The 144,179-nt window shown below is 40.8% G+C and overlaps 4 protein-coding genes across 9 annotated transcripts in view; 2 read left to right on the top strand and 2 right to left on the bottom strand.

The window, feature by feature from the left end:
* The window catches only part of susd6 (sushi domain containing 6), a 31,632-nt gene extending 7,735 nt beyond the window's left edge, over positions 1-23,897 (bottom strand). The window contains exons 1-2 of the mRNA XM_032542653.1: positions 23,629-23,897; positions 15,267-15,461 (exon numbers count right to left, since the gene is read on the bottom strand). Of these exons, the coding sequence (XP_032398544.1) occupies positions 15,267-15,420 (154 nt within the window). The 5' untranslated portion in view covers positions 15,421-15,461; positions 23,629-23,897. The remainder of the gene's footprint in view (positions 1-15,266; positions 15,462-23,628) is intronic.
* Positions 23,898-27,347: 3,450 nt separating this feature from the next.
* Positions 27,348-34,971, top strand: acot20 (acyl-CoA thioesterase 20). 6 transcript variants are annotated; one of them, XM_032542647.1, is made up of 12 exons: positions 27,970-28,967; positions 29,424-29,589; positions 29,781-30,006; positions 30,071-30,337; positions 30,425-30,611; positions 30,715-30,791; positions 30,863-31,071; positions 31,204-31,453; positions 31,914-32,230; positions 32,591-33,148; positions 33,243-33,445; positions 34,108-34,971. In XM_032542647.1, exons 10-12 carry the CDS (start codon positions 32,692-32,694, stop codon positions 34,684-34,686), a joined length of 1,239 nt encoding a protein of 412 aa, XP_032398538.1. In that variant the 5' UTR covers positions 27,970-28,967; positions 29,424-29,589; positions 29,781-30,006; positions 30,071-30,337; positions 30,425-30,611; positions 30,715-30,791; positions 30,863-31,071; positions 31,204-31,453; positions 31,914-32,230; positions 32,591-32,691; the 3' UTR covers positions 34,687-34,971. The 6 variants fall into 6 exon arrangements, with proteins under 6 accessions (XP_032398541.1, XP_032398543.1, XP_032398538.1 ...); XM_032542648.1 differs by lacking the exons at positions 27,970-28,967; positions 29,424-29,589; positions 29,781-30,006; ... (3 more) ...; positions 30,863-31,071; positions 31,204-31,453 and adding an exon at positions 31,549-31,778; XM_032542649.1 differs by lacking the exons at positions 27,970-28,967; positions 29,424-29,589; positions 29,781-30,006; ... (3 more) ...; positions 30,863-31,071; positions 31,204-31,453 and adding an exon at positions 31,549-31,782.
* A 1,224-nt stretch (positions 34,972-36,195) lies between these two features.
* On the top strand, positions 36,196-47,839 carry gpr176 (G protein-coupled receptor 176). Its single transcript, XM_032542644.1, has 3 exons — positions 36,196-37,244; positions 41,531-41,783; positions 45,868-47,839. The coding sequence occupies exons 1-3, from the start codon at positions 37,016-37,018 to the stop codon at positions 47,111-47,113; spliced, it is 1,728 nt and encodes a 575-aa protein (XP_032398535.1). The 5' UTR covers positions 36,196-37,015; the 3' UTR covers positions 47,114-47,839.
* A 55,885-nt stretch (positions 47,840-103,724) lies between these two features.
* On the bottom strand, positions 103,725-116,676 carry thbs1b (thrombospondin 1b). The gene is made up of 23 exons (XM_032542643.1): positions 116,503-116,676; positions 116,224-116,312; positions 115,327-115,886; positions 115,013-115,088; positions 114,575-114,658; positions 114,309-114,418; positions 113,321-113,446; positions 112,305-112,401; positions 111,233-111,406; positions 110,926-111,102; positions 110,660-110,833; positions 110,258-110,385; positions 109,992-110,144; positions 109,548-109,766; positions 109,325-109,432; positions 108,781-108,940; positions 108,527-108,645; positions 107,119-107,353; positions 106,725-106,952; positions 106,266-106,537; positions 106,066-106,163; positions 105,818-105,957; positions 103,725-105,717 (listed from the first exon to the last, which is right to left on the bottom strand). The coding sequence occupies exons 2-23, from the start codon at positions 116,285-116,287 to the stop codon at positions 105,710-105,712; spliced, it is 3,510 nt and encodes a 1,169-aa protein (XP_032398534.1). The 5' UTR covers positions 116,288-116,312; positions 116,503-116,676; the 3' UTR covers positions 103,725-105,709.
* Between the last annotated feature and the right edge of the window lie 27,503 nt (positions 116,677-144,179).

Below are 144,179 nucleotides of genomic sequence, written 5' to 3'. Positions count from 1 at the left end.
ACCATGAAGACAGTAAAATGTCCATTTTTGAAACGTGTGCTCCCTTTAGAAACACAACAAAGCAGGCTCTCAATCTCATGCCAGTAAAACTTCGTACTACAATCCCTAAACTTGGAGCAGTGAAGAATTTTGATTTAAAAATCACTCTCCCATGGGATTATACGTGTCAAAAAGGTCAACGCCTACCGTAGAACATGAATGTGAGACAAATATATGAATATATTCAACAACAAAAAACTGACACTTCTTTTTTCATGTTACCAGGGAAGTTGAAAGGTGAGGTTAGAAAGCATCGAGGGGACTAAGAAGAAACAACAAAGATTGAAAAATACTGATGGGAAAAGGCAGTCATCATTTGATACACAGGCAGAAAAAGACGTGGGGGGGGGAGGGAAGAAAGAATGGAAGAGAGCACAGAAAAACGTCAGCATCATGGAGCACTGTGGCCCTAAGCAATTACAAGCCAAAAAGAGACATGTCGTGGCAGGTCGACCAATAGTTCAGGCTCTGTACAACAACAATGGGAAAAGGAGGTGGCCGTCAGCTACAGTACATACCGCACTGTGGGTTGGGTTAGCACAAGCGGAGAGACTCTGGTAAAGGAAAGAATGAATGCTGGTTCAGTATCCAGAGATGGTAGAGTGGTTAAGATTAATAACCTTGTTGTCTCCCTCTTTCCCATCGCCCTCTCAGCCCAGATTGAGTTTTGGCTTTGAAAATACACACAGAGGCAGAGGGGGGAAAAAATACTGATTAAAGCACTAAGCAATGCCAGAATGGATTTCAGCACACCATGTTTTTTGCTTATGAGGAAGGGAATGACTCACAGTTAAACACAAGCTGTTCACCCACTGGTCTGAAGAGTTTGCTCAAGAGAAATGTTGAAAAAAAAAAAAAAAAAAGACTAAAACAAAAAGGGCCTTGTGAAAGCAAATGGAAAAGGCAAATAAGGAAAAAAAATATTTAATGAATTACAAAATGAAAGAAATGTCAAGTGCATTTGTGTTTAAAAAGTCCTTAAGCTTTGGCTTTTGCCATGTTGAGTTAAATAAAGTGGACGTATAAAAGGTGAAAACTATCAGGAATCTTTTGGGCCCACAACTGTAAACTGGTCAAAGAGCTTGGAGAAACACTTCATGTAGGGGGGGAAGACTGGGCCAGGACAGAGCGCCCAAGGGGCTGACTGCTTATCCCAACATCCAGTGTCTTAAGGCTGTGCCGGAGGAGGAGACTCTGGAAGCTGTGGGGGGCGTTAAAATCCCCTGCCTTGCTCTGAAGTGTCTGCCTGGCTGTGAATATCTCCCTTTCCCCATCTGTTACCAATGGCACTCGCCCGCTAAAAGCGGCAAGGAGCGTGGATTGAGGAAAACACAGGGGGACAAGGGTTTTAGCCCCCTCTGCTGAGGCAAATTAAAATTCTAATTATCCTCTTTTACAAGCTGGGAGCGCTCTAAAGCAGATCAGATACTGATGACTTCTGCAGCCAGCTGTTTGATTGCTCTATAGAACAATAGGCCGTAAAAGAGGGTGGGATTTCCAGGTGTGTGTTCAAGTGTGTCAAGAAGAAGCAGGGGAATTTGTGTGTGTGTGTGTGTGTGTGTGTGTGTGTGTGTGTGTGTGTGGGTGTGTGTGTGTGTGTGTGTGTGTGTGTGTGTGGTGTGTGTGTGTGTGTGTTATATGTATGTATGCTAAATAGGAGGGAGGGGGGGGGGGGGGGGATTATGCTAAAGACCCAGAGGATGATGATGATGCTCTCTTGACCTGGTAAATATGTTTTTGTTCCTTTGTTGGCCTCGGGCCCTGTCCTCTGTTTATTTCGGATGTTTCTGTCATTTTTGGGCTGAGGGTGTTTTGTGTTTTTTGCCACGTTCCCCGTCTCTCCCGCTAATCCATGGGATTTTTAGCCAAGCTGTTGTTATTAGAGTGCAGTACAATGCAGAAGAGCCCACAGTGGGGTAGTGCTGGAAAGAATGGGAGGGCTCCCAACTCCTTTCTGACGTTGAGGGAAAGTAGTTGTTTTTTTGGACAGCTGACTGTGCAGTTGAGGACAGGAAATGCAGGGATGAATAGATAGGGCTATAGCATGCAACGAAGGGAGTACAGTAGCAAATTAATCTGCAACAGTTTTCATTTACTTTTTTTTCTCTAAAAGATTCACTGGTTTAGGACTGTGGTTTAATATAATAGCTTCAATATTATGATATTAAGCTAAATATATTTGGGTTTTGGAATGTCGTGCGGCCAAAACAAGACATTTGATGTAGGGCTGTCAAAATTAACACAATAATAATAAGTTAACGCAAATTCCTTTTAACGCCACTAATCGTTTTGACGCACATGTGTTCTGTGATTTGGGCCTCGGCCCGTTCTGTGGTTAGGGAATCAGGAAGCGATGCAGCATTAACGTTGTGGACAAGGCGGTAAGCGAGTGTGCCTATGTTATCTCCTAACATATACCTACGTTGTCCATCTCTGCAAGATTGGGAATGATTGAGATTTCTCTTGGCACAGCTACCAGAAGACTTACAACTTTCAGGTTGCTCACGTCACATCTACGTCATTAAGCTCAGTCAGCGGCTGCGCAGTAACGCTCAGCACTCACCAGAAAAGAGCTTCTAATAGACTTCACTAGTCTCCGTCAAGAGCAATGGGATCTGTTGGTCCATTTCTTTAACTGTCTATGGCTGTGGACCGTGTTGCCAATTTTGCTACTTTCACACTAGATTCTGTGACTTTTCAGACCCTCTTAGCAACTTTATTTATGACCGCACCAAATTTTGTTAAGGTTCTTTAAATATTAATCAGTCATTTTTCAAAATACACATGAACAACGCTTCACATCGGCATAAATATGTCACTTTTGAAAGCTTGTTCACATGTTACTCCCTTTATATACTTACAAGGATGTAGAGTTCAAACAGCGATACTGATCTGTTTTAACAAAATATTCTCTGGTCTAGGTCAGCTAAAAACACAGAATCCATCAGTGCTGTGGACATAGGTCTGGCATGGTGAGACTACCAGTAGGCGAACGTTAACGACAACGTTCCTCTTCACGTCACCTGTTCAACTGACTTTAGCAGTTTAGATAACACACTCAACTCTCCTGGTGTTACAGACATATACTAACCACAGGCAGTTGTCTCATTCAGTAACTCACAGCAATACGTTGCTGCAGTTCATGGCAGTGTCCAGCTGCAGAATAAATATAAGGGAAACAAAAAGGATATTTGGCTCTATTTTTGGCATAAAAAAAAAAAGAGTTCTGGTCTGAGAGTAGTGTCCCTTGGCCTGGCGGCCCGCCAGGCTTTTACGATTATAGGGGAAACACTGCTAATAGAATATACAAAATGATAAAGTTAAAGCTTTGTAAAGATATTATGCATTAATCTGCCTTTAATTCCAGTGAAATTATTAATTATTTGGCAAGTAATTGTGTAACTGCAAAATGTGATTTGGTACGTATAAGAGTACTGTGGTTGCTGCACTCACTGTAATTCTTTCACACAAACAAACTGAGACGAGCTCTCAGTGAGATACACTTCACACAGTATGAAGTGACATGACTCTGCACGCCGGGTGGGGGGAAATGGATCTGTAACATAGGATGCATAATGTTTGAGTGAGCCATACTTGCAGTGTCATATTATGCGGTGGGCGAGTGAGAAGTCATCATGTTGTAACACTGACATACACGCAGTCCGACTCATTTCCGCTATCATATTCTGTTCTTCTATAACAGCTGGGAACTCACTCAAAAAGAGAAATCTAAAGCAGATTTTGTTGAACAGGGGCAAAGGTTATGGGAAAGAAAATGTGAAAAAAACAGCTTATAAAGTTGTACTTGTCTTACTGTGGGTAGAAAGAATGTCGAACAAAGCTGAAGCCATAAAGCATGAAACATATTTTTCTAAGAAAGCGCCGCTGTTCCATCTCCAGGGACTCCGAGGGAAGGTGGAGGGACCTAACTGCGGACAAAGGGGGGAGGAGGCGGAGGAGGAGGATGAAGAATAGTGTGGAGGGAAAAAGGCAAACCAATGTCTGCAATGTTCCACTGTCTGTATTGTACACTGGTTCCAAAAGACAACAGTGTCATTTCTACAGTAAACAGGAGTAGATGGCGTTAATGGAAGGGGTGAAGGTGATAAATGGATGACCCCAGGGTGGGAGGCAGCAGGGGACAAGAAGGCCTTGGGGGGGGGGAGGGCGTTTACAACAATAGTCTCTAGCCAACAGCCACCGTTATGATCTTTTGTGGTGCGCTGGAGGCAGTCCAACACAACTGCAGAAGACAGAGGAGTGTTAACGGCATTCATTATCTTACTTTGAATTGCTTTTTGATCTGCAGGATTGTTTCAGAAAAGACATGTGCATATAAAGCTTCTTTTTTCATTTTCATTCAAAATAAAGTATACAGCTCCAGTATACATGCAATGCATGTAGAGCAGTAAGAATTTTAAATGTTGCTGTACAATTAATCATCTCAGAGATAATTGTGATTAACAAGATAATCGCCTCTTTCAGGTATATTTAATAAATATTTATTTATTACTGTTTTCAAACAAACAAATCAAAGTTTTGAATGAATCCCAGGATACAGGTTATGTCACTGTTATGTGACACAGCTAATGTAATAACACAGCCTATGAAGTAAACAATGCCTCTTTAATATCATAAAATATTGTATTTGTGTTGTTGTTGCTTAAATGAACATAAAATTGACATTTTATCCCCATCAATAAAAACTAAAGCATTCCCTGCATCAGGGCTAAGAAATGGTTTCAGTGTGAGGCTTAACCCACTCGAGGGTTAATTCTTACAGAGAGATCAGAGGCCATTGAAGTCAGGTCAGTCTAAACGAACCATGAAGATAGTAAAATGTCCATTTTTGAAACGTGTGCTCCCTTTAGAAACACAACAAAGCAGGCTCTCAATCTCATGCCAGTAAAACCTCGTGCTACAATCCAGCCAGCCAGTCCAATTATTTTCTAAATGTCAAAAAATATCTAGTGCACTTACACAAGTACTAGTGGTTAGAAGGCATTAAGAAATTCCACAACAAGCCTTTACCCGCTATGAAACACACACAGCCAGGTACTTCATTACAGTGTGTGGAAGAGCACAATGCACCAGTAGGATTTTTTACCAATATCTGATATTTTTATCATATTTTCTTCCCCTTTTATGTTACTATGCTTGTTCTTATGTAATGTTACTATGCTTGTCTTAAAGATTTTCCTAATGTCATGTTTCACATTATTGGAGCTAAAACATTTAGTAGTCAATTATTTAATATTTCAACTTAAAGAAAAATCATTTTTAAACAGGAAATTTGCCAGAAAGAAATAAGTCTAATGGTTGAGGGTCCCAAAAGAGCATTTCCAGAGAACTTAGCCGTCCGCACGTCACTCTTCCTGCAGCTGCAACACACAGAATCACACACACAAACTGCATACACCCAGGGTGAAGGAAATCTCTAAACAGACAGAAACATCCTCCCTCTCCCCACCAATTCCTCCCCTGCTGTTGCAATGCATTTAGCAAGCCACGTGCGCTGCTATTACACCCTATTGTCCTGCTCGCTGAAGGATGGGTCACAGGGACAGATTTGAGCAGCGTGCCTCCGAACAGGACAACAGACAACTTTGCATTTGAAGGGTTAAATATGCATGAGAGGCAAAACTGGGTGAGGGCAAGGGGGGTTTGGCCATTGTGTGATCCTCTTTCTAACCTCAAAGATACAAGAATACACGCACACTGTGCCCTCGAGTAACAGATGGGAGGATGTTAACGAAGGCGAACAGTGAGCTCCCCCAGCTCTCTTCTATCACCCTCACTGCTAAGGACAGCTGGGAGGCAGACATTCCTTCTTCTCAGCTTTCAGAGGAAAAACAAAAGAGTGTGTGAGACCCCTCCTACACACACGTGCATGTGTTCAAACACCCCCCCCGCCCCACTCCCTCCTAAAAAACTGTCAATGCAACTGTGGGCTGATCATATTTCAGTAGGCTGGGCCAGCCAGCCAGCAGAGTTATGAGTGCTGAGCCTGGAACATTTGTTGAAGGTGAAAGTCAGAGAGATAATTCCAACCCTGTTTACCAGGGCTGGCACGCTGATATGTTGGTAGTACCACAAAACAACTTCTAGAGCAAAAGCTACTTTATTTGGAGCAGTCAAACTGCAGAGAGCAGGACGACTTGTAACAGGATTTAGGATTCATGATCTGATTGATTTCTATAAGAAACAAAGAGGCAGGGGGGAAAAAAACATCAAAACCTGAGACAGTGTCCCACGCTTTGCATTATATCTCCAATGACTCAACAATGCAGTCACTGTTACAGCCCCCGCCCCCCTAATACAGTCCAACTGAACTTTGATAGAGCTGCTCTAGCAAGTCACCAAGAGGGTGAGCAAATGGCAGCAAGTGTACAACCTCTTAACACATGCAGGCTGCTCCGCTGAGAGAAGTGGAATGTCATTTGTTGTTAACAGTGGGTTCTTACATGCTCACATACTGCATGTTTAGTAGAAAGTGTAGGTTATTGCAGATTTCTGTCACCTCAAAATACACTAAAACTAAGTGGAGGGGAGGATGACGTACTTGCAAAAAGTAAGTGCAGATACTGCAAGTCTGCATACATTGTTGCTACAATTGCCATATTTTTTGAAAGATTGTACTGTCTATGAACTTTAAAACTGTTTTTTTTTAAAATTCAATTCAGTTTATGCAAGAAGAGTACAGCGCAAATTATTAAAACTTAATTTTAGCAGGTTAAAAATGCCATGATTAGCCAAAAAGCAATTTTTCATCTGTATTCCCCTTGCCTCAATGTTAAAGAAGTTTTTTTTTAAATCCATGATTGCTCTGGGTTTTAGAAACTGCCATTCCTTATGAATAGAGGTTTGAGCACATTAACAGTTGACCACACAAAACAGCAGCCAGCAATTCACACAATGGCGTGCATTAGCAAGCGAGACAGATGCTAAATGACTTGGATCTGAGGCAAAACAACTTGATCAGGACATCTCGATTCACTGGTTTTACTACGCCAGTTCTACTGAAATGAGCAGAAATGCTAGAATTAGCATCATTAGCTATCTGTATTTGGCAGTGACAACAAAACATTCCCAAGACCTAAAAAAAAAAAAAACTCCTGGAAAACCATCCATTTAGCCTCAAGTAAAAGCCAAACAAGCCATGTCAAGGCAAGTTTGACAAAGCTTCAAGTTGAGTCAACTTTACACAATAAATGTATTTAGTTAGGGAATTCAAAAGATTGTGGTAGACAAATGTAAAAAAAAAACTAAATGACTAGAATTTAGCTGTCAGGAGGAAGTCCATTGGGAGAGGTACCAACAAACTACTGTTTATCACCACGAGGAAGATACAAAGTACTGTTTGTATCATCGGCTAGACTTTCAACACAGTGAACAGATTGTGGATGGACACACAGATATCCACTCCCTCATCATCATCATCATCATCATCATCACAACAACAACATCCAAAGCCTAAATGGGCCTCCCGCTAGAATAAATTATGTAGGTGATGTTACAAACGGTAACAGTAACTTATAGCTGTGTGAGCATTTGAGAGTGTGAAAGTGAGCACAGCACAATAAACAATAAATAGTTGTTGACTTACACATACTAAAATAAATGTAACTTAGTAGTTGTCAAGTCTCAAGTCAACAAATATGTCACAAGTGATTTAAAAAAAGTGCAAAGTAAGTTAATCAAATTTGTGACTCAAGCCCAACGGACATCTACGGATAATAACAATGGCTTCGGCCCACACACACACAAGCTGTTAAAGATATCGTGTCTCAAAAAGCTGTTACTTAGTGCTGAAAGGATTAGCCTATCAACATGAAAAAAACTGTTTCAGTTATCTAACAATAAAAACACCATATAATTCTACATTTCTCAGTGTAAATTTGATTATTTTGGCGATTGGTAAGACTAACCCAGCAATTTAAAAACGATCTTTGGACTCTGGTAACAGGTTGTTTTTTTTAAATCTACAGACCTATACACATAGATATGACATACATACACACTTCTTATAAATCCTGACACAATTATCCAAATGGACTCCAGTGTAGCCTGTACAAAGACCGTCGCTATTTGGCTGCTGCGTTATACAGATGATGTAATAAGGACAGAGGGCATTAGAGTGGAGCTAAGCCAACTGGCCACTAAACAACTCAACACTCCATCATAATGGACCGGGTACAGTTTAAGATAAGGGACTAGACGGTACAAAACAAAAAAACAGGAACTAATCGGAGGTAGACAGGAAACATTGAATGTTAGACAGTAGAAACTGAATTCTGGCTGTGTCAAAAGGGTGGTGCAGAAACTGGGGAGGCCCTGCTATAAGTGAGTAGCAACCTCAAGCGTACAAGTCAGCAACTAAGCACAAAACTGAAGGAAGGTGTTAAACCCCTGATAGCTCCAGGGGTGCTGTTCTGACCCAACCTATATGCTCTGAATTCCCTCAGGAGGAAGATCAACTAAGAATCATGGGTTGTGGAGTGTCATTCTCTCTCTTCCCCTGCATCTTTTGAAGCAGAGGCGGCCTGAAAATAAGACAGCGATGATGAAGCCATATCTGCTGAAATGCAGTCAGTTAAGGAGAAACAGCTGTACACCATCTCCACCCATGACAACAAGCAACATGAATGCAGCAAGATAGCACATGCATAGCCCAGCCTTTCCACTCAGCTCATAATCAGCAATTCTGCCAGATCAAGTGTTTTACTTTGTTTTGCAGTCTGAGACTGTGTTTGAAGAACCTACATCTTCCTCTTTTAGTGAACTAGTAGAAGTTTTGGTCTGTGTCTGACAGAGCTACAGTTGGACGTAAACTTAGATTAGGGGTTGTGGATGATGCAGTACAGTATTGCCCCATTTTCAATGTCTCGCTAAAGCTGTGGCATGTTGAGGCATGTCCCTGTTCCACTCTGTTCAATGTGCATTCCCAGCGGGAGATAACCACGCTGACTGACGGCAACATTTCGGTCCAAACATGACAGTTGCCGCCCTCAGCTGAGCTGTTGTGGTGATAAACGGATGGTCGTCCAGGCGGCTAAAGAGAAAGCACTGTTCAAAAGAAGTACGTCTTATACACAGCTTTTAGTTCTTTAGTAGCTGCTGTCTAACCTAAGAATTTCTGTGGCTTGGAGTTGTCATTGCTGTGTTAAGGTGGAGCTAATGCAAACCAAACATTGAATGCTGCTGCTTCACATTAAAAGCATAACAACCGCTAGAAAACTTTATTGTGAAGCACCTACAGGCGCAACTCTATTTGTCACCAAGGTTAGCAAACAACTGCTATCTCCATGGTTTATAATCAATATTTGGGATGTTTCTCTGCATTTATGTCCAGTTTTAAATATTCCTATTTGAAATCAAGGGAAAAATGGTAAAAGCCACAGAAAACTGGTTAAATGAATAAACCGCAAGCCTTTAACTTGTCATAAAGATAACAGCCCTTCCATACAGGTTCATAAAAGACACAATGCTGTACCAGCGTCATGACATGGTTGCGTGGATGTCTCAACCAGTTGGCAAATTCACCATGTGTGTAGGATGCTCGGTGCTTTATGGGTAAGCTGATGAACTTGTTTGAACAGGATGAGGCTGTTGACTAACGGTGCAACAAAAAAATCGTCCCACACTGTTTCAGTGGGCCTGAAAAACACACATCAAAGAGGAGGGAAAAAAAGGCAAGACGGATGTAGAAAAAAGGAGACAGAACCGTTTGAAAAAGAAGAAATTTAAAAGAGAAAGATCAAAATACTATGTTATACTTTGGAAAGATTTTCAGGAGACAGCTTGATACTGGAAAAAAGTATATACTAAACATAGGTACAAAGATGATCGAAAACAGAATGAAAGCAAAGAAAAACATGAATAAAAGACTTAATGAAAGAACAGAAGCAATGGCAACAGAAGACAGGAGAGGCTGGGGGATATATTTAGCAGCTCATTAGTCAGAGATGTCCTCTACTCAGCAGGCTGGTCCCTCAGATGAGGCCCTTTGGAAATCATTACGACTGCCTGCTGCTTCAGACAACCACACACATTTCACAGGAAAACAATTTACAAACTGCCTCTCCTCTCCCCGGCCTTAATGTAGCTTCAAAATAATCCTGAAGTTCTGTAGAGAGGCCAAAAAAACAACGCTTTAATCAACGCTACATTGTGTTTTTAAAAATAATAACTCTGTAGGTTTCAACATTAAATCCACTGCATTAGCATGACAAATAACCAGTAACATCTTATAAATGCTCCATATATCTCAAACTTGTTTTGTGTGTTATCAGATTTAACTATTGCTGCGCCTGGTGCTGCCAGTGCCACCACTTCCTGCTTTCAACATTCATTAACCTTTACTATACACCACCTGTCATCAGCGGAGAAATAACAAGATGGTGATCAGCACACTGCACACACAAAACGGCAAACGCAAACATCTGGATCAGAAGAAAGGTTTGAAACTAAGACACCCAAAACGCTAGAAATGAGAGTCAAAAAATTAAAATAACCTATGCCTATGATAAGCATAGTGTTCGTAAGTGAAGTGGCAGCACTGTGTGTGGCCATCTAGGCTCTTTACCAAGTAATTGAGCTGTCTGCTCAATGGTCTTGCGTCGCCTGTCCGCACTGAAGTATCTGTTTCTATAGAGTATTTCTTTGTGTGGCGAGGCGTTTAAAGTTTTAAGTTAGGGCTTGATTGGGTGGGAGAGCTGTCAAATGACACAGGCTGAGAGCAGAGAGTGATGGCTCAAGTGATTAACACACAGGTAATGAAAAAGAAAGGCTGATAGATTCGACCAGACTGCTACTAATGAGTCTTACCTGGCTAATGGCTGCAGCCTTAAAGAGAGAGAGTGAGACAGAAGAAGAAAAGACACACACGCACAACACACACACACACACACACACACACACACACACCAGTTAACAGTCTTAATTGCAGACTGGTGATCTAGTGGAGCTGCAGCTTGCTGTGGTTTGGCCTGTGGCTTCCAACACCCCCCTACAAGCCCTCTTTGTTCTCGCATTTCAGAAAGGAGTTCGGAGCCAGCGTAGTGCTTTACTCCTGCCTGCCTGTGAACCGCCTTGCTAACAGGACTTCAGGGGACTATTGTGAACAGTTAATTGCACAGGAACAATTGTTTCCCCCTTTGGGCTGCACTGTTTGTATACCCAGCCCATCTAGCAAACTTTCTGCGAGGGCTGGATACCAACAGTGTGGTCTTTCCACACACACACACGCACACGCACACACACACATGTGCACACGCACAAGTTTCAAAGACTACAGCTGTTTGAAGATGCCTGAAGTAGGACATGCTCATTCAGAAATGTTGCTCTGTGGTCAGAGCAGTGGCGCTATGCTAGCCACTGGAGTCTACTCTGTTCTTAAAAAAAAGGGAGTTGTCAAGTCTTTTTCCTTGAGCTTGAGAAAACATCTTCAAATCCTTGGGTTGGCCCTACACAGTGATGCAAGACCTGCCAAAACAAAGGCATCCGTCTTTGAGATAGGCCAGCATCGGGTGGAGAAAAATGTATTCAACTCAAGCCAAGAATGGACAACAATCGATTGTCAAAAACAAACACTAATCCCAGAGGAAATTAGAAAGGCAGCTCTCTGCTCCTTCTCTTGCTCTCCTCCCCCTGCTCTTGACTTTACCGTATGACTCCACTTTTCCTCCAGGCTGGGGGAAAAGCCATTTCCCGTTCTCACACATAAACACACATAAACGTCACCAACACACAGAGCACACAGTAGGCTTGTTTGTGGGAGGTTTCTGGTCCTCGCTGGCGCTTTCCTGAACAGCTTTAACTCAACTTTAAAAGACAATGGGTTTTTAGAGGGCACAGTTTATCTATTTAAGTGGACCCACAAGGATGGTCCGAATCTTTTTGCCGCTGTTTGAGCAGAAAACACGGCATGTGATCCATGTGAAGAGACCCTTTGATACTCCGAGTTCCAAACTTTACTCTGTCATTTCTGACTCGCTGTAGGTCCACTTCCTCTGAAACAAACCACAAAGGCTCACTGTAAGAAATTGACGCCATATGAGGAACTGAGCCCTAAGCAGCCAACATTAGTGGGATGTCAGATAGTCAAAAAAAAGACACGAACAAGTAATATTTGCACTATGCCGTGAAAATCCTCCAAACTGACGCCATTTATCTTTTGCATACGCAAAACCCAGAGTGCTGCTTTGTTGCTGTGGTCGTTTACTGGCATCCTGCTTGAAAGCAGAGGATGTTTTGTTTAGCACGTTGCTACTTTTGGAAGAATGTCCTGAATCATTAACACAAATGTAATCATACACAGTAATCACAAACACCAATGTGAGGCAGCCACTTACAGTAATTTGCTCAGCAGATACCCAACTAGTAATCTTGTTTACAATGAACGGCTGAACAACAAATTAAAAAAAGACATGGCTTTGACTGTGATTGGTTCTAAAAAATACCACGTCCCCAAAAGGCTTTGTGACCACTTCCTAACAGAGCGTATTAACAGGTACAAGAAATTGATGTCCTGACCTTTCTACAGAGAACATGAAGCCACCAATGTGGAAGCTCAAAGCTTTTCCTTTCTTTGTTAAAGACACCAAAAATGGGAGTAAAGAGTACCTCAACCGTTACTGTGTATCATCCTCTCTCTCCCGCTTACACCCCATTACTTATAGGTCAAATTTCCTAAAAGTATTATCCACAAAAAGACTCAAAGTGACACATGAACCATCATAGACAAACATAGAAAATTGATACAGGTCTGTTCTGTCTCTAGTGTTTAGAGCTCTAGGATGCAAATGATGTGCTGTATATTTTTTTAGTATCCATTTCTATTCATACAACACACTGGTATTTGTATGAGTCTGGAATGAGTGTCAGCAGTGATGACATTTCATATTCATGAAAACTTTCCAGAGCAATCTCTATCCCTGTAACAAAGGAGTGCCTATGTGCATTATGTATGCTGAGCAGGAGAGAGAGGGCAGCTGGTGAACAGAAGAACTAACAACACAATAACTTTAAAGCTTTAAAATGAGTACCTCACTTTTATGCTAATATTTCTAATTATAGATTTAATTTCATTCTCCTGTGCTGGGAATACTACAATTCATGGTTTGGCTGTTTTTGTATTGGAATTGCTGTTATGTCTTTTTATGTTTACATCATACACCCCCCTTTTTACTGCCCTGATTTATTTTCCCTTTTCTTCAGGACCTATTTGTCATCAATAAACATCATTAAAGTCATCTTTTTTCATGTGATCAAAACTATGATCATAAAAACAATCAAAACATTTTCTGTAACTGCTGTTGTCAAGGAGCTACGATTCAAAATCTTCCATTCTCAAAAAGTGGCCTGTGATGTGTGATTAAATATTTAAGTTACATACTACAGTGTCTGAATGGAAAATGCCCTTATCAGAAATCTTTAAAAAATTGTACTCAGACATCTTCTGGAAGGAGGAAGGGAAGGGACTTACATTATTTCAATATGGTTTTCCCGAGAAACCTGTGCAAAAGCCATTACCTGGTGTTATTAATATGTTTGAGCTTACATTCACTTGCAAGAGAGCAAATTCACACTATACACAGAGCTGTACACCATTTTGAAGAGCCAGAATTCTTGAACTGTGAGTCAGAATGAATACTGCCTTGTGCATTACAAGGAAGTAATTATGCTACAAATACACAGGTATGGCAACACCTAAAAATAACATTTGTATTGTCAGCTCATTTGAAGCACCACCTAGAGTTTTCCATTACATGCTTAAAACAAGTAAAGAAACTATGTAAAGATTTCTTAAAGAAGCTAATGAGACAGTAAGGTCTGGAAAGGTTTAGACCACACAGTTCATGAATTGTCACAAGCCTGAAAATAGTCCTTGTGGTGGAGTCTGTGGTGGAGTCCAAAGATCTTTTTCTCCTATTCCATCAGGTGAATGGCAAGGTGCAGTTGGATCATGGGTAATAAGAAGAAATTCTTGTCCCTATGTAATGCACCAACTGCCATGAATGTGGCTGATACAGGGTCTGTCTTTTGATAAACTGACTCGCAGGATTTTAGGGTATGACCTTCCTCATCCACACATAATCCGAGTATGGGGTAGGTTTGCACACATGCATGCATATACACACACAAATACAGTACACAGAGCACGTGGGCTGGGGATTTGAGGACGCATCTCCCTAGTATTGGTAGGCAGTGTACTGTATGTGTGTGAGTGTGTTGGATGCAGAACGTGAGCGTGACACCAGCCCCTCTAGGCTCAACATGAATCATGTGTATTACATAAGAGAGAGAGAGAGAGAATACACTTGGGATCAGCAGTGCCCTCCTCTTGCCCATCTCTCTCTCCCTCTATTCTGTCTGTTGCTATTGATCACACACATTCATTTATTTAAAAGGCAAATAAAGAAAGTTAAACATTTAAAGCTTTAGAAACATTCCAGAACCCCAAACCACCCCTCACACACAATTTACTTATTGACACAGTCTGCCTCCTCACTGTGGCAAGGACATCTGGTGGCTCATTTCACAAGCTGGCTATGTGAGGGGAGTGAGCGTGCGCGCGCGTGTGTGTGTGTGTGTGTGTGTGTTTTGTGTGTAATGGGGTTCAGTAAGTACATGCCATTAACATTGTATTCCTTAAGAACAAAACAAAAGGATATAGGTCTTGTCTTAGGTCTCATAGTTCTTGTGGCTGCTCACTGATACCTGTGTTAACTACTGTATGCTTACTTTAACTTCCAAGTGTGGACCAAATCCCCCCCCCCCCACACACACACACACTAGAATACAATTAAATCAATCTGAAAACCTGATCTCAAGGTTGTTGTAGGGCAATAGCCAACGCTCACTAGCCGTGCTAAAAGCACTCAGAGGACGCTAAATGTCATGGCTGATTGAAACCTCATGACAGCAATGTGACCACAGCCAACATCATCTCTCAATGGCGGAGGAAAACGGTTGTGACTTATTAAGGCAGTGAATGGATCCACACAGTTGGTGGGATTGAGCTCTCAGCTGCAGCTCGGAGAGAGAGCAACCTGCACAACCCAAGGGTAAAGGAAGCAAATTTAATCTAACTGACCTGCAAGATGGGGGGGGGGGTAGCTTCAATCAATTCACAACAGACGGATGAAGAAGGCAGTTTAGTCAATGTGTATCATGTGGAAAAAAAGACAGAGAAATTTGTGGGTGTGTGTGTGTTCGCGTCTTACCTGATGCGTGACCATGAGGGAGCAGGGTGAAGAGGAGGAGAAGCGCGGAGGCAGCCAGCCTGTGGGCTAGAGCGGAGGAGGTGGAGGAAGAGGAAGAAGAAGAAGAAGAGGAGGACAGGGCTCTCGTCTGAAACGCTACCATTCCATCGCACATCTTTTCCTCCGGCAACCAGTGAGAGTCCTCTACGTCCTAACCTTTAGGGATAGAGAGAGGGGGGAGGGAGGACGCGGATTACTATCAACATTCAACAAGGATTATGTAACCAAAAGCAACCCAGAGAGACAGAAGGGAATGGAGAGAGAGCTAGAAAGACTGTAAGGCAAAGAGAGTGACAGAGAAAAGGCCTTCTCTGCACATCATCAAATACCAGTTGGAGTTGGTTCACTGATAAGAACAGCATGAATGAATGACTCTTCGTGTATTTCCTCTTCTCATACTTTGGTTCCTAAAAAGGTGCTGACGCAACAAGGCCATTGTCAGCCGTCTTTCCAAGTTTGGCCAACTGTGAGGGCATGTCAACCCTAGATTTTGCAATGTGTGAGGCACCGTCACTACTCGTCGACCCTGGTCGGTTTTTTGGCCAAATCAACATATTGCATTGCCGTTGGAGATGTTGATTAGGGAGAGGAACTAATCTGATTTTTGCTTGCTTTGAGTTAAACTAAATAGCCAAATAAAGTTGAAGGGGCGCACACAGAAGGCTCATTTCATCTGTTATCATACACATAGGGCTGTCAAAACTGGCCAAAATTTTTTTTGAAAACTAAACTAAGAAAAATAATGTCCTATACTGTAAGTTAATATAAAGACTGTAGACCTCTCTTCCTCTACATCGTGGTTGGTGCTAGACTAAGCAAGCTAAAACAGCTTAGCCACTACATTAGTAAAACATAACTTTTTAATTCCAAAACTTGTTACATTCTAGGAAAGCACAGTGCTATTGCCAGATCTGTGACAACTCTGCACGGCTCATTGTCTGTTACAAGTGTAACATGATGACATGTTGGGTGGAATTACAAACTACCCAGCCAGCAGCGGCGGGCCACTCTGCCCTCTGTTTCCCTATCGCAGGGAGACATTTATGCCAAGAGAACAGATGACAACCCAGAAGAAAGATAGCTCTGTGCTGCTGCTGACTAATTCAGGAGGGCAAACGCTGTTTTGTTTTATGTACAGTGTTATAGCAACGGTTTATATATCCGGTTTCCCTTTTTTGTACAACGAGTAGATTACTGCCGCCTGTTGGCATGTAGAGTTATTTCCTCTTTCGCAGGCGCAGAGCGTACATGCTAGTTGGCCATCGACGGCAGTCTTTGTGATGTGTTCAAATGCAAGTTTTTGGCCAGGGTTGGGAGGCGTGAGGCGACGCCAAAGTCCGCCTTTGTTGCCACTAGTTTTTTGCCATCTGCATTGTGTGTCAGCAACTTTAAAAAGCATCCTGCTATTTAAACTAACCCCCAGGCTGACAGACAGCAATTTCTAGCACGCTTTAAAAAAAAAAAAAAAAAAACACCAGTGGCGGCAGCAGCAGCAGCAGCAGCAGCAGGAGAATCCTCTGATCTCCCCTCGATCCCAACTTTTGGCTCTGCCACAAGATCTTACGTAATAAACCAGCCATTACAGTCTGCTGTAGATGACGTAACAGGGAAACAGACCCCTGTTGCTGAGGTAGAAGCATTAAGGAGAGAGAGGCGCTAAAACTGTGACTACAACTGCAACTTTTGCAAAAAATCCTGGTGGTCAGGAGAGGAGCTTGGCCAAGGAGCTGCATTTTATCATAGCTTCATTATTGAATAAGTAACATTTTAATTGGTTTATGGCTCCCCTGGGGATGGGCAGCATTCCCCTTTTCCCCAAAGTTAAGTTTTTGTTATGTTTTTTTTTAGTAAAATAAGTTTTTCCCTTTCCCCCTTTAAATGTCCCTAAAGTAACGTTTATTTGTACGGCGTTCCTCAAAAAGTATTTTTTAAAAAATTTTTTATAAGGGTGAATTACTTAAAATTGAATTTAAAAATGCCCACCACCACAGCTCAGCTGTGTCCCAAACCGGGGCCCTATGGGCCCCACTTTTGGGATTAGCCTGAGTTTGGGTGCATCATTTTTGAAGATAAATTCACTAGGGCCCACTTTTGAAAAAGTCATTTTTCTTTATTTCTCATTTTCTACTTTAAATTTATATCTGTTTTTAAATGTCCCGCAAAACAATTAAATCCTTCCTACAAGCACGTTTTTGTTGTTGGGGGTTTCAACGGAAAATACCTCATTACAAAAAAAGAGATGAGTGCACTAGGGTTGGCAATGTTTTTCCCAAAAGATCCGGGTGCAGTTTTTTGCATTTTTTTGGGGAACTAGCTTTTTTTGGGAACACACATCCTCAAGAGAGGGGGAGGGGCCCAAAAGTTACACAATCTGCTGAGCTAATTGGGTACAGAAGGGGAAGGGGTGCACTTAAAGGGCCGCGAATTTTTAAATTTTTGATCTGCTGCGTGGCCACTGGACTGCCACCGCCCCCATAAATACAGTTATGGGACATTCCCGGGGTTTTTTTTCTAACTGCCGTGCGTTTTCCCTTTGAGGGGTCCCTGCACTAGGCTACATTTTTAAAATTCCCAAAAATCCAAAATTTTCCAAAACAAGCAGCCCGGGCCGCCACCTCCTGCCACCTTTTTGGGGGCCCCCAAAAAAAGACGGGGAGGCAAAACCCGTGGGGAGAAATGACATAAGGGCCCCATTTGGGGAGGAAAAGTTTTTGGGGACTGGGATTGACCAAAGGGGGAGACATCCAAAAAAACCCCGCAGGGGCCGAGCCAAAAATTCGTCCATAGCCCATTCTCACTTTCCATGGGTTTGGGGTCAAGCATTGCGGGAAGGCCTGGGTTACCGAGAGGCCTACTTTAAATCAATAAAGTTTTTTTTGCCCCCGATTAATGTCCTAGAGATACCAAGAACGAACAAAAGTCACAGACAGGACAAAAAATCCCCGTTTTGGTTTTTAAAGGCCCTTGTTTGGGGTTAAATAAACCCCTTTGGGGTGGCCTTTTATAAACAAAGGGTAACCCCCCGGAAAAGCTGAGGGCAGCTTTTTGAACGCCCAGGAAAATCGCAAAAATAAAAATTAAGCAAATTTTTCTTATTCCTTTCCCCCACAAAGCGTCCCGAGAAAGGACAAAGTCATTAACCCGTGCAAGGGACCCACAAATACAAAAAATTCCAATTAGCTGGAACAAGATAGCTCGGAGCCTTAAAGGATTTTTTGCAGATCTTTTAATGCACTGAATGTATGCTTGTGCATGTAATTTTATTTTAAAAACCCAAACAGGCCCCCCCTTTTTTTAGCAAAACACAAAAAAACCCCTTTAAATTTGGATTCAACTTTCTAAACCCGGGCCCCGGGGTTTCCTGTTTTTAGACCTGCCGAAGAATTTACAGACCCAAAAGATCGAGGGGTGCACTGCTGCTGTTTTTAACCCTTTAAAGATTTTTTTTTTTTTGGGGTTTTTCCCGGAACAAAATCTTTTGTTAAAACCCCAAAAAAAACACTTTTTCTGCCCCCCACCGCATGAAGCCCTGTCCAAACGCCTTTCCCAAAACACCGTTTTTGGCCTCCATTGCCATTGCTGTACAGTCTACAGTCAAACAGGTTGTATTGAAGTCATGGTTGAAATTAGTATCATTGCCAAGTCATTCTAAATGGATGACAGTCAAGCCAGTATGACTACTCTCAGTCATATTAATGTCACTGGAATGGGACAGATGACATCATATGTATCTTATCACACTTAAAGCACCACCAGAATGTCTAGTGAAAGGAATACAAATACAAGCAAAAGTAACCTAGATCGACTTAACATATATGACTTTAAAAAAAAAACATGTCAGCTCATACCATATACTGTAATTCAGATGGAATGCAGGTTTAAAGTGCCCATGTTACAAAAAAAAAGAAAATCACCTTTTCTGAGATTTGGGGTGTTATTTTGTGTCTCTGGTGCTTCCACACGCATACAACTAATACACATACAAACTTTGAAAAGAAAAAAAACCTATCCATGCTGTTTTGAGTGAGATACGGTTTCGGAATGTCCTCTGAAAAAGATAGTATAGAAGTGAGATGTCTCACTCTGTAGCTAAAACAGAGACCCAAACACACAGGGTGAAAAGAGGATGTGCCGCAATGTGCGCTACAACCAAAATTTGGTGTTTTTTGAAAATGAAACCATGTAAACCTATTCTGGTACAACTTCAAAATACAATAATGAACCTCAAAATGAGAATAATATGGATGCTTTAAGGTACTTCCGCATATGCATCCCTTTGCTGATCTGGATGCTCTGTCCATTAATATACAGTCTATGGCTCAAACAAACAGATGTTGCAAGAAAGGCAAACACATACTTGGCTTCATATAAAAGGACACGGCAACTTCCTTGTTTCATAAGAGGAACAGAACAGGACAGTGGATTTGCTTAGCCTCTGTTTTATACAGTTGTAAACTGAGTATCTTGGGGTTTTTAACAGTTGGTTAAACAAACAAGTGAATTGAAGATGCAACCTACTCAAAACATTAACCAAAAATGTGAATAATTAGTTAGTAGTTAGTTGTAGAGGCCTAAATTACGTTGCAAAAAATGCCAATGCTATTTGTCAGATGGGGAAAAAACTAGGCAACTCTCCACTTCAGACACCAGTCAGACAACCAGCCAGCCAGCAGGCTGCTACCGCAGTTTTTCAGCTGCCCGAAGCTCCTGGAATGCAAAGGGAGCCAGGGAGAGCAGCAGCGCAGGCATGTGTCCGGGAACAGAGAGCACTCAGTGTGCCAAAGAAACAGCCGGGAGGAGATTTTCACCCGATAGGCCCCAATGCTACTGCTGCTGGTGGAGCCCGCCTGGGCCTGTGGAGGGAGCCCAGAGATGGGGCTCTGCATGGCAGCACAGAAAGGACCCTTTGTTAGGATATATCTAGTGTTAAGCCCCACAGCGTCCGAGCATACCTCTGTACTGCCGCAAGGAAGGGTACAGAAACAGTCAGAAACATGGAGAAGAGAAAAAAAGAGTGGAAAGAAAAGAGGGAGAAGATAAAACTGTACCAACACGGTTATACTCTGACAACGGGATTGAAGCCAAACACAGTGGTTTTTATTTCATCTTTACTGACAAGATGTTTCTCTAAGCTAATTTGTCTAACAGAAAGGGCCTCTGCTGCAGTCACACAATGGTTTTTAAATTGAGAACCAGTACATAACATTACATGTCATATAGCTGACGCTTTTATCCAAAGCGACCTCCAATTGCTATATATGTCAGAGGTCGTACGCCTCTGGAGCAACTAGGGGTTAAGTCTTGCTCAGGGGCACATTGGCTGGTGTATTGTAGTAGGAATCAAACCCAGGTCTCCAACTGCACCACCCCCATTAAAGCTGCCCATTGTATATGTGCTAGCTCCTCTGTGAATGTCAGTGTGTACAGGGTGTAAATATCTCAACAATGGGAGTAAAATGAGGGATCTTGACAAACAAATTAAGTTGAGGTTTGAATCTAGCCATAACTGTCCACCATAATAAGATGTCTTTAAATAGAACACCAAAACATTTGGTACTGTGGATCACTTCGAATTAAATGATTTAAAACATTATACAACATCAGGAAATAATGGAAGAAGACACATTCACTTGATACAATGTCACTAACAGTTGCCATCAAACATCTTGTTGGCTGAATTTTAGGGACAAAGTGGACAACATCCAACATCCTAACAACATCCTTATAAGTAAATGTGCTGTATTTATATATCGCTTTCCTAGTCTTAACGACTACTCAAAGCGCTTTTACATCATACAGGAAACATTCACCATTCACACACATTCCTACACTGTGGCCGAGGCTACCGTACAACACAGTTGGACACTCACACACATTCACAATCCGATGCGCAGCACCGGGGGCAACTCAGGGTTCAGTGTCTTGCCCAAGGACACTTCAACGTGGGACTGCAGGGCCAGGGATCGAACCACCAACCTTCCGATTGGCAGGCAACCGCTCTACCACTGAGCCACAGTTAAGTTAAGTCAGTTTTTAGATTTGGTTGCGGAACACTGTCCAGCTCGACAGAGTAGCAGGAGAATGTTCATTGAAAGTGGGTTTTATACTTGTGAGGAATAAAGTCACAGCAACTCTATTTCATTTTGTTAAAAAGAAGAAACAGCTCTCTGGGATAATAAATATACTTTAACATGTTATATATATATATATATATATATATATATATATATATATATATATATATATATATATATATCATCATTTATCACACTGATGTAAAAATCTAATTTAAATTCAATCTGACAATAATTTAGGAATAGCTACCACAGTATTAGTAGAGCAGTTTGGTGAATACGTTATCATTATCGTTTATCTCAACTCTCACAACAACATGTGGTGCTTAACACTGCAATATTGTTTCTTGTATCATGGCAACCGCACTTTAAAATACCTTTATTTGACGCCATTTTGTTTGCCTGTATTTCTTGTGTGTTTACTTGTTGTGTGTTTTTGTTTTTTGCTGTTATTGAAAAAATGCTGCTGCTGTGACAACAAATTGTCCCCGTCATGGGATGAATAAAGTATAATCTAATCTAAACGATTTGATCAAAACATTGGTTGGCCCTTTTAGACACAGCACGCCTAACACTACCTTCCTCTCCATGACGTCTGTCTCTCAAAATGTGACTGTCTGAGGTCTCTTAAAATGTATATTTCATCTTTGGTCTCCGTGATGTTGATAAACAACAGCTCACCTTTGGACTTCCCTGCCCTATGCTGTGGTTAAGAGTCATATCTTACCCTGCCCAGTTAACAAGAAACTCTTATTGGAGCATAAGGCCAGGAAGTGAGAAAATTACAGTGAAGGGAATATCTGAGCAACACAGAGCCTCAAAACTCAATAATACATTTCTGCAGCTGAATGAAACGTGGTCAACTGCCTTCATGGTAGCTCTAAAGCAGAGTCACACGCTGCGACACGTGCAACTGTACTGCGAGCTATTTAAACAAAGAGTGTGGTGGGCTGCTAGGACCACACACACCCACCCACACACACACACACACGACAAAAACAAAAGCAAAGCAAGGACATTCTAAAAAAAAAAAAGTAGCTACACTTACAATTGTTACAACGTAGGCTACACCATGACAAATTCTGTTCACATTACCATAATGTAACAATACAGTAACGCTACAGCTGTTAACGTTAAGAGACTGGACTAACTATAGCTACTCGAGCCGGTTTTCTTTGCTATTGTATCGCTAAGGACTTTGTCAAGCAAGGGTATGTTATCTGAAAAAACGTTAAAGCAACCTGGACACCTGTCAGAAATAACGTGTCCTAACTTTAACACGTAGCTTATCCTGTACAACCACGCATTTAACACCAGTCCTCCACCTTTCAAGTAAATATGATATTTTATAGCCTTACGCACATCATTCAAACCTGTTAATATCTGTCAAACATCTACTGACTGTGTATGTCATCCAGCTACCTCAGATATAAAAGCAACCTGTCGTATCAGTAACTCTGTATGTATGCCAGCACCATTTGCATTCCACTACTGTCCTACTGTTTACAATGTTCATCGAGTTGTTAGTCTAGTAGTCTACGTAGGCTATATGCACGTATGAATGCGTGCTAATATGTAAATACAGTTTTTATATTTACTTATCTGTACATAATAGTCAAATGTTTCCTGCCCTTTGTTGTTCTTGTTTTATGCCGTGGGCCCTATGTCTATTTATGTGAGAGCAACAAAAAGTCGTAATCAAATTCCTTGTATGTGTTTAACCTTAGCAAGGCTACTTAGCCACTCCGGTTTTTGTTCTTTTGGATTTTGCTCTCAACGGCCATAGAAATGGACATACGGCGAAAAACAACGACAACAAAGCTGAACATGGTAACGTATAGATCTTGGACCACTACACATATAGCCTAAGAATATAAAAAAATAGATATAGCTAAATACACATAAATTCACATGTACGTACATACGTAGCTACGTGCACACATCTAGACAAACTCAGGATTGTAAGAAGTAACGTTAATAGAAAAAGTGCAAATGGTGCTTGGAATAAAGCAAGCTTAATTAACATGACCGTACACTTGAGCTAGTTATAGCTAGGTGACAAACACAAAATTGACAACTCATTATTCCCCTTGACAAATTATTAAGTATTACCCCAACGTGGCCAACATCTTTCCTGTTTCCAATTTTACAATAAAATAAATACAACCGGGAGGAAAGAGAAAGACAAGAGATCTCGTAGTGGCCTAACGTTAAGTGTGCTTAGCTTACGAAAAACAGATGAGACTCACCAACTAAAGGTTACCAGCGGCGAGCCCTCCTCTCACTGCTTCATATCCGACGAATTAACGGTTGTATAAATGGATACACCCAAAACTAGAACGTGGCAAAATAATACCAAAAAAATTATAACGTTTTGAACGCCTAGTTCCGTCAGTAACGCTGCTGTTCCGTTGTTCCTTGTCCTCGGCTCGCCAGCTCTTTATTTTAGGTGAGCGGAAACCCTCGCTGTGAGAACTCTACCAGCTGCCTCGCTCTCGCGCGGTCTCCATGGCTACTTCGGTTAAAGGGCGGATCCTAATCGCTCAAGCCGACATAAGGCTCGACTTCATAATAAAAGCACATCATTTGGTGGGGAGACAAAGGAAAGTGACAAAAAAGAACAATATACTAGAAATCAGAACAATAGAAACTGCAAACGTCTCAACTATATACTAACAGTTCATGCATCGTGGTATATGTGTCATTTTAGATACATTCACTATTTAAATGTGCCGTAATATTGTGTGATTACCTGCAGAATGGATTGTCGGTCTTGGTTTCGCTTTAGTCTGTTTCCTGTTTTATTTTGTAACCTTCCTCTCATCGTGTGTCATGTCTTACTTTACTTTTGACTTTTGTGTTTTCAAGCCTATTTACCTCCACACCTGTGTACATGCATTATTGTCACCTATTTCCTCTTACCTGACTTTCTCCAGCTGCACTTCATTCCTTTCAACAGATTTGCTTGTATGTAGGTCATGTTTTTAGTTCAGTTTTTGTTGGATCCTTGGTTTTATTATGTTGAGTTGTAGCCACTACGTTCCATTTCTGGGATTGCTCCTTTGCTGCCGGAAATTCCGCCAGATTTCGCTCTTTTCGGCGGCTGTCTATTACAAACTTTGGTCTATTTCTGAGAACTATGGGTAACTGCTCCTCAGATCTCTGCAGGGGGAATCCAGACAGCTAGCTAGACTATCTGCCCAATCGGAGTTTTCTGTTGCATGACAAAAACAACGTTTGAACGTAGGCCTACACATGTTCCACCAAATTCCCTCCCTTGGCTATTTTACAGTGGAACCGTGGCTCTGTCCGGGCGCTCAGCACCGTTCACGACGATTGTGATTGGTTTAAAGAAATGCCAATAAACCATCACAGAATGTTGTATGGACTAGCCGGACACTCCGTTCAAAAATCGTTCTCCCACTGAAACAAGGTCTCATCACTCTAATCCCCAAACCTAACAAAGATCATCTTTTATGGATAAATGGAGACCAATTAATTTATAATTTGTACTGTTTATTGATCCCCAGCGGGGAAATTACAATTTACACTCTGGTTTTGTTAGTAATTACACGCACACACACACACACACACACACACACACACACAAACACACACGCACATGTTCAGGGCCTATTCATGCACAAATGGAGAGATGTCAGAGTGAGTGGGCTGCCAGCTGGACCAGCGCCCTGAGCAGTTAGGGGGGTACGGTGCCTTGCTCAAGAGCACCTGGCAGAGCCCAGGAGGTGAAGTGGCATCTCTCCAGATACCAATCCACACTCCGTACCTTGGATTACGAAGTATTACCTTATTATGTTACAATTATAAATTGCTGGCATTTGTCTATGCTAATCATCTGAATGAGGGATTATTACATATTGTTGATGAACGTCAATGAGCTTTCATCAGGGGTAAAAATACACATTATCATACCAGATTGCTATTAGACAGGCTTGATCATTGAGTCATCATTGATACTGATGCTTTTATTTTATTTATTGATTTTTATAAGGCATTTGATACTGCTGAACATACCTTTTTATTGCTTAGGTTTTGGAAATAACTTTTGTAAAATAATAAAGATGTTTTATTCTGACGTATATAGTTCTGTGTCCCTGAATCCTGGTATAACTCCCAGGTTTGAGGTGCTCCGCGGTATTAGGCAAGGGTGGCCGATTTCTCCCAAACTGTTTATTCTAGCCACCCAATCGCTTATCATGCTCATTAATCACATAGCAATGTTGACTCATTACAGTGTGTATATGCATCAGATCTAGGTCTACACTTAAATGTTGTTAAACACATAACATGATGAATGAATAGACAGGTGATGAACGTATGCAGTATGAGTATATTCCACTATGTAGTACTGCACTGTATTTCCCACAATGTCCATGCAGATAGTAGGTAGAACGAGTGAATGGAAATTTTGCTTTAATTCACTCAGAGGGAAAAAGGGAGATCTCTCATTGTGCCGAACCGCAGTTTGCGCTGAACAGTAACCTCTAAATCCTAAATGGTCACTGCAAACAAAATCAAGAGGAAGTTGCTTATTTTTTGAAATCATCACCCTACCCTAAGTATTTGCAAACATTTCTGTCCTACAGTCAGAGATTAGAAAACAATGAATTAAGCATGTCTTTCACATATCTATAGAAAATAAATGTGTCATAGATGTTGTGGACCCATGAAATATAGAGGGCATGTGTGGCATCCAAATGAGGTTTATTATAGAGAAATGTTAACAAGGAAAATATACACTAGATTTCACTTTAATGTGAGGATCATTCCATCCATATCATACAGTAGTCTGGCATGTATCCTCTTAGTCAACTTCACTTAACATATAAATAGGTGCCTATTAAGAAAATACACTAATTTAAAATACACTCATTTTACAATTTAGCAAGCCAAACCTATTTGTGTTAGTTGTCTAGACAAGGATTTATTTGAATGACTTATAGTATTTAGTGAAGCTATTCATGATATCTACCTGGCAATTTCATTTATATTTTGATTCTACATAGCTGTTATTGAATCATCTTTCACTTTCACTTGCTCAAATTCCAGTTAATGTTGGCACCATCCCTGCGCTGGCTCTAATTACACCCCCCTCCTGTCTTAGTTTCCCCTCTTTGTCTATGAAAGATTCCCGTCCCTTCATCTCCCCAGAGGTTAAGAATCCCTGGCACTGGTCAACCTCAAACTGTCTATGTGGCCAACTAACGATTCACAGAATAAGAGCTCCTGCTTAACGCGTTGACATGCCTTTAATTCCTGTAGATCCTCTGACAGGAAGACACAGAGGAGAAGACACACAGGTCTACGCCAGAGAGAAACATGAGGCAGCTGAGCCTTGCCATTTTGCTCATTATTATGAAAATATATGCAGCGAGGTGGTCCAACTAATCAGATAATCTATTCCATAGGGAGCACATGTGGTAATTAGTTTGCTATCATTTACTGTTCTTGTGTTACTGTGTTCATGTCGATAACACAAGGGCATACATAGGCTACTCTAAAAACCATACTGTGTTAGGAGAGCCAAAGTAATTGTTACCTTTGTACAGTACAGGCGTCTTTAACCTTTCAAGTAGGCCTAGGATTTGCACATTTAAAGCTCTGTGCCAATGCTGACATCTAGTGGCTGCTTCACCTTTCTACATACATGTATGATCCTGAAGTTGATCATATTTTTGATCAATAATTATTACCTGACTAATTATTAATACTTATTATGAAATGAAACCCTCTCATGTTTGAAATAAGCTACTGTAAATCTCTCGCTGGTACCATTCTACACATTCCATGGGGGGGGGGGGGGGGGCTGCCGTCCTTTTTGTATTGTATCTCCTTATATTTCATTTTAAATACATATATTTTAAAAGAATATTTCGAGATAAGTTGAATAGCAGTTCTCATCACTAAACAAAGAAACTTCAGAGGCAGTTGACCCCAAATCCAACCTCCCTCCCCCTTCTTTGGAAAAATGGTTGCGCCCAGTTTCCTACTTGGTGCTGTGGTTGTATCCTCTGTATACATCAATGCTTCGTATTTATAAAGGTATGATTTTCAGGAATGTTCTGGCTGGTGGGAGCTAATATTTGGATAGGTATTTACAGTATGGCCCAAATTGGTCTACGCATAGCCAGTTTGTTCAAAACAAAGGCGCTTAACTTAGACAAAATACAATAGCAAGCTCATACCTGCAAAGTTACTTTCCTGCTAACGTTAGCTAACTTTGTTAACGTTAGCTAATTGAGCTAGCTAGCTAACTTATATCCTCAGTAGTAATCATAGCGTTAGATGTATATCGTATTTTTATATACTATGAGGTATAATAATATAAAGTTAGCTCTCATCTTAATTGGTTGACAACTACTCGTCGCTTGTTGTTACTGCAGACCAGTGAGCTGTGTTATCTTAAACTTTCACCCAGTAAGGACATTACCTAGTACCGTGCAAATGCACTCTTCTCTATCAACTAGTGTAAAGACACTCGCGGCATTTCTCAGTTAACGTTAGTTGGTTAGCCACAGAGACAACCCATCGCCTCGTCAATGACAAATGCTGTTTATCAAGGCCTAACGTCTTTTTCATATACTTAACAGATGGAACACCCAGGTGCTGTCATGTGACTCTTTCCTGGGTTTATAATTACCAATGTTGGTGAAAGGTGTCTTCATGCAGCTTATGTTTGGCCTTGTAAATAAATTAGTATTTGTACCTACTCCAAAATGTCAGTGCCTTCTTCTATTCTATGCAGAATATATATTGTTATGTATCTGGTTAAGTTTAGAGATGGCACTGTAAATACAATATAGAAAAGTAAATTATAGAGAAGTACAGTCACTACACCAAACAGTTGGATGAGTGTTTATTAATATTTATGATTATTTTGCGCCCAGATTCAAGGCACTACAGAGTAAAAAGTGCCACACAGTTCTTTCTCAGTAACGCAATGTCGGTACTGCTTGGTGAATATTTTTAAAGAGCCCCTATTATGCTTTTCTTTTGTGTTTCCCGTCATTAAGTGTGTTATTTAGTTTTGTTGTGTATGTAATATATGTATAAAGTACAAAAAAATGTTGTCACTCCAAAAGGAGCTTTCTCTCCCACAGAAAAAAGCACTTCTCTTCAACTGCCTGAAACGCATCGTCTGCATTCCTGCCTTAAATTCCCCAATCATTGACATAGACAATTAAAAAAAGCCCGTTGAGCAGCACGCCCTCTCCCTAAAGAGAAGATAGGAGGCCCTGGAAGCAGGCAGGTCGGCATTGAACGATTTGTTTGGACTAAATTGATCATGTCCCAGTGGAGGCGTTGTGTGCTTGGGTGAGCAAGCGTAACACAATTGTTTGGGCTTCCAAAAGAAGAAGAAAAGAAGAATCTGTGGCTTGAATTTATTCATGGAACTCACCCTGATCAATACAACCTCAACATTGTTTTGTGTTTTCAGCATTTTACCAAGGATAGTTTTGTGAACTGGGCACAGTTCAACTCGGGGTTTTCCAAGCGTTTGTTGCTGAAAGACGGGTCAGTTCCCACTTTGTCTGACCAACCTGGAGCTTTTGTATCACAACTTGTAAGTGTCCTTTGTTATTTGTAGATTTGTTTTGTTTAAAAACAAAGAACGTAGCTACTCTGCTGTGTAAGTGTTGATGGTTGTGACTAAGCTAGTTTGTGCTCACTCAGCTGTAGTCCTTAGTTAAGTTGCTAACGTTAGATTGTGCTTTTGCGTTTAAAAGGGGTTGCTTATCAGTTGTTGGACCAGTTTTATTTAACATTCTACAACGTAAGTAATGGGGATTGTTTTTGCTCGCAAGATCAAGGGTGAAATGGATAGGTGGATTTATAATTAACGTTTACTTAGTCTGAAAATGGCGGCGGCAGATGCAGTTTGTCTTACGATCTCTAGATCTTTTGTTCAAGTGTGGATGTGGTTCTGTGATTTACATTAGTATAATACAAGGATACTGTTTAGCTTTCGAGATGTTGGCTGGCTCCTCAATTACTGAATTTGACTCTGTCTACATCACAGGAGGACACTGGTACCACGGAAACTAGATTTCAGGCAGTAGGATGCCAGACTGACTATCCACAAACCATCTCAGTGGGCACACAGTCGGTGGCTTCTAAAAAGATGTTTTCGGTCAGAACACAGTTATCCAGGGGCACACTGAGAGAGCATCACATGAGAAGCAAAGGTATATAAAACAGAGGAATCAAATGTGTTTTTGCATTTGAGATACATTAATAAGTTATGTGGACTATAGGAATTAAAATGCACTTTAATAAAAACTCTAGGATATATAGTATATTTAACCACACATAATTATAAATATATATATATATATTGTGTGTGTGTGTGTGTGTGTGTGTGTGTTTTCTTTTATAGGCTCCCAGGCAACGGTGTCTTGTGTCAGTGTTGGGACTAAAACCACATCCCGCTGTGACTCCCCACTCTCTGCACCATTTAAGGGCCAGTTAGTCAGACCTAGAAAGAGACCTTGTCTTGAGTTGGAGGAGGAAGAGGAAGCAGTCACTTCAGCAGAGCCTGTGGAGCTGCTAGACTCAACATGTAACCAGGGCCACTTTGTTCTTACGAAGGATACTGACACGTCGTAAGTTTCATATTTTAGCTGTATTTTAGAATGAGTTGAAAGCAAAGTAAGTTTTGTTTTTTAGGTTTGTGTCAAGAGCCACATATGCTAATGATAAATATGTTGTCTTTGAAAGCTGCTTCAGAGAGCTATTTGACAACTGTCCAGTGTGCAATACTAGGTGTGATGTCCGGCTGCTACGAATTGTGTGGCATTCAACCAGTTTTGCCCAAAATGCAACTACTCGAGGCCGTGGCAGAGCCAGCCCATGGTTCGAAGTACCCCTGTTGGCAACCTTCTGTTGTCAGTAGCCACATATTTCACAGGTGCATCCTTCATACAACTGGAAAAGGTAATGTTATATCTTTTTTCCAGCATATGAAAATTGCATACAATGGACCTTTCTATCCTGACATTTCTTTATTTTATGTATTCTTAGATATGGAAGGCCATGCAGCTCCAGATTTTTTCCGTACGACACCTTCAGGATGCATGCTAGGAATTTCTTGGAGCCAGCTATTATCCTCAAATGGACAACGGACCAGCAGAATCTTTTGCAGCAGCTAAAGCAGAAGGGAACGCTCAGACTCTCAGACTTTGTGGAGACATGCGAGCAGACTCACCAGGTAGGCCAAAACTCCGACATTGTCTGATATTTTTATAGTTATTAAACTTTTGCATTTCATTTGTTTTAAACCCTTCTACCTTTCTTTGTCTTGTTTTCTTTAGGCCATTCAGCTAAGTATGTCAGTAACACCATGATGCACCTGGAGAGCAACACTATTTTGGACCTTCAGCTTGTTCAGGTGAGTTAAATAATTAATTTCTTTAGGCTTGCAAAACATGTTTAAACATTATTTAAACAAACGTCTCACAGCTTTGTAATTTCATCCACCCCCCACCAGAGCATTGAAGTATGTGGTAGGTACCATATGGTGGAGGAGGGATTGAAAAGATGCCTAGATATTCTTGAATCAAATGCTTTGGCAGTGGACTACATTGTTACTGACCGCCATCCACAAATTCAGAAGTTTCTTAGGGAAAGAAACATCACACAGGTTTATGACGTGTGGCACTTTGTAAAAGGTACATTTTCATCCTTGTATATTTCACAACATACTTTGTAGCTGTTAGACATAATCTGCTTTTTGTCTCTGTAACAAGTGATTGTCAAACTATGTCTCAATTTTACATTTATTGCATATCTACTTTTATCAGGTTTGTCCAAGAAACTGGGCAAAGTGGCAAAAAAACAGGCAGTGTGTGGTGCTGAGAAAGTGGCTGCGCAGCATAAAACATCATCTTTACTGGAGTGCCAACTCATCAAAAACAGGGCCTGAAAAGGTGGCCAAGTGGACATCCTTGGTCAACCACATCCAAAATGTTCACAAACATGAAAACCCCATCTTTCCCAAGTGTGAACATCCGGACCGAGTGTTGAGGGATCCGACAAAGTGGTTCCTACCAGGTATGAACCCTAAATGGGCCTTCAAAATATATTTTTTAAAAACTACAGAAAATTCTTTTCTATAATATCTACATACAACAGCTTTATAAAAAGTAACTGGGTATTGGCTAATATTAAGTGTAAAGAAAAATTGAACTCCAATAGGTCATTACATTTATCAATTTGTGTGATTGTAGGCTGTACCTAGCAGCTCTGCATTACAACAAAAATGCAGACTACAGCCAAGCAACAACATCTCTTTGGTAAACTGTCTACAAGGACTTGTTCCCCAAATCAGAAAAGGGTGAATGCTCAGAAAGGCCTGTTAAAACGGACCCCACATACAGTTAGTTACTTTATTTTAAAAGATAACAGGAAAACACAATGTAATACTTATGGTCATACTCAAGATATGTATAAGGGGGGGGGGTGGATTCATGAAAGAACTACAAAAGGTTATTGTGAATACAATATTTTTCAGCATATGTGGATGACCTGATGAGGCTCGTCTTCGAGGAGGTGTTTGAGGACCCAGTGCCATTTGCTGAGGAGATGAATAAAATCTCCATCCCAATGACCTGGTATCCCAATATGAAAGACCTTTAAAGGAAGAAGCGGCTTCCCAACATGTCTCCCTACTCAGTCAAGTGGCAGGCGGGTGCCGGCGTATCAACCAGCCGGATCAGGAAACTCCTGGCTTATCCGAGTACAGCACAGGACTGGAATACAATCCTGACTCGATCCTAAATATCCCCGGCCCCAGCACCTGCTAACAAAGCTGCGATAGGCGAGATGATGGCAATCCCTGATAGATGGTAGATGACTGGACACAGATACAATTTAGCTACTGTGTGTGTATATAGATTAGAGTTCTAGGTTTCATTTAGAAAGTTCTCTTTACTCTTTTTTTTTCACATTTTGATATAAATAAAGTTTCTTGGTGAAAACATTTCTCTTTTCTTTTGGTCTTGTGGTCTGATGTCACCTTGGTTGTATGTCATATATAATGAAAACTCAATTTTCTGCCATTAATATGACGCTGAAAAGGAGTAAAAGAGGGGCTCTTTAATTAATATTATGACATTTGGTAGAGCTGAGTCACACAGAGGTGATTGTTTGTGTGCAAGACATTCATTTAATTCTTGATTTCCTTAACAGATCCAGTGACGACATAGCTGTCCCTACAAACAAAGGAAAGCGGAAGGGCATTTAAGCCATAACAGTGAGTCACTGTTTCTCTCCCATCTTGAAGAGCTGAAATGGCTTACTCACAGGTCCGCCTGAAAATTCTCCCCAGTGTTCGGTGTCTCTTCGATAAAATGGTGCAGGTGAAAGTAGAGGGACTCGCTCCTCACAAACAAGTTCAACTGAGGTCCAAAGTAGTTGATGACAGAGGGGTGGTTTTCAAGGCTTCTGCTCTGTACAAAGCAGATGAAACCGGCCTGGTGGATGTCTACCGTGCACCCTCGCTGGGAGGAAGTTACACCGGAGTGGAGCCCATGGGTTTGTTTTGGGCCCTGGCACCGGAGACGCCACACAGTAAACTTCTAAAGAAGAATGTGCTCAGCCCAACACTGGTGGAGATAGAAGCACTGAGTGGAGAGACTGGTGAGGTGTTGGCCTCTGAAACCAACGAGAGACGATACATGACAGAGGGGATGAAGAGAACACCTGTGCAAGTGGGAAGAATACGAGGAGTCCTCTTCGTACCGCCAGGTTAGTTGTTCTCTTGATGATACCTGACACATCGGAGAGATGTCAGTGTTCTACTTAACTTTCCTTCTCCCTTTTGTTTTCTTGTTCCCTTCAGGAAAGGGACCGTTCCCAGGAATAGTGGATTTGTACACATTTGGTGGACGTCTTACTGAGCCCAGAGCCAGCCTCTTGGCAAATAAAGGTTTTGTTGTTCTTGCACTGGCCTATACAGACTACCAGGATTTACCAAAAATACCTAAAAAGTTGGAATTGGAGTACTTCGAAGAGGCTGTATCTTATCTGAGGGCACAGCCAGAGGTTAGTATTAAAGATCAAAACAGCATAGATAATCACATATACACTATAACATGAAATAATCTCCATTTTATCTTTCTGTGTGATGGTTAATTTTTGTTCTTATTGTAAAAAATTTGTCTAATGAATTAATTACACACACAGTACGAATGTATTTTATATATATATATATATATATATATATATATATTATAGGCCAATATTTACTGTGTCAGTGTTGCCCTCTACAGGCTTCTGATGGCACAACTCTATGGCTGTGACATACTGTTTTTGAGGTCTTTTGCAAATTATGATTAATTAAGATAATTCTAGGAAACTGATCTGAACTATTTTTATAACTTATTCTCTAGCCCCAGCTTCCCATAATGTGTACCTAAATATATTATAAACTGAATATTTTTAGGTTTTGTTAGATGTGTGTGTTAGACAAATTAAGAAAGTTGAGTGATTTAGGGATTTTTGAGATTTTTCAGTACTTTTAGCCCTTTTTTTCTGATGAAACAAGGTAATGGAAATCATCGTTCGTTGCAACTCTTGTTTGTTTAGGCTCTGGTTTTGGATAGATTTGAGGCATGGTTGTTATTTATTGATCGTGTAAAATCGGGCATTTTAGCAGGGGTACAATATTCTAAACATGATTAATAACACCTTACCTCTCTGTGCAGGTTAAAGGTCCGGGGATTGGCATCATAGCAATCTCTCACAGTGGCGGTTTGGCTTTGTCGATGTCATCTTTCTTCTCTGGGATCTCAGCAACCGTCTGTATTAATGGCTGCAATGCAAATACTGTGATTCCTTTACACTACAAAGACATTGTTATACCTCCACTTCCCCCTGTCATGAAGAACATTAAAATCCTAGAGTCTGGGCTTGTAGATGTACGAGATGCCTTACCTGACCCCTCCTTGGAAAAGAACAGGGCGTCATTGATTCCGATTGAACGGGCCAGCTGCCAGTTCCTGTTTGCCGTGTCGGAAGATGACCGCAACTGGAATAGTGTTTTTTTTGCCAAGCAGGCTGCTGCAACGCTAAAAAATCATGGCAAAGAGACTTTTCAGTTAGTAACATACCCTAAAGCTGGACACTTTTTGGAAGTCCCTCACATGCCTTTTTGTTCGTCTGGGTTTCATGGAGCAGTAGGGAGTGATGTGGTGTTTGGTGGGGAGCCAAAAGCCCATTCTGAGGCTCAGCTCGACCTGTGGGGAAAAGTCCAGGAGTTCTTCAAGAGCCACTTGGACAACTAGTACTTGTTGGCAAGCGATGCTGCATCAAGTGTGTCAAGCGTCCCAGAACGGCTGTCATTAGAAATGCTTAATCGTGCCATTAGATTCTAATGAATGACATTTTCAAAGGGGTATTCAATTATATGAGTTTTATGTTGAAGCTTTGGACTTTTTTGTGAATTTAATAATACTGTGATATCCCTACTACTTTAAAAAATTAAAAAAAGAACAATTTAGATGATTGTAAGCAATAAGTAAACATGTTCTATATAAATTAGTCTTACACTAAGCCAATCAGCAGTTGCATCATCTTGTTTCGATCTGTAATAATTCCTCCTCTTACACTAATCAGTGTAATTGTTATAAACTTTGCAGTGATGTTCATTTCAATCAGGAGAGACTTTGTTGCAGATATGCAAAGATTTATTGTACATAAGCATAAAATGAAATGTACAGTCTTTGGGGATTAGATTCCATTGTTGAAATATTTTAAAGGGGTAGAGAAGCCAGACATATAGCTCCATTAGTCTCCAAGAGGAAACTCAAGTAATGTGAATTATCATTTGGAAAAATGTCGGCATCTAGTGGCAGCTCAGCCTTCCTACATTACGTTTTGATGCTTCTTACACATAATGTGAGATATGTTTTGTCATATACAATATAATGTGGAACAAATGATGAAACATTATGAAACAAAAGCATATATTATAAATGAACACTAAATCCAATGTTGTGGTTTTATTCTAATGTTAAAGTTCAAGCTCTTGTTATTTTATATGAAGGGCTGTTGTCTGTTTCAAAGCGAAGTGGATTTGCTTTGATGAAGTATGTTTTTCTCTTTGGGATTTTATTAACACTGTAACCTGCATCAAAGAAGAGAGTCTGATTCTTTGGAGACAAAGACACTGGCCGCTGTCTCAGCACATCCACCTTTATGAACACAGTCTTTGCAGAAGCTGGTACGGACATGCACGACTACGATGGGGGAAAAGACCTAATATGTTGGAATGTCAGACGTGTACTGTGCTAATTCCACAAGTATGAAGGAATTGGAATATTGGGAATGTATTAGCACTAAAATAAGTATTAGCAAAACAATGAATTATGAGTTTTGATCCTCTACCTAATATTTTCAAAGATAGAAGTCACTAATTCTAGTCCTGCTGTGAATAGTCATTTTCATGCATTGATCTTTAGCAGTTTCTCCACGATGGGTCCATATGGGCATCTCCTTGCGGGTCCACTGCCTTGCCTTACAAAGGACACTACAAATTGATTTACTGTTTAAAACAAAATAAATCATGACATGCTGTTTTGTTTTACTGAGGAATGTCCTCACAAATGTTGGTATTCAGCAAACCAAAGAGGAATGTAACAAGTGCCTGTGAAAGAACAGTCTGGGCAAGACAACAGCACAGTTGTTGAGGTTAAACCTAATGTAATGTCTAAGCCTAACCCTTTTTGGGGTGGACAAACAGACGTGCCTCATTATTATAAAATGGAACCATGTGTACATTGTTTAGCTGGGTCTTTGGATACATTTTATTTACCTAAAGGTTAACTGATTTGTGTCTGCTTTGATGATAGGACCTTTGCCCATCTGTATATACCAACAGCATTACTGATCAGTGTGTAGTTCGGCCACACTCTCTTTCGCTTGCCATTCATACGATTGAGTGGAGTTTCTGGATGCTTTAAGAAGAGGAGGGGCTCTTCTTCTCCAGTCTTGCACCTCGCGCTGTGAGATATTCAGCAGCCAGGCTCCCCATCAGTCTACTAATGAACAGGCTCTGACACTGCGATTGCCAGCGGCCGCCGGAGCATCAGCCTGACTGTCTGATAGTATATTAGTTTTCATACTATACGGCGAGAGGTTATTATATTGTGTTCTCGGTGCTGAAAGCCTCTTTTAACCGGAACGTACACTTCGCAAACCGGTGTGGTTTTAGGTGCACTGGGTGTCAGAGATAGAGCACCCAACCTCGCTGCGCACGCATTTCATTGACTGATTTCTGCCATGCATCCGCATTGGAGGAGTATGGATCATACAGCCTACAGGCTTGTTATTTCCTTGTGGTTTAATGTATGATCATTGCACCATGTTTTTTTTCTGATTCATCAGACATATAAAAAAAAAAACCCATCTTACTCCTAGCAGCTGCACGCATTGGCTGTGTCCGAACACATCTCAACTGACATCTCTGCATGCATGCAAGCTGTGTTTTGCAGATTTTTCTCCTCCTTTTTGCAAGGCATCACCAATCATCCCAACGGAAATGCCTCTCCAATGCTGGCTGCTGACTTCCCGCCAGCCGTCCTAAAGCCCGTCAGGATCGCCGGGTGAACCGACATGGATAGTGGGAGCCGGGCTGCGACGGTCGGGGACGGTGCAGCCAATTTCACAGCAGCCCACCTCTGGCTGGATCTTCTTAATGCTTCGAGCACGCCGACGCGGTGGGACAGCAGCCCACCTGCCGAGGGGACCGGGCTGGATCAGCAGCAGCGCCCCATCCGAGAGCAAGCCTACCGGGACTTCACCACCACCATCCAGGTTTTCATCCTCATAGGGTCGCTACTCGGTGAGTCGCCCCAGACAAATATAGGCCAATGTTCCTGCACACACACACACACACACACACACACACACACACACACACACACACAACACACACACACACACACACACACACACACACACACACACACATATAATTACTCTAATTACTCAAAGCATTCAATAGATTTATTTTTTCTTTAAGCCTTAACAAGTTGATTCCTAAATGTGGGTCAAGTGAACCTTATGGCAACACCCTTTATGAAAAATGAAGTTGCAACACCAAGCAAGTCTTCCAAAAACCTAGCCCAATCATCAATGCCTAAAAGACTTAAATATGAAGCAGCAGTATTCTGTAAATGGGAAAAGATGGTTACTGTCACAATAAAGCTAGAATCGGATTCTAGGCTATTCATCCAGTCATCTTTTTCTTCTTAATAGCCTAATGCATGTAGATTTTTTCCATCTAAAACACATAGTGTAAACATGACTATATTACATGACCAAAAACACGGAAGAGCAAACAATTTTCCCATTCAAACCGTTGGTTGGTGCAAACTGCAAATATGTCCCATAGTTTTTAACCAACATGCCCAATCTCCATACTGCTCACAGGTCATCCCTCCAAATGTTCATGCTTTCATGCTTTATTTCACCTGACTTTTCCCTCGACAGGTGGTAACTCCCTTTGATAGTGCTTACTACATGGTTCAGGCTGTATCTGGTCACACTCACTGTGCACATCCTCCACATATATATTATAATTAACTCCAATACCTACTGTTTCTGTTTTGAAATTAAAGCGAAGTCAAGAAACACACAACTTATTTGAAAGAAAAAAAAAAATCCTGTCTAGTTCTTAGCTATCCATATGGATGCACTGTGCAGTACAATACTATATGACTGGTGAATGCTATTCAATACTATGAATGGTGTTGTGTGACAAGTCTGTTTTGCATGTTAATTTGCTGCTAACTTGAATATTGGATGTTAAGTGTTACATTATTACAGTATGTAAATTCAAACATACAAGAAGCAAACATTTATTTAAGACTTAAACAAAACATATAATGTGTATTTGATGCCTTCTTTCATTGAAGTGAAGTTTTGGGTTGGCAACCCAAGGAGACACTGGCACGTTGATTCAGGCTATAATGGTAAACTTGACAGGTGTTAGCTACATATTTCTCCATGAAATTGGCAAATATTAGTAGCAATAACTTACGGTACACATTTTGAGCTTCCTACAAGCAGAACTTGTACCGACTCCGCTTGTGCCAGTAGAAGCACAGGCTGCTGATGAAGATGGAAGTGAGGAAGGAGCTGTGTAAATTGATGGACCACTTGAGCACATCAGTCACACAGTTTGACATTCCCTTCATCTTATTGGCAGCCAAAAATGATAATCCTACTGCCTCATATAAGTGCTGCATTTCAATGTGGTATTTTTCACAAATTTTCATGAGTATGGCCTCAATGATAAGCTCCATTGAAAATTCACCATGATGAAATATGATGAAGCTAACTCAGAAACCAGGAGAAAATGGGCAAATGACTATTGCTCTAAATACGTGTATGTCCCCTAAAAAATTTTAGGCTAACATTTCTATTAATCAGCAGACAGTTATCCTTTTTTTCCCCCCAATAAAGCACAGAGGTTTGATTGTAAAACTGATTAATATGCCACAGCGTGCACTGCAGCAGCTAATATATGCTAGTAACATATGTTCCCCTCCCTCTCTACCAAGCTGATGTGTGGGGAGCGTCTGGCGGCCGCCGTGCATCACCCAGGTGGGTGCTACACATTGGTGATGGTAGAGAGTAGTCCCCCCCCAAAGCGCTTTGAGTGTCTATGATAAAGCGCTACATAAATGTAATGAATTATTATTATTATTATTACTGAATAATACGATTATTAATCAATCATGTCTGTGAGAAATGACAGCATGTGGATTCTATTTCCTCTGTTGGTTACATTGTTTAAATAAGTCACTCATTGAAACTAAAGGAATTATAACACCACAGCGATGCAACTAAGAACGTGCTAAGTGTGTTTAATGACACTTTGTTTCACACTTTGAATTTTATCAATTAATGCTGCTATGTTTAGACACTTGGATTAGTTGCTTCACTGATAACAGCAGCTCATTAACACCAATCCAGAGATGACACAACTTAATTTCACGTGTGTAAAGTAGACAGTGTATAAAGTAGACAAACAAAGCATTTTTTGAAGTACTTTGAGTTTTTCATGTGTAGTTGGGCAGCTCTTTGTTAAGTGGAACAAACAATCATTTTAAGTGTGTGCTTTTTCTCCCCATTGGGTGCTGTGAGTATGATTGCCAAGGTGTTCCACAAGTGCTACGCGAGGATTTTAGGCACAAAAGGACAACGTGACTTTACAGACAATGCAAGCTCTGATTATAAAAGAGTAGAGGTCCCAATGTTGTCCACGTGATGGCACTCACACGGACAGACTTTATGATTTACAGTTATATGATGATGCAAAACTGCTTTGCAAATTAGTCATTATTTTTTATAGACATTCTCAAAGAGCACTTCAACTCCTATTTATGTACTTTGTCTAGACTTAAGTAGCATAATGAACACCTTAATGCTTAAATAAGGAAAATTATAAGGAAATTACTTTTTAATTAGTATTTGAAAAAAGTGAGCATGCTCCCCTTTTAGTCCTCATTTAAGTGGGACATTGTTTTAATTACAGCCAAAAGATTCTCTGGGACACCCCAGTGTGGATGCAAAACATGTTTGACACAGAATGCCCCTGTGTACATCACGTTTCCTATCAACAGTCAATAATGTTTTCTTTTAACCATGACTGGTCTTTGTAACATAGTCATTTGTTCCTGTTTTAAAAGGGGATTGGCAAACAATGTAGTAATCTAGTGTATATACAAAAATATCACTAGATATACACTAGAATCTGTGAGTGTAGGAATCTGAACACATCTTTGCTGTAAACATCCTGTTTTATGTAATGATGCATTTTAAACAATGAGTATTTGTGCTAATTTTATGATCCCATGTGAGTCAGCTTCACAGAATATGGAGGCTGAGCATTATTTAGCATTAATTAATTAGGGTTTCCCGGAAATACTACTCCTCTGTGCTGCTCTAAAATCCTGCCCAGTTTGAAACTAGCAGGAAAGCACAGCATTTTCTCCTAAAACAGCATCTTCAAGCTCCATCTAAAACCTCTCAGGCCAAATTTCCACAGCTGAATCCACCATAGTTGATTTTTATATCTGACCTTGCTTTCATAGCTTTTATTTCTATCTTTGTAAGCTGTAGTAACCTGATCTTTTCCTTGCAATTGGTGGTAAGTGCTTTTTTTCTGACTGTGTCCTGAACATTTAAAGACATCAGAAACAAATAACCGGAGGAAAAAATGGCAGTTGTCCTCACCAGAGAACATCTTGCTCTGTCTCTGACAATCAGAGCACAGCTAACACTGTGGGTCTAATTACATTTGGAGAGGCTCATATCACACGCAGCCCTGTGTGACCTGACATCCGCCAGGGCTTCGCAGGGAGTATAAATTTCATCTTTTTAAACCTAATTAACAATCATTACTCTCTCATTGCTCCAAATTATGAAGAGATCTTAATAGAAATGCCAGTTGCTCTTTTCTTGAACCTGATCATGTGCTGTCTCACTCGGTTTAGGTTCAACTGATTTCTTCACCCTGCAAAGAGCTCTTTCATTTCTGTCTGCATTAGTGGACGTATAGTTAAGGATAACAATCATGTTGATTACTTGTGTGCAAAAATTCAGCACAAAATCAACTAATTCTTACAATTGTTCTTGTTGTTACAAATCACAAAACCACAGATTAAGACATAATAATCATTATTGGTATTTTTAAAACATGAATGTAGATAGATGGATGGATAGATAGATAGATAGATAGATAGATAGATAGATAGATAGATAGATAGATAGATAGATAGATAGGATTTTGGTGAAGCAGATTGGAAGGCTTTTTCATGAAGAGATAGCTGAAAGACCTCTGGGCCATCAAGTCTTGGACATCATCTTGGAGGAGGACAAAAGAAAATGTCTTGGGTTACGTGCCATCTACCAGGTTACTAAAACTCTGTCCAATGATAAGGACACCTTTGAGTTTATGTGGCTTATTAAAAGGCGTGACGACGAAAAATGTGACTAAGTAAAAAAAAACTGAGCTAGAAACTCAAAGATGCAACAAATTACATTTTTCTAAAAAGGAAGTCAGAGGACAAACTGTGTTTTTGATGCTATTTTAAGTCTCTGCTCCCCTCCTCTCCACAGGAAATGCCACTGTGTTGTGGTGCACCTGCTGCACGAATGTCTTTAAGTCTGTGACCAACCGATTCATCAAGAACCTGGCGTGCTCGGGTATCTGCGCCGGCCTAGTGTGCGTTCCCTTCGACATGGCGCTTGGAGCCAGCCCTCGCTGCTGCTGGTGGCTTCACACTCTGCTGCTCTGCAAGGCCATCAAGTTCCTCCATAAGCTGTTCTGCTCGGTCACTGTGCTCAGTTTCAGTGCCATCGCACTCGACAGGTCAGTTCAGAAAACATCAAATACTTACTAATTTACATGCATTGTTCAAGTAGAAGATAATCCAGTCATAGATGATTGTGGCTAAAATCCACATCTTACAACACAAAAAGAGCAGTCTGTCCGTGAGTAGGACAAGAGCGATGTTTTTTTTTTTTTGCTGAGTTACACTATGCAGCCAGTATCTGCTGGTTAACTCCCACTCACTTTTAAGAGAAGTGGATGGTTCAAATCGATTCTCTGATCAGTACGGTGCTTGGCTGAGTCAGTTGGAGCTATTCTCTTTCTGACATGGAAGTACAAACATCCACGTTGCACAAGTAGAGCCACTCTGGAAGATTTTTTTCTTTGATTTTTGTCTTTTTCAATCTCCATCTACACCCTGTGGTGTGGATGAGACGGGTAGGGGGCGGTGATCGATGGAGCATGTGTATGCCATGCTGAGCAGACGTGTCCCGGTCCTCCCTGCCGTGCTAAAAGCTGCAGCCAAAAGCAGCCTGAGATGGCAACTGCTGCCCACATACAGTAGGGTCTTACACTAATGCTGACGATCATGCCCTTACCGATTTGGAAGCTCAACTATGGCTTTCTCAGTCACAATAAACTTTTCTTAAATTTTAGTAGTATTTAGTTCACTATCAATAACTGAATTAGATATTCTACTGGCAGTGTTGCTACTTCTATTGCCCCCACTACCATAGCTGTATGTTTAGATAATAAGACTCTAACCTCTCTTACAGTAAATCTCATGAGTATTTAAAACCCCCCATAAATTATTAGTTATGTTACATTAAATGTTCTGTTATTGTTTTTTTTACATAGAAAATTCTCTAAACATGTAAAGCCTTTTCTACACCGCCAGTTATCTGATAGGCTACCTAACCCTGATTTTTTTTTTTTTCTTGCCTTGGCATTAAAAAAAAAATGTGTCTTGTAAAACACAGTAGGCTATGTGAAACCAAACAAGTAATGTAGATTGGCTTACTGGATGTACAATGTGGGGTATAAAGCCACGAGCAGCGTCTCTCGGGCGCCGGATGTCAGGCTTTCTCTTTCCCTTCCGCTATCAGTTTTTGCAAGAGCACCATCTCTGCATCTGGGGCTTGACAGCTGTGAGCGGTCTAGAGAAATACAAATAACCGTGCTAATGGTTATTTTCACTTATACCAGAATGTTAAGTTGACTTCTTCAGCCAGACCATGATCCAGCGCTGACACAGCACTGTAGAAGTCTGGCAACGCGATACTACTTCCTGTGTGATTCTAACCACCAAATTCAAAGACATATTGGCTAGCTGGTTAACTACTGTAGCTACATGCTAACCGCAAACACACTAGCTAGCTGGAAATGTGCTAGCACTAGTCAGTCACAATATGCTACCGTAGCTTTGGCCTATTTGTCAAGAAAGAGTTGTTTAAGGGGAAGAAAAGCTCTCCAAGCTTGCTAACTGTTTGTTATCAAGCTAGTTGAGTTAGCTAGTTGAATGGGACAATACTTCCACACTATTGAGTCCTGTCTCATGTCAGCAAACCATTTCTCTTTTGTGGAACAGTCTGTACTGAGAGAGGATGTTAAATAATATATTTATCTAACATGATATATATGGATGTAGGACATTTTCATTTTCCGTAGTTAGAAATAAACTTACTTACCAGAAAATGAAATACTTTGTCTGGCACTCATTCTTGAACAGATGTGTCAGCAGTGGCAGCAGTGAGACCTCTAACCCAGACAGACTACACACAGATAGCGGTATCCGTTGGCCTAAAAAAATAAATACTGTTACCATAAATTACATCCCTGCTGTTTGCAAGTTCAAAGCACAGAAGCCCCCTTATTCTGGATATTTATTTCACACCGCCACCATTCATTCATGTAATCCTGTAGTTTACTCAAACTGTATGAGACTTGTATTTTGTATTATGTACAAACGTCCGTGCAAAACATGAATATTTGAGGAATGCAGTATATATGCAGTACAGGCTACCACATTATTAAGCCTCAATCGCCATAATATAAAAACCATGCAGGACTTTATCACCACATTTAAGTGTTTCATTTATCTTTTTATGGCGATTGCAGTCAGATCGTGTATTGTTGCAGCCTTGCCTCAGCCTTGGTTTCACTGAAGCTCATTTTGCCTCCATAGCAACTCAATCAGAATGCTATATCAAACCGATGAATTATTTATTCTCAAGGAGGGCAATCGAGGATGTGTATACAGTGGGGCTGAGACTGCAGCAGTTAATGGCTTGTGCGCACACACACACACACACACACACACACACACACACACACACACACACACACACACAACACACTCAAATAAGCAACAAATAAGCAAGTCCTTCATACAATTTGTTTTGCCTATTATTAAGGGACAACAACAGGATGACAGACAATATTCATCCTATTATCTTTAAGATGGATATGAGGAGATCTAGTTATGTGTCTGTGGGTGTGCGTTAAACACACTCGTATGATTTCAACTTCTGCATAAGGTAATTACTCCACAGACAGAACATCCTTTCATCCCATTCCAATAAAATGATCTTAACTATGCACAATTTTGCTTTTGCCTCTATTTTATAACCGGCTTACAGGATTTTATGTTGCACTCATTTTTCAGGTTATAGCATTATTTCAGAAGTGCACTTCCATCAACAAAGACAATATTATTAAAGACACCTGTGTTTTTTTTTTAATTGATAAATGATGCTATTATTAGCACATAGAAATGAGCTAAATTTCAATAAAAATGCCTCTGATTTTTGTTTTCTCAATTCGTATTTGTTTGTTTTCCCCCTAAAGTCTCCTGTTTAAAGTATTTTACAGAAGCATTATGTTCACTCTTTATAGAAAAAGTAATAAAAATAGAATAAAAATAAAAACAATATTAGCAATCAATCCTGCAGCAATTTGGTGTCAACAGATTAGACTAAAAACAACTGCACCTTTTTCCTTTTTGTCAGTATTTTTGCTTATTTAACAGGTGCACACATTTTATATGTCTACTCTCTTTTCAGTATAACCACTTGAAGCTCTATTGCACACCCACTAAAAATAGTGGACATGTGTTTTCAGAGCAGGATACTTTAGCTTCTGTTATGGATGTGAGCATTTAGGTGCATTTACTTTTGATTTCCACTTGTCTTTCCATGTAAATCATCTGATGAGAGATTTTCTTGAGCCGGGTCAGCATGACTGCATTCAGGCAACTCTCTAGTCAGACAATAGGTGTTTTTAACAGCAGACATTTTGACTCGTCATACAGAGAAAAGCACAGGTGTTACTAAACACCTAAATAAATGGCGGCTGAGGTCTACACAAGTGTCCCAGGAAGCCATACAGTGAGTCCGCATGTACAACACGAGGACTCTAATGGTGTTTTTACACTGCATGGTATCTACTCGACTCGTCTCATCTTTTTTTGGTTTTTATATTACAAAAAAACGTCCCTGGTACCTGCTAACAGGTACTTTTTTTAGTACTACTTTAGTTGAGGTTCCAAGCAAGCTGAGGCGCTACCAAAAGGAAACGTGAAAACCTGCAGACTACTGATTGGTCGGAGTGAATCCACTATTCACTGCATCATCATTGATAGTGACAGACAGGGAGTGTCCTGAACAAACCCGCCATGTTAGTTTAGTTAGTAAATAGTTTAGCCAACGTTTTTTTAATTTTTTCTGCTCCCTCCAGCTTCTTTTGAAACTAATTTGTCTTTTGGCTGTGGCAACAGCCACATGCCGAGGAATCAAAAACACAACACCTTGGTCGTTCTGTGTGTGTGTCGCGTTAGGTCACGGCAGTTTCCTGCTATGACGACCAGCCACGGCTCGCCTCAAGCATGAGGCGGTACTAATCTGAAAAAGGAGGACGGGGCACCGCGGTCGAGCCGAGTCGAGGCGATTCGAGCAGGTACCATTAATGGAAAAACGCCATAAATGGCAGCTAAATGGAATTGAGCCATCATTCATTTTAGTATACACCTGGACTTTTTATGACTGTGACGTGTCAAAATATACAGCATGTCACAGAAAAAAGGCCCATATGTAAGTATTTATGTTGAAATAATTTGTGTTTCTAGATACTACTCTGTGCTGTACCCGTTAGAGAGGAAGATCTCAGATGCAAGATCCCGAGATCTGGTCATCTATATCTGGGTCCACGCGACCGTGGTGAGCCTTCCTGTGTTCGCTGTGACCAATGTGACGGATGTGTATGTCACCTCGTCCTGCTCCGATGACCACGCCCGCTCCCTGGGCCACATGGTGTACGTGTTGATCTACAACGTCACCACGGTGATCCTCCCGCTCGCTCTGGTCTTTCTTTTAATGCTGCTGATCCGCAGAGCACTCAGTACCAGCCAGAAGAAGAAGGTGATAATTGCGGCGCTGAGGACTCCCCAGAACAGTATCTCCATCCCGTATGTGTCCCAGAAAGAGGCTGAGCTACACGCCACTCTGCTGGCTGTGGTGCTGGCTTTCTCAGCCTGCAGCACCCCCTATGGGGCCTTGGTAATTTATCGCACCGTTTTGGCAGACACTAAAGAGTTACCCATCTCACTGTATCTGATAGCCCTCTGGCTACCCAAGGTGTCCCTGCTCACCAACCCACTCTTGTTTCTGACTGTTAATCGCTCAGCGCGTCATAGCTGGCTGGACTTACTGTCCAGGATTCACAGACGTTACAGCCGCCGTAACATGGTCAGCACCGGGGGTCTGGCCTCTTTGGGAGGAGAGGGCGTGATCGGAGAGCCTGTGGGACTGGAGACAGCCGGTCGATCCGGGAGCCAGCTCCTGGAGATGTTTAACATTGGCCAGCAGCAGATCTTCAGGCCCTCTGAAGAAGAAGGGGAAGAAGAGGATGCAGAGAATGCAGAGAATGAGATCCCTTCTCAAGGATCAGGAGGCTGCTCTGGGTCTAAAGAGGACCACAAGAATGGCTCAAGACTTGGGAGCTTCAAAGGTGAAGTGATCACCAAAAAAGATCTTCTGCAGGGGACAGGTGGGGGGCTAATCATCACCAAGGACGGCCCGTCTTCAATCGTAGCACCCCGGGCCTCTCCGGTCCACACATGTGCTTACGCCTCTTCATCTCAGGTGGCACCAGCTACACCTAGTGAAGCTGAGGACTCCACACAGTTTGGTTTTGGACCCTTTGAACTGCCACCTCAGTGGTTACCAGAGACCAGGAACAGCAAAAAGAGGCTGCTGCCTCCGCTGGGTAACACACCCGAGGAGCTGATCCAGACTAAACTGCCCAGGCCGAGGCCTGAACGGAGAATCAGCAGGAACAACAAGGTCAGCACCATCCCAACTGTGGACCAGTGAACTATTCCTGCTGGCCTCTGATCTGCAACACTGGCCACAACTCATTACCGGGTAGGCCTCTTGGGTCGACCATGCCTTGGCAAGATATTAATGAGTCAACCTGCTTGGTGAGATGCTTGGTTTGGTTAATTTAAATCTTTTTTTTTCAAATTTTCTCATACGCAATAGTAGGCTTTGTAGAAATCCAGCTAGATGCCTAAGGCACCGCTGTTTTCTCATTGGACGAGGCTAAATTTTATATAAAAAGATTTACAATGCTGTGAGAAATGTTTCCAACTTTACCCTTTCTTTATTCGGGACTACAATGGCTGCATGATAATTGAGGAGGCAGATGGCTTTTTGAATGTCCTTGTTTTGATTAGAGCTGGCATCATTGGTTAAATGAACACACTGTACAAATCCAATTATCCTGAGAGATGCACTGATACTGAATACTATATTTCCATAGCAAATAATCAAGCGAGGATATTGAACTTCCTAACAAAAGATTTTGTAAAATGGTTACTGTGATTGCACTCTGTTAATAAACACGTCCCTGTTTCAGTCCTTTGACTTAACCCTTTGTTGGACTGTTTTTTTGTAGTCATGTTTTACGTCAAGTTTTGGCATTTACTCGCCCTTTGCTGGCCTTTTTTTCTCAAGTCTTACTTTTGGAATATTCACATTTTTCTCATGTGGTAGATGTTATTTTGTACTATAATATAAGTGGATTTGCTTAAGATTAAAAATGTATGGGCACCCAGATAGCTCAGTTGGTAGAGCGGGTGCCCATGTATAGAGGTTTACTCCTCGACGCAGCTGGCCCGGGTTCGAATCCAGCCTGCGGCCCTTTGCTGCATGTCACTCCCCCTCTCTCTCTCCCCTTTCATATCTTCAACTGTCCTGTCAAATTAAAGGCCTAAAATGCCCAAAAAATAATCTTAAAAAAAAAAAAAAGTACTGAATGCAAATACTTGTTATAAAAATGTGAATATGTCAGAGTTTAACTGTGTGTTTAGACTTGTTTTGTAGAACACAATGTACATCAAATATACAGAAAAAAAAATAAGGACAATAACCAGTATGTTTTGATAAGAATAAGAAAGAAAGAAAATTTAGGTCAGGCATCTTTTAGTCCCCTTCGATCAATTTGATTGATTTCTCCCTGGTTTCCTGACAATCAATTGCTCGATGAAATGTAAAATCAAGCAAATAACAACTACAAGGGCAAATGTTCATATCAGAAGCTCTGTAAAGTGGTTTTCAACTTTCAATTTCTCTGACTCGGATACTGTCGGCTCCATCTCCTTTGTGACTCATAATTCAATAGTAGCAGCTTCAACCTAAAGCTTTGGTAACTGAGGTTTGGTAGCTGAGGTAAACAGAGTCGGGCTGCACTTCAAATATTTGTCAAGCCGTAACTTCCTCCAGGGGCTACCTCCAATCCCCTGCTATGTCCACAAAGAACCTGGATCTATGCTGCATCCTACCCATGCTGTTATCAGGCAAAATTGTGCAGTCACGCCTGTTTGGAGACAGTATCCATTGCTACTACTAACAAGCGAGAAAGAGATAAATAATATGTTTCATATTATAAGTCTGCTTTGGTAATGACTGTATTAAGACGCTTATTGCAGACTACGGTAGCTGCTGCTAGATATTCAAGGAATCAATTCAAAGAAGATCTATGATTTGATTTCTTTGGTGTGAGTTTTTATGAATACCCTGACCTCAGGTCATATTTTCTACCTGATTTGAATCAAGTCTGTTTCAGATATTTAACACCTGAAACCATTACGACCTTGACAACAGAGATACAGTACAGTCACATACTACAGATTAGATTCACATAAACTAAATGAGTTTAAAACTCATTGGGCATTGATTGGCACAAAAGACTTTTGTAACATTTCAAGTGTTAAAGGGCCTCAAACTTAGCAGTTAACTATGACCGATGGTATCCTCCAGGGACACAAAATCCAATTTTGGTTATTACACATTCAAATGAATGTTTTTGTGATTTTTTCCCACTGGTTTGTAGTGGGTGGGTCTCATTGGGGATGAGATGATGTTGTGTCTTTCTGTGCACCAATCCAATTCTTTATAAGATTTGAATTGATTGTTGTTGTCGTTTCGTTCAATCAAATCTGATCACACAGTCTTGATGACTCCAATTCACTCAGTTTTTTATGTATGAAACTCTTGAAAAATAATAATCGATATGCCCCCCTTTGTTTGTTTTACAGTTATGAGTAGGCTATTACGTAGTATAAAGAAGTCCTTTGAAGGAGTCTGTAATTTATTATGTGATCAACAATGTTTTATTTTATTTACATCAGGTTTCAGTTCCGGTTGTCAGAGTTGCGCTTAAACAATCTTTTAATAGCTTGAAACGGTCTCTTGTTAGCAGAATGGACAGAAGAAATCATGGTTGCAACATTTATAATTCTAAGAAAGTTCTAGCAGTTGAAACCCAGACTGTTAAAGTAGAGTTTAATCTTCTTTGCAGTCTGTGTAAGAAGGAGCACATGAGGAGCTTTTCGGCAACAGAAGCAGGAGAACAAAGTCTCAGTTTGTTGTCAGCTTTGGTTTATTGTAATCTAAGCAGGAATTGTCGTGAGTGGTATTATTCATGTTCTCAATGGTATTGTCATTGTTGTTTTTCCCCCCCTCTCAGTCTTCATGCTCATGGAAAGTCTCTATGGAAAATAGTATTGTATTACAGCAGTCTTAAGCCAGTGGGCACAATCAATTCAGTGGATGAGAGATGGAGACTCAAAAGGACATGAGCAAATTGTCCCGTGATGAGAAGTAACAACAGGATCTAATGCACAAAGGCCCTGTATAATACAGGATTTCTATTTTTAAATTTTTTTTACTGTAAATGAATTTCATGAAAACTTTCTTTTAACTGTGCTGGTATTGTTACAAAAAAAATTATTGCATAAATATTCCTTTTTCCAGGACGTTTCAGACTAACTTGTGTAATATGTATGACAGTGGATTTGTTCCTTTATGTTTTTCATACGCGAAAGCATTATGCAAATTCATCTAATGTTTAATGTTTCTCATTTGAATTTTGTAATTTGGAGTTTGGAGTAACACATTTAATGAACTTTATTATCATTCCATTATTCTTACCAAGGAACCTTTTTTTTGTTATTAATATTTTTTAGCTATTTTTGCCTTTAATCAGCTTATATATGAAAGAGGAGAGAGAGAGATAGACGACATGCAGGAAATTGCTGCAGTTTGAGTTTGAACCCTGGGCCCCTGCGTTGAGGAATAAACCACTGAATGTGGGCGCACGCTCTACCAACTGGGCATCCCGGGCGCCCTCTTCCTCAGAACCTTTTCACAGACATTCTCATATGTTTTTTTTAACAACTGCTGTCAAATAATCGTGGTGGAGTAAAAAGTCCAATCCTTCTGAATTCATCTCTGAATTTCAGTGGAGTAGAAGAGGAATGTGGCGTGAGATTAAAACACCCAAGTTAAGTTGGTAACAGTACCTCAAATGTTTACTCAGGTACAGTACTTGAGTAAATCACATTCCACCACTGCCTTCAACTAGTAATCAGCCACTGAGCTTGGCCGACAAAAAAACATACAACCATAAAAAAAAAGACTTTATAATAATTGGGAGGCAGTCTCAGTGAGTTGAGAATATTTGAATATTAGTCGCTTTTCCTCCTTGGAAGAAGAACATGGACCTGATCTTCAGTTGTCTAACATCAACATTTGTGCGTCCCACAGCAGTAACGTAAAGTACATCATGCAACCTCAATCCCATTCATTCAAATCAACTGAAATGTTGCTCCCAGCTGCTGAAGGCTGTACGCTAACTGAAGATCCTGAAAAAAACAACAGTGCAGCATTACATGGGATTGGTTTATTCAAATGCACAATGAAAATAACAATGTAATATGCTTAAAAAAAAAAAATCTAATGCTCATCAGAGAAAATCCATGACCAAATGGCTGACAGAGCCACAGAAACAAGTCCACTTACTGGACTTACAAATAGATGCAGAATGAAAGATTTTTTTTTTACCTATTTATTATTTCTGGTAACCATCAGTCGTACTACCTGGAAGCAAAGACTGATTTAATTAGCGTTGTTGCTACAGACAACAGTTACCGTTGCTTTAAGCGCAGGTTCTCTACCAAGCTGAGGACAGTGCCAGTGTGAGGCGAAGGACATAATACAGACTGATGCTGTTAATGAAGAATGACTCAGTGGGTGCTTTCAGTTTTTTTCAAGAGCGCCCCACTGGAAACGACAATTACAAAGATGTTATTTTATTCCAGCCAGTTTCTCCTCAAGACCAAGAGAGTGGATCACATCACTCCAGTTCTGAAGTCCTTACACTGGCATTTCAAAGTACTTTTGCTAGATTATAAATCACCAAACGGTTTAGGGCCAAAATACATTTCTGATCTGCTACTACACTATGACCCCCCCCCCCAGACCTCTCAGGTCATCAGGGACAGGTCTGCTTTCGGTCCCTAGAGTCAGAACCCAGAGTCAGCTCCTCATATCTGGAACAAACTCCCAGAAACCTGCAGATCTGCTGCTACTCTCAGTTCTTTTAAATCAAGGCTGAGGACCTTTCTTTTTGATGCTGCCTTTCTTTAAATGGTTCATTTTTTAACTGTTTTTGTGTGTAAAGCACTTTGAATTGCCCTGTTGCTGAAATGTACTATACAAATAAAGCTGCCTTGCCTTGCCTTGCCTATACAATATCAAATTGGATATCAGGGATCCAATTCAATTCTAAACAGTACATTTAAATATAAAAATATATATGTATTTTTTTCACTTTTATTTTCTATTTTGAAAAAAAAATTAGAATATGTCAGGAGAGTAATGTACATGTTTGCTCAAATTAAACTCACCTTTCTGCCCAACTACATGAACACATATAAAACACAATAGAATAACAATAAAAACGTCTTCCAAATTCTTTATTGCCTCACTTAAAACAAAATGAGAGCTGTGGGAAAAAAATAGTAAGTGGACCTTGAATTGAAAGACTGAAATTTCACACGCAACATTTTATTTTCCTGTGTAGACAGATATTCTTATTCTTGTTGTTGTCATTTATTTAGGCAAACCTATTTTGTCCAGAATATCACATAATCATCAAGTTTACTTTTGTGTTTCTACACTCTGTAACCCTCATTTGTAATAAGGGGGGTTTAGGAGAAACAACATAACATCTTGTCATCTCAAAATAGTAATTAAGTAATCCTGTGAGAAGATAAAGATAAGACCATTTTGAGCAGCAAATATTTCCTGTTGCATTTCACTTTTTAAAATTTACACTATAAAATGTTGAACCGGTTTTGGATACCGTTGTAAAACAAATTGCTCCAAAACAGATGGACAAAACATACATTTTAGGTATGTAAATATGAGGTGGAAGACATTACTGGTTTCACACTTGTTTGTTGTTGTTGTTGTTGTTGTTGTTGTTGTTGTGGCCTTGATAAAAAATGCAGCCTTATCTGACAGGTTGAAGGAAGCTGTTTGAGTGCTGGAAGACAGAGAGCCCCAACCTCTCTTCTCAGCTCGGCTCAGATTGCCTGACAGCTCGGAGAAGAAAACGTAGTGAGTCACAGCTGTGTGCCTCTGCAGACATTTGGCATTTCTGCCTGAGTTTAAGTGAGTGAAACAATTACCTCGGCCTGTAACTCATCAGTCACTTCTCTCTATTATTAAGCCAAGAGGATTTTGAAAAATGACTTAACGGTCATTCGACGAAAGAACAGAAATGTGAGTGTCTGTGTGTGAGAGAGAAGATGTGTGTGACAGGTGTGATCGGTGTTAGTGTCGTGTCGTCCCGACTCTGGCACTCGACCACATCTGTGAAAGCCCGACATTCATACAGCAGTGTTTTCCAAACACTCAGCTTTCAGATGACCTAAGGCTACCTGACATCAGAGAAAAGGAGTTATATTTGCATCACAGTGGTCACATGGCCTCGGAGCTCAGCTTTCACCACTGCTTGATCCCTCACCCCTCACCTATAACTCTCTTCTTTCATCAGATGTGTTCTCTCTTCTTTCATCAGATGTGTATTGTCATGAAGACAAACGCCTGTCATGATGACTCATTCCCTAGAGGCTATTGCAGGGCTGATGCTGCTAGCAAATATTGTACATGTGTGTGCAACTGTGCAATAAACACACACGTTTCTATTGATTTTAAACCGCCTACTTTTTTGTTGGAGCTCTCCCCTCTTTCCAAGAGTGAGACAACAACATTAAGTGTGTTTGTGTGTGTGTGCGTGCTTGGGTGCGTGTCTGTGTGCCCGTGTGTGTGTTTTTGTGGGTGAATGTTATTGTAAAAATCTTTTGACTCAGTATAAAGGTACTATATGAATGCAATCCATCTACCATTCGGAGCAGTCATTTGTGCAGAGGCTTAATGGAAAATTGCTAGTGATAGACATGAAGCAGGGGCTGGTTTAAAAAAAACTCTTACTTGCTGGTACATTAATGTGCTCGAGGCAAACTGACATCTGAACACAAATATCACCAGCAAAAAGGATGCACACACATTTGATCTGATCGGTTAATACTGTTCGAACGACACAAATTGTACCCTTTGTTGTCTATTTTACAAGAATACTCCCGACTGTCTGTAAAGTGGTAAATAAGTGTGGGGAGGAGGACGTGAGAGAGAGAGAGAAAGAAAATTACCTGTACTTGTGCTGGTGAATGGCAACCAGCAAAAATCCCCATGGCAACCTCTCCCCAGTTCTCGGAAAAATGGTGATGATGGTGAAGCAGTAATAAACCGACTGGCCGTTATATAATCTGTAGTTCTATAATTTGTAGCCTACTGGAAGATTGTATTTGAAAACTGTATGCGTCTTTCCTGCTCTTTCACAGTCCACACTTCATGTCTCAAGAAATTAGATTTTGATTTACAGGGGGGAATACTGAGCTCAAATATCTTGTCGTTCAGGCGATATCGCACTTAAAACATGTTAAGTTTGTCGCCGATATTTAGGCTATAACTGTTAAAGACAGACGGACAGCGAGCGAGCGCAGGGCAGGACCTAACCTGAGTTGTTCCTGGCTTGTCAGAAAGGTTTAAGGGAGCATCAGGCCTCGGGGAGTTGGCCCGAGGCCTCTGCTGTTCTCTGGGACTCATGCGGGGGTTTGTGCCAGACGGCGAAACACATTCAGAAGTCCATGGGATGTCTGGAGGTCTCACTTCACGACAACCTCAGACATTCAATTACGTTGTACATCTACAATGACAATATAAAACTATTCTATTCAATTCTAACCAGCCTGCTTCAGGTGGTATATTCATAAATAAGAACATGAACCGAATCAATAGTGAAGATCTGGTGATTCTTTGTCCATCTAGTGCTGGCCTTCAACAATTACTAAGGCTCTGCTCTGGAGCCCGACCGATATATTGGCGAGAACTATATTCAGTGAGAACTCATAAATAACTACAAATTACTAATGGTAAGAAAATCTGTTCATGTTTTGTTACGCGTTTCTGGATATATTTAAAAAAAAATATATGTATGTATTGGCTGATATATCAGAATATCAGATTTTTAATATTTTTAAATATGCCTATACAACAAAAACAAAATGAGTATGAGTAATGTGTAAGGAGCACTCAGGTTTACAATGTCGTCCCCATTTTCTAAAATCATTTTTTTACCCATCCACACTGAAACATAAAACTGCTGTGTCCAGATTTATCCACTTTGGAACTGTCTTTTGAAAAGCTCAAGTTTAAGTGCCATCCCCTGAGAGTGGACAGAAGGCCAAAACAGAGACTGTGAACATAGAACTTTATGAAAATGTCCTGAAAACACTAATGTGGATGCATGTTGCTTTCGAACATAAAGCGTTGTTTTTTAAAATTAGCCAGCTTAATGTGGAAGTTAGTCTTAATGTCAAATTCAATCACGAGCCATAGGATGGACACAAAGACACTTATTGTATGTACAAACCCCTTCATTTCAAATGTAACACTTGGGATTATACAGTTTTCCTCTATTATTTTAAGTGCTACTCTCCAAACTCAGAAGGCTGATTATCCATGCTGTACATGTGTTATTCAGAGAGGCACTGTTGATGCATGTCGAGAAGCAGAGTTCAAAACGTGCCTGGAAACTACCTTTCAGTTACATCGCTGCATTTCACAGTTCACATATTTCACATAGCCTCATTTGAATGGGATTTGAAAGGCCTAACGTTTTTACTTTCTCATTCTGTACCCAGCCGACAGCTGACATTTTGTCGCGAACATGACTGTAATCCCTAATTCTGCTGCGAGCCTGCTCCTCAGACATTTAGCAAACACCACTCTGATCTAGCGTGACATTTCATTTTAAAACATTTAATTTACCTGACCTTTATTTAAACAGCTTATGCTGTCACAAGGTAACAAGTTGACTTTATTATCCCTGCAGGGAGAATTCAGCAAAACAGTGAATACCAGACAGAACAGTTGTTGAAAAATAGATTATACAGTGCAATAATGCGCTCACTCTCTCAGTCAAGTGTCACCCATATTGTAGGTAATATTGCGTACCCTAAACACAATCTGATACAGAAGTGATATGATTTTAAAAAGTATTAAATAATGGCTTTTTTAAATTAAATAAAAAAAATGTTGTCAGAGAAATCTTTCTAGAATTGCAGCTGCAGTAACAGTTTTAAGAAAAAAATAAAATACACACACAGGATGTGCCAATAGGGGGCGGTAGTGCCCTTCAGAAAACACGTTTTTTACCTTTGAGTTTCCTTTTATCTACAGCAGCAACATTTTCTGTGCAGACTAGTCTGGCTTTGCCAGACCCCTCCTCCAAATGTGCAGACAGAAGAAACCATGCTCCGCATTCAAATATTCTATTGTCAACACTGGGAATTAGTACACAGACATCTTAAGCTGACCTTAATCAGTGGGTGCTGACTCATGGTAGCAAAACTATCAGGTGTTGAGGAATTTCCACGGGGTCAGATGAAAGCAGTAATATTCCCGGGCCACGTTGTTGGAGTGAGAGACGTCTGGCTGTGATGAATAGTCATGATAACAGGCTGTCCCATCCTTCAGGCACTTTCTCCATTCCTGACAATTAAACACACATTACTGAACAGCTTTCACACTAGAGATTGGCACATTTTCATGTTCTTCATGTTTTTATGTCAGCGACCATCAAAGCTTCAGTGTTCTGGAGGAGTTAAAGCACATTCACATGTGGAATGCGAGCGGCAGCAGCAGCAGCAGTGACATGACAGAGATGCAGGCTGAAATGCTGACAGACACCCATCCATCTCTTTTAACAGCCAGATGATCACAGACACAAGCTAACATGTGTTAGATGGATGGCTGTGTTTCTCTGTGCTGTTAATGTGACGTTTAGGTATTCAAGAATATCCCATTATGCACAGTCATCAGCTGTTTGAAACAAAATGCTGAAGAGGTTGATGGATTAGTTGTCACAGTGTGAGATTTAGGTTCAATTTAAACGGAAGTTTAAAAAAACAAAACGAAAGACTAAGCTAAGCTATAAGATAAAGGATGTGCACATAGGGGCAACATTTTCCAGTCAAAACTTTGACTTTAAATCCTAAATTGATCAATCAATCCACTGCTTTTGAAAGCAAATACAATTTCCTAATATAGCGTCAGTTATGTTTTATGATCACCATTCAATGTAATTGGATTCAATGTATTTAATCACAAGAAGAGTCAGTGCACGTTAATCAACATTTCCGTAAAGCTGCCAGTGTTTTTACTTCGGTTATTTTGCGAGATGTTTTAAAAGTAATAAAGTAAGAAGGTTAAGAAATAAAAAGCCAAAGTGACAACAACAAAATCAAAAAACTCATTTTGCACACATTCGCCACACAATAAGACATGTAGTAATATAATGTTATCGACCATAATATACGATATTACTAAAACGACAATAGAATAGTTTCTCAGAACAAGCACAGAGTTGTGAGCCACAACTGAAAAAAACAACAACATGAGTGGCCGGGTTGGTTCAGTGGGCAGAGCAGGCGCACATATACTGAGAGGTCTATGCCTCGACGCAGAGGTCCAGGCTTTGAATCCGACCTGTGATGATTTCCTGCATGTCTTCCCCTTCTCTCTCCCCTTTCCCACCTAGCTGTCCTCAAATAAAGGCGGAAAAGCCCAAAAAATAATTAAAAAAAAACGCTAGTTAAAGAAAAACAACCCATCGCACCAAAGCCATCTTGTCTTAGGCCCTGTTTACACGACAACGCTCACAAAATATTTGATCAGATGTGCCTTTCGTTTAGAGGGCGACGGTGTTTTCGCGGCTTAAAAACGCCAAAAAGTGAAACCCCCCTCCCCAGTGGAAATCTTAACAATGCTTCACCGTGGCGTTGCCGTCTAAAGGGTAAAAACGCAAAGGTCTGCTCCGATCTGCTCACGGTGGCTCTCTCTGACGTCCCTCCAGGTACAGGACACTGCTGGAGAAGTTCGGTCCGCATGTCTATGTTTTCTGACTGGCAGGACCCCTAGTTCACGCCCTGTTGTGCCTTTTGTGGCTCGGTAATTTCAGGTTGTCTGGAGCAATAACTCCACCTCCTCGTCTGTCAAAATTGTCATCTTTAGTTGTTCGCGTCACCGTGTTTTGGTTTTGCGCTACTACGGCGGGAAGTAGAAGGAAGGTTCTACGCAGGCGCGTGGACTTGGTGGTGTTGTGTGGCAGTGTTTCACACTACCACCTAGCTGCCTGGTGTGCATACATCGAATTTCACACACTTTTGTGTCGCCATATGCACGCAGATCCCCCCGCCCCAAAAAACGCTTGTTTAAACGCGGAATAAAAAGTAAGAACGCAACGCCATTTTTGCGTAATGTTTCTCTTCAGATCGTTTTTCCTAATACAAAAGAAGGGTTGTGTGCATGCGGTTAAGGCCCACATGTATGTGTAGCTAACTGACTCGAATGTGTCTTTCTTTGATACTTTCCGGCAGTTGCACCCTTACACACTGATTATTTTCCCCTTTTTAGCCTGGCTCTATTCCATCCAAGTCCAGTGAGACCCAGTGGGACCGGACAGGCTTTGGTCTTACAAGCCTTGGTAAAGTAGTCGGGTTTGTGGATGGGCTCAGGTTCAAAAATGTTGTTGGAAATAATGCCCGCTGAAAGGAATTTATCATCAGATTCAAATTAGGATTTATGGGCTTTGTTGGGTTTGACATGAAATTCCTGTCACCTTTTCAGGCCTTTTCAGAGTCAGAGTTTTATATTTATAGGATTGCATGAGAAAAGAATCCCTAAAATAACCCAGCTCTAAATGGTTTGCAATTTTAAACACAACCTAGAATCATTCATCTGAATCTTAATAAAGTAATAATTATCCCCAGACATGGGCTCCAGTTTGGTTGGAGTTCCATCCCCATCTGCTGGATCAAACAGGGTAAAGCACTTCATTCACTCACTGCAGTGAGTGTGTTTTAAAGTTAAAATATTACACAGGTTAAATATGACTAAGTGCGGAGGCCAAATGTGATGACGGGAAACCATGTCACTGAATACTAGGGGTGGGGGGAAACATCGATACAGCATCATATCGCGATATTTTCTGTGGCAATACTGTATCGTTACACAGAAGTTATGCATCGATCTATTATTATACATGTGTTGGTCATTTTGTCTGCTTGACAGGCCCATTTTGCAGCAATAAAATTAAAGTGAGATGAACAAACAAAGAAATGTATGTTTTTTTTAGATGAAACAGAAGTTGACAAAGTTTACTTTTGGGGACACAATTTGAAATTGGGAATAAATAATAAAAAATAAAATTGCAACATGTTGTCATGTATTGTGACATAAGTATCATCATGATTTTGTATTGTGATGCCTATAGTGATTCTACTGAAGAGGAATAGGCCCACTGCTGAAAAATGTGTGTGAGTTCTGACTTTCTTCTCAGAATTCTGATATTAAAGTCAGAATTCTGATATTATAGTCAGAATTCTGACTTCATTCTCAGAATTCTGATATTATAGTCAGAATTCTGATATTATAGTCAGAATTCTGACTTTATTCTCAGAATTCTGATATTATAGTCAGAATTCTGACTTTATTCTCAGAATTCTGATATTAAAGTCAGAATTCTGAGATTAAAGTCAGAATTCTGACTTTATTCTCAGAATTCTGATATTATAGTCAGAATTCTGATATTATAGTCAGAATTCTGACTTCATTCTCAGAATTCTGATATCATAGTCAGAATTCTGATATTATAGTCAGAATTCTGATATTATAGTCAGAATTCTGACTTCATTCTCAGAATTCTGATATTATAGTCAGAACTCTGATATTATAGTCAGAATTCTGATATTATAGTCAGAATTCTGACTTCATTCTCAGAATTCTGATTTTATTTTCAGAATTCAGATTTTATTCTCAGAATTCTGACTTTATTCTCAGAATTCTAACTTTAAGAATAAAGTCATAATTTTGACTTTAATCTCAGAATTAAAAAAAGTCAGAATTCTGAGAATTCTGAGAATAAAGTCAGAATTCTGAGAAGAAAGTCGGAATTTTGACTTTAATCTCAGAATTTGGAGAAAAAGTCAGAATTCGGAGAATAAAGTCAGAACTCACATACATTTTTCACCAGTGGCCTTAATCCTCTTCCGCATGATTCCCACCCCTACTGAATATGGGTTAAAAAAACATTAAGCAGATGATGAAAATACAACAATGTGATGGTGTTGTACATGCCTGGGCTCAGAAGCTGCATTATGCTGATTTATGGCTTTGTTGCTTGAGCCTGATGGAAGATTTACTAGTGCTTTGCTTTGGAGAGAAGTCTGTTTTAAGAAATGATGTTATTCTGGGGTACTGAGGAGAGAGGACACCAGCATTGAACTGGGTCTCACCCCGGTGCCAGAAACACCTCCTGGGTGCCAAATGGACTTGTTTTTGGAACGCGAGTCCCACAAAACAAACAAGACTCCTGACATGCCTTTAGTTCGGTGGCAGAAACACCAACCCCAAAAAACTCTGATTATCGAGAACCTTTAAATCTAAAAGTCCTTTCTTTTTACACACATCTAAATAGCTAAATGTTTCTGACAAAAGACACAAGGGGAAGCTTGTGCTATTCACACAACTATGATATAATGCTGCAAGCTTTGTTCAAACCTTATGGAGCCTGTAGAGCAATATAACAGTTTAGAAGGCTGTCACAATTTCAACGCTTTTACTGATGTTCCTCTTTATTTCTACGTTGAACAGCCTTTTGTATGAACGTTCGGAGGCTGTATTCCAGTTTTTATGATCTCTCTCTACTACCACTGCTTCTTTCTTGTATTTTTTTTCCCTTTCTTTTTCTGAGTTGCCCGTCTTGGCTCCCAATCCTTGTCTCTTGCTCCTTTGGCCTCATGTAATTTTAAGGTAGATTTTCTGGTTTACCAGCATTCTCCATTCCCCACAGTGGCTCAGGCTGTGTGTTCCTCCTTGTTATTTCCAATCCAGTCACCTCACTCACTGTGCCACATACCAACTTTACGGACTCTCACATAAAACCATGCACAATGGCTCTCAGAGTTTCATTCTCGGGGCTGAGTGTTGTTGCTACCATGGTACAATTTTATTAGCTGGAAAACTCACACATTTTGTGGTATGTTAAAAAAGAAAAGAGCAGAGGACGCCTGCAGTGTTACAGTCTTGTTGTTTTTGGTCACATTTGAGTTAGTTGTCTGCAAGAGCGGGAGTAGAAAAACAACCCCATAGGTCATTTGTACAAGCAGCAATTACGACCCACATTAACGTTCATTGTTAAGCTGGCCCTCTAGTGGTCGAAGTAATTCGTAGTAAAAATCGTAGTAAAAAAAGCAAAAAGTAGGTATTAAAGAGGTATTAAAGGGGCGCTATTCATTTTTGGCCACTTCTTCGCTATTTTTTGCTTTTTGCAGGCAGTTTTCTCTATAGGGCTCCCCCTACGGCTTCGGAATTGATATTTGGCAGCTCCTATATCTACTTGTGTCTGACTCCTCGCTCAGTCAGTCTACTGTTTCCTCTTTCTCTGTACCTCCGACAATGCTTTCCGAGCTTTCTGCTTCTATTTTGCCGGCTCAGTCATGACGGTAGTGTGAAAAACTCCAACGCTACCTTGTTATAGGCGTATGTGTGCAGTGCCGTGAAGCAATTCGTTACATTGCAAGACTTGATATCACGCGACACTTCCTGACACTGTGGTGACTTGCAGGCCGAAAGTTACAAGAGTGTTTTTTCTGCTCTTTTGCGCTAAGGGGGAGCGAGACGACCACCATTCAACTCAAAAAAGTCATACAACCATTCCAATGACTCCAAAGCTGTTCACTTAAGGTAAATTATGCTAAACAAATGCATAGTTCCCCTTTAAGACCGTGAAAGTCTGTTAAGGGTGGATGGGTCAAACAAACCCAGGACTTTCACCCAAATGAAAGAAAACGGCGAGTCATTTTAACTTTATTTTGCAATCGGAACTACATCACATTCTCCATCACATGTTTAATTGTGTTGTGTACATAATCATGTCATGTACGTATGTACATTAGTGAAGTAATATACTCATTTGAACCCATACCAGGATATTTTTCTAAACTTAACTAAGCAAGTCTAAACTGAACTAAGCAATAGGTTTTATTGCCTAAACCTAACCAAGTATTCTTTGTGCCTAAACGTGACCAAACTGCGACTGTTTTGCAATGTTAAAACCACAACTGTCAAGTTTAAGCATGAGGATGGTAAAAACGCTCCTGTGATTCATATTTCTTGCCACCGCTACGAGTGCTTATTTACGAAACACTCCTATTGGTCGTATTAAGGAGGGTATGTGGTCGTATAGTCTGGAGGACTTGTTGGCCATTTTATAACGACTAACTAAGTGTAGATTTGGAATTGGTGAGTCATTCATGTCTCAGCCAGCATGTCAGCGAGTTGTAATTATGCTTGCTTTTGATTAATAAGACCTTGTTTTGAAGGTTGTGTGGTTTAGGAAAATAATTAACATAGTAGTTTTTCCGTGTCAACCTTGATCATGTAAAAATGTCTATTGGATGAAGGATGAGCAGTTCATAAGTATTTCCATTGATTGTTTATGTTTATGAATTTGGCTTAGCAGAGCTCACATGAGGCTTTTTTTTTTTTTTTTTGCCAAGTGTTGTCGACCTCAGAGAAGAGCCGAATGATTATTCTCGTCTGTGAGGTAGAAACAAAACGAAGGGCTTCCCATGTGAAAGTTGTTCCCTCGCGGACCGGCAAGAGCCCTCGTCCTAATTAGCGGGAATGAGTAACGGCTGGAAAAGCTGAGCTCAGGCGGACAAGAAGGCAGGCATGGTGACATGGCGCAGCAGCAGATGAGGCAGCCATCATGCCGTGCTGCAACACTGACCTGCCAGCTAGCACTCCCTGCAGCTACTGATCCAAAGCAGCAAGGCTCAGGGGCCGACACAGGACAGGAAGGTGGTACTACACCCAGAAGGGCTGAAGGAACCTGGAAAACCTTGCATGGGAACAATATGAGTTTGTTGTGTAATTACCAGCAGCTTCTGTGAGAATAAAACATCAGATAGGTTCAGTGTAGGGTCAAGTGTACCACGGGGATCTTCCAGCAAACCCTCCAGCAGTCTGGAGATGATGTAAGACCCACACAGCAACACAAAGACTCATTTGTGCCACTGTGCCACACAGTACCTCACAGTGCCCTCCATATGCACCAGGCTCTCTGTGAGATTATGTTTCAGGAAAAATACCTTGCAGTGCAGAAATGGTTTCAATATGCATCTTCAGGGTCAGAGAGTTTTTTTGGACAGATTTCAAAAACAGGAAATGGGGGTACATTTGGTTGCAACCAACAGAGATCAGGGACACAGTGTTGGGACACTGCACCTCTGACGAAAGACAAACCCATGTCTGCGCAGGGCCAGCTGCTTGAGCCAACACTGGGCTAACATCACCAGTTGCTTGGCCAACATAATATTTTATGGCAGTTCTACACTGAATCAGAATCCAGAGACTAGCATCTGCCTCCCCTGTTACAGATTGAGCTGCCATGATAATGTATCCCTATACAGTACAGTCACTCCACCTGTCACTGGAGAATTACTTTCATAAACCAGATGTGATGTACCAGACCTGGTGACAAAAACAACCAACATGTCAGTAAAACTCAGCCCATCTTCTTTTGAAGAGGTTAACAGGTACTGACCCTGAATGAACAACTCACCTCTCAGGTTGTCTGATCAGTATGTGTGAATGTAGAAAAAGAAGAAGAAGAAGAAGAAGAAGAAGAAGAAGAAGAAGAGACAGCAGGTCTGGGAGCAATTGGATAATGAAAATCGATTGTCGTAAGGATAGAGGGGGTCATGTGATGTATAGATTGTAAAGCCCTTTGAGACCAATTGTCTTGACCTGGTATTGTGAATGAGTGGCTTTGGAGTCAGTTAGATCCCTTAAAGCTGATGTAGTCAATATGTTTACATTAGCAATGGATCAAAATAATTATTACGAAATTAATAAAAACACAGAGTCCTACCTTTCCATACTGGTCATCATGTGGCCAACCGAAAATTGAAAAAATCTTACAAATGGTCCCTATTTTATTGCTTTTCCATTCATTTTCAGGTATGTCTGTGTGTTAATGTTGTGATTTTAATGCGTCACGCACATTCTTTTGTGGATTGGTAAAGGGCAATGGATTTCACGTTGGAAGGGGACAGTGATTTGTTTTTCCAAAACACGTGCAGGACGTCCAGGAAATGTCTGGCTGCAGCTGCAGTAACAACATGCCGTAGCTTGTGTCCTTCCTGTCCTGCAGGAGCCTGTGCAGGGCCCCGACTGCTTCCAAACCTCCAAAGACCTTCTTCTACACAAGTAAGTGCTGTGATGTTTAACCTGAACGGCTGTCATTTCTCATTTCAAAAACACATCTATAATAAGTAAGTGGTTCTGGCCCTTAGTGGGAGCTGTCTTTATACATTCTGTCTAAATGTGCCACTTTTGTAGTATATACTGTGTGTATGTGACAACCAACCCCCAGGGCAGTGAGACAACCGTCCCCAACCGACCTCTTGACCAACATGTTAAGCTAGCTACCACATTGCTTTCGCTTGCTAGCTTGAAGTTGACTCAACTCAAAGCTATGAACTTCAACTTTTTAAAACGTTTTTTTTTTAAGTTTTAAATGACTAATAACCTACAAGCTTTTAAAACACAAACGAGACCATCATGAAAATTACTCTGACAGATAAAAAGCACAATATATCTCCTTACCTTAATGTTGATGTGTGTGTTCCACAAAACGACCTGTGCAAAAGGGGCAGGATGGCAGGACAACTGTTTAATACAGGGATGCACAGAATCCAGTATTTGGATTCAGCTGAATTTGGGCTTTTTGACGGGGTTCGGTTTCTGCCAAACCTTGGTTTTTTTTTCCACTGAACCAAACCCTGCGCTTCCACTACGCGCACTGGTCGACTTAATGGAAGGTGTTTACGTAGGTGGACTGTTCAATGCAGTAGGCTGTGAGAAACTGAAAATGGAATTCCTGAGCAGAAAAAGTGTGGTTTGGCAGTACTTTCAGTCAAAAGAAGGCAATTCAAGTTGCGCTACATGTTCAATTTGCAATGCTGATTTGTCTCGGGGTGGCGAGGGCCCTAAACAATACACAACATTGCAGCTGTTGTGTGAAACATCCGAAAGAATACGAGTTGTGCATGAAGAAATCTACAGACAGCCGCCAAAACACAGCAACTTCAGGTAAGGAAGGACAGTTGAAAGCTAAAAACTTGTGTTAACCAGACATGTTTACTTCCTTAATGTGTTTAGTGTGTAAATGGACTGAGGATGTTAGGATTTGGTACTCGGTTACAAATTTGGCAGAATCTTAACAAATGGATTTGGTATTGGGCCGAAAAAAAATCTGGATACGGTGCATCCCTAGTTTAATATCAAGTAAATTGTCACAATGCCCTCTAGTTTAGCTGTAATGAGCAGTGTGACAACCACCCATGTAACAACCAACCCCGGCCTTCTCTACTTCACGATTCATCACATCACCAGATGACTGAGACAGTCTCCCTTTGAGATCCACACAGGTAACCAGGGACCTTTTGGGAGATGTTTGACCTCAGGAGTCAGCCCGGGGGCATCATTCACATGAGCCCTTTCATCTCTGAGGGTTACTAGGCAGCAAGCAGCTGTTATTAGGCAGCTTGAAGAGTACCCCAGGCTAGCATTCATCAGCTGCTGATTAGCGACATGCACCCTGTGGACTGTGAGGTGTGATGATGAGCAGCCGTCTCCTCGCCGACACAGACTAGACTTAATCAGTGACCTCTGACATCTGAAAGTCAGCGTTGTCCCAGCCTTTTATCACCCCTGATGCAGGCTTAATGGGATCTTGTATGTAGTGCAAGTGTGCAATGTTTTAAAGAAGTATTGATGAAATTATCTCTGTTCTATTTTTTGTTCTGTAGGATATTTTTCCCTACCTTTTATTTCATTCAGTTCTTTACATTGACAACGCTTTTAAAGATTTCAAATTTTTTTCAAAGTTTGTTTGAATGATTTTTTGTTTTTTTTTAGTTAGCATACAGTTAAAGGGAGGCTTAGCTAGACAATTTGGCAACAGAAATATCTTAAAATCAAGGTATTTATGTTTATATATTTCCCTGAACAACTTTTATTTTATTTTGTATGAAAATCTTAAGATGTCCCATGTTATCTGAAACCCCCCTCCCTCACAGTCAATCATTTGAGAAACATTGCACTTGCAAAAATCTTTCACTTGTCCCAACAGACCTTTTTATTCTATATACTGTATCTAGTGTATATATCTTTTTCCCCAGTAGTCTGTCCAGCACAATGAAAGCTAGGACATACAGTATATTATATCAGGATTTCTTGAAGAAGTCCAGAGGAGCCGCCTTATGCCATTATCAATTTTTCAGTCTGTCTTTGTCAATTAGCTCCTTACTTTGACGGACGTGGAACAGAGGTTAAAAGGGGGATTCGTGGTCAAATGCAGTCAGAGAGAGAGGTATCTTGGGCAAAAGAGGACATGTAAGTTACAAAGCTGCAAACCAGTGAAACCACATATGTTACTCCAGAGCCACCATTCATTCCTAATCAAACCCTGTTGCTTGAGTCAAGGCGCCACTCTTGGGATATTGACATGGGCTCCTGCTCTCTTTGGAAGCCATTTTTACAGTTTTAAAAATGAAAATTTAGACTTTTTATGCATCACTGTGTCACTGTGAAAAGTGTTATAAACAAATACTGTAAAACCATAGTTGACGTGATTTGTGACTTGGAACTCCAAAAGTATAATGTTAATGCTCATGTTTCTCTGGTTGAAGACTAGAGACACATTTCCCATAAACCCTACGCTCTCCTCTCTACATCAACAAATCATAAGCCCTGTCGTCTAATGGTAAAACACAGTGTCAGGAAAAGTCTTGGTGTGCTGTGCACCCACCCTATTGTTAGGGGCCACATCAAGCCAGGGGGCAAGATCTGTAAATGGTGGGGAAAGGCGCTGACTGAGACGACGGCTGGTTTTGGGTGGTGCACTGCTACATTTATGCTTCTATTTTGGAAAGCTTGGCTGTGACCAGATGGGAACTTCATTGGCAAGGAAAAGGTAACCAATGTAAGGATGAAAGGAAGTGTAGAAATGCAAAGAACAAATATTACTGTAAAGACACACACACAGCTGCCTGTTGTCAGCTGTGGACTTCCGTTTGTGTAGTTATCAGGACCACCTGAAGAATAACATACGCAGATAACTGACATGGGGTCCAGAAAGCAGGTTTAGTGAAAATTCAGTTTCCCATCTCCAGAGTTAACCAACTGAGAGTTCAGGGTTAGACTAGACAGAGTTTGTTAAACCTCCTTCCTGAAACGGGCCCCTGAGCAACATCTCATGAATGAGGCCCAAAAGTGAGAATCAATGATGAAATGATATCCTCATTAACTGAGTTTAGATCGGTTTCACTTGCTAACTTGTGACTGTATTGTCATGTGAACTCGTGACCAGCAAAACTTAAAAGTTGTAAGTAACCTCAGGCCGCATATTAAAAGAGAGAAAATGTCACGTGTCATACACATACACCAGCGGTGGTCAATGTGAGTCACAAGCCTATGTTCACATTTTCATGTGTAAACTGCATCGTGACCAAGCGCTAAGTTTTGGGAATTGCCTATAAACAATCAGGTGTTTATGTGGAAACATTGTTGATGTTTTCTTTTTGCCGACTGCGTTCACACATGTGGTTATGAAGTCACAGTTACACGCTGGGTGCATGGGTTGTGTGGTGAGGCCACGGCGTGGCAGCATCCAATTAACTGCTCAGACTCCAGCTGACCATAATGATGGGGCCAAAATTTAAATGTTCATGGAAACACAACAACCTTGGAATTTAAGCACAAAACGATACTAATAATATTGGATTACTTTGACGTTTCCTCACATCTCGACATTAATTTAGCTACTGGTAACTATTATTCTAAATGTTTGCATGAATCCAAATTCTGGCTTACCTCCACACACAAACTCACACTGTAAAGGGATGTAGGCCTATGTGATGTTTTTTGTACATTAAAAATCACCTTCTTTGGTAAGAAGAGGGTTTCCCTTGCTCTCTCTCTCTGTTGTATAGGATTGCACTCCTGGTCAAGTGCAAATTGATTTGCTGTTGAAAGGTCATTTAAACTCCAGCCAGCCAGCGAATATGAATTAATTTTCTCTGTCAGATTGTTGGAGGAGCTAGGTGAAGACAGCATCTGCTCAGCATCACTTGCCTGTCACTGAAACCTGCACCCAAAACGTACTGAATGCACTTGGAAAAAATAAGATGGTGGCTTGCTGATGTGCTATAAAAGCCCCGTTTAAACCAAGGTAGGGTTAAGGTCACTCCAATCCACACATCTACAGTGTGTGTGTATGTGTGTGTGTGTGTTTGTGTGTGTAACATGCAACAGGAGATTAGAAAAATCTGGCTTTCTGGGCAAATAGCCTATAGCATCATATTATGGTTGTTTTCCGAACACTACATATTAGAATTCCCATATTGGATTTTTTTTTGGACTACAAATATCTTCCACACTTCATGACATTTTAGTTTTTCTTCTTTATACGACATGTATAAAGTAAGCTGACTACTTTTGGTAAATAACTCCAGTCTGCTCCTAAAGGAATGTTTAACTGTGTTTAACCAGTTTCCATTGCAAATGTAAGCATGCCTGTCTAACCACCTACTGTACAGTAGTAACCTCGCATCTTCCAGTAGCATGCAGCTGAGTCAGGGGACTCTGAGCTTCAGGATACTAAACTTCCAAGGGACTGGGGAATAGAAAAAAAGTACCCTCATGGTGACATTATCTCACTCACTGCTCTGCAGATGGATTCATACTCTCAATAAATCCTAAATAAAGTACTACATTTGACATGTTTTCTATAACCTATTACTCAATGGACAAAGTACTTGTACAACATCTCTGTAACTTTAAGAGCTGTCTGTGTTATGTGGTTTTCTGAGCTCCTGAGGTAAACATGGTGCATTGGGGTGTGGCACTTTAACATCAACCATGATAACGCCCCCATTTGGATCCACCATCCAATAGATTTGAAATCCTGTTCAACCAATTATCCAATTAGAATTGGACACCTGTTCTAGGTTGACTATATGTGTGGGCCTTCCATTTTGACACAGATGAAGATCAGAGCAGTGTTTTGCACTATTGCTGCAAATCAATGCGCGTGCTCCAGTCCCTTATTTTCCCCTAGGAGAGTTACATGTTCAAGTCTGAGCATTCCTGTCCTGTAAACTAAAGGATATAACTTCTACATGCTGAGACGCAGGGACCACTGATTCACTTCAACAAGCTAAGTGTTTGCTGCTTCTGCTAGCAGGTGTTGTTGTGACTCCATGTTTAAGATGTGTTTAATTGGGTGTGAAGGTGCTCTAAGCGATGTTGGGTGACTGCACCCCCCCCCCCAAATCCTTCTTGTCAGTTATTGACTGGAACGCTGTTATGTTTGGTGGTGCAGGTTGGCACTGTTTGTGTTGTTGCCGTTTGTAGACCCTGTGCTGTCTTCAGGAACACTGTGTTCTGGGGACAGGCAGCTTGCGGATATTAAGATGTTTGCTGTAAGTGACAAAAAATGTAGCCTAAAAATCGTCTGCTGTCTGGATTTGCTTGTTGGAACCTTTTTGCTCATTTCCACTTATGTGCATTATTTGGGTTTGTTTTGATTGTGGATACATTTTGTGTAGTGTCTGAGGCTATGGGTAGTTGCTGCTGTTTTGGAGTGTTTGCTGTTTTCTCATTTATACATTGGCTTTGGGGATGTCTTGCACACCGCCCATTCACCTACAGGCAATCATTTCCCTCTTAATATTGGCATTTTTACTTCAGACTTTAAGCTAGCATTAGATAAATAAATAAATTCCTAGAGGTCTAAATGAGTGGCGACCAGCTTTGCAGCTTTGCTGTGCTTCCTGTGACGATGACATCCAAGGTGCTGTTTCACCGTTTACGGTGTTGCACACTTAGTTGAACTCATATTCATGCACTAATGAGGATCTGCTTCTAATCATCACTTAGCACATTATTTCATTGAATGCCTTCTGTATGTTTTAATGCTTTTAAGAACCATATGCTCCATTGCTGACACTTTTAACCTGCTACTGCACGTATCAGGTATCAGTTTACTGGATGGTGAGGGCCAGTTGGAGGCCCTTTGTTGGGTAATGGCAAAATCTGCCTTTGTGTTTTCTTTTACAGCATCTGTTTGGTGCATGATATTTGTAAGAAACATATTTTTTGCCTGGAAATGATTTGTCTGTTTTCTTTAGATTTACATGAATTCTAGTTACACGTAGAGTGTCTATATTGGTGTTGATTTTACATATGCATTAGATAAATCATTCATCCTGTTTTGTTATGTGGCTGCTTATGGACAACAGTTTTTTTTATTTTAGTAATTTAGGTAGGTTCAAGATGCAAAAGACAAAATTGTAAAGCTCATCTTGATTTGTGTTATGCAGCTTTCATGCCCTGCCAGCGGTGGCCAGAGGCCCAGTGTGCTCTGCAGATTGTTCTCATTCTCCCATTTGTACCGGTTATACTTTACGAGAAGCTATTATCTGTTTGAGAAGAACAGTGCTGTGCCAAATGCAAAGATAATAAAAATGTGCAGTTTTTTTTTTTTTTTTACACAATCATGTCGATGTTAAGCCAAGGTTACCTCCCCTTACTTTCTGGCTTTTGCGGCTTGTGAAGTCTGTGAAGATTAAGAGGGTATGAGGAAACCCATTTGCTTAAAATCACATCATTCACATTTACTGGATGATGTCCCAACAAAGTGGCCACATAAAACTCAAAATGTAGCTAAACACAATGTGATCGCCTGTGCAGTTTCGAGCTAGTCCGTGTCTTTATGGTGACATTGATGATTTAATTGTGTGTGTGTGTCTGTCTGTCTGTCTGTCTGTCTGTCTGTCTGTCTGTCTGTCTGTCTGTCTCTGTCTGTCTGTCTGTCTGTCTGTCTCTGTCTGTCTGTCTGTCTGTCTGTGTGTCTGTGTGTCTGTCTGTGTGTGTGTGTGTCTGTGTGTGTCTGTGTGTGTGTTCCTACATCAATGGGATCCACATCCCTACCCCAACCCCTGGCCTCTAATCCAGACTCTTGTAATCTGGCCAGCTGTGGCTTGGCTCATGGGACGACAGGCAGCCCTGTGCTTCTACTCATTCACTCACGTTCCCTCAGCCACATTCAAACCCCACAGTGACCCATATAGATGGCCAGCCCTGTTATTCACCCCTCCTCACAGTAACTCTGCATACCATCAAAGTGTTGGTTATGATGTTTAATCATAGGCAGCAAAGCCCTCGTTTGGCTCAGGCGGGTTTAGAATCAACTGAGAATTTACAATATTCCATTTTATATTTCAAACATTCACATCCTGTATGTTTTTAAATAAGTTAACTTAAAGGGCATCTTATATATGTACAATGCACAGATTGTTATAATGAATACCTGACAACATTATGGACAGGACCCTAAGGAGAAATTCAATGTTTTGTCTCACTCCCAGAGAAGTCCTGTTCTGGAATCTCGGGAGAAGTGACTTTTACCGTAAAACAGAGGTGGAAACAGTGAGTTAGAGTTGGAGAAAGGATATTGCTGCCAAATGTAGGGCTCTTGCTCAATACTCGACCAATTTCAAAAACTGTTGTCCTCATTAGTCCCTAAAGCACAAAAACTAAAAAAAGGGTCCAGGTTGAAAATTACCAAAGTCTTCCTTTAACCTAAATAACCTGTTATGTCAAGCTCTGTTGATGGACAGCAGAAACATATAAACTTCAGAACTTCATATTTCTTCTGATAACAATAAAACTAAAGTGATTACTTAATTAACTATTTAATCATTTTGTCTATATAATGTCAGGTAATAGTGAATGATGTCCATTCTCACTTCCCATAGATCAATGTGACTTATACAAATTGCATGTGTTATACTGCCCTCAGTCTTAACATCAAACATAGTCAGTTTAATTTCATACTGTATATGACAAGTTCTTTTACAAATTGTATTGAATAATGATTAAATGTTCAATCATTTATCATCTTCTTGGCTAAAAAATATTGCAGCTAAGGAAATGTACTTGCAATTTCCCTGACTGTCTTAGTACATTTGGTACTTTTTGTACCAAACCAAATATCGGAATGTAAAATCATAAATCAAAAATCCACTATTCAAGTGTTGTTGATCATGGGTCCAATCAGTGTCTTGTACAATGCAGTATACATTGTAATATGTTCTTTTTGAGCCATTGGGTAGTCCTGACTGTATCATTGGGTTTTGTCAATTTTGGCCCTAATCCCACCTATTTTCATTTTCATAAAACATTTAGCTGTAATTGTGCATAAGTGCTTGTGTCAACAGCTCGGTCAATCACTCTTGGTGGTGTTAAACTGTCAATAAAGTGAACGCAAATCAACAACAGTAGTGAGAGAACAGTGTTTCAGTGGGTGGCACTAATCTCATAATTCAATCTGTATTTAAACTGCACGCGAAGACATAAAAAGGCATTATGTTTGTCTGACTGTGGTTGGGAACAATTGTGAAAATTACCAAAAAACTTGAATGTATTATATTGTACATGTGAATGCACTGTTTTTGACCTTGCTTTTTATGAGGTGATGTTGTAATTGTTTTCGACATGATACCAGGATCCATCTGCTTTCACTATGTATTTGGCATGTCCCTTTCAGATTTAAATGGATCCCTTGCTGTTTGTGTTTGTGTGGTCTTTAATGAAGACAGTTAGTCTGTGCCACTGGCAGCCATGACACCATCACAAATTACTGAGAGCCTTTTTGAAACAGTTGGGTTAAAATTGTGACCCAAATGGTTGTGTGCTGCGTGGTATGCTCACCCGTCTGAGGCACAGCAGGAATAAGAGCAGCCTATTATTTTATGGAGACATCGCATGATATAGGCTGGTTGGTTTGTGTAGTCCTAAATAGCTCAGTCAATAATAGTCATAGTCAATAAATAGAAGTGGGGATTGGATGACAACAACAGCCACGTCTGGTGTAGCTCAGAAACTTTGTGGGGAAGGAAACAACCTCTTAATGAAGTGCCACGGCTGGCTTGGAGTCAAATGAGAAAGCTGATGTGTTAATCTGTTTCTTTTCATGCTCTAATTTTCATTTTTTTTTTTTTTTTTTCCACAATTAGGGAGTGGAACAAGTTAGCAGCCCAGATGGAATTATATTCCGACTGTGGATGGCTTAAAGATCAGCAAGCTTTAACAGCATTGTGTTCCTCCGGTGCTCTCAACATAACAAAACATTAATTTAGAGAAGTTCATTTAAAGTCTAGTACACACTTCTTTCTAATAGTCTTTTTTTGCCTGGTGTAAACAATCCAAGACGATGCCAGATGGCTGCACTGAGACACTCTGTTTGCACTGTTTCTCTGGCAAGCCAGTATAATGCAAAGCGACCATAGGTGACAACCCAAGGTGATGTTCAGGAGGTTTAGCATAACAAAATGAACTGAGGGTTCACTTGAGTCACATGAGGGGAAATCTGCTCAGTCTTTGTGCTAAGGAATTACTTTGATCACATGGGGTCAGTTAGAGCATAAAGCACATCATTCAAAGGTAAAACTACACGCTGACAGGAAACTTAATCTGCATCCAATAAACAAGCAATAGTGTTTTGAAGTAGGCCGATTTAGAAAAAGAAAAAAAAGAAAAGAAAAAGTGTATTTTTCCCAAATTAAAATTGTTGTTCCTGTCTATTTTTTTTATTTCAATCATATCCTCAGTGCTGCTCAACATCCACCAATTTCAATTATTCCAGCTTCTCTTCTAAGAAATCACGGTATGGCAGAAGGCCCTGGAGCCTACAATACCCATGAGCCTCCTTCCAGGTTGTTATGGAGAAGAAGCCAGTCAAGCTGGAGCTTTAGCAAATTCAAAACGCTTTGTCTGTGCAGGTGGGGACAAAACATGTTGCTTTAATTTCCAAATTTGTCCAAAATTGAGACTCCAAAAATAAATGTACTTTAACTGCATTGTGTCGAACCTTTTTTAGAAAGTGTAACATTTAGCCTTTAGCCTCTGCCAACTGTCAATGGCCCTTAAAACAAATTTTTAAGCTTTAGTTTTTTACCAAATGCATCTTGGAAATTGTAGTTTAATTTTGTTTTTATACCGGCTTGTATTTCTGAATCCTTTTTTTGTTAATTATCAAAGAAACATGTTTTCTTTTCAGAAGATTTTCTTTTCCTTTTCACAGTTATTAGTGTATAGAGAAACAGAAAACAAGGTGAGAAAGAGAATCAGAATCAAATGTATTGCTGAGCAAGTTTGCACTTGCAAGGAATTTGCCTTGGTGCGTTATGTGCACACAGTAAAAAATAAACCGAGGGGTATGACATGCAACAAAGATCCCAGGCCCGAATTGAACACTGGACGTTGCAGTTATGTATGTTTTATGATCATGATTCAACCAGAGTTTGACACTCATTCAAGCCTTGGAAACGCTCCAACTGTCACTCACCTAACAATTTCTTTGGTATATAATTTGTCCTGCGATTGTGGTTTATTGGTCAATGCTTTCTCTCATCCATAGATAGTTTTCATTTTTATAAACACTGAACATTATTATTGGCGTATTTTCTTTAATACACCCTAGCTGCAAATATAGGAAACATATTCTTGCTGCTGCCCACTTAGAGTCAAGTTAGTGCACCTGCAGGGCTGCAGCCCCCCCCACACACTCAACTCCTGTTGCAGCCTACATTAGTCTTGTGTTTCACCTGTAAGACCCACGTTTTCATGCCTTTGATCATCTGTGATGTGCAAACATCAGATTTCCCTACAGTCCGAGAAAGTAATTGCGGCGTCCTGCCTCGCGCCGCCTGGCATCGCACCGCCCTGTTTCCATAACTCTTCTCTATTTCCACAGTTGGTTTTGTGGTTTTGGTCATTACAGGACTCTGCAAAGTGTACAGTTTGTCATGTTGTTGCTCCTGCATTACTTCAAATACAACTACAAATACAATTATGAGTCAGTTCGGGGGGGGGGGGGCTTTCTCGACTAACGACTCAAATCATCCAAACGGGACCCCTAAATCTATTAGCTTCATTGTGTTTGTCGTCTTAATGCATTCCAAACTTTGTTTAGAAAACCTGCAATTACGCACATCTTTTGTGTGCCAGTCTTTTTCTCAAAAATGTGTTATATAATCTCCTGATAGACCTGGCTTCATGTTCTCACCATAACCACAAATGTATTATTCGCTTCTATGGAAGTGATGCAATCACTTTAGCCCGTCTGATTGGCCTAATTGTGCAGAGCAACCTCTCTCTCTTCCTCTTCCGCTCATAATTTTATGTCCTGGCCTGCTTCAGCAGTAAAAAGGAAGCATGACAACAATAATTCAGCTCAGACCAAGATCTGAAATATGACATTTAAATGTGTTTGTCCTTGTGAAAAATTGGCCGTATGGTATTAATACTGAGTGTGAGCTTGATGCTTTGGACAAACAACAAAGTCGGTTATGAAGAGTTTTATAGTTGAGCCAATATTCGTCACTCCCTGGCAGATCCATTTGTTATTAATTCAAGAGAACACCAAGTATAGATATGATCCAAATGTCAATTATCCTTACTGCTATGCACATAATGTTTTCGGTTTGAGCAGGATTTTCTTTCTAAACATTCATACATCTTTGTAGTTTTAATATTTAGTTTACAAGTTATGTATGAAAAGTCAAGTTCAGTTTGAGGTTTAGTGGCTCATTAAGTGTAATGATTTAAATAAAATAATCATATTTTACATGTGATTCACATTAATTGTACGTTTTAGTGTCACTGGGCTAGAAGGCAGCTCTACTGACAGCGGCTGTCTTCGTGTTGGTGACGCATTCCTTTTGCAACTTTTGCAGATTGCTATCAGCTTGAAATGTCACAAACACTGCTGTCAGGACAACAACAACCTGAATGCAGTTGTGCTTTCGCATTGTTGTTGAGTGTTTGCTTTGGTGAGCTGCTAAGCCACAGGCGGTGATCTGACTCAAACTGGAATCAATCACCTCGCCTCTCAAGAGCTGAACATTCAGTCCTAGCAAAGTTCAGTGCAATGACATACTTTCTAGCATCCAGGCCACACAAATTTCAGTGGATAAGAAGTTAGTTTATTTCTGTGGTTTTGGAAGAAAAAAAAAAAACTGTGTCGATCAATCCATCCATCCATCTTCATCCGCTTATCTGGTCTCGGGTCGCTGGGGCAGCAGCACCAGTAGGGGACACAAAACTTCCCTTTCCCAAAGCCACATCAACCAGCTCCGACTGGGGGATCCCGAGGCCAGGTTGGAGATATAATCTCTCCACCTAGTCCTGGGTCTTCCCCGAGGCCTCCTCCCAGCTGGACGTGCCACCTCCCTAGGGAGGCGCCCAGGAGGCATCCTTGCCAGATGCCCAAACCACCTCAACTGGCTCCTTTCAACGCGAAGGAGCAGCGGCTCTACTCCGAGCTGCTCTCGGATGACTGAGCTTCTCACCCTATCTCTAAGGAAGACGCCAGCCCCCATTTCGGCCCCCTGTACCCTGTACCCTGAAAATGTCGATGCCTGAAATGTCGATGGGAGGGAATATTATACCGTGGCTCGATTACTTTCATCAGTTGACGAAATCTTTCAACCACAATCGCTCTGTACAGTTGAATATCTTACCTCCCCAATGCTTTAGTTATGGCTGTTACCCTGTCTGACTTATCTCTGGGAAGCAGCTTAAATGCTGCAGCGAGTTTCCTAACCGGCTCTCTCCTCCTCACGCTGCATAATGAATGCATGTTGCACAATGCTTGCACACAGTTGCAGTTTTATCTATTATTTATTTCCGCTGTCATCATAGGTAAGATGAAACCCCAAATGTTCCCACACACCAGACGCTGGCGGATCCCCCAATTCCTTCTCTCTCCCACTTGCCATTTCTACACGTGACCTGCAGCACTCCACACTCCAGTTTTACTGTCTATGTCCACACCTCTTCTTTCACACGAAAGGGAAACACGCTGTCTGAGGGCACATACGGGCACGCATGCGGCAAACCGTGCGACGCAAACATGCTCCGAACCAAGATAAGCTAACTGGATGGTTCGGATGTTTTTTTATGAACCATGCCACCCCTAATATCCATGGCGTTCTACTTCCTGGAATTGTCAGTTGCTGCCGGAAATTCCGCCGGATGCATGTCTCTTCTCCGAAGTTTCTTTGAGTTGGAATTTTAAACTCCGGTGGATTTTTGAGGACTATGGGTAACTGCTCCTCAGATCTCTGCAGGGTAAATCCAGACAGCTAGCTAGACTATCTGTCCGATCGGACTTTTCTTTCGCCTGAATAAAACAACCTTTGAATGTATACATGTGGACTAGTCAGACCCTCCTACGCAGCACTGTGGAGGAAGGTCTGGCAATGTGCGTGAATCAGCATTGCAACTGAATACTCCAATATGTTCAATCATTATTTAAGTTGACAAAATGTCTCAGGTTATAGGGGCAGGTTGTTAAGTGCAGAGAAGACCTCCTACAGCGTGTTTGTTCTTGATTATTCTTCCCCCCCAACACGCCATGGGGCATGGGGCACTAAAATTCTGGCATCTTTTCAGTAAGCAGTGCCAGAGTGCAGAGTTGTGGTGTTAACGTGGCATACCCTCTGCAGAGCTGCCTTCCCTCAGTCTGTCCAGCTTCCTGCATACATACAACTCTTTGTAAGACTGAGCGGACTCCCTTGCTGTGTGTGTTTCCTTGTCTCGCTTTCCAGCCCTGAGGAGAAATCTCAGAGCTGAGCTGAGAATCAAACAAGGACAGACCCATCTGGAAAGTCTACCTGGCTGCACTTGCCAGTAAGCAAGCTGGTGCTAATGAAAAACAGGAGTCTGCCTACCGCTTACTCTGCCTGGTTAACTATAGTTAGGCCAGTCATCTGTGCTTCTTAATCTTAATGTACTTTAAGACTCTCCCAGTCTGAGCATGCTTTAAAATATTTCAATCTTTTTTACACCTCTAGTATTTATAAGTTTTGCACACAGACTATGAATCAAATTTTTTTGTGGCGATAATGTTGAGAGAGCAGGATAGCATTTACAAAAGAATTATATGTTTGGACTATAAAGGACTCTCAAAGTAACATTTTACTTGCTTGATATTGTCTGCTAAATCATTGCGTGCTAATGTAAGACGTGAGGGGGGGGGGGGGGGGGGGGCTAATGCAGCATGTTCTGTGTACATATAGCTGCACAGTAGGAGAGATTGTTAGTGGTTTTGAGAATGAGTAAGTGCATAAGGCACTCATTTTTGACTCTCCCTTTGGAAGTCAGAATATGTGTCATCACATGTTACATGGCAGTGGATTTATGAACGTACTCTGCGCGGCTACTTGAGACTACATAGTGTGTTTATTTAAGCCTTTGCAAACGGCATGCTTTGTGGCTCATTCTGTTCGAAGTGTGCCAGCATTCACTTCTCTGAAATCGACCAGCCATGAATCTTTCCTAAGCACGTGATAACGCTCTCGCACATGGCCGAAAAACCACAACCAGCGGTTCACACACTGCAGAGCCAGAGTCATTACCATGACTTCTTAGGGTATGCAGGGTCATTGCCCCTTTCCAAACTGTCCAAGGCCTCTCACCTCAGCCTCGGCTCACCCATGTCCCAGGGCTGCAGGCTGAGAGAGGTGAGCAGGTGTGACTGGAACACTGAGTCCCATTCAGAGGAGGAGGCCACGGGGCAAAGAGGAGCGAAAGATTTACACCATGTCTACATCTTTACTGTATGTAGTGATTTACAGCCTCTACCGAACGCAAAAGCACATTTAGAAGCGAGGAGTCCTCAACTTTTAATAGGACAGTCAGTATGTTAACAAAGCAGGCTGGGGTTTTTAGAGGGAAGTCAGACTGAATTAGGTGATTCCTTGAACCCATGTGCAGATTAAGAGACAATGGGCCCCTGGGCACAGACATGCCAAAGTCCCCACCACCACCTCTCCTACATAGAGGCTATACACACTTTATAGGTTTTAGCCTCTTTTTGTTGTTGTTGTTGTTGTTTTGTGCCACTTTGTGGTCATTTTGTGTCCCTTTTGTAGTGGTTTTGTGCAACTTTGTGGTCTCTTTGTAGATTTTTTGTGGTCATTTTGTGTCTCTTTGTGGTCATTTTGTGTCTCTTTGTGGTCATTTTGTGCCACTTTGTGGTCATTTTGTGTCTCTTTGTAGTGGTTTTTATGTCACTTTGTGTCACTTTGTGGTCATTTTGTGTCTTTAAGGTGTTTTTTTTAGTCACTTTGTGGTAATCTTGTTTCAATTTTGTTGTTTTTAGTCTCTTTGTAGTAATGTTGTGTCTCATTGTGGTTGTTTTCCCATTTTCATAGTATTTCTGCATCTCTTTCAGTCTCTTTGCTGCTGTTTTGCGTCTCTCTAGTCGTTTTATGTTTCTTTGTGGTCGGTTTGCACCCCACTCCGTTTTGTACGTGTCTCTTTGGGGGACATTTTGCAGCTGAATGCCAAGGGGCCCCCAGACACTTTGGGCCCCTGGGCCTGTGCCCATTAGGCCCATTCAGTAATCCAACCATGGCTAAACCTACATTTGCATTGACTTACAAGTCCTTTTCCCTGCATGTAAACACAGAAATAGGCACTTTGAAATAGTAATAGAATAGCTGATAGTTTAATTTTATGTCAAGCTTTAGATAACCTGACACTCGCATTATTACATTAATTTAGTCCTATTCTCATAGATACCCATTTTACTGTTTTACCGCCATCGTTATTCTCATCATCACTGTGTTTTTGTCCCGGCTGCTGTGAAAAAGACTGCTCAACGCACAAACACAAGGCCTAAGTTTATTTCCAGCGACTGCACAGACGTTGCAAACATCTCTTTTTAATGTTTGCTCGATTGCTAAGACAGTCGAAGTCTCTAGCCTAAACAAATGACTTTGAGAAATACAGTTTGTCTGAGTTGTTTAGGACTTGAAGAAACCCACGTGGCTTGTTCTCAAGTTTCTGAAAGTAATGTTTATGGTCGGTGCTTCTGTGTTTGCCTGAGTCCTAACAAAGATTAAATATATTTCCCCAGACAACCGTTCAGTTTGCCTTGGTTTAATGAGACCGCTCTACGTTATAGTGTCTTGTTAAAACTTGTTTTGGCCCACGTTCATGATAAAAGCATGCACATTTCAAAGTTCACTGTGTCAGAGTCAAAGTTACCTTTCAGCTGTTTTTTCTCCGCAAAAAATATTTAGAATTTAAGAAGTTAATATTGTAGTGGCTTATGTAAGGGATAATCTGGGGCAGAATATTGGTGATTAAAATAAAATATAAAAAAATACCCCAACATTTACTGTCAGAATAAGCTTAAATATGCTCAGTTGCACCCCCAAGAGGCCACATCAAGGTGGTCATGAATCATTAAATATGTCAAGCATTTGAACCATCAACATATTGCAAACAGACAAACACAGAATTCTTTGCACATGTGTTTATGCTTGTGATCAGATTGTTTGAATCCAGAGCATTTCTTGTTATCAACACCATTTGAGTAACGGAGACCTCTTTGAATTAAAGCCGTGACTGTTTATCGCTCTCGCTATCTCTCTCCCCGTCATAATCCTAATAATGAGTAATTGTGCGTCACTAGTGATTACAATACTTTACTGTCTCATCTTTCCTTGCTGTCCTTTATAAAAGGATTAGGAAAAACATAGAAAAAATAATAATTATTCTGCTTGCCTGGGATGAGCAAATGTAGTTTAATGAATGTTTTATATAATAATGGACCCACCTTGGACCACCTTGGACCACCTTGGACCTCCATAGTTTCTGGACAAACTGAGGAGATAAAATATGATTATTTGAGTCTCCAAGGGAGCAAATAGAAAAGGAAATGCCCAAAGTTCCCTTAAGAGCCAAGGCTGACTGTTCCCATCCTTTTCAGATAGGCGGTGGAGATCTGCATCATATTAAAGGCCTCGTGTGCCCTTTGTAGTCGAGTATGAGTGAGCTGCAGTGCTGGATCTGCGTTTCCGATTTTATTTGGAAAGAATCTTATTGAGGTGAGCATTATCCAGTGTAGATGGACAAAATAGTCACACGGATTTTGAAGCTGTAACGATAAACAGGCATGGACCTTTCCTAAAGGAAAAAAAAAAAAAGCAAGAACAGCTATCTATTGTTCTCGTCAAAAATATTCCCCGATACCTTTTTTTTGTTCTCATTTAGAAATTTAAGAAGAAAAATATAGGACGCTCCAAAAATGCCTCGGTGGTGCCATACAGACTTGGAAACTTGTAAACCTCAGGGTGAGGGTGTAAGGGAAAGTATTCAAACAAACAGGCTGGGGTTTCTAGCAGACTGAATGATTAAAAAAAAAAAAAAAAAAAAAAAAAAAGTTTTTCAGAGGAAAAATAACCTGACTGGTTGAATTAAACCTCAGAAACAAGCAGAGTCAAAGAACCTCATGTTTTTGGGGGCAAAGCTGATCATACAAAGTTTTTATTGTGGAAGGTCAACCTAATAAATATCCTTAGTGGATTTTTATATGGCTATAGGTTAGTTTGCATGATTTGAACTTGACTTGACGGCTCTGTCAGGTGGATAACTGAGATGAAATAACTTAAGAATACACCGTTTCACCGAGGTTTTAGATGACTGTAAATTAGGGCTGGGCGATACGGAGAAAATCAAATATCACCATATTTTTGACAAAATACCTTGATACCGATACCGCGACGACATTGTTGTGTTGGCTATTGGTGCTTTCACAAAATATTCACACAATGAGAGTTTTGATAAATAATCATCAGTAATGTGGAAATGATAACTTAGTGAGTAAAGGCAAATAATAGAAGAGCTGGAACAGTCTGGTAAGTTCAGAAAATGACGTCACTTTACTGTAATGTTGCCTTCAAAACCAGGAATAGACAACACTTGTGCCATATTACGATGTAAGTATATCTAAATTTAAGACAATATCAAGTCTCATGTCACGATATCCTTGGACCAGTTATATTGATATATTGCCCAGCTCTGCTGTAAATAATAAAAGTTGCAACAATTCTTTGATGCACATTGAACGTAAATAGCAAAAATTCTACTCATCCTCTTCTTAGGGAACGTTGTCTGCTTGATTTAACAAAAGACTGCAACATTTCTTGGCCAATTTGCAGACTTCATTCTTAGTCAGTGCATCCTTTGAGTGAAAAAAATGGACTTGATTATTGCACTTATAAAATTTAGATTTTAAATCACATACTTGTATTAGCAACATGTCTAGAATTTGGTAATGATTGGATGAAAAGTTGTCACTTTTTATTCTAAGTTGTGTGACTAGCTTAAGTTTGGTGATATAGTTACACGGATATTCATAAATGTAAAGGGTTCAGCTTTACAGTTGAACCCTCTGCAGGACAGAGAACCACTTTATTCACACATTTATTAGTGTTGGTAAGATATTGTAAGGTCAACATTTCATCAAACATGGTGTTGTGCAGTACCACCAGACTTCACGTATTTTACAGGTCATTGAATTTTAAGTCTTTTGCAGTATAATGAAATCTGGACATTTAGATTCATTCAAGACACATTCGGGAGGTGATTTAGAGAATTTTCTCTGAGCCTCCTCTGTTGAACCTCCGGGTTCAACAATGTCACAGACTTTATAACCAGTGAATTATTTTTCCATCAGGCCTGGGTACTTATTTAATATGCATTTATGTTGATTAAATTGGGCAGAGTTGGGATATGAATTATTCTGCAGGCATTCCTTCTCTCCGCAGACCTCCCCGGACGTATGCACTACAGTGCAGTGGATCCACAACCAGGCCACAACAGACAGCAGCAGGGCTCCGCCATTATATTGTCTAGAGTTACACTCTGAGATCTCGGCCTTTGTGGTCAACATTTTCTTCTGTTTTGCATCCATGATAAGCTGACAGAGTCAAGCTGACATAATTAGCTGGCTGGGGTTTGTTTGGGTTGTGAATTGCTGCTGTGGTGTAAATCAGCATGGAGCTGGCGGCCAATGAGACAGCTTGAAGTCAGATTAAAAGACAGGGGTGGCTTCTCTGCCGCCGACAACATTCGCTGCTCAGCCGCTTCCCATTGTTTTTCCTCCAGAACCTGGCAACGGCAGCGGCAGACCTGGCTGCTGCAGCCAGCGTTTTGGTCATGTAACTTCTCACAATTTGTCCCTGTTCCACCAAGTAATGTTGGTTTGGTGTTCTCAGAGTGAGTTTTAATGTGTCAAGTTTCAACATAGGACTGCAGCGTAGGTCCTACATTGTGGAAACCGTTGTTGGATATAAAATGGACATGTTTTATTAGTGCCAAAGTAAAGTATAATGTTTACATTGATACTCAGTGTGTGCATAGTGCAGACAAACTATTAATTTGCTTTACAGTGTCCATAAGAGGCAATGCAAAAAGAGTGTGCATAAGAGTCACATTCAGTTAGAAGCATGAATATAGCTGCTTTGCTCTTAAAATGATGAGGCTCGCTGAGACGTAGACAGGGAGCCAGGCTGTCTGATTAGACCGACTTTTAGTCTGAGGGGAAACTCTCGGCACATGCAGAAACATTTCACCTTACAGGTCAACCAGACTGAGAAAGGAAAGTTGTTAGCTACGTGCTAAATAGAAACAGGGAAGAGAAACTGTGGCTGTCAGGATACCCCTCCCTCCCAAAGGCCCTCTCAAAGCTATAATCGCGGTTTCTTAATGATGTCTTTGGGATTGTGAAAAGGAAGTGTTTATCTGAACCCCGCGAGAAGTGACAGGAATAGCTAAAGGCAGTATAACATGAAACAGCCCTCTGCTGGCCAGAGTGTAGCTAGAGTTAGACATATTTTTATATTTATAGACTATTTTGGGGTCAGGAACCTCTGTGCTCATTTAAGAGCCTTCCCAACTGGTCCTGTCTCTAATCAAAGGATCAAAACCGCTTTATTTTGAAAATGGGCAATTACAGCACCAACTACATAAAAATGGCATCAAAGACCTCAGCAGTTTAGTTTCTGCTGAGTTGTAGATTTAGTCGTTATTTTAGCACAGCTGCTTAGGTTTTTAGGAAAACATGCTGGCGAGATATTTTTCATATTTAGTCACGTGGCAAAGGTTGACATTTACTTTAAACGATTTTAGAGGTTCTATTCTCGGGATTTACATTCATGTATGCATCAGTATTTGATGTAAGCTGAGTTTTACATGTTTGTTGTACACCATTCATTTTGGGAACAAGTTCACTACGTGACAGCTGGTTTCAGTTGTGCCAGGCATCTCCGAAAACACCTGCATACACCTCCATCTTCCCAGACCTCTTTGCAGTTTGACAAGTGCTTTAGGGTTGCTTCTCTATACTGGTGCGTCCCCGTGTGTCTCTCTGCATTCATTATATTTGAATGTGGATTTTTTTTACTTCATTCATAAATTCTCTTTTGGAATCCACCATCAGATCCAAAATATTTGGAACGAAATATGATTTTCTCAAGAGGTGTGCACCAAAAAACAACCCCCCCCCCTTTTCTTTAACTGCTGTTATTGAGTATGGACATGGGCATAGTTAAATGCTACTTGACCGTCATGAACTTGAAGAATTTGAAGAGTGAGACTCTTCTGATTCAGTGTCGTGACACTTATCTGTTAAATATGTCTTTCAGTTGTCAACATTGGCTCAAAGTGGATAAAAAGGCCGGTTCATTAATCAAATTTGTTACCTTGTTTTGATGTTCTGCAGAAAGATAATTTTTGAATCCTTGGTTGGACTACATTGTGTTGTCATATTAGCTTACCCCAGCCTCCCCCTCTGCACCCAAACACAGTCCGTGGGGGTCCCCCACGAGAGGCGGTCAGCCCCGCTCTGAGAAGCACTAAGCTCAGTGACACGGCTGTCAAACTAAATCTCCGCGCTTCCCTAAATCCTGGTTGCCAGGGGTGAACATCAGGAATGTCGCCGGGTGACAAAGGACGATTAGTGGCCTGATTTCTCCATATGCTGACATTTGTGAGTTTTTTTTCATTTGTTGTGTGGGAATTCTTGTCATTGAGGTTGGTTAGGATACCGCAAAGGGGCTTGAAGGTCCTCTTTCAGACAACACACACAAAGGATGTTGTTGAAACACATGTGAAATTTGGGTCTCAATGTGAAAAACTAAAGAAAGTGGCTGAGCACCAATTCTCTTTCGTCAAAGGCTGGTGCTTACAGCTATGTGACTTTTTTAAAGTGTAAAGCTACTTTACTGTCACTTTAAAATAAAAAGAACAGTAACAAGTTAATCTACAAAGTCTCTCTTGTTGGTAAGATAAGTTTGCATTACCTAACTCATAAATACCAGAAATATGGCTTGGGCCTAAAAATGCAGCCGTTTTATAGCAGAGGTGTTCCGCCTCATCTAGGATTGCTTTGCCAGACCTTCCTCCTTATTGCTGCGGATGAGGGTCTGGCTAGTCCAAACAGCATTCCTGGGATGGGAGAAAAAAATGTGCTTTCTTTAAGCCAATCACAATCGTCTTTTGCGGTGCAAAGCGCCGGACAGAGTCATGGTGCCTTTGCAAAATAGCCTCGGGAAGGAACTTGTTTTGGTGGAACATCTGTACGTTCAAAGGTTGTTTTAGTTGAGAAAACTCCGATTGGACAGATAGTCTAGCTAGTTGTCTGGTTTTACCCTGCAGAGATCTGAAGAGCAGTTAACCATAGTCCTCAGAAATCCACCGGAGTTTAAAAATTACAACATAAAGACAGCTAAAGGTAATAGACATCCGGCTGAAAAGAGTCACATCCGGCATAATTTCCCATGGCAACGGACCAATCCTGGAAGTTGTGGATATAGACTACACCTTGCCTGACATTAATATCGCCTCTGCTGAAAGTCAGAATACTTTGAATTGTAATGAAATATAAATCTTATTGAGCAGCGGGGATGCATGAAACTGAAAAAGACACTTATTTAACAAACAAGGCTATTGTTTAAATTGTCGTAGAGACTCCGAAATGTGTTTTCATTGTTTTTGGAAAGCAGTGTTGTTTTTTTTTGTGCAATAAGCCAACCTCATTTACATCAAGCAGACTTGGATTGTGGTTGTTATGGAGAACCTAGTGAAACCGACCCTATCCAAACACGAGGACAGTTGGACCGGATCTGTGTAGACCTGAGCACAATGACAACAGATCCAAAACGCAGTTGACATGTAGAGACTCATATAGAAAAGGACAACAACACTGACAGCAGCATGAGGTTGCTGCAAATGAAGGACCAGCCGTTATGATGGTCACAGTGTATTGTTGATAGCCACCTGAATCCAGTCTTGTATTGGATATATTGAAACAAACCTGAGACCTCAGACAACACAACTGAAAGCACTCGGACTGCATTTATTAAAGTAAACACTATGAATGGAACACCATACAAAAAACACAACCTGAAAGAAAGCTACCAGTTGTTAATGGTTACTCTGAACTCAACGTAATCTTTCCTGTAGCTGTTTTGCCAAACCATTCTTCTTTTACAGCCGTATAAGTGGCATGGCTGGATGTAGGAAATGCATGCCAAGCTCTAAATACCCGATGATCGCTTTGCTTTATATAACTGGGGCTGAAATGCCAACAAAAAAAATATCTGCCCAGAAGGCACTCCTGTTCCTTCTGTATAAGACATGAGGTCCTTGTTTACAGGATGAATAGTTGCCCTTTTAAAATCACCTTTTGTTTAGAATAATGAATCTTTTTGCCTGCGCCACAGACCCAATCTGATTTACTTGTGTTGCCACAGTAGCTAATCATGTTGATCCAGTAGTTAATCTCCACCGGAGCTCTAATGGTAAGCTTGGGTGTTTTAGGACTTCCTGTTTAGGCAAAGTAGACTGTAATCACCTCGCTGGACTCATTTCCGCAACGAAGCGACGTAAACCACTTGTAGTGAAGTCTCGCCTTGGTCTGATCCTTTGATATGACGTGCACAACTGGTGTTTAAGTTGTTTGCTTATTTTGCTCGTCGAAACGAGCGTCCTGTATAAGTGCAGCCTGCAACAAAGGCTAGGCAATTTTATTGGTATGGCTTTTCAGCAGCGGTGCAATTCAAAGTGCTTTACATAAAACATCAAACACATTATTATTAAAAATGACATGAAAAAATGTGTACATAATGCAAAATCAAGAACAGTAAATAAAAGTTAAAACAATTAATACAAAATTAAAAAACAGGTTGAAGACCAGAATAAAAGAACATTCACAGTACTGTGCAGTACAAATAAAAAAACAAAGGCAATATTGAAAAGGAATGTCTTCAGCCTTGACTTTAAAAGAGCAGAGCTTACCTACGAAGAGTTTTATTTTTCAGACAAACACAAAAAAACAGCAAATGCCCTACTGCAGATCAGGGGTTTGGGTTCGTAATCAGAAAGCCCTTTTTGGATGGCACTGTGCTCGAGACAATAAACAAAAATAAAATCTTTGGCATGGCTTGAAAATGATTCAACAATGTCTTTGAAAATGTCTTGGTACTGATGATAGAAAGATTTTTATTTTGCTATGTACAAATGCTTTTAAATTTGGCACTGTATTTATTGACTAGGGCTATTGACTAGGGCTAGGAATCCTGGGAAATGTTTCAATACTGTTGCCAATACAATATCAACGTTTTGGTACTAATACCAAAATTATACTTTTTTGATACCTTTTATCCAAACAAAAGTATAAAATGTGTACAGCAGAACAAAAATAACAAAGAACTACAACAGATGCCAAACTTTTCAGTTGTTGTCCATAACCCCCCCACCTCCTAAAAAAAAAAAAAAAAAAAAAAATAGGACATTATATTATTCTCTTAACTTCCAATCAAAAACAAATCTGTCTGATCTGTTATCAGACTGGTTTACACATAAGAGGTCAAACAAAAACTAGACAAAACATTATGGGCAACTGTTTAAAATTTGCAAAAGGATGCTTTAAATTGAGAAGTATCCAATCACAGAATGTGTATACACGATACAAACCTTGCAAGATGTTCTAGTTTCTGGTACTTTGTTACTCTGTGCAATGGGTCCATTTTGTCTGTACCAAGAACGTTTAGATTTAATACACACCCTTAGTATTTACACAGGTTAAAACATTTGCTACTATGTGTTACACAAGCTACATGTTTAGTCCTAAGTTTAGCCCCAGCGTTGTATGTATATGTGTTTTTGTATTCAGGTGTGTGAAACCAATCGGGTTAACCTTCGCGTAGAGGGAGCATGTGGTCTCTGTGATTTCTATTAGCATCCATTTACCACCTGGAACACCCTGGAGCTGTGGCATTCACCCCCATTAATAGCCAAGTGGTTTGTGCCAGACCCAAAGCAGGTCGAGCAGGATCACATCTGGCCGCTGCAGCCACAGCCTGGTTATACTGGGCACATCTGACATGCCTGCCTCTCTCTCGCTTCCTCATATTGGACTTTAATTGCATCCAGGCTGTCCAGTAGCCGTCAGAGAGAGGGGTTTCCTCAGGCTCGTCCAGAGAGTTGGCCTGGCAGCAGCACTTCTATTGCACTCAGTCTAATGGGAATAGCAGAGGGGAAAAACACAGATTCTGTTATGTACAATAGGTTTGAACACACACTCTCTCTCACACACACACACACACACACACACAGACACACACACACACACACACACACACACCACACAGACCAATGCACTCTCGCTTGCACAGATTTTACGGCTCACAGTAAAAAAAGTATTGCTCTGCATGGATCCAAAATTAAGTTGAAGAGGTCTTTAACAGCTGTAAGCAGCTTTCAATTTTTTTAATTCTTTTTTTATTTGTATTTAAAAATGTATAATTGCAACTGTTGTTTGGTAAACTTATCAGTCGCTACGTTTATGTGCAAACACACACAGTATAACTTAAAAGTGAGAACTGATCCTATGTGCAATGTCCCACTTGCAGTACAATAAGGAGAATATAGGTTCATGTTGGAGAATTCAGTTTGGGACGATGCTGATGTTTTCACTTAAACCTCTTGAAAAAGAATTTCGGTCAAATGTTGGCAGTTATAATCATGTTATATCAGATGTTTAGTTTTTTATAGATCCTATGTTTACTCTTACTGCATTCATTCCTCGCTTTCTCCTTTCTTAACCACTATAACCTTCATATCCCTGCTTTGTTCTTCCTTTAAAGCCTTTCCTATTTTTCAGCCTCCTTGTGTCCCACTCTACCTTCATCCAACCATCTATCCTCCTTTTTTTCCCTCCAGCTGTAAAGCATCCCAAGTAGTAATTTTACCTCTTTCTTCATACCTTCTTTTTGAATAGTTATTCATTTGCATATTGTGTTCCTTTTAAAAACAAAAACAAAAAACAACTTGGCATTTAATGACAGCACTGGCAGCTGATAAATTCCCAATCTGTGATAAGATAATAGAAATCAACTTCAGTCATCCGCTGCATGAAGCATTGTCTCTGTCCAGTGAAGCTGGCAGAAAGACGACAACAGAGCATGTGAGTGGAAGTGCAGATAAGCCGGAGCTGATGTAGCGTGGTGACCCTGCTCAGAGGGCTGTGTTGACTGACGCACAATGGTGTCGGGTGCAGACAGAAACATGTCAAACAAGGGAATATCTCTTTAACTCTTTCCAGGGGTCTAAAATAAGAGCTAATGTTTAGGTTTTGAACATGTAATGTAACAAAAAGTACACAGAGGTTAGAGAAGGATTTCTGCTTTGAGACAACTTTTATGGATTGTGCAAAAGGGCCTGCAGCTCAATATCAGGAAGATGCACTTACTCTTACTCTGCAGGTTCATGTAGGTCATTGTAAGAAAGCATTTTTGAAAATACAATCAATTTGTGTTTGTGTGATAACCTGTAGTTCACTGTTTTGTTGGGTATACAGAGTAAAATAAATAGTAGGCGATACTCAAATGTGCTGCTTCTGGAACCTTGTATCTTTGCATCAGGGAAAATGTTTTTTTTAATTTTTCTTTGAAGTACTTTTAGTAGGAATGTCCATTTGAGGATTAGGATTGTAAGATTCAGTTTAATAACTTCTGCAAGAGCTAGTAAGCTGACCTTGAGTTAGCTAGTTTAGTTAGTTTGCATACTGTTTCTCGTGTGTGTGTGGAGGCCAGGACCACACACTTCTGACACACAGCTGTTTTGTTTTTAGCTCTTACAAACCCCATCAAGCTCATTTGTGGTTCACTGAAACCACCCACTCCCCTCAACATGGCCCAGCTCCGCTCTGGATGAACCCCTTCCTCACACGAACAACCCGGCTACACGTTTAAATGGATCGTTTCCACACTCATAATCACAAACCAGGATCGCTGTGGTAGATTAGATCTAATTCCTTGGCCCTGTTAGGACTGGAGACACATTTGAGTCTAATGACTTTGGACAAGTTTACAGACATGATGGTTACACCAGGCTTAGCCCTCATTAGGCAGTGTGCTTTAAATGGCTTCATTAGTAGTGGGGGGGGGGGTGCTGACTAGCAAGCACATGTAAGCCTACTGTGTTCTTGTTGGTCACTGTTTAAAAAAAGAAAAAGACGCGCACATGCTTTGAGGTGATGGAAAAATGTGAGCATTCTGTGCCTTTTTGTGGTTGGCATCCTAAAACTCTTTAATTCCTTGATTGCCATGTAGGCAACACCATGAATACATGGTTGCTAAGTGAGCGTAACGCTTTAAATGTTAAACAATGTAATTACAGAAGCTTTAGGGATAAAAATAGCAAATATGTATATGTTTGGCACTGTCTTATAAAACTTATACTATGACGTATGAACTTATATACAAACATAAAAAACCCTGATTTGCAGATTTAGGGTTTTACAATGAAAGTATTTAGCCTTTTCTCCCTCCATTGTGGCTTTAGACATATTTGGCAATATAGAGGATATGAGATAAAACAGTCTTGGATCCAAAAGTCATGGAAGCGGGCTGTATTTGAGCAATATCAGCATTTCTGCTAGTTTCCTCCTCCTCTTCTGTCAACACATGAAGGTGCAGCAGTGTTCAAATTGGCAATAAAGAACCGTTGGTCATAAGTAAGTACATAAGTAGCCTTCTATAATACAAAATATTGGCAATAAACATACGCCTGCTAGCCATCTGCTGAGGTGACGGACAGTCGAAACATTACACCCGTTACGAAAGTAGTATAAATATGGTGTTGCATGGTGCATGGTTCCCTCTTTAAAGCCATCATATGTCAGTGTATCCTAATACAGTATGTCCTCTATTTTGACCCCAATAATAGTAATAGTTTACATTCATCCGATTGTCTATTTTTGTTTTGTTTTTTGATACAAGAATAACAAGGTTGAGACTACTCTATTGAAGCTGTAGTGACTATTTGTGGTATCTTTTTTTGGATAAATTTATTGAATTGACAGATTACCTGAGAACCTAGTTCAGCAGAGAATCTGTCTCACCTAGATCCTGATAAATCTCATCATGTGATCAAACTAGTTACACGATTAAGGCTCACAATAGCCACACTTGTAATTTATGTTGACAATTGCTTTAAAAAAAACAAAAACAAAAACAAACTCAGTCTTTCTGCTTTAAGGTTAATGTTTTATGTCCATGAATGTGATTTCAGCATAGTGTTTTTTTTTAAATAAATTTACGTTAACTGACTTACCTGGCCTCCGTCACGTGGTTGCAAACTCTCACAGCCTCCATGTAATTATAAGGGGGAGTTCCACCCCAGCAGATGACAACTCAAACAGTTTTGTTGCTCTTCACAATGAAGGTCGGAATTTTTTTGTTCTGTCTGAGCTGTTTGAGGACACAAACACCAAAGTGTACAGTAGATGAAAGACGCCGGTCAGGATTGCACCATTACAACCCATCTTAGGGTTGTACTCATGTTACCCTGTCATTTCCAGAGTCTGCCAACCTGACGCTAGTGAATTAGGTCACATTGTCTGTCACCAGTCTTTTGCATTGTGTTCTATTGGATTATTACAAATGTTTTTTACCACAAACTGGAGAATCTAATGGTCCCGTATTCATGTTAAACGGAGACGATAGGGTAATGTTTTGCTAATGTTGCAATGGCTGCTTTTTTTGTCATAATCATTTGTATTTTTCTAACCCTTACCTGAATGGTCACAATTTTGCAGAGTCAAGAATGTTAGGCCTTTGTCCACAAAACTGTGATGGTTGAAGTCAATTGAAGGACAGAAAGCCCGAAAGTTTATTGGCTACAGCAATGCTTCTGTGTAATTTTGGGAGCAATTTGTTATTTGTTAGACATCCTATCCAGAACAATATACTTCCACTGACAGAGGCGCTATCTCATTGTGAACTGGTGACACAGTGACACTGGTGGCTAATAATGCTCTAAATAACACTTATAGAGTAGTTTGTCCCTTTTTAAATTGTCTTTATTTTCCTTAGTGGCTGTAATCACTAAGGTTAAAAAAAGGCATCAGGGTCATATGAGGACATTTAGTGTCTCAAATCTGTAACAAAAGGCGGCACTTTTGAACTTTAATATCTAGGAATCATGCACTATAATGTGAGTGAACTATCCACAGCGTCTGTCCCGCGAATGTATTAAGATTAGAGCATGAGGGTGCACGAGAAAGAAGACTTTGCATGAGAAAGAAGACTTTCTTTCTCATGCAAAGTCTTCTTTCTTATGCACCTTTATGTTAAGACAGGTGTATTTTTACATAAGAAGCTTGCTTTTTGCAGCTTTATAGTGCTTTTGGTACCCCTGAAACGAGTTTTTGTCTGCTACATTCTTTCTTCTATAACCATACATGGTTCATTAAGGGACGTCTTATAAGACAGAACGGCATATTGTCTGTGAGCATGTCTGGCTACAGTACTGTATAAGGAGCCCACTGTTCTCGTAAGCTGCCACGTTCTGAGCAGTAGCCTGTAAGTTCTCCGAGGAATGTTAGTAATTAGCTCGGGAATCGCAAGCTTTAGGAAATCTGCAGGAAAACGGACTTTATCGCCATGTGAAAGTCTTGTGTCTGCACCACTACGGCTTTCTAAAAGGCTGGTTTTGTTGTGACAATATTAATAGGCCACAGTATGTACAGTACGGCTGGGAGAGCAGTCTGAGAGGTGTCTTTTTATAGAAAGAAGAATAAAAGATTCAGTTTTGAGGCACAACAAACTTGCTGCTAAAAGTCTGTGGTGACCAGATCACATCGAAGTGGAGATGACATCATGTTACCAGCGTTATTTTATTTTTTTAAACACTTTATTTTATTTTCATGCAAAGACAGAGGGCGGTACAAAGTAGATCAGTACAGGAAAAAAAATACAATGCAAACAACATTACCAAAGTTATCATACTAATTTATAGTAATTTAGACAATTGTATCGATAAATCAAGAAGGAACACTGTCAATCAAGTTTTTGGTTGATTAATCAGCTAATTGTTTAAGCAGTAGCGAAATGTATCGACTACACATCATATATATCAGACAATGACTTTCATTGTCAATGTTGTAAAGGTACTTGGTTTTTGCAGTAAATTGATCTCAAAACATGAGTTAAAAAATTTACTTACAAAACAAATAATTGAGCAGGAGATGTTCAGATAAGAGGTCCATTGTTCTTGACTCGTGTCTCCTTTCAACAGGTAGACATATATCTAGCTTGATATTGGAGCATTCCTCACATTCCCAATTATGTTCACTTTACAAATGAATCTCCTGATCCATACAAACCTCTAGCGTCCATCTCTTCTGTTACGGTAGACAGAAACAGGAATGTGGACAGGTGTTTTTTCTTTACAACTGCTCCCTCTGGGTGTCTCTGCAGACCTGAGTCATGGTTTAATAGTCTGTCATCCAAGGCAGCTCCTCAAGGGGATTTCTGTTTTTCTCTTTGATTAAACACTTGGCTTTCACCCACCTGGCTGAGGACTGACTATGCAATTTCTCAATTTTGTTTTGACTGATTTGTAGTACAAGCTTCTTTTGATGCGAGGGCCATTGTTCAGAGCGCCTAGTCCTCCTGGGATCATCGCGATGTTCTGCAGAACCTTTTTCTTGGGTTTTGAGTACAATACATGTGCCAGTTTCTCTCTCAAAGCATCTCAGCACTTTCATTATATGTATGTATGTGTGTGTGTGTGAAATGAGAGGACAGAAAGGAGGCTTAGAGTGCTGTATTTGTGTCGCTCCCACTTGCACTAAAAAACGACAAAAAACAGTGATGAACAGTCTGGTTTTTTTTTTAGGTTTGTTTTTTCCCACAAAAAGCTTCGGTGTCGGATGAGACAAGGATGGAACTTTTCTTACTCTCACAGCTTGTGTGCTTCCACTACACAGATGTGACGGTCGTGACTCAGCGAATGGGTGAATCCACACCAACACAAAATGCCTGAAACCCTCCCTCGCCTCTCTCCAGCTCTGGCAAGTTGAGGTGTGTGTGTGTGTGTGTGTGTGTGTGTGTGTGTGTGTGTGTGTGTGTGTGTGTGTGTGTGTGTGTGTGTGTGTGTGTGTGTGTGTGTGTGTGTGTGTGTGTGTGTGTGTGTGTGTGTGTGTGTGTGTGTGTGTGTCCATTATCAAGGCAGCCCATCTCCCCTCGGTGCTGAGTGCTTTTCCAAGGTATACTGTACAGCAAAGTAGGCCGGACAGAGAAAGGACTCCATTCTTCCCCCCCCCCTCCTGACTCACGGCGAAAGTGCAGCACTACCTGGAGCTCTGGTTTCTGTGGTCCTTTTGTCTCGCGCCACCGATCGAGGACACAAAATGGGTCTGGAGGGAACCCAACACCGCGCCCTCACGTTTCTCATCGCCCCCGTGGAAGCTACAGTCACAAGAATGAAGGAAAAGCGAAGCTGCTCTCATGACCTTTTTCAACATTTGCCATACCATTAGCATCTTTTTCATAAAGCAAACTCATTACAATAAAGCTCCCTTTTACATTACTACCTAATCAACTTTTATATCCATCACCTTTAACCTGTTATTAGATACAGCGCTACCATCTCCTCATAACCTTTAAATAGGTATTTCCCGCTCCCACTTGAAACTGTCCCAGGTGGGCTGCCCAGTAAAGCAACGCCACTGACCCAGTAATGTGAGCAGAATGCCTTCCTCTGAGTAGCTCCGGCTCTGCAAGCATTGGACCTGAATACTACAGAGGCCACTCGCAGCGGAGGCTCGTAAGTGGAGCTTTTTGGCTAAGGAATGTTGCCGGTAAACACAGATTTGCCATTAGATATGTGTGGTACCAAATCTGACCTTCTCTATCAAAGGGATACAGTAGCTGTGTGAGATCACAGGCCAGTAGCTGACAGGATTTCTGTGTATCTTTACATGTGCATGTGTGACTGCATGTGTTTGGTATTGTAGTTTCATCATAAAATGTTGTTGAATCATATTTTCTTCTATGAAATGTATTGTAATTGTTGCTTAATGCTTTAAGATACAGTTTCATACATGTCTAGGGAAGTTTTTACCAAAAACCTTTTTTTCACAAGTACCTCAAAGGACTTACCATCCTACTTTATGTGAACTCGATCAGCCTATTCCTCAACCTGACATCTGACAGCAAGCTGACATTACCTTATGTTAAAAAAAATCCAGGATCTACACAGAAAGAATCACATTCCAACACACAACCTTTTTTTTTTCTTGCTGTGAAGTGACACAGCAGCTGTGTTGAAGCAATAACTGCTGTCTTCTCCTTCAGCAACTGCCAATAAATGGGAGGGGGAGGGGGGGGGGGGGGGGGGGACGAATAAACAGGCAAAATTCTTTAATTTTAATCATGGTTCTGTATGAATACTGCATAGATAGTCCCTTGACTTGATAGCTCCATAACAGCATGAATCAGATCTGTGTGTTTTCTCCCTGTGATGCCCACTGGCAGATTGGCACCCGCTTGTCATTTAGACAGTTTTATTCCTCATTATCTGAGTGGAAACCTTGGGTCTGGTCTGGCCCTGTAGCTCACATTAGTCACCTGTACAAACCTTGTCATGGCATGGAGGTTTGCCCATCTGTCTCTGGCTCAGCTCTGCTGGAGGAGCTCCTGTTCTGAGAGGTCCGACAGCATAGGTAAAGAAACTCAAGCAAAAATGAATATCCCCTGTAAAATGGTTTTGAAAAGGCAGTATTTCAAACATGGTTGAGGACGTGTAGTGTATTTGCAATCAGAAGTTGTGATATTCATCCATCCACGTTTTCCAGCTCCTCCTAGGGGGTCCCAAGGCCTTCCCAGGCCAGCAGAAACATGAAATCTCTCCAGTCTGTTCTGGGTCTATACTGAGGTCTCCTTCAGTTGGACGTGCCCAGAAACCCTCCCAAAGAATGCATCCTGGACAGACCCAAACCACCTCAACAGGCTCCTTTCGACGCAAAGGAGCAACAACTCTCTCTGTGATATGTTAATCTACATGAAAATACACCCATGGCGTCAGGCCCATAGATTTGACTGATAGACAAAAAAAAAGAATTGTATGTAATTGTATGACGATAGGTAAAATACGTTTTATTTTCTTGTAAGGTTCTGCAGGTCTAAACCTCCAATAGTTACATTTTACAGGTAAAATAGAAAATAATTACAAAAAGTTAAGTTTCTTGCTGTTTTATGAAGGCTGAAGGCTGAAAAAACAAGCACTTAAAAGCAATGAAAATGCCATAAATAACTGCAACCAAAAGGGGTTACTAGGTTGTTCCTGACTTTCATCAACTTATGTAAACCAGTGACCTTCAGCCAGATTGCACCATCGTAACATGTTAAATTGGAAAAACATCTCAACCTGTTGACAGCGACACATAAGCTAAACAGTGGTGTCTCTATCTCAACTGTTTACATCTCCATCTCTCACGCAATGCCAGCCTGTAGCGGAAGTTTAGTGTCTGTGTGGAAGTCTGTCTGCCACAACTCTCTCTAATATTTCACGTCTCTGTGTGGAGGTTGGAGGCGGCCGACAACACATACTTGACTTCCTGTAGGTCATCGTTCATGGCCGTGAGTGTCCAAACAGAAGACATCATGTCCATTTTCAGGGCACACTCTGTGTCTTGAAGCCAACTTTAGACTTAGTAACCTTATTGACATGTCGGCGACTGCTAGCTATAGGATGTACTTCATGTCCAATGCTAATAAGAACATTTATGAAACGTTTTATTTTACACGTATTGATTTAAAAGACAAGTTTCAACAGAATTATCTAATCTCATCAAAATTTTGAACTTCTCACTAAATAAAAGATGTCAACCTTATTTTTGCCTTGAAATGCATCTCAGCTAGGATTTGCTAAATTAAATACAACAACAACTGGTGAAACATCTGATTTGGGATACTTTCAGTGCTTTTGTTCAACTTTTGTTGTTGTGCCAATCAGATTCTTTAGGTTGTTTACACATATTTGGTGGTGGCCATGCCCATGAGTATACTGTATAATTATTTGAAATGTAGTGCATGTGACATAGGCTTTTGGAGTGCTGTTTAACCTCCACAGCTGGTCTCCTGGATATTATGGTCATTAGAGCCTGTGGTTGTACCGTGAGGTTAATGTGCAGCTGAGTCACACTGGTACAGATAGTGGGGGTATACTGTATGGGCACACACTGGCTTTGCTATGGCAGGGATGCTGAGTGTTTGAAGCTGAGTCTGTAACTCGACTCAAGAGGCCAGAAGGAATTACAGGCCGTTGGATAAACAGAAGCCGTAGAGCAGCAGCAGGGCGTGCTCCCTTCAGGAAATTAAAAGCCATTGCTTCTTCCTTCAGTCTCCTTATCCTCTCTCATCTCCTGCCAGTTTGGTTAATGAATAGCACACAAACAGTGTCTGGGGTCTTTCTTTTCTGCTGTTGTCTGCATAGGGCATTCACCTTTATACTTAGAGTGTTACATGAACACATACAGTAAAGGGGCACTGTCAAAACCTGGTAATTACAGACAACAAATTGGAACAGTTTTATATCATATCATTATGATGGTCGGTTTTCTTGACAAAAATACTATATAATACCAAATTCTGGGAACCAAAATAGAAAAGAAATTCCTTAGCAGCATAATATGGCAAACTCAAGCCCATCAAGCAACAACAGATGGGTGTATTGAACTGAATGCAACACTGCCTGCCTTTGGCGAAGGGGAAGATGGTTCCCCGCATCAGCCGTATGCTCGGCCAGCAAGCGGTATTTGAGACTTGATGCACTCCGGTGGTCACTCAATTCACGACAGTACATGCAAATAACTCCAGTCTTATTGAGAGAACCATCTGGAAGGGTTATGAAACGGAACTTGCCTTTCAAAGAGCCTTTTTCTTTATCCATTTCTGCTTCAAGGTTTGTTTTTGATAGCCATTCACAACAGTACTGCTGCATTGCTTCCTGATTTCCCAAACTACGGAGCAGCCCAATTCCCAATTCACAGAACGTGTGTTGATCTCTCGTCAAATAAATTAGTGGCATTAAAAAGAAATTGCATTAACTCGTTACTATTACTTTTATTTGGACTCCCCCAATTCTTTTTATTTCACTGTTTGCTAAAACATGCCAAAAAAGGTCATAACAAACCTCATGATTTTGGAAACTTCGGAAAATATTACTGTAAAGTCAAGGAGAGCATGTGCTTGGTATTTCCACACTGCAGAGTAAAAGCAGCCATTTGGCTTTCTTCTCAACGTAATAAAATAGGGTACAAGAACGCATTTCATACATTATGGAATTCCAAGTCTTTGGGTTGTTTTGGAACAACAATTTTTTTCGCTGTTCAAATAATTGCTGTGCCTCACTTGTGTCGAGAAGAAGACGACGGAGGAAAAACAATCGGTAGTAACGCACAACACTAACACGCAGAGCGGATGGGACAGGCAAACTGTGACTGTATGTCACAGCTCGGTCAAAGCCTCAGAAAAATGTTGTGGCATTGTTCTCATACCATACCACCAGACAATCATCAACACATTTTCACCTCATTGCTTATAAATCGTGAATTTGCTTTTCGTAACCTGTTATTTTATTGCCCTCATGAGAGCGAAGAGTTATGATGTCCTTAAAATAATGTTTGGAGATGGGTTTTTTTTTTTTACCTATCGCAATGCTTCAAAGGTGATACAGGTCACCTGGTTCCATCAAAAATATTCACTGCCTGTTTGAGTTTACCAGTTGTAGCCGGGTCAGGGGTCACAGCACATCCTAGTCAGGAATCCTGTTGCGATTGCCAACAATAACAGGGACCATATTGTTCTCTATGGTGAATTAGTTTATAGGGGTTACAGACGTAAATTACAGAAAAGTCATTAAACTGGCCTACATTTGTGGCATCAGATAGTCTCACAGCAAGGGTCCCAAAGTTCGTCATTATATTGTGATCACAGATGTGCAACGCCCAGTGATTTCACACTTAAAGCTTCACAAGGATTTTTATTCATTCAAAATAATGAAACACTCTCCACAGTTAAATAGAGGAGGAAAGTGAACAAACTAGTTCAGACTTGTAATCGTTGGCAAGGCTTCCTAGAACTAGATAAATTAATCATAAGTGAATAAATAGGTCAAATGATTTTCTAGATTCTGAAGGTACCTAACACCTAAATTACAGCTGTTATTGGACCAAATTCAAAGGTGGGTCTGCACTTCTCTACAGATATCACAACCTTTTAAGGTTAAACCTGTGGGGAAACCAGGACACAGTGAATTGATTTGTCCATTCATCTTTAGTAGTAAACTTTACTAGATGATAAATTAACAGTTTGAGTCATTTATCAAGCAAAATGCCCCAAATGTTCTGGTTTCAGCAAATCCCTCCACCTAAAAAATTACCTTTCTTCTTTTTTGGGGGGGGGGCTAGTTTGGCATCAACTGAACTAAACTACCAACTGGACATAAGGTTGTTAACCTCGACCCACCCAGACCAGTTACGACAGTAAAATGCTGCTTACACATTTATACGTCCAACCCGGTCTCACGCTAGTGCGTGAAATGGTCACCTTATTTTAAATTATTGATTTGTGCACATGTCACGATTTTCAAACGTGACCATTTCACAAACTCCCATGACACTGGGCTGCTCTCGGGGACTCAACAACGGGGAAATGAAACGCCTCACGCGGGACGGTGACAACAACTCGCACCGGGACACGATCCGTGCCCTCTGGGGGACGCAACAACGGGAAGGACCACCACATGCGGGACGCGATCCTCGGGCGCAGGAACACAATCCGCGGTCTCTGTGGCACACAACAACGGGGAAATGAAACGCCACACGCCGGCCACAACAGGACGGTTGTGGTTAGGAAAAAAAGAACAAGGAAAGGAACCGTCACACGCAGGACATGCAGACAGGAAGAGAATAACGTGGAAAGGAACCGCTACACGCGGAACACAATCCTTGGTCTCTGGGGTAAAAGTCCTGTGTTGTTTGACCCGCCCACCATCCCGACCAACCTCCCTGTGCGGATTTTCGGCTTTTCAATACTACTTGCTACCATAATCGTTCTGTGATCATGAAATAGGCTTCCCATTGAAATACATTGCTTCAAAATTCTGAGAATGAGACTGGGCTGGACACATCAGTATTAACGATCCATTTAACAATTTTCCAAGCATTATTCTGCAGAAACGGTACTTTTACTTTTAATGGTGCCTTGCCACCTATTTCACTACTTTGTATTAATGTCTGAAGTTCTACCAGGGACTCTATAACATTTGTTTGTGGAACAAATGCCTTGGTTACCTTGTTTCAAGCCATTCTAGTCTGGTACAGAAAGCCTGCAGGAAGATTTGCGCCAGTTCTCATTATTATTCAACGAGCTGAGCTGCTTGGCTCTGATTGGCTATCAGCATGCTTTACCAAAGCAGCTGGGAGAGCTCATGAATATTATTGAGCTCAAGGCACCTTTAACCCATTGTTACATTTTGGGTACATTTCGCTGATTAATACTTCTGAACTTCTACATAAGTAGAATTTAGAATGCAGGACTTTTACTTTTAATGGCATATGTTAACATTGTTGTATTGGTAGTGTAAGACTTACTTCAGCCTTTTGAAGCCTGTACTACACAAAGATCTCTAGTAGGCCTAAAAGCAAAGCTGAGTGTGCAGAACCAGAAAGCACCGATGACTCAAGGTGTTACATAACAGCATGGGGTGATTAAAGTGATCATTTTAAAATCCTGTTGCCTGCAGCTGTTTTTTATTTTTAGAAAAAGTTAAGTGGTGTCGTTTAGGTTTTATTTTGATCCCACCCTACGCTCCCAACTAATACTGTAATTGAAAGAAAATGCCCTGACTGAACCACATTCCACACTTGTTTTCACCAAGTCTTTATTGTTCAAGAACATGTTATTCTATTCTTATTTGAGTCTCAAATACTGTATGTTCAGGTGGGGTCCTGGAGCTCATGTGCTTACAGACGTGCATGGTGGGTAAATTCAGTGGGGGGTCTTCCATCTTAACATAACACTTCAACACCTCAATACACAGCAGCATGAAGCACAAAGGTGTTGAATGACAGACTGGAGGAAGAGGTAGGCCAGATCAAATGTAGCGTTTCAGGCTGAGGTTTGAGGCCAATTGTGGCAGCGGGTTCTGCAAATGGAGCCCAGTCTCTCCACTTCCCCGGGTGGATTACAGGAGCTAAATAAAGCTGTTGTAACTCCAGGGTGGATGGCCTTTGTTCCATTCAGCACTTTGCATTAGTCACTACACTTCAAGGCTAATGTCTGTATCCTTTTACGGAAAAAGGTGCTTTTTCCAGACACATTAAAGGTGCTGGAGGTAATTGAGTGGGGCTTTTTTGGGTTTGGTCTGTCATTATTCGAGGTGTGTGTGTGTGTTTGTGAGTGTGTGGGGGGACGCTTGACCGGAAGGCTGCTAACCAGTCCTGGTCTCGCTGGGAAAAGAGTAGGCAACAATACATCGTGGTTTCCATAAATATATACAGTATAGCATCAAGGTGTCTTACAGTGATGCCTCTAATTCAGATAATAATAATTAAAGGTACCCTGTAGTGATACAGACCTGTACACAAGGTCTATGTCTGCAGTGTGTGCAAAATATGTTCAGGGCCGGCAATTGCTATAGACAGTTTTGTTGTCATTACTTGGAATTCCTTGTGGGGGTGGAAGAAACTACGGACTATCGCTTTAAAATTGTGCCACCGTTTTAATTTAATTTCTAACATATAAAAGATATAGCATCATTTATATTAAATATGATATCAAGGGAAGACAAATTTCATGTAAGAAAACTATGTACCAAGCCAACACCCACATCCCGACATGCAGCCTAAAAAGGGTTCAGAGAGTAAACATGGGTGTTTGTAGACCGCTGGCAGAGGCATGTGATAACCGCAGCTGGTATTAAGATGTCTAGCCTTCAGTGTTGCCACATTGTAATAATCCCTAATACCTCAAGACGGGCTGTCATGATTAATAAATTATGTGTTTATAATTGACTTCTTGGATTAAAAAGGCTACAATTGGATGATATAGCTCCTAAATGTCTATTTGCTTTGCTCCCCTTGATAACACTAGCTATGTTTCCATCTGCATGTTTTTATCCAAATTAAGTGATATTGAATAAAAAATGCCTTATGGAAACCGTAAAATTCGATTTAATTTCACAAATATCGACTCAAAGGAAATGCGTTCGGTCTCATAAGCTTTTATCTTGATCGATAAACGGCTTATGCAATAAATACTGATAGAAATGTTATTTGCCGTCATTTTATGGTTGCAACCCGCCACAAAACACAGTTTTAGTTAATTTCCGTCCAGCATTTCCTCTCTGTCTGCACACACGGCGGGCATCAACAAAGACAGATGGAAGTGGACGGACAAGGAGATGAGAGACATTTTTAATTTAATTTATTAGGAACACACAAAGGAAATGGCCGACAAAGGTTAGGACAAACCATGGAACGTCCTCCGGAGTAAATGGAAGGCGCTCAAACAGCAAGACACTTCTCAAAAAAGAGTTGTCTCCCAGCGGTGCCAGAGGGACAATAACAGGCAAGTTGCATCTGCATCGTCATAGCGATGTGTTGATAGCATTGTTGTTTTCTTATTATTGCTTGATACTGTATGTGTCTAACAGCTGGCACATTGTACATACAATTATAAATATGGGTAAATGATTATACCGTTTTTGCTCTTGTTGTGTTCCTGCTTTTTTTGGAGTGTGTGTGTATCAAAGCCTGTCAGCCAATGTCAAGCCTCATGCCAGTCTAATATTTGCTCTTCGTGTTGTTTAAGCGTCTGCAGAGGTCAGGGCAGATCACAGAGAGGTCAGGCAGATGAAGCTCAGGAGCAGATGTCTGTGTCACATTCCTCATGTGGCCTTCATCACAAAGAGACAAAGTGTGCCTCTCTGCAGGGAGAAAGGCCTGAAAGAACAACTCTGTGCCATTGGGTGTGCTGGCCGATGATCTTGACTTTGACTGTGTTCAGGTGTTGAGCATTGGGGCTATGGTAGACCTAGTCTCGTGTTTCCAGACCTTCCTCCACAGTGCTGCCAAAGAGGGTCTGGCTATTTCACACATTATTCCGGGATGGGAGAAAAATGTGCTCTGGTTTATTGGCATTTCTTTAAACCAATTACAATTGTTATGGGCGGCGCTAAGTGCTGGACGGAGCCCTGGTGCTGTTGCAAAATAACCTCGTGAAGGAACTTGTTTTGGTGGAACGTTTACGTTTAAAAGATGTTTTAGTTGTGGAACAGAAACTCAGACTGGACAGAAAGTCTAGCTAGCTGTCTGGATTTCCCCTGCAGAGATCTGAGGAGCAGTTAACCGTTGTCCTCATAAATCCACAGGAGTTTAGAATCCCAACACAAAGAAAGCGTAAGATAACGGACATCCGGCCGACAGGCACTGCCGGAGCAATCCTGAAAGAACATCATATAGACGTAATCAAGGCCAGTTGTCTTTGTGATCTGGTTGGAGCAAGTCTACGTATTTTGTGGTCTCCGTCATCCACCAGTTTGTGTTTAATGTAAAACTTATCTCCACGTCATGTAAACAACTTGATGCACTTGAACAATAATAAACCCAGATGAGAAGTGATGAAATTGCTCCAATGTGACAAACAAAAGCACGGACATGCTAAAGAATTTTAACAACTATTTATTGTCTTGAAGTATGTAACAAAATAATCGCTATGAATAAAAACAGCATTTTCGCTTTGTACAACTAAGAAAATGTTTAGAGAAAAGCAAAACTAATTGTACAAATAATTACCAATAATGGTAACATTGATACACAATAACCAAGAAGGTAAAAACAATAAAGAACAGAACATCCTCACGTCAGTGTGCAAACCGTTTATACAGATGGACATGTGGCCTTTGGTAAGGCAACACATCCTGATAAATTATTTAAATAGCATTTATCCCACACACACCACACACACACACACACCACACACACACACACACACACACACACACACACACACACACACACACACACACACACCAATCTCTCACAAACAGCTAGGACAAAACAATAATTTATCTGCTAAAAACAGCATTGGACATACATGATAAAGCAAAAAATTATTCATAAAAAAGAAATCTCCCATTGTACTGTTCTCACTGGGGTAAATCACAGGATTGGGAGCGTTTTGTGTTTGTTTTTTTTTGGATATGAAAAGTCATACTATTTACAGCTTATGCTACAGTGGCACAAAGATGTCCATCATTTCAAAGGAATATGAAAAAGTACTTAGGTTGTGTTTTTGTTTGATCTAATTATACAACAGCAATGAGGTAATATTTGTACATCAAAGATTTCCTTTGTTTTTCATCTCTCTCTGAAGAAAAGGCACACATGTCACATACACTTCATGCTATTTAGCCCTATCTGAAAAATACCTAATTCACTTACAGTGGATACAGCTGGAGATGATAGACAGTGACTGTGACCTGGCTGTACCTTTATTTTGTTCAGTTTTGTTTGTAATTTGTTGAAATTGTATCTATTTTTTTTTTTTTACTTTTTCAAAGCATTTGTATTTCCTTTGCTGCCTACATTGTAGGCAAGAGTCAATAACTTACATGTATTTACATAATTTCAATTTTAAATCCTCAGAAGCTGAGGAGGATAAATCTCTTCAGTGACCAAGGTTTTGATGTAAGATGGGGAGTATTTTGGAGGGAAAACTGGCTCTAGCAATTTTCTGTAAAACAAACCTCATATCTTTTGTTACTGGTTTGATATGGGCAGGTTGAGACTTCCATCTGACCCTGAGAGTTGTTTAGTTAACCAGACTGTGATAGTTGTACGTTCAGAAGAAAGCTAACCTAAATTTAATTTTGCATTTCTCTTTGTTAGGTAGATGGTTAAAAGCACGTTCTTGTTCCAGTCTCCACATATGTGCATAACCACGCGCATCCACAACATTATGTTCCCCTTATTCTAACTTACTCTACTCCCAACAGTTTTCCTAAATCCTGAACAACCAACATCCCTACAAAATGTTATTGCTGTTTTCATCCTCTGAGTCCTCAAATGTATCGTTCAGATTCTACATTGTGGAAGATCTGGTAAAGCAAAGGAAATATTTCATTTTTTTTTCTTTGGGATGTCCATCCAGACGCTAAGGTAGACAGGCACATAGGCTGAAGAGGTGAGACAGAGAGAGAGAGAGAGAGAGAGAGAGAGAGAGATGTAAAGGCTTGGAAGTGCATAGTTGTCTATGGGGAGCCGTTCCCGCACAGAGATGAATGAGGTCTTTCAGAGAGCGAGAAAAGCAGGCAGAGCTGGGATAGAAAGGTGTTTGTGTCCTACTGGCAAAGCTAGAGGGCTTGTTTTTTCCCCCCCTAGCTCTCTCTCTCTGCTGTCGTGAAAGCTAAGGGTGGAGGAGAAGGGGCTCTCTGATCCTCAACTGGCAGTCAAACGGTTGGTGCTCTGCCCGAACCAGCTTCAAGTTACCCTGAGGCTGACCACATGCCCATTGCCTCATCCAAGTGTGCGTGCCGCAGAAGAAAGCGTTGCGGAGATAAATCGGTCCCTGGACTTTTCGTTCAGAATACATAAGTTCATACTTTATACAAAAAAAAGGTGCATTCCTCAGAGCTTCCTGCGCCATGCATTTAGACATCTGTTGAAGAAGAGAATAATAAAAGGAGTTGGATATGGCCTCGATTTCATAACAGAGCATTGAATGCTTTCTGGAAAGTTTATTTCAAGTAAATGCTTACCTCTGCATTCATACTTGAGGTCTGAAAAGTATACCATCTCTTGTGAGAAGACAAAAAGACCTAGCCTGCCACCTGCGTACGTTTTGTCATAGAGGCTACCAGAATCTGCCATGATCTTCTTGCCCTCATACATCACGACTCTGCAGGAATAAAGGAAAAATGAAAGTTGGTCCAAAGCTTGGGATTTGGATGTCAAACCCATGCGAAGACTGAACTTTTATGTGGACTAAATATTATCCTCTGCTCACCTAATAAGTCCTGTTCTCGGTCTGTGGATCAGATGCCATCTGTAGGCGGTGAAGTCTTTCCATCCAACGTTCTTAGGGTCGTGCCAGAGAGTGCGGACCTAAAGCATGGCGAAACAAACAACCATGGATTTATCTTTTTATGCCTCTTTAGTTAAAATAATCTATTGGGGTGGTATAACCTCCAAGTCCAAATGTGTTACCTGTCCTGGGGTATTTCCTGTGTGCCACAGGGCGTTCCTCAGGTGCTCTCCTGGGCCAGTGGTGGAGTTAACCACTTTGATGGACAGGCCAGAGTAGCCCTGGGCTTTGGTGGGTTTATTAGACCAGTATGTCTGCGTAATCTGTTTCCACATCACCACGTAGAACCTGGAACTGGACTGGTAGCCGAACACAAAGCCAGCGTAATCATCATCCCTCTCTGTGTTGATGAAGAAAGTCCCACTGAAGTCCACTGAATTGAATTCGTGGTAACCTAAAGGAAAAATGCAAGTTAGAGGCCAGAATTTCATTGCCCACACATTTTTAAAAGTATGCTCTTTAGGCAAACTAGGAGGCATTTTGTAGACAATCACAACCCATTTTTTTTTAGAATCAGAATAGGATCCTTTGACAAGTAAGTAACACTTAAAAGGAATTTTCCTTGGGGATTTGTGACTTACCAACAGCGATGCCAGGGTCGCAGTTGACAGTCTGAACCAGCTCTTTGCCCTGATGGCGGACGACCCAGTTAGGATCAATCTGCGAGGTGCCTTTGGGGTCCAGAGGAACCATCTGGAACTTGCGGAAGTCTGTCTCACTAATGTCAAAGTTCTCGGGACACACATCATAGATGTCGGGCACATTGTCTTGGTCAAAGTCATTTTTGCAAGCATCTCCACGGCCATCACCTTTTAAAAAAAATATACATATTACATATTTATTAATAGTAATACCCAAATAGTTTCAAAGATCTCTTGACATGCTGTGAGCTATATTTCAGCATTTTGGTGCTTGAGAATTCTTTTTCTGACAACCTGTATCCTTTGGGATTAAAGCAGGGCCCATTCTGCTCACCATCAGAGTCCAGTTGGTCAGGGTTGAAGGCCAGTCTGCAATTGTCCTTGTCATCAGGGATGCCGTCGTTGTCGTCATCATGGTCACATGCGTCTCCCTTGCCATCCTTGTCATGGTCAACCTGGTTGGCATTGGAGATGTATGGGCAGTTGTCCAGGTTGTTCTGGTGTCCGTCCTCATCGATGTCCTGGTTGCTGTCACACTTGTCTCCCACCCGGTCATCATCTGAATCCACCTGCAATGTTTTGACATAAGAGTTACGACCTACTGTATGGATTAGGGGGACAATGAAGTATTAATAGCACTCAGACATACGTGATTACATTCCACCGTGTTTTTTTCTTTAGACCACACAATTTCCTGCTACCATTGTTCATCTCCTCTCCTGCTTTCATTAAGGACTGAAATCACTCTGCCTCAGTAAAGCTGCCAAGCTCAATTTGTCCAAGATCTGTCACCAGGTTTTAGCTAATGAAAATCAAGACTCTGTTGCATCTCCTACTCCAATTTGCTCGTTGAGCCCCTCCAGCATCTGTAGTGAAGGGCAAAGCCATGCTAGCCCTGGTGGGTAGGATTACACCCACCCTGCGGCACTAAGAAAGAATAGGGGCACAGGGATGAATGAAAGGAAATGAAGGGTTAGAGCAGGGGTTGGATGTGAGAATTTGGGTCTCTCTGTAGAACCATAATTCTGCTGTCAAAGTTCTCAACAAGACCACAACATTTGAAGAGGCATTTTTTCTTAGTCTTTGGAACAGCAGGTAGCATTGCTGCGTCCATGTCTGGACATGTCTCTTTTGGTCTTTAATTGCAGCGTGCAATTTACTTTTTCTCTCCCTTTACTTTTCAAAGACTACATCAGTGTAGATTAAGATTCACCACTCCTTCCCCCATCCTTTTCCTGAGTTGCGTTGTTCAACACATTCCTATTTCTCAGTGTAGCATAGCACAGGTGGACTGAGCAGGCCTGTGGTGCGCAGACAGGGCATGCACACAGCCCAGGGCCAGCCCATTCCTCAGAAAAATTCAGCCTAGGGCCTCTTCCCTCACATTAGCCAGCTAACGTCAGTGGGCCATTGAAAAGACCCCTAGCCCCCCACTACGCCTTATTGAACTGATGTGCCCTTGAGCTGCATACAGGATTTACTCCACCTTCACATGGCACGATAAAGCTTAGACAGCTACACAGAGCTAATCACTGCGGCTCTATCTCATTTGAAAGACAGATGCTGAGCTATAGAGAAAGGCAGGGAGATGAATGTGGATTATTATTATTGTTGGTGGATGAGGTGGAAGGAAATGGTGAAGGGCGGTGTGGTGTGTGTGTGTGTGTGTGTGTGTGTGTGTGTGTGTGTGTGTGTGTGTGTGTGTGTGTGTGTGTTGTGTGTGTGTGTGTGTGTCTACACACCTGATCAGGATTATGTTCTAGAGGGCAGTTATCACACATGTCTCCCACTCCATCCAGATCTGTGTCTCTCTGGTCGACATTGTACACATAGGGGCAGTTGTCCTTCTCGTTTAATATGCCTGGGGAATTCATAGAAACACATGATGTTAAAAGCCACTACATGAGTACATAATATTACACAAGCATGACCTCACTTCAGCACAGAAATAAAGATGTAGATTTCCAGTATTTTTGATAAACTTTCTAGTCCTCACCATCTCCATCAATGTCAACAGCGCAGGCGTCTCCCTCTCCATTGCTGTCTGTGTCTGTTTGGTCTGGGTTACTATTGTAGGGGCAGTTGTCACAGCGGTCACCCACGTCGTCGCGGTCGTAGTCATACTGCCTGGGGTTGTACACGAATGGACAGTTATCCTGTTTCAAAAAGAAAAAGACAAAGGAGAAGATAAGAGTTGAGGATAGGTTTTCAGGTGCAGTGCAGAACCTAAGTGGATCTATTCACAGGAACAGAGTGATGCAGGATGAAAATGTCCTTTACTTTTAGGCCCTGACCCAAATCTAATGCTGGGATCAGCAAACACACAGTGCAGCTCCTTCAGAGAAGTGCCTCAGTGTTGGAATTTGAGGTTTTGGCTCAGGCCTCAGAGAAACATTTTCTTTCCTGCAGAGCCTCCACTCCCCTTCCTTCTATCCACCTGTCTTCTTATTAGACAGCATGAAGGATGAATGCAAAAATTGCAGAACACACACACACTCCTTTGTTTACTGCTATGGCCACATCCGGAGAGTTTTATTTACCCTATCGTCAGGAATGCCATCATTGTCGTCATCATTGTCACAAGCATCTCCAATGTCGTCCTTATCGTAATCTTCTTGCCCAGAGTTGGGGAGGTTGGGACAGTTGTCCTGAATAACAGAAAACACAGTCAGACAGTCAGAGATGAAAACAAACTAACTGTGCAAAAACTGCTTTCTTAAGTGACTTTGCTCCACAGAGCCTCGCTGCTTCACCACTTTGTACCTTTTTGCAGTGGTAGGTGGCATTCTCCACACAGACCAAGTCAGCGTTGGGCCATCCATCCAGATCTGTGTCCTCTCCACAGATATGGCCGTTGCCAGCATAGCCGGGCTTGCACTCGCAGCGGTACATGGGATCAGCAAACTGTCCGAGGTAGTTACAGCGGGCGTTTTTGTTGCAGTCATGGCTTCCATCAAGGCAGGGATTACGAGGTGTGCACACCTGGAGAGTGAAGGAGGGATGCATAGTTTGAATGACCAGTAATCAAACTGTCTGAGCATAATCCAAATTCATGATCATTTTTTCTTGGAAAAGGCAGACATTCAGTAAAATAAGTGATCATGGTCCTGCCTTGGAGACTGTTACAAGTACACTTGTAACAGTTATTCCTGTTGTCAATATTTATTGTACGTTGGCTGCTAGACACAAAGACCAGACAGCACTTGCCTGTTTCTTAGCAACAGCCTGCTCCACTCCTCTGCCAAACGGTTGGGGTCCTGAATAGCGAGGAGGGCAGGGCAGACAGTTGTAGCCAGGATCTGTGTTCTCACAGCGGTGCACACCATTAAACTCAAAGCAAGCGTCTGGGACCTCCTTGCACTATTTTTAAGATAAAAAAACAACAAACCAATTAAGACTCGGTAGATGTTACTACAGGCATCAAACTGTTTGTGCCTGACAAAATCATAATACAACGTTGAAAGAATTTTTACCTCGTCAACATCTTTACACTTGATACCATTGCCAGTGTAGCCAGCTGGGCACTTGCCACACTTCCAGGAACCATCAGGGAAACTGGTGCACTTGGATCCAGCAAAGCAGGGGTTAGACAGGCACCCATCTGAAAACAGCAATATTTTCTCATTATTAAGACATCATCTGCAACATCAATAGTGTTTACAGATATGATCTTTTTTAATTACATAAATCCCTCGCCAGTAATGGTCTCATTGTGAAAAGAGATTTCGGTATATACAACATAACTAACTTGAAATATAATAAATCAACAACAAGCAGTATAATAAATAAAAGGACATTAAAATCCTCATGTTCAAAATAATACAGATACATGGAATTCAATTTTAGAAGTTCTGTATGTGACTACAATGCCTCACCAATTGGACAGGCTTTCTTGTTGCACAGCTGGGTGTCTTTAGCATTACCAACGCACTCTTTGCCACCGTATTTTGGCGCTGGGTCATTGCACAGGCGTTTACGAGTCTGGAGACCACCTCCACAGGTGAGAGTGCAGGTATCCCACGGTGACCAGGGTCCCCAGTTGCCATTGACTAAGGGAGACAAGAATAAAAAATGATTAATTTCTATCCTTGCTGTGTATAACACACAAATGCAAGCAGGAACATCAGATGATGTGACTTACTGGGGCACTGAGATTTCTGACACTTCTCTGTTTGCCGGCCCTCTCCCTCACAGTCCTTGCCTCCAAGCTGAGGGGTGGGGGAGTTGCAGAGGCGGATACGGGTGATGACACCAGCATCGCAGGTGACGGAGCAGGATGACCATGGTGACCAATGGCTCCAGCTGCCGTCTTGCTTGACTGACGGCCGCAAGTGAAGGTCAAAGGTTATTTATCACATCTTGGTAACTGCATGTGAATCAGGCTGTGGGCTTCACAGGGTCTACTTGTTTGTTTGTGTTTGGGTGACGTGTCTGCTGTGTTAACTCACATCGCTTGTCACACTCCTGGAGGTAGCAGTCGCGGGTCTGCACAGAGGTGCCCTCGCAGTTGTTATTGATACGGTCGCAAGAGCGCCCACGCTGCTGGATGCCCCGCCCACAAGACACGGAACAATGGGTCCATTCAGACCACGGCGACCAGCCGTCCTCTGCATAGTCGCTCGCTGAGCAGGAGGGAGAGAGTATGAGAGAGAGAGAGAGAGAGAGAGAGAGAAAAAGAGACAATGAAAGAGCTATTTCACTGAGGCAGCACCCCCTCACAAACACCCTCAAGCCTAAATGAGGAGGGAAAGCTCTTAAAGCGGAGGGCTAATAAGTGTGGATTTAGCTGGGACTTGGACAGATAGAAGGCCGTCTGTTGAGAGGGAGGGCAGCGACTAACACACTGAGAGAAGCTGGGAAAATAGAAAGGGCCACTGTCCTCAGGATACACAGGGATGCCCCATTGGCTTATGTTTTCCTAAAGAGGAAGCTGATTTTGCAAACATGGGCCTGAGTGTGTTATGACTTCAACAAGTGTCTGAGGTCTGGCTGAATGCGGGTCCCCCTGTTTATTTAGGTTTTGGGGAAGCATTGCAGCCAAGCCTGCATAGGTATGAAGGACATGTCACTACTCCTCATGTAGAAGATGGCTTCACTAAACAGCCAACCAATTTTCCATCCCACTTTAACCAATTTGGCAAATTACAGCCATTTCAAATATGTTTTTGGGCACAAAGCGCCAATGTTCCAAACACATAAGCACCCTTTCATTTACTCGGATGTTATTGCAGTTAAATGATTTCTAAAGTTAACATGTTTTCTCCTGAATAGAAACCTTTACATCCAGGGAAATATTTGAGGCTTTTTATTTTATATGGCAAATAACACAGAAACGGCTCTGTGAATGGAGCAGTGTTTGTATGCTCTGCCTGTTAGTTGACACATACACATTCTAGCTCATGGGGGCCTTTCATACAGTAGCTTACAGTGCAGGTTTACATAAATTAACAACACTGTAATTACAGTGTACTTTCCTGCAGCTATGCAGACTCTAACAATGAATTGTACAGAAATGCTTACGTGTTCCACAGCGTGGACAGCACTCTCCATCAGGAACAGTAGCATTAGCACAGGGAATAAGGGGGCAGGAGATCTTGCGGCACACAGTAGCGGAGTTCTGCACAAGCACAGAGATCAAATGTATGGTTAAGCATATGCTCAACGGTATGGATATCAACCAAATGTTGCTGCAATTTTCTTTCAAATTATGTCCAGATGCTTGTTTAAATCCCCATTTCCAAATGGAATTGAGAGACAGTACAGAACCGTGTCACTAATGTGAAGTATATTGTTGTGTAAATTAGTGCGTGTTGCGTGTTAACTTCTCTCATCATCTGAGTTTGCACAAATTTACCATGACAGAAAAACAAAAGAGCAGGATTCTGACTGAGAAGGGGAGACCCCTTCAGTGCAGACAACCACCTGCCCACTGGGTCAGAGGAAGATGGGAACGAGGCCAAAGTCCTTATAATGGAAGTTGGTTTGATTGTGGAGCCGGTGCTGAGTCCAAAACAAGTAAAGTCAGCCTGCCAGCACAACCTGTGTGGGTGTACTGTGAATGACTCAGGGATAACAACTGCCTCTAACTATGCATGCAAATATTGTCCCTCCTGGATCTGATCACTGACAGAGAAAAAAGGGAAAATAGGGACAAGTAGCTTATTAGCAGAAGAGGAAATCAGGAAATCAAGCCTATTGGGAAATGCAGGAATCATCCCTGCCAAGTGTTTTGCACCTGAACCCATCAATTCTTTCCACTTGTCAGAGCCAAGGTCTTGTTCTTAATTACAGTGCATCACTTAAAGTCTGGTCACATCCCTCTGAGCCACACTCGAGTTGAACTTCTTCGAACAGACCTCTCATTACAACGGTAAAGGCTGTTGGCCTACTGGCAAGCATTCGCACTACTAATTACTAACCAGATCAGTTAAGTGGTGGTAAGTGCGTGTGTGTAAAAACAAGTCAAAGCAAGGAGTGCATCCCCTCACACGTGTGTTTAAGTACTTAAGAAACGACACACACAGTTCAGATCTCACCTGACAAGTGCACTCGGTGCAGTCATCGACGGTCCACTCGTCTCGGTTCTTGTGTACAATGCCGTTGTGGATGCAGACGCCACTGTGAATGCCAATGCGGTTCTTAATCAGCTTGTTCTCATCCGTCTGGGGAGGGAAGGTGTAGGAGAAACAGACAAAACCCAGATATTGGTAATTGATTATTTGGATCCCAATTAGTTGTTACCTTGGCAAAAGCTACTTTTCTTAATAAAAATGTGCAGTATAATAAAGATATGTTGAAACTTACCATAATACACCACTCAAGTTAAGAGCATGAGTAAAAAGTTATATATGTGCTTTGTATATGTACTTTCTGTTCTATTGCCTGGTGTTTTCATTGTCAGTGAGGAATAAAAATCAACTGCATAAGATCGTCAAGATGTCCAGTAAGACTCTGTGTGAGGACGCTGCACCTTATCTTATATATCCTGATAACACTTTAGTTAATAATAGGTGTTGAATAGGTTTATGACATTATTCAGGTGCTCTGTTTGTTGTTGGTGGTATTATAGTATCTATCTATCTGTCTGTCTGTCTGTCTGTCTCACAGAAAAAATGTTTAAGTAGAACTAGAACTTTTTCTAAAATAAAAAAAGTAGTGGCTATGGATAATTCAAGATGTGGTTTTAGGATTCATTTTGCGACTATGCAGATTTCAGAATTGGTGCACGCTGAATTTGAGAGTATATGTCACTATTCACTACAGAATGCATAAGGCATCTACAGGCTCCCTTGTTGTCTCTAAGCATTGAACATATTCTTAACCTCATTTAATTAACAAATATATTAGTGTTACCACATATCCTTAAGACCTTATACTGTGTGTGTCTAATGTTACTGGACAACTGTACACAGGAGGTGACGGTAACCCGGAGACAAGACACATCAATCCAATACACACAAAGGCAAAGAGGCAGACTGTGTGTTGCACTCTGCCCCCAGACGGTCTGCTGGAATTCCTCCTTACCAGTTGGCGGAGTTCATTGGACAGCTCCTTGACCACCACACCGAGGCCCTTCAGCTCCTTAAACATGCTGACCAGGTCCTCACAGGAGAAGCCGCAGACCATCTGCAGGTCTTCACCAGGGCCAAAACACAAAGAGGAAATTCATGAATTGGCAGTGAAGGTAACATAAATAAAAAAGTGTGTTCAGTCTCTATATGCTGGAGTCTAATAAAAAAGACATGAACCGGTATAACGGGGGATGTCCACAACATGTTAGTGGTGTTTACCTTTAGTCTTGTGTCCAGTGTACTCTGTTCTAATGGCAGAGGAACCATTGAGGTTCTCCAGAATCATTGAGTCAGTCGTCATGGCTGAAAGAAGACATAACATAAACCAAATCACATATTTGCACACTCAACATTATGGTTAACTTCTTAATGAGGGAGGGAGAATGTTGTTCTTAAAATGTTACACATCCCACACTGCAATAAATCCTAATGAAAAGCAATAAGTTAATACAGCAGAGAACATACTTTGAGACCACAGTACCCTGAGCTATTTGTAAGATGGCATTCCTGTGTGACAAGTGGTAAACAGCTGCCCAGGGACGGTTGTATGTAGAAATCAGCAAGCAAATTAAGTATATACACATTTCTTGGATAAGGACTTGCTCTACATGAAGCAGATAAGTGATTAGGAAACATAAAAGATGTCTGATTACTTACAGCTCTGGCATCCTTTGTTACGGAGGATGGCCTCTAGTGATGCTCCAAACACAAACCGCACGTTTTGCAGGACCCCCTGCAAGCATCGATGTTCAGTTTAGGCTACAATCCGGTACATTCAGTAAGAAAACCCGCTTTTCATTGCATCAGTCTAAAAAAAAGCATTACAATAATTCAGTCCTGCCATTTGTGCGTTTTTAAGCTTTCGGACATAATTGGGCATTTGCGTTTTAAACAAAACTCTCTCTGCTGACAACATGAAAAAAAGAGACGCGACTTAAAACTCTCCCGTCTATAATGGCCCGTGCGCTCACCATGAATCTATCCTTCACGGCTCCCTTCCCGATCCGGAGCTGCGCGCTGTCCGGGGTCTCCTGCGTCAGGATGCTCTGGATGGGCGCATCCAACTCGGCGGTGCTCACCTCCTCGCATCCCGCGTACAGCTGCGCCCAGTCCTCCTGCACGAACAACGTGATGTTCTTCCAGTGGCCCGTGGCCAGATCCACATCTTCAATGGAAACCACCTGTTGCTTGTTCTCGGTGGAGAAAACGATGTCTAAGGTGTTCGCCTTGCCGTTGGAGACGATCTCGAACACGGGTCCGGAACCGTCCTGCTTCTCCACGGTCAAGAGGCTTCCCCTGGTCCGCTTGAACTGCTTGAAGTTGAGCAGGAGGAGGAATCCCCTCTCGGCGTGGATGGAGTCGATCAAGTCCCTAAAGGCGCTCTCGGGGACTGGGGGGATCAGGTCCGGGTTGAGGATCTTGTAGGCGGGGCTGTACGGGTCGTCTCCTTTCACTAGGGTGACCCCGTGGTTCTTTTTCGGGACTTTGACGAGCTCAAACAAGTCATACACGCTATTGTCGTCTCGGCTCTCTGCGGGTGAATAATAATTAGTAGTCAGTCTTTGTCTGGCAGTGCTATGGGTGTCTGTAGTTTTCAGTTTGAATAAAAGCTCTCCAGACTCAGAATCAGGATTCTAAATCAGCACCTGGTAAAATATGCAAGTGGCTACTAGATTTTCTTCACTCTCCAGCCCAAAAAATACAATGGCAATCTATTTTGTGGCTGGTCAAATTTGAACATTCACTAGCCATTTGGCTGGTAGACAACAAAAGTTCAACCCCTGCTCATAATAAGGAGCTTCCTATCTTAAAAGATAATTAATATCCCGAGCAGTTCAAGTTAGATCACTTAGTTCTGCCCAACTCACCTGCGACTCGCGCACTCTCGCAGGTCCAAAACATCAATAGCAAAAATATCCCTGTCAACTTCATGGTGAAGCGCCAACCTGCTGCCTGCGACAAGAAACGACAACAACCTAACCGTTTATAACGGGATTGTCAATGACACACAAAGGGAGTGTGCAACAGGTTGAACACCAATGAAAAACCATATTAAAAGTCAATCCCAGATTCAATAGACACTGGCCATAGGGTCGCCATCGGCAGGAAATATAGCATTCCTTTAGGAAGATTGGCCCACACCACCGTTAACTGAGACAGCAGAGCAAAAGTGAACAAAGTCCACCAAGAAAAAATATTAAACCACGCAATAGATCCTCGAGAATGAATAAGGCATCTTATATTGGGGAGTGGGGGGGGAAAGAATCCACGTAAAAAATAAGAATGTACAAAATCTCGAGATTTTATTTTGTATTTTTTTTCTTCGTGCTTGATGATGTCCGTGAATATGAGCCGTAAAAAAATCCCTTTTAACACGGACAAAGTGCTATTTATAGTTTTGTCCATTCCTAGAATGTCCTGTCCAATCACGGCCGACGAGAAAAAGCCAGCTTTGAGGGAGGAAGAGGGCATAGAGAAGAGCGATAGGAGGAGAGAGAGAAGGGACGAGCTGAGAGAGAGAGAGAGAGAGGAGAGAGAGAGAGAGAGAGAGAGAGAGAGAGAAGAGAGAGAGAGAGACTTTCACAGCGTCCATCCATCAGTCTTCAGCAGCACTTCCGCCTCGGATCATAATGCACATCTGCAGCCTATTTTTCGTTTAACATTATTTAATTTGATGCAACTTATGTCTATCAGCTTTACTTATAATGTTCAAAGTTGTGTGTGTTTTTTTTTTTAATTAAATATAATACAGAAGTATTCCTCCTTTTGTTTAGAACAAGATTATTCCATATATATTATTCCATATAGATTATTCCATAGTCTAATAGGTCAGGTCTGAACAGCAGTAAGTTTCAGTTCTGGCCTCAGGTTGTTGCAGTTCCAGCTCCAACCGCTAGGAGCCGATGTGAGTTCACTGGAGACGTGCCTGGGGCAGGCAAGTGCTGCAGCACACCTGCACTGATATTCCCATTTTCATAGTTTTTATAGTTTTTTTTTTTTTAGTTATTGTACTAAAATAAACTGGAGATAATGTATTGGACCATCCTGTTGTATTATATATTTCAGCATTGTTCCTGATTACGTATCAGTGAGTAAGGGACTCAATTTCTGCTGAAGGAGAAGATATATAAGGGAAGAAGAAGAAAAATGGACAAAGGGGAAAAACATTTTTTATCTGGAACTGAAGCATACGACACTGCATTTAAAAAGAAATCATTTAAAAACATACATTCAGATATATAGTAGGAAACACAGTTTAGGCGTACAGATGCCTGTAACGCCATGTAACAGGAGGGATTTTTATAATAACATCAATTAAAAAATATTCCAGTGATTAAGCAGTGTAACTCCTCCTTAAACCTTAGCTGTCAGATTTGACTTAGTTTGTACTGTTGTTCCAAAATGAATGTGCCAGGATCAACTAAACCAAACACTCTCTAAGCTGTTTATACTGACTGAGAAAATGACTATTTATAGGGAAAATGTCCTTCTCATTCACCAGATGGTGACATGAATTTATTCGCTGAATCACAGCTTTAATTTCCATTATTTTTATTTTTTTTGTGCTTTCACTGAAGCATTGGGAAATCTATCAGTCTGGCAAATGTAACACAATATCAAGCCTCTTGCAGTTGTATTCATTTCTGTCACTTGATTCTTTTGTCCACTTTTCAGCCAGGTTGCAAAAAGGTCTGATGTATTTGAATCTAATCTGTCTAACTGGATATCTCAAACATGAGACATTTTATCAGTTTCTTGTCTCATCCCTTCATTCTTCATCTGCCGGGATCACAATACGTACCCAATTTAGAAAAAAGACATACACATACTAAAGAAAGAGCATGAAGTGGGGGCAAATGTGACAGCAAGTGTCCTCTGCTGTGTAAAAACCGGCGGTGTTTGGACTACCTGGTGAAGGAAGACAGAACCACTTTTGACAGATGAGTGCCTTTTACCGTTCACTGACACGGAGAAACTCAAGCTTTGACTGGCTCTAGGCAGCGGTGTAATTCATCTATGTGATGCATAAGACATCTGCCTTTTATATATAAGGTGACAAGTTTCAGAGCTATGAGTTTAACAGAAATGTGCGCTGATGTATGCAGGTCTCTGTGAGCTGGTTTAGGCTTCTGGGGGTGGAAGTTTTACCCTGAGGGGTCCTGGGGTCAGCTGGGCTGACTCTTCGAGTGCCTCTGAGTCTCTGTCTTAGATCAAGACCCCTGAAAGACTGTAGCTTGTCTCAGCCTGTGGAGGAAACACGGTCAATGTCTCAAGTGGTAGGGCAGTTGTCTATAGTGTAATATAAAATTATGAAACAACAAAGATTTGTCAGTTTGGGAAGGTGTTAACATGGGAGAGCAAACAGACATAGTTGTGTTTGAGTGATGCACAAGTTGGGAGCTTGTTTAAGCTCATTTAAGTCTCATGTTAGTGTTGGGTTGTTGTTTTGTAAATTCAGCCTGTGAAAAGGAAAGCACATGTGCAGACAAAAATGTGCTGCTGTTCTTGGCAGGAGAAAATCTAAATAAAAGGTTCTAGGGAAAAATGTGTCTGAAAGCACATGAGCTGCCACAACGTTCACCAAAGACTGCTGGTGTGTACTGTAGATGTGAGCACGCACACCACACACCTTCTTTTTACCTTTCCTACCTGTTTTTGCTAAAAGGAGGAGAGGTGAAGAAAGAAAAATGAGAGAAAAGAGTAACACTGAGAACAGAGCTAAGGAGAGGATCAGGCAGATAAGGGAATTAGAAACAAGAAAGAAAGAAACGAGGGAAGGAGAGAAGGCAAACAAGATGAGAAACAATTAAAGAGGAGAAAAGCAAAAGGCTTAATGAGGAGAGGAAAGGCCAGCAAATGAAAGAAGAAACAAGCAAAGCATAGGGAAACAAGGAAATACAGTAATATGAGATACTATGAAATGAAAGGAGAAACATGTAGAGGACAAAAAAGGAGAAGCAAATAGGGGTGAGAAGGAACAGGAAGAAGACAGGAGAGTCATGGACTATGAGTACAGTAATAACCTATAGCAATAACGAGAGGAGAAACAAGAAGAGGCATAACAAGATGTGGACAGAAAAGGAGAAACAAAACAGAGGAGAAACAAGGACAAGAAATGACAAACAAGGAAAGGATAGAGGGAAGTAGAAGAGAAGTTAGCAGAGGAGAAAGAAGGAAATGAGTAGAGAAACGAGGATAGAAAATGAAGTACATGGAGAAGGGGGGGGGGATAAACAGGAGAATAAAAGACAAATTAAGGAGAAACAAGCCAATTAGAGGACTACTGAGCGGAGGAGAAACACAGAAAGGAAATGAGAAGAGGAACAAGAAGAAAAGAAATGCATTTAGTTGCACAAACTGTACATGTTAATTTCATTGCCCAATCACTGAAAGTAATAATCAGCTGCTGTGTTCCTCTGAATCCAGCTGCAGGAAATCATTATTGAGAATTGATCATCATGACATGACAAGTGACCCAGACCTGCTCCCGGGTGAGTGGCGTCAGAAAGCTGATGATTCACTCGTTGGGTATGAAAGGTAATGACATGTGAGTTTTGTCAGAGTTGACAGGAAGATGCCCTTGTCAGCTGCCAAATGCAGATTTCCACTAATCTGTTGGGCTTGATGTACACTGGAAATTTGTCATACTTTTTTGACAAAACACAAATGAGTGATTGACTGTGTTGCTGTTAGCTTGTTAAGCTTTTGTTCAAGACGGCATGAAATGATAGACGATGGAGGCATCGCTGGTTTATAAGAGCTGACGATGTGGTCATTGGCTTGTCCTGGTTGTTTCTTGTCCATAATTGTACTATGTTCGATTAAAACTAGAGCAAGAATCCAATAACGTTCAAATTCAGTGAGTTAGAGGTCCTCATTTCCTGGACTCTCATGTTTATCGCTTGGGGTCTGCGACTACAACCAGAAGAGATAGCAGCCTGCTCAAGTTATTCCCACGCCCTGCTCACAATTACGACTAAGAAGATGACATGGGGAATTTTCCCCAGTCAGCAGCTCATATTTACAGAGTGTCATGAACTCGGCAGTTAGTCTTCCCTGCTCCATTATCAGAGAGCAGAGATCTTGTGTCAGGTCAGAGCTTGATGGAGAAAAAGGTTATTTATAACTGTACAGTATGGTGATATGTGTGCTGCTTTTCCTTATTTTATATCAGTTTTTCTTTGGGTTTTGGATTTGTTTGAAGAAAACAAGCAGTGGGAAGTAACACATTGGCACAGTGTAACCGTGAGGGAAACTCTTTCCTATTTTTTGACATTTTACAGACATAATAATCAGTGAATCACAACAATTATAAGAGCTGTAGTGTGCTGGCGTCTGTCAGCACACTACAGTACAGTCAGTACAGACGAGTGGGACTATGCCCGAGGTCACACAGATCACTGGTGTTATTGCTCCATGCACAACACCCAGACACACACACACCCCCAGACACACACAACTACACACACACACAAACCCTCTGCTTCTTTACAGAAATTAATTAACCAGCACAAAGCACACATACAATGAGCTTCCATGGCCAAATTATGCCCATATACATTCACTTTTTGGTACGTTTTGGTTCATAATTCTGAAGAATGAAGCGACCCTTACGGTCCATGTGGGACAGATGCAATTAGATCCGATGCATTCTTGAGCTCAAAATCTATTTTACGGTGCTGCAGACCAACAGATGACCACCTGGGCGTCTCTTTCACTGGGCCCCCTCCCACTAGTTCCTAATAAACTACTCATTGGAGTGTTCACCCATGACATTACTGGGCCCGAGCCAGGACCATTAGTCAGGAAAAGACATTGGTTGCCACGGGCTCAGCCACTCTGTGATTTCTAAATATCTAATAGTGTCTAGGAATGTACACTGGATCCAGTTCCATCTTCGGCCTATTAGGAGGTCACGGTGTGCCAGCTTCTTTTCATGGGCTTCCATGGACAATGTAATTTGCATTCCTGAGCTCAGCGGATTGGAGAAAAAAGACGTTTGGGTGTTCTGAATCATCTGATATAATTGCTGCTGATAGCGTAACTGCCGATTCTATTTAATTCTAATGGGGCTTGCCGTGAAAATGTTTTCCCCAAATTTAGCAAATTATTACAGAAACCTGTTTTGACCATAAGCAATGTCACAGCTGTTAACCAGCTGGTTACTGCTAAAGAAATGCTCGTAACATTGGGATTACATTGGCAGCAGTGTGGAAACTTTTACTGGGAACCTGTCATTTTGATTCAATATTCACTGAATTCATTAACTATCAGGGGCACTTGCTCTTTTAATCAAGTGTAGTGATGTTATAAATCCACAACCCCTATTAATTTTACGAAGTTATTTTCAGTATTAAATTTATCGCAATGGAGGAGATGCTTTTAATAAGAAGAGTTTGACTTTTTGTTGAAATTAATTGGTAGCTTATTTCTTTTTCCTTACATGCTGTTGATGGGGTAGTTAAGATAAATCACAGCAATCTATTTATGTAGTTGCAGTTTTTTGTTTTAACAAGACCTAGACTCTACAGCCCTGCTACGTGGGTACGTACACTGTAATTAACACAGTGGTGCTTTGAGTTAAATGCTAACATGAGCATGCTAGCAGGCTCACCATGACAAAGCTAACATGTTGAGGTTTAGCGGGAATAACGTTCACCCTCTTTGAATAGCCTGTTAGCATGAAGACCGGAATGGTGAATGAACATTATTGATTAAGTGAATAAGTTAGTTATGGTGTTATTTAGTCACGAATCAAATTATTTGACCTGATGGTAGCGGTAAAGTAAAAGTCAAGGATCATTAGAGTCATTAGAATTCATCCTCTGGGCACCATGAATATCACAGTTCGTGTTGACCCATTAAAAAGGTTGTTGAGATATTTCAGTCAGGACAAGTGGTTGACCTATTTTTGACTTTCTCTGCATGTGTTTGCTGGGGCATGAACAGCAAATTAGACCATGATATCTATTATCTCTAGTGGAAAATCACCTATCATCAGGCTCTATATTTGAACACACACACACACACACACACACACACACACACACACACATACATCCACGTATCCTGTGCAGCAGTTCAAAAAAACAATTTCTTTGTTACCATAGTCATCATTTTTGGGGAATTTCAAACAGTGGTCGTCCTTTATGGCTCCACACACATTCCACCGGTAAACAAACACAAACTGTGGTGACCTGGGCAAAATCAGCAATAAACGACTGTCAGCCCGCCTTATTTGGAGATATAGAGAGGTCGTCTGCCACGTCCACATTCCCGACATACCTCTTTAGCGCACATCAATATCCTGGGAGCCTTGTTCCATATGCCCCGTCCGTTAATCTGTCTAAGAGCTGGACAGAAATCACTCTGATTGCCTCTCAGCTCACTCAACACAATAAGAGGCTCTACAATAGCCCTCCTTGTCCTGCGTCATCAGTGAAAGCAAATTTGAGCTAATCAAGGATGTTTTCACATAGCGGTTTCTAATGTTCTTTGTATAAAAGCCCTGTCACGTTCAGGAGCAGCACAGTTACATGGTTTTTTTTAAGAACAACTTTGAACTGTTTTTTTCCTGCACAATCTCTGGGCCATAGACAAAAGGGAGGGATCGGTCCAGGCCTGCACAGCCAAAATCAAGCAACACACAATTAGATGAATGTCTCATTTGTCAGCAGTTAGAGGGAATGGGCGTGGATCACGGCCTGGCAGTGACATGCGAAGTGAGGGCTTGTTTGCACACTTCTTGCAGGTACGGGCACTGCACACCCTGGCAAGGTACTATCTTGTCATCCCGACATCCTCAGATTGTTTACATCAGGTGTAATGGTTTTACTGAAGGATATGCACCACACCTCAGTTGTCTTCTAGTCAAATCTATTGCTTCTGCTCCTACAGCGTGTAGGGAACCCTGCCTGAAGCAGTTGGTTCTACGTGGATGACTGAGATCATTTTAGTGGCACCAAGCTGTCAGACTCACGTGCAAGACATGTTCAAGGACCTGTTTGACCTGCAGGTCTTGTCCTTTTTTGCAGCAGTTTTGGCCATTTTGGTGGTCTCTAATATTTGTATTCACAATTGACAGGGATTTTTGCTTTTAAATCATTTTCAATTTCCATTTCTCTATTTTCCTATATCAATGTTCTTTTTAACTACCCAATTGTAATTACCCAAAATAAAATGATTGATTCCACACAACGCTCTTTGGCAAGTACAGTACACATCTCTACTTTCATTAATTTTAGGTGGTAAAAAAATAGTATTGAGTAACAGTTGACGTATTCCAGTCTGTGATTATACATCAACATACTTTCCTTTAATTTCAGTCTAAATAATCACTCATTTCTGCTTTTCTAACTCAAAACATTAAGTACAATTTCCTATAAAGGAGGTTCATTGACCGTAAATTCCAAAAATAACTGAAGTTACTAAGTCAGTGTTACATAGTGCTGAAAATGTCAAAAGTGACAAACATTGAAAAGAAGCATCAAAAGTGTTGAAAAAAAAGGGACAAAAATCAAGAAAATGGGTCAACGAAAGGGTTGATTTTCAATGTTGAAGGGAAGACAACACAAAGGTTAAAAAAAAAAAATCTAAAATCAGCAAAAGACTATGATTAGACAACTGATATCACACAAGTTTCCCTGACTTCTGTCATTTTCTATACACAACCTTTTAAAATTTTCCTTGGGAAACCGATTGAACCCCCTCGAGGGAAGGCAACAGGTAAATCTAGAGAAAGACAACTGATTCCAGCCTATTTGTCATGAGTCTAACAAACCTGAGAACCCGTGACCCCTTGACCCCCTCGGGGTCAGGCCCCATTGTAAGAACTTTGAGTGGAAAGAAATGCTCTCAAGCAACTAAATACATCTTTGCCATTGACACAAGAGCCCAGTTATTCCTGATGCTTTTTTATCTCAGGAAAACTGTTCAGTAATCAAGCAGTTTCTCAGCGTTGGTCAGCACCCGCAAACAATTTAATAAAAGTTGGCTTTGAGGGAAACAAATGAGTGATTTCAGCTGAGGTCTTATCAGTTATGGTCTTTTTGTATTTCAAAACATGCTAATCATGGCTGTTTGCTGTTGGTCTGTTCGGACGCAAAACAAGAGATAGATCATCTTTGTTAAATTGGGCAATGATTATGGGAAACATTTGAAACCTGAGATGACATTGTCTAACAAGGTCTGCTACACTTTGTACATATCATTTTGGCACAAAAAGATAATGTTGCATTTTGGCCTTATCTGAAGGACCCTTCACAGTGGTAGAAAAGGGAGTGAGATGAGAAAAGCGCGGTCAACCGAAGATCGAGACCAGATGAATTATATTGGCAAAATGAACAATTTCAGGAATTAGGGGAAATTGTTAAAATGTGCTTATATTTTGTATATTTTTTTACTTAAAGAAAAGATATTGTTTGGCGTTTTAGGTTATGTTCTCAACTACAAACCTTACAGTAGGAAGTAAAATGGGAGTACTGCAAAAAGGCCGCAGTCGGACATGATGAATACATTATTTTTTGACACTGTAAGTATATTTTGATGCCTTTTGTTCTTTAAGTTAAGTGTTTGGCTGCAGGACTTTAACTTGTAACAGTATATCATACATTGCAGTATTGCTACTTTTAAGTACTTATTTTCACTTTGTCAACATACGTGCACACAGTCACCCTCTATTAAATACAGTATCAAGGTGTTTTCTAGCTCGAGGAGACTGTCATGTTACTTCATGTTATCAGTGGGATTGGAGATTCAGTGGGACATGAGAGGTTATGTGTACATGTTCGGGAGTCTAATGTCTTATGTCTAAAGGCTTATGTGAGGCTGGTTTCTGATGCTGAGAACCTCTCCGTGTGTTTGGTCTCAGAAGGAGAAATCCTTTGTTTACTAAATCCGTCCGACAAAACAGATGTTAAAATGTCTGTCACGCAGACATTCAATGAAGTGTTTACTTAAAGCTTCCCTATTTGTAGTGTTAAGTTTGGTATTCTATCCTCCGCTTTAGCATTAAAACTGCCCTCGATATAGACGACCTGTTTTCCAAAGTTGTTGTTTTTGTCCTGACTAGACTTATTCAGCTACCAAAAGGGGAAAGCAGGGCTCTGTAAAGTCATTTTTTTAAAGATTTTGACAGACATTGGAAGCAGCTATTCTTTCTCACATCTGTGACATTGAAAATCAAACAAAAACTGCGATGCTTCCAGGCTTAAGGTAAAAGGATTAATCTGACATAGCATTTAGAGAAACCTGCACCATCTTATTTTATGGTTTGTAAGCTTATTCAATTTACCAAACTCCACATGGACAATGGTAGTGAGGTAGCAGATTGTGATAATGCTTCTGCAGTGGATGGAAACGGCTTCACGTCATGTAGAAAAGCTCGACTTTAGAGGAAAGGAGGTGTGCTGCTTCAGGTTCTTTTGGTGCCAGAAATAACTTACAGATTTAAAATGACCGTTCAGATTCCCCTAATATTTTCATATAGGTGAGATTTATGTTTTTTTTCCATATGCAAAAGGCTCTGCAGCCGTCCCAATATTTAACACGCTTAGGCTCCTTCTTTCTGCTTCTCTCTTACTCTTTTAGTAGGTATTTTTTAATTAGTTTTTGTTTATTTTAATCTCTTTCTACCCTATGTTGTCTCCTATTTAGATTTATATGTGTGTGTGTGTGTGTATATATATATATAAAAGGCATGGGAGGATGAACAAAATATATACTATATTGAGCATTTATTGGATGTTGGCTGTGACCTGATCATACATACCTCTACACATACAAACAAAAATGCAATACACAGTCAAATATACACATCCAACCTACACTACTACAAACCTATTAACAATGTGATTAATTGCTACCTTAAAAACCTTTTTCTTTAAACTCACTTTTTTTTTAGCTTTCAAACACATCACAAATTGTTTATCTCTCACTTCATCCTGGATCGGTGACATTTGATATAACTTCTTTTCTATTTAGCTTTGTGGGACAGTGTTCTCCACATGGACGATGTGTGATGTGCTTGTGTAAAAAATAAAAAAAATAAAGAAAATTCCAACAGGAAACATTAGACTGGTTAAGTACTTGACCATTCATGCACTTCATGAACAGTGATGGAATGCTATTAAAGTAATATCGATCCCAATAAACAACTGCTTATTTTGGCAAAATGTGACATTTTGCACTTAATAATAGCCAAAATATTTTTGTGGGGGAATGTTATAAATGATTCCCTTTTAATATCTCATTTGGTTCTTCCTCTTGAGTCACAGTTGATATAAACCAGGCTTGTGTTGGTGGCTTTGTTGATGAGGTTGCCGAGCAACAGCGGGATACAGGGAGGAGGTGGGTCGGACTTCAGGGTAACACAGGGATCTTTTCAGGGTTATGACCCTAAATAAAAAGGACACAAGAGATAGGCTGAGATGTTGACATGTACACACTCCTTGTCTCAAGGGTTATAAAAACAGAGTTTGAGCATAAACCCAACAAGAAGTCCTATTTGATACAGTCTGTTTAGAAAAATGAATTGTAAGAGTTAAGATTTGTTATCTTACTGACCTGACTGCTGTGCTGTAAAAAGATAGGACAAAGATTTTAAGGGGGGAGACTTGGTAAAAACCAAAAAGGATTGTAGTGCTGAAATTAATTAATTTAACAATTTTCATGATTGTTTAGGTCCTTTATTATGCCAAAATTGCATATTTTGTTTCTAGATCCAGCCTATCCAACAAAAATTAGACTATTTTGATTGTTGACTGGACAAAATAAGCGGCCTGAAGTTGTCACCTTGTGTACTTAATATGGATTTTGCACATTTAATAGATGAAAAAAAGAAAGGAAAATCCCATCGTCTTAACTATGATCTCATTACCTTGACATAATACCATATAGTAGTTTCTTTATTATAATCCTGCTATTCTGAATGTGATTATAACATAGTTGCAAAGGATAAGAAGAAACCCTAACCCTTAAATGGCATTCCCTCTTGACTTTAGTATTCCATCCTAAGCATGTGAGTGAACTTAACTTCAGAGCTCAGATGCGGTTGTCAATCATCCAGTTTTTAAGCTCCTTAACTTATCTGGGTCACTAAAAACATGTCTGGCAAGTTGTCTTTTTACTTTCATCTATGGCAACCCGTCCTGAGGACATGTTTCTGTTGATACGCTGTTTTTACAAGTACTCAGCGGACCACAAAGCACTTAAACGCGACAGCGGTTCATGTTTTTAGGACACGTCAGCATCTTCAAAAATCCATGTTTTAAAAGCCACAAATCTTAAAAGGACTTGTTTAATTTAATTCTACTCTTGCAACAATCTTGTCTTGTTTAAAATGCATTTTGACACAGCCACTTTGTAATGCTCTGACCTCTCATGGTTAGCACAAACACCACCTGTCTTGGTGGCATTCCCTATCTTTCAAACCCTTTTAACCCTTGTGTTGTCAATCATTAACTTCTTGTCCTTTCAGGTCAAAATTTAAGATCAACTTTTCTTGGTGCTTTTTTTCTGAGGTTTTTGTCGTTTTATTTAATGCTTTTAAAGGTGGTGTTTTTTAAATGTCTCATGGTCAATAAACCAAATTTATATGACTATATGCATCATTTTTTTAGTTTAAAAAAGCAGAATTATGAAGGATTTTAATATCAGAGGGTGTTTAGTGGGTCACAGACTGGTATATCTCACACACAGACCTCACCCATCCCCATCGAGGGCTGTTTTCTCTGCTGCCCTCTGGCAGAGGTTTCGCAGCATTTGGTGCAGAATGGCCAGATTCTGCAACAGCTTCTTCCCACAAGCCATCAGACTCCTGAACTCAAAATAAACCCCCTTGAGAATCCCCTGCAGTGGTGAGGTAAAGGTACTTTATTGTCACATATACATACATATAGTGAAATTAATTCTCTGCATTTAACCCATCCCTTAAGGGAGCAGTGCCCAGGGACCAACTCCAGATCAGGGGCACTGACTAGAGAACCTAGTGCATGTTTTCTGATGCTGGGGGAAACACTGTGCTAACCATTGGGCCACTATGCTGCTTTCTCATGCGGATTTATTCATAAACATGCAATAAGAGCATCTCTTTTTTTTTTTTTATAAATGTGCAATAACTGTTTTTTAAATGCAATAATAATATTAATGATTCATGATTTCAATTTTTTGTAATATTTTATTTAAAATGATATTTGAATGTTAAAATAACACTGTAGCATTTGTTTTTATCGATTTTATTTTTAAACTTTTGTTTTTAGTTAAAGCAGTATTTATGTGCAAATGGAACAAAATGTTGTTCATATGTGCACTCTGTATCCACAGTTGAATGACAATAAATAGATATCTATCTATTTGTCAAAGTTTCATCCCGATACACAACCATTTTTTTCAAATGCTATAAAACTGGGGAAAAAAACCACCAAAAACTTAATGACAATCATTAAATCTACCTGCTAACAACATTGTATGTACATCATTGGTTGAAGAAACCCCATTTTAGTGATATAAAAAAACTTTGAAAACGGGTCAAATTTGACCCAAGGACAACACCAGTGTTAACATTTCTTCAGGCCTTGAGGTCATGACCTCGGCGTGTCAGACTCCTCACCATGACGAGTGGAACCAGCAAAGGTTATTTCATGTCACTTATGTTCCTGCACCATAACAAGAACACGGCTGTGTACCCAGCTGCTGAAACAAGAGCAAAAAATGGGGTTAAAAAAGGAGGAAGTAGCGTTATAGGGGCAAATGCTGGTCAGATGAGAGTCCTCAGTGGATGAGATGGCATTAGTGTCAAGCAACACTACACCCTCAATTATATTACTATTTATGTACAACATGTTCAAAAATGTAATTTAAAAAAACGTGATAATCAGATGCCACATAGAAGCCCATTAGTTCTATCTGACCTTAATATGATTGCGGTTTATAAAACAAAGTGTTGTTGTGGTTGAAGAGAGACGTGCGTTTAACTGTAAACGTCTTTGTTTTTTGCCATTAAGTTGTCAGCATGTTCTTTTCTGTTGTTGGGTTGCTCTGTATTACATTCCTGAGGAGAGTCATTAATATGTCTGGGTGGAGTAGCTCTAATGTGACTTTGAACTTTCACACAGAGACAAATAAAGCCAATTACAAACTCATTAATTGCTACTGGCATGGGCGAGGTTTTTAGCAACATTTCTACAGCCTTAGGAAAGAAGAGCTACTTTCCCTCACGTGATGTCTAATGACTTTGGAAAGGACGAAGCGTTCCCAAAATGTTTTTTTTTTACTGTTTATACTCAGTTTTGCTTGAAGGCATTTTACCAGTTTGACTTTTTAGACTCAGAGTTTGCTCACTTTTGTCACTCTTGGAAACTATCCCGCATTATTTCTGTGACCCACTACAGTCCTGATTAATTTCTTTTTTGACACTGTAATAACTCCTAAATGCTACTGCTGCTACTTGGCTAAGGTCCTTACAAAATATATGTTGCAGAGTAGCAGGTATCTGCAGGCTGATTACTGTGCAGGTTTCATGCATCAAAAACACCAACAGTGACTTATTCAACATGCTGTGATATGGTCGATATTTACCCAGTCATACTTTCTACGATATTTACCTTTTGCATATGGGATGGATGGTAAGGATGGGAAAGATTCGCCTTTAAGGACTTGCGAGCCTTCACGTCTAAGATGGTTGTCGACTGTGTGAGAGTTACACATTCTCTGCATTGATAAAATAACCGTATATCCATAAGGTTTGGCCTATTCCCGCTCTGCCAGACCTTCCTCCACAGTGCTGCGAAGGAGGGTCTGGCTAGTCAGAAACAGCATTCCAGGACCTTTAATAACTATTCATGTTACTGTTGTTGTTGCTCTGTTACATTGCTGTATGAAGACTGCTGTTCATAATGTTGTTAGAAGTTTGATGAATCTTTTACTGCAGTTGTTGAGATAACTAGAAAAAGGCTGAAGTTGCAAATGTGTTTTAAATAAATTCAGTTACTAAGGGCAATACAGTATATAAAGTGCTGTACATGTGTGTTTCTATAGGACCAATTAACCTTAAATTTTTTAATTTATTATTTTTTTGTAACGACTATAATTTGGGAGGATTGTACATTTTTAAAAACATATCCTAATTGGACTATCCTTCCAAATTATAGCCTTAGTTGATAGGACCAGTCACTGCATAGTGTTGTAGTCCACCGTGCATTCATGTAACAACAGGGAGAGAACACCTCAATGGTTTTTGACATTGCTGGGGGAAATGACTGATGAATATACTCTGTTACATTCATATTTACAATATGCATTACATTTATGACATAATTCTCTTTGTAGTTTCTAGATTTTAGAGTCCAATTTTTTTCAGTGTCTCTCTTTTCTATGTCCACATATACGAGGGAGGGAAGCATATAATATGTAGAGAAGGAAACTCGTCCTCTATAATAAACACGCGACTTAGAATATGACTTGGGGAATTTACATTGTAGCCCATGAGAGAAAGAGGGAGAAACAGAAAAGAAATGAAAGAAATGCATGATATTCTAGCGTAAAAGATTGATCTTCACGGTGAATGTCCTGAGTAACATTATCTTCTGCTTACTTTTAAGGCAAAAAGTAAGGTTAATTTGTGCAAATGATTAGTAGCTTAATCCCTGTGGTCAGCAAATGTATTATTCTTTTATTTTTAGGCAGCATTTGCAGTCAGCCTGCAAACGTGTGCCACGCTTTATCTCGCTTCTTTACAGCAGTCATGTTTCCTTTTTCTTTTCTTTTTTTTCTTTTTTTTTTTTTTTACAAATTATGTGGTTCAAGTTATCATACTTCCACAAGAAGCTGCTGCTCACTCTGTATACAGTATTAACAATGAGTCTTCTCCATTTCTGCATCAGTAAATCTGTGATAGATACCGTGGTCTATTTAAGAAAGCTGTGAACGTGCACTTATCCCACCTATCTCCACCTGGCTGGCAACCTTCACCTTATCCCACCTACTCACCGGCTGACATACTTCACTTCTCCCACCTATCTCCACCTGGCTGGACATACCTTCACTTTCTCATCCCACCTATCTTTACCTGGCTGGACATACCTTCACTTTCTCATCCCACCTATCTCCACCTGGCTGGACATACCTTCACCTTCTCATCCCACCTATCTCCACCTGGCTGGACATACCTTCACTTTCTCATCCCACCTATCTCCACCTGGCTGGACATACCTTCACCTTCTCATCCCACCTATCTCTACCTGGCTGGACATACCTTCACTTTCTCATCCCACCTATCTCCACCTGGCTGGACATAACTTCACCTTCTCATCCCACCTATCTCCACCTGGCTGGACATGCCTTCACCTTCTCATCCCAGCTATCTCCACCTGGCTGGACATACCTTCACCTTCTCATCCCAGCTATCTCCACCTGGCTGGACATACCTTCACTTTCTCATCCCACCTATCTCCACCTGGCTGCACATACCTTCACTTGTTCATCCCACCTATCTCCACCTGGCTGGACATACCTTCACCTTCTCATCCCACCTATCTCCACCTGGCTGGACATACCTTCACCTGTTCATCCTGGCTCAGCAAACGTGCAACAGATTAAGCCGCAATGAGCGAATCACACCAAGTCAAGCTGAGCTTTTTCAGTTATCCTGTATTTCTTCATTCTACTTTTGTGCAACAGCCCCCTGGTTATAGACTAGGTTTGGCATTCCATTTTTTTTTTACTTAAATGACAGATGTGAGGCGTCCATTTTCCTTTTTTTAAGCACTTTTAGCTTTTAGAAAAAATCTACGTTTCACAGTCAAAATCACATTTCCAATTTTTGGTTGTGAGGTCTATTAGCATGTTGGAATCTCAAAATTACGATATGTCATGAATGCAGTAGGAGTCTTATGAACACTGGGCTATTTGGGTTCATCACTTTTCAAAAGATTGAGATGTGTTGATATTCCCAGACGTGACCTACTGTACCAGAGCAGGTGGAATGACTTTTATATTAAAATGTTTAAAGCTTGAGTATGAAACCTTTGTCTCCCCCCTCTGGCAGTGAGAGTAATTACACAAACACTGTTAACGTACTTTAAAAAAAGCTGTGGGATTCATAATAACGCTGCGTCGCTGTGGTCTCTCCCTCCTTCCTGCCTATGATGGTATTGGGTTATGCAGGTGGACTCATAACGTGTAACCAATCAGAGAGCCAGAATAAGGCTGGGAAGAACTGTAAGTGAGTGAACAAGGTTGGTAGACGGCACTTAGTGTACTGCTCATGTAACAGCGTTGTTGTGGAGTCAATAAACTACTCAATTACAAAAAGATGTATTGGCATCCTTCTCGTGCGGCAGGGCGGGAATGTCTCCACGGAAACCAGAAAATATAGAGAGCTTTCTCTGGCGGTGATAGGCCTAACCAGCATTGTGTGAACTCATTTGGCAAGGGCCAGAATGTAGTAGAGGTTCTATATATATGTAAAAATTTGGCACTCTAGCTTTAAAGTGCTCGTATTATGCTTTTTGGCTTTTCCCCTTTCTTTTAGTGTGTTGTATTTCTTTTTTGTGCATGTAATAGGTTTACAAAGTGAAAAAGCCCAAAGTCAACCCCAAAGGGACTTACCATCTTCAACAGAAAACACTGCTCCAAACAGCTCTGTTGTAGTCCAGTCTTTACTTCCGTGACTAATGTGAGTCACTTTGTAAAACACGTTATAATGCTCGCCTAGCTGCTAGCGTGGCACACCATCATATGCTGTTTCTGACTGGCTAGTAGTCTTAACCTAGGTACTGCCAATGTGCTACTCCAAACAAAGATGGAACAGAAGTGTGATGCCTCACTCTGTAGCTAAAACAGAGAGCTCAACACACAGGGTGAAAAGAAGAGCTGCAGCAATGTGGAATACAAAAAAAAATGGCGTTTTTTGAAAATGAAACCATGTAAAACCTTTTCTGATATAACCTCTAAATACAATTATGAACTTGAAAATGAGCATAATATGAGCACTCTTAAAGGAACTAATTACTACGTTATTTGCATTTTTCACATGCTGGTAGGGGATAAAAAGTTTGGTACATCATCCCCGTTTTGCAAAACTGCAAAGTTTATTCAATATTTTCTGCTGAGTGACTAAATGAGTTGGCAAAAAAAACCTGAAGAACTGACCAAACAAACTGTGCGCTATTTTCTGCAGTCCTCTTTGGCATCCAACCGATTTCACTTTCTGTGGGGGTCTCCTGAGAAATAGCTGCAGAATAATCACTCTTCATGGTGCTCTGGCCCGGCCCCAACAGCAGCATAATCCTGAATGGAAATGTCTGCAGGGAGGTTTATGGCCCTGCCTTTCTGCTGCGGGAGTCAGAGGGGTCATGTTTGTGTGGATATCAACAGGATTTACGCCACTATAGCAGTCAAGTCCTCCCCTTTGATCCGGAGGGTGTGACACAAGGTGCAGGTTGAATTTGTTTCTGGCGGGCTCCCCGTTGCTTTCTGACAAGCCTCCTTAACAGGGCAGGAACTTATTTTTAGTAGTACTGAAAATAAAAAAGGTTATTTAGTGTTTGTTAGTTTTCATTATGAGTGCGTCAGCGGTCAAAGTCTGTATCACGCCCAAGAGAGCCATACTTGTTGAAGCCGTCTCACTGAAAATAAATCGTTTTGACATGTATTTTCTTATAGTAACTGTCGTAAGTAACAGGTTTTAACCCTTTCATAAATAAGTACCTTGTGAGTATGAAAATCAATGTATGGTCAATAATCAAAATATACGGATTGGAAGATGTTTTCAACTGGCATACATTGCGTAGTTGTGTTGTTGTGAAGTCATCTGATTAAATGTTCCAGGGCATTTTTTGGAAGGTGCTTGCCATGACCTGACTCGCAATAAGCATATCTGTGGATTCAAAACATTGATATGAAACTCGACAAACAAAAACCTACCATAATCTTATGTCAACAAAACACTATTTATTTATTTCATTGCAATCATTTACTCATGCAAAAGAGTTTGTTCATGTTTTCCTTCCACTGAGTTTTCCTCAATTTGAGGTTCCCTTTTTTCTCATTCAGTTCTTTTGATTTTGGTTATGGAAATGGACAAAAGAGATCTAATTTTAAAAAAAAACTTGGAATAAGGCTTTCAAAGGAAATACATCAAGACCAGTCAGTGTCTCTGACATTAGTCCAGTATGACGTGTTTGGAAACACTGAAGGCTGAAATGTTCCCCTTCTTCAAGTAGCCTACTATTTGAGTACTTCTAATCTATGTCATTTTTCGTGTTTCTCCATGGAAAAGTCAAAATAAACAAATCCTAATCTCGCCTTGAGGAGAAACAATAGAGCTGGAATAGCTTGACCTTACGGCAGACTAAATTGAAACAGAAGTGGCTGATACTGCTGAGAGCAGCCCGTGCTTCACTAACTTCTCATGTGGATGTAAAGAACATTAAAAACATGTTAAAGGTGTGGTGCAAACGCTTTAAACTACAGGCCAGAAAGTACCCCAAATTAGAAGGCTATTGGCCTAAAACCTCTGACATTTCTAGACAGAAAAAAATTTAGAAATAAAATGAATAGAAAGGCCATTGAACTGTTTCCCATGGTAATTTGATTGGTTCACAACAAAATGGCGATTTTTGTTAGTTGTCATAGTGACAACTCGCGTCAGCAGGGCCGTAAACTGTGTTGCAGCTCACTGGGAAGAGAGCAGACCGCTGACGTTAGACCCAGCCCACTGTAACTGATGCAGCTTAAAAGCACGGCGGAACCAGCAAGCTAGCCGGCTTGGCTAACTTTTGCTAACTCCGCTTTAACATTACCCCCTTGCCACATCATTCACAGAAAACGAGCGGAATAAAGCTGTCACTTATGATGATAGTAATGTGTTTTGTGTGGATGAAGCATTCAGTTAATCTGATTAATTTAGCGACTGGCTCTCTGCCTCGTAACGTTACTACTCCACCGCTTGTTTGCCCGTTTCTGCAAAACCTCAGCTTCGCGACCTGCCGGAAGTTGGCTTATTATCGGAAGCTTATACGTTACCATGCCAGTGGTACACATAATTAGCTGCTACTCTGACCATTCTGCTATGTTGACTTGAATGGAAATGGCCTTTCTATCCATTTTGTTTCTATGAAAAAAACATTTTAAAAAATAGTACAGATATTTATTATGCATTGAATTCCTTTACATTTCTGAGAGATCTTGGGCCAATTAATGTGAAATATAGGGACAGAATTTCTTCAATTTTGCTTCTTTAGATACAGTAACACTTTCAAGCTTAGACAAAGAGAACCCTGTGGGAAACTCCCATAAGAATCATATCGATGTCATGTACTTCCGATGACATGTACCAACATCACAGTGTGATGACAAGCGCCAAAATGTATTGACTGTGGCAGTGTCCTAATTGATCCTAATTTCATAATTTCCTGTTAATGTGCTCGTCCTGTTCTAGTCTTGATCCAGTCTCCAAGATACAGATTCAGATCTTGAGCATGCAGATTATATTTGAATGCTTAAATTGGTTGGTATCCTGGTCCAAAATTTTCTAGATGCATACCACTTAAAGGAGAATTCCGGTCGATTTCAACGTGTAGTTCTGTTTTTTTTAAATTTGTAGTGCTGTCATTAGCGAGAAAAATGAAAACGTTCGGTGCAGTCTACACCGAGTTATCCTCCTGCTAGAGTTAGCACCCAACAGGCTCAAACAGGGCAAGTTTTAAATGTGTTTTTTAGCCTCTAAACATGTTCATAATGTCATTTCCAGTGCCTAACCGTGTGCAGTTATTCCTTTCAAGTGAACATAGTGAATTTGACTGCAGCAGATGTGACAGGCATAAAAGTTATGTTAATTCTGCCAGTGCACACACCTCTGTTTGTTTTCTGTTTTCCGGTGATGTCCACACTAGACAATCTACTGCAGTCAAATCCACTGTGTTTACACTTCTTATAGCCTTCTCCTGCTTTGCGAGCGTCAACTATTTTCAACTGCTTAGAAGAAGACATGGTGATGATTGTTGGGGCAAGGTAAGATGAGTCTGGGCATTTAAAACCTTAAGATTGACATCACCTGGTGTTTCCAGACGATGATTGAGAACAATCCATGATGCTGTAAATGCTGGAAATAAAATCTAACTTTTTGTGACATATCATACAAATGTCTAATCTGTCATTTGATGTCTTTTGGAGATTTTTCCATCTTTTCTTGGCTTTTTTATGCACATTAATACATGTTTTTTGTCAATGTGTTTTGCCCGTTTAAACAGAGAGAGTAAACATCAGACTATGACCTTTGCTTCCACCTTAAAGGTCCCAAGGCATGAACATTTCCCTTTATGAGGTTTTTTAACATTATAATGCATTCCCCCAGCCTGCTAGAAATAGCGATAGGTTTAAACCGAACCCTGGGTGTCCTGCTCTGCCTTAGAGAAAATGAAAGCTCAGATGGACCAATCTCGAGTCTTGCTCCATATGAGGTCATAAGGGGTAAGGTTACCTCCCCTTTCTCTGCTTTGCCCGCCCAGAGAATTTGGCCCACCCATGAGAGAGAGACATCATGGCTTTCAAACGAGCAAAGTGGCAGTTGGTCAACGACCCCCCCCCCCCCCTCTCCTCAACAGCTACAGACTAAGAAATGGCACATACTAAGGAAAGTCCGTTGTTGGAATGGCTCTAGTGGCTGTAATTCTGCACCAAGGCTGAATTTTGGGAAAGAGACATCAGATATGGTATTAGGGGACCGCTAAGGCCTATATAAAAGCATTCAAAAAGCACCATGTCATGGGACCTTTAAATCCATACTTACACCTCCATATACCTCCTTCCACTCCAATGCTAATTGGATCCTAAAAATCATACTTTCTGCAGGTGTTTCGCCTGTTTTGATACACCTTGGATAATGCCCTTATCAAATCCCCGGCTTCCTATCTGCTTTTCTGCATCAGTTGAAGCCATCGTTGATTGGAGATTGGAGCTGTGTTCGGCTCTGCGACCCATCCTGATCTCTCTGAACGTCTGTCACGGTCACAGCTAAGGAATGCCTGTTGACTTGGAGGATAGGAAAGCCTGCTGAGATATGATTATAAACACAGTCCTGTCTATTATATCAGTTACCACCGGCACTGATGGAAAAGATAGCAAATTTTAATACTCGGTGGTTAAAAGTGTCTTGTTTTTCACCAGCATATGGAGGGATTTAGCTTATAGCAGGGATTGAATTTCGGCCTCCTAAAACCTGCAGATAAAAATCTGACTTGAATAAATTTGCCATTTTGTGGATGTTTTAAACTGGTGTTTTTGGTACTGGTAGGCCCTCAGGAAAACATACCCTACAGGGGCTTTCTTTATTTGCTAAGTCCCACAGCAGTAAAAAAAACGTGTGTGTGTGTGTGTGTGTGTGTGTGTGTGCGTGCATCTAATCAAGTTGAAGTTCAGTTGTTACACTTTTAAAGTTACAATCCTTAGGAATTTCTTTATTTTATTCCTATTTGTGCTTGCCTCTCTGTTTCGTAGTTTTAATTGTTACTGGGGTCGGTTCTGATGGCATAAGTCATTAAAAATGCAATTTTTCACACATGTCAGTTTTGAATATAGCAAGGGATAAATAGAAACACATTTGTGTCCTTAAGATATACAACTCCTTTAACTCTACAGTGCTATTGTGTGCAAAACATCTCAAATCATGGTATCAGATCCTAGTTTCTTATGTAATAATATGATGGTGAAGGCAAATTGTTGACTTATTTTCTATATGCAGCAATGAACCCTCTCAGCTCATGCTTTGTTCGGCTGCTCTGTAAACAAATACAGGAGTTGCTTATCTTCAGCCTCCCTCTTCAGCCTTCATTCATTTTCTCTATCCTCTCTTTTTTTAACTTTCTCATCCGTGTACTTTTGCGTGATAAGACCAATTCACCTGCTTGAGCTGGTCAGGGCCATAAGGGAACAACACAATATGGGTTCAATTTCTCCTTGTCTCTTCCTTTTATTGGACCAGCCAAAGAAAACTTACTCCATGTGCTAACACCCAGGTCATGTCCTCAGTTAGGTCCAGTGCCATTTGGCTTAAACACTATCGTCCGCCTAAGTCCAACATCTTGAATCAGCATCTCTCTTGCTCTACACACACACAGCATTACCTTTACTGATAGATACCTTATTTCATAACCAGCACACATGTGACCCATCTGTTCAGCTTGTTTTTAATACTGATATGGAGTTCTCCTCTGGCATCTCTTGTTTTGTACCTTTTGATCATTCAGCACTGATGTTTGGGATACCAAAAGGTCTGTAATAATGTAATGTAATGTTGGGTTATGTAAAACATCATTATTTATATATCAATCACATTATATTAGTAATGAAAATAGATTACAAGCCAGTAATTGGTAATTTGCTGCAGATTTTGCTCAGAAAATTTACCAACATTGCAAATTAACATGAGGTTAATCATCAAATCTGACCTTGGCATTAGCCTGTTCTACCATTAAATGTGTTTTCACATGAATGTGATTCCAAAAGTCAGATTAATTGTGCAATAAACTCAGTTTGAATTAAATTTGTGAGGATGCCATCAGCGCAGTTTAAAGAATCATGATGCCTTTAAATCTGTTCTGCATCAAGTCATTCCGGAGCAATCCTGAGCTCTTGCACATGCAGTTTTACTAGAATTACTTGGTTTGTACGACTGTGAGCAAGTCTCAAAGCTCAAAGAAAAGCACACAAATCCCGGAAACAAATGCACCAAAAAAAAACTGCATCCAGATTACACACTGGAAGTTCTCCAGGCCTCTAGAGGGAGCGCTAAATGGAACAGCTGGATTTTTATCCCCACAGGGAGAGAGCGCTCTGCCTTTTTATTACCACGAGTTTACAGACACGTCTCTGCTCATTGGGATACCTGTGACCTAAGCCAATTAACTAGAGACACCCTACCAAAAGCATAGCGTCAATTTTGGTGGGAAAGGAGGAGTTGGGTTGGGAACCGGAGGGTCGTCGGTTCAAGTCCCCGTATGGACCAAAGTACGGGGTGTGAATTGGTGACTGGAGATGCCACTTCACCTCCTGGGCACTGCCAGGTGCCCTTAAGCAAGACACTGTACCCCCCCAATTGCTCAGGGCGCAGGTCCAGCTGGCAGCCCACTCACTCTGACATCTCTCCATTTGTGCATGAATAGGTCCGGAGCATGTGTGTATTTCAGGCCTGGGTGTAATGATTACTAACAGAGTGCAAATTGTAATTTCTCCGCTGGGGATCAAGAAAAGTATAAATTATTATTGTTTTGTGCCCACCACTTTTTCTTGAGCTCAATTTGGTTAAAAAAAATTAATTCATAACAGACATAATTCTTTAGCGACAGATGCCAACAAATCCACAAAAATTTCCCCACAGGGCAGGGACAGACACAGCAGCTCTGCTGCTACGCTGGCCACACACTCCTCTGTTCACTGCATGTAGGGACATTCTAAAATGCTTAACAGGAAAAAGCTTAACTTGAAAAAGCGTAACGTGGTTTAATGTACCTAAACAATCAATCATCACCATGTGTCTCTCATACTGCTCCTCATAACCACTGAAAACTGTCAAAAGTCTAACCAGAAATTTGGTGATCACTGATTGTTGGTAAGGTACATTAAACCACGTTAAGCTTTTTCACGTAGAGCTTTTTCCTTACAATAGCTTCAATGAAACAAACGCTTAATGTCAGATAACTTCCATAATAATTGGACTTTGGGTTTGATTTTATTTTTGACAGTTTTCAGTGGTTATGAGGAGCAATATGAGAGTGAAATTTGGTGATCACTGATTGTTGTTTAGGTACATTAAACCATGTTAAGCTTTTTCCTTGTAATAGGCTCTAATGAAGCAGAAACGCTTAATGTCAGCTAACGTCCACAATAATAAGACTTTGGGTTAGATTCTTTTTTTTTTTTTTACAGTTTTCATGGGTTATGAGGTGCAATATGAGAGATGAATGTACATTGAAACCACATTAAGCTTTTTCACTTTATGACTTATAAAGCCTGTGAGAACCATGGAGAGTCAACCCACAGCCGCTCCGCTACTCCAATTGCACGTGACTGCAGTACGCAGATTGGGCTTGGGCTAAATGTCACTTTTTGACAATATGGGTTGGGACATATGTTAAACTGACATGTGACACAAGAACAAGACAGAAAAAGATCGTGGGTGGGGTTACAAAATGCACGTTTTAGTGACACACAGGACACAAATCTTTCAGGTAAAAGTCCTGTGTAGTTTGACCCATCCACCACCCCAAACAACCTCCTTACACTGGGAACACACTGCCCGAGTAAGTGTTGCATAAATATGTCTTGATCTTGTGCATTGCATGTCAGTTTAATGTAAATCCCGACCCAGATTGTCAAAAAGTCATGTAAGAGTCCTGACCAAGCGCGTCTACAAATGACACCAAAGGGCTGGATGCTAAAGGACACTTTTTGTGTCAGTAACAAACACCAAAGGCACTTGACCAAGCTTTGCTTTTTGATTCACTGGGAGTGAGAATGTGTTGGCGGGAAAGTTGTGCTAAGCCACTAAACTTTAACTCTTATTGATTTACTGCAAAGCCTTGGGCCCTGTTATTGTATCTGTAGGTAAGCCTTTTTTTCTCCAGCTTGCCATTTACACCCCAGGTGGTTAAGCCCCACAGGTATGCAGGATATTTGTCACAGTTATGGAGCATGTAAAGACCCAATTTTGAGGAATGTGCCAACATTGAATGACTTGCACATGGTCCGACTTCTGAAGAATGCTTGGTATGATTTACTGTGTGAAGGTGCAGCAGGCAACAGACACTTCTCTACACGGGGAAAAGCGAATATTTGGGAAACTCCCGTGTTTTTTTCCGCTGGAGATGTGATTACATAAAATGAGAAGCCAACTGTCATCAGAAAACAAAAATAAAGAGAGGAAGATACAACAAAAGAAGGAAATTCAAAGCACATGTGGCTTACATGTGTCTCCAGCTCAAGGCCTCTTGTGTGGATTTGCATACCGAGCGGCACATGAAAGACGCGGCGGCCCAGACAAACAATGGATGGATGACTTATTAGATGCGTGAGGCTGCTGTCAGAGAAAGTCAGGGCAGAAATCAAATGCCACTTTTTACACCTAACTGGTGTTTATTGGAAGGGAGCAGGAATGCAAAGAATGTCTGCAGTCTGAGTTGGTCCCTTAATAAAAGGTGTTAATAATGTGTCCCAGGCAGCCTTTGAAACTGTCTACATTTCAGAGGATGGATGCTGGGAAGCCCCTACCTTCTATATTCCATTACGGGATAAATGAAATTAAATATCTGTTGCACGTAAAAGATGGGAATCAGGAACCACTACACAGACAGTCTTAACCTATGTACACCATTGCAGGCCACAAATCAAAGCATCAACTGTCATTGAGTGCCAAAAAGAGAAAAGGCTCCCTGTCAGGCTTAGCTGCCCTTTGTTTTTTATTCTACCTGTTGGCATCGGCATGTTGATGCCATTTTGAGCATGTTAGCATGCCAACACATTAGGCTCAAAGAGACGTGCCTAAGTACAATATCACAGAACTGCTAGCATGGCTGTAGGCCTTAGTCTTGTTCTTGTTCAATTCAATTTTTGACTAGCAGCAAAGCAGCTAGCCGTTCCCGACCCACATGTAAAAAACAAGGTGTAGTTTCTGAAAATTTAAGTCAGATTCAGAGAGAGTTGAGTGCTTTGAGTTGTGTTTTTAGGATTAAAACTATAATAAAAAATCAAACTTTGCAGAGCAGCAACGTACTTGACTTCCTCTGCTTAGTATGATTAGTAACATTTCAACATGATGATTCACGTCAAAGCAAATAATACTTGTATATCCTTTATTTTATGTGATAAAATCTCTCCATAATCTGGTTGAGACACGCCCTGACACTTTTTCACAAAAAGGTTTAAAGGGAGTTCAAATTGAGCAACCTGAAAAAGTGTGGTGAGAGTTAATCACTGTGAAGACTGTGGAGAGACTTGAAAAATATACACGCAGCAATCCGTCGTGCCATGATGGTCTGGAAGTTTTGTCTGCAGGGGGTGAGATGTCTCTCAAACCGTTAAATTAAGCTAATATGAAGATGAAATCAGTGCACCCAAACGTAGACAGACTGTCCCTTATTTGTTCTGAGTCAATCTCCCAGAAATACCTGATTCTAGGAGCAAATAGTAATCCTTGTCAAGACTCTGCAGTCCTTGCTTTCCAAAATAAAATTGACCTCATTCACCCTATTTCTTAGCTTAGCAACTGGCATGCGTGGTTCAAATTAAAAGATGCCCTGAAAACTAGTCGATGCTAATGTGAATATCTAAATGTTTAAAGTCAGGCTTGGCTGAGTTGTCATTATAGTTTCCTAAGTACAATGGACTGTAAAAGTACATTTTACCTCAAGAGATATCCAGCCACTTGAAACAATACTCTAAGGCATTTCAGGTAAATAACTAACCCTTTTGTTCTTCTACTAACTTCTAGCTTTTAAATTCGTTGGTCTGAACAACCTATCTTGGACCTCTGTCACACAGGAAGTGATCCATTTTAATGTGGGTAGCAGCAGTGGCAGTGCTTTGAAATAAACAGCTGTGTTGCCCCCAGTGGCTTAACAAAGAAACGTGCTCCACCTCGGAAACTCACTCTAAAACGACCAAAAACAATCCAAGAAAGAAGACCTCAAAGTACTGGACACAGTGTTTGACCAAAATGTTGGCAAAAAGAGAATAAAAGAGTTTTGTTTATCATACTTGTGGGATAGAGGAACTAACTGTTTGTAACAGAAAGGGTTTCAGGACATTTGCTTTGAGTCAAATCCTCCAAGCCCAACATTATAAAATTTGGAATGACTTGGATTGACAATGGGATATTTACTTTGAATTCGGAGCAGCACCCATCACTTAGTTGTCTTATTTCCTCTGCTGATGCCAATTTAATACTTTGTTTTAATTGGGTGAGATCCCTGTTAACGTTTGCCTTTCACCCTGCCCATACAAGCTCAGCAGTCACGTTATTGGCCTTGTGACATTTGAAGCCCATTTTGAAGCATACAGTTAATTTAGCGAAAGCTGGAATGTAAATGGCTTTGTGCCCACTTTACTTGAATGACTCATGTTGTTTCTCAGGCTCGTCATTTATTGGGAATTGCATTAAAACCCTGAGAAAGTTAGCTGAAGATGCCCTCACAGTTGCTATGCAAATTACCGTGCTGACATCAGGTCATTAAATAGGAAAAGGAGAGAAAAACAGGAATGGCAAGAGAGAACGTTGGAGAGGGAGAAAATAAGTATAGTTCACTGCTGATGACTCATGATTGTAGTATGCGTGACTACTGTGAGTAGAGCTTGGCAGACAGGATCAAAGATCAGTGGCCATGCTAAGACCATAGCTTCAGGCCTGATATTACCTGCTGGGAATAATTCTCTTGCTTGTTTCTGGTGGAATTCTGAAGATTCCCGGGCTGATAAAGTAAAGAGGAGGACTTTAAATAATACTGTATGTGAATACTGCATGCATTAGTGAATCCACAAAGTGATGTCAACAATTGTTGATCAATCCATAGTTTTATGTCTTTTTTTTGTTGCTGTGCTTTTTATCAAAAATGTTATAATTGCGTTTTTCACTGTGACTGAAGTCTATTTTCCATCTGGAAATTTGGAATGCAAGCTCTTGGTGAATGAACTGATACTTGAATGTGGAATTAATGTGAATGTCTGAAAACACTCGCACTTGTATTATGTTGCAAAGCATTTTTATTTTTTATTTTACTCTTTAGTCCAAATCAGGGTTTCAGCAGAGTCTTCAAAAGTCTCAAATTTGTTGAAG

This window comes from Etheostoma spectabile, chromosome 18, assembly GCF_008692095.1.
Source record: "Etheostoma spectabile isolate EspeVRDwgs_2016 chromosome 18, UIUC_Espe_1.0, whole genome shotgun sequence".
Classification (NCBI taxonomy): Eukaryota; Metazoa; Chordata; class Actinopteri; order Perciformes; family Percidae; genus Etheostoma; species Etheostoma spectabile.
Note: the sequence above shows the minus strand (reverse complement) of the source record. Positions and strands in the feature narration are given on the sequence as shown.

Bases quoted from the DNA above. Each gene is read 5' to 3' on its own strand.
- acot20 (XM_032542650.1), top strand. From the start codon at position 32,692: ATGGCTTACTCACAGGTCCGCCTGAAAATTCTCCCCAGTGTTCGGTGT. The intron at 33,149-33,242 runs GTTAGTTGTTCT...TGTTCCCTTCAG, and splicing joins AGTCCTCTTCGTACCGCCAG to GAAAGGGACCGTTCCCAGGA. The intron at 33,446-34,107 runs GTTAGTATTAAA...CTCTCTGTGCAG, and splicing joins ATCTGAGGGCACAGCCAGAG to GTTAAAGGTCCGGGGATTGG.
- gpr176 (XM_032542644.1), top strand. From the start codon at position 37,016: ATGGATAGTGGGAGCCGGGCTGCGACGGTCGGGGACGGTGCAGCCAAT. The intron at 37,245-41,530 runs GTGAGTCGCCCC...TCCTCTCCACAG, and splicing joins CCTCATAGGGTCGCTACTCG to GAAATGCCACTGTGTTGTGG. The intron at 41,784-45,867 runs GTCAGTTCAGAA...TTGTGTTTCTAG, and splicing joins AGTGCCATCGCACTCGACAG to ATACTACTCTGTGCTGTACC.
- thbs1b (XM_032542643.1), bottom strand. From the start codon at position 116,287: ATGAAGTTGACAGGGATATTTTTGCTATTGATGTTTTGGACCTGCGAG. The intron at 112,402-113,320 runs GTGAGATCTGAA...GTGCTTGTGCAG, and splicing joins GCACCGAGTGCACTTGTCAG to AACTCCGCTACTGTGTGCCG. The intron at 110,386-110,659 runs GTGAGGCATTGT...TGCTGTTTTCAG, and splicing joins CAAGAAAGCCTGTCCAATTG to ATGGGTGCCTGTCTAACCCC.